The 144,179-nt window shown below is 41.6% G+C and overlaps 1 protein-coding gene and 1 non-coding gene across 2 annotated transcripts; both read left to right on the plus strand.

Annotated features, from left to right (window-relative positions):
- Positions 1-25,806: 25,806 nt before the first annotated feature.
- LPAR3 (lysophosphatidic acid receptor 3) lies at positions 25,807-109,822 on the plus strand. The gene is made up of 3 exons (XM_056123576.1): positions 25,807-25,937; positions 52,503-53,259; positions 109,482-109,822. Exons 2-3 carry the CDS (start codon positions 52,524-52,526, stop codon positions 109,814-109,816), a joined length of 1,071 nt encoding a protein of 356 aa, XP_055979551.1. The 5' UTR covers positions 25,807-25,937; positions 52,503-52,523; the 3' UTR covers positions 109,817-109,822.
- On the plus strand, positions 54,667-54,770 carry LOC130032253 (small nucleolar RNA U13). The gene has a single exon (XR_008793797.1). It is a non-coding gene; the product is annotated as a small nucleolar RNA U13 (small nucleolar RNA).
- Positions 109,823-144,179: the final 34,357 nt, after the last annotated feature.

Here is a 144,179-nt window from a genome sequence, read left to right on the forward strand (position 1 = left end):
CATGCATTTGCTCCCTCTAGCCCCTTCCCAGATTATCAGTCTTGTTCTTCCTTCATCTTACCTTCCCCCCATACTTTCTTCATATGGCAACTTCAAAGCTGGGACTGAAAATCATCCAGTTAATACCATTAAGGCTGTAAAGTAAATTATTTATATCCACATATGGAATATCTTGCTAAAATGATCATTTTGGATTCTTTCCAGCCCCTCCCCCCAAATTGTTCATAGTTATGTTTGACTTTTAAACTAAGGATGACAACTTAAACTCAAGGTTCTGGGGTCATTTGTAAGATTCCAGAATCATTTGTCTAATTCCCTGGATATACTCCCAATATTTAGTTTGTCTCTGCACAGAATTGCTATGCTGTGCCTTTTGCCTAATCTTCAACTGTGGCTGCCATTTGAATGGAATTTTAATGATAGTCTTCCGTATTATGGTTTTCTTTTCTCGACCATCATAATTCCTCTTTTCCCTCTAGTTGCACCTGATGCTTTCAAAAAGAAAAATAAGTTTCAAGGTTACGCTGTATCTGGGAAACATTCTTTTCTTTCTTTTTAATCATTTTACTTTATTCCATTTTTATTTTTTTGCTCTTTGGGTCACACCAAGCGATATACAGGGGTTACTCCTGGCTCTGCACTCAGGAATTACTCCTGGCGGTGCTCAGGAGACTATATGGGATGCTGGGAGTCGAACCGGGGTCTGCCGCATGCAAGGCAAATGCCCTACCCATTGTACTATCGCTCCAGCCCCTCTTTTTAATCACTTTAAATGATAGTCACATTACTCATGTTATTGTAACTCTTCTTATAGGCAAAGTCTGGAACAAACCATTTGGTCTTCTACTCTGAGCCTCCAGTTTTCACTTGTTCTTCCCTTCTAATTGGTTTTAATCTAGAATCTCCAACCCTCATAAAATGTACTTCTTTGGCTTGCAGTGACACTCTCCAAGCTAAACACAATATCCTAAACATTTTTTTGAGTGGCAGGAGAGGAACTGTGTAGGAACTGACTACACAGATTTGAGTTAATACCCCACCTGATCACATAACCCTGTGGCCCTCGGTAAGTTGCACACTGCCTCTAAGGAATGAAGATAAAAAAAAAAAAACTGGAACTTACATCAAATAACTTATGCAAAGTCTAGCATTGAACTGAAACCTGAGCTGAGAGTTCTTTTGACTTTCTACCCTTTAAGTAATATGTTCCACAGGACCTGGGAGTGGTGAATTCCAAGACCTTTCATCAGCAGCCATCTGTATGGGCTGCTGTTCTCTCTGTGTCTCCTTAGCCACATCACCGCATCACCCTGGGCCTTCATTTCCTTGCATGTAAAATGGGGCTAGTGAGGATTTAATGTTAAATCATAAAGTGCATGGAACAGGATGTGTGTTATAAGTGTTTGATGAATTTTAGATATTCCAAAAGCTTTTCTTGTATGGCCTACAGATGTACAGTTCAACCATCAGGAAGAACTTCACTTCGTAGTGTACCCTTCTGGTGGACATTTTTTAAAAATTTTTTTAATTGAATCGCTTCGAGATTGACCCTTACAAAGCTGTTCATAATTAGATTTCAGTCATATAGTGTTACAACACCCATCCTCCCTGTGGACATTGTTTAAGTTTGCCCTTCAAGTATGCAGAGGTTGCTGACCCAGCTCCTTCCAGGATGCAGTGATAAATTCGGCTATCAGCTCTCACCTCGTTGTGGAGGAAGGATTGGCATGGCAAGCTGCCTAACTGAATTGCCTCTGGGGAAAATATCTCAGTCCTAATGGGAGGGGAGAGGTCCTAGAAGAGGTCCTAAAAGTATGCTCACTGTTCTAGACCCCTATTCCGAGATCCTGGGTGAAATCTTTTGTCTGACTAGACTCCCACTGCCTTCTCAAAATGTGTTAGGTTGCTCGCCAGTCAGTTATTGATTTGAGGTGGCAATAAATAAATAAATAAGAGCAGGAGAAGGGAAGTATTTAGCAAATGCTCCCCAGGAAATTGGAAGCACTTCTCATAATCTCTGCTGAAGCTCTGCATTGCAAGGTGGAGGGCAAGGAGGGGTGGTAGGCTCAGGACCTTGGGCTTATGAAAAGCACAGAAGTTCAGTTTTTAGATCTCGAACTGAACAGCAAGTCACTCTCCAATGCCCACAAAAATCAACCCCACATTGCCTTTGATGTGCAGGGAACTCTGGAGTCAGGGGCAAGCATGCTTGGATGAGCTGCTCCTTTGGCTTGGTCACAGTTGCTTGTCAGTTTCAACACTGATGCTCCCAGACACAAGACCAGCTCTCTTAAGCAGTTCACTCAGCAGCATTACATCAGATGGCTTGAGTCCACGTTGTGCTCTTTTGTTTTTAAATGTGGTACACTTCATGAATTTCTGTATGATCCCTGGGCAGTAGCACGTCCATTTTCTCAGTGTCGTTTTAGTGTTAGCACAATGTGCTGCTGAGGGGAGCTTGGACCCCAGTTTAGGCTCAGTAAGCATTGATTTGGTCAGTTTCACTGAACTTTATAGTTATGTGTCTTGAAAAAATTGTATCTTGCTAACTCCCAGGTTTGGACATCTCCAGGATTCCAATTCTTTCTCTACCTAACGTTTACAAGTTCACGCTGCTTGTTAAAACCACATGCTTCTGTGAGTAGGTGAGTGAGCACCCCCAGGTGAGACCTGTTCTGAGGTTGGTTTTGTGGAAGAAGAATGAAGAACAGGCTTGGAAACGGCACCAGATGTTCCCACATGCAGGAGTAAAGGCGAGCATCTCTCTTTCCAGAGCTCCTCTCTTCCAGGCGTCTGGCTCTCAGTCGTGGGTGGCTTTGAGGTCCATTCACAGAGGGCCCTGCATTCCGTTTAATGCTCTGCAAACACAGACTTGCAGTTGTTAGTGCTTCTTCAGTCAGCCTAGCAATTCTGTGACAACTGATAATTAAATGACTCTATATCTTGGTGAGTCACTCAGGGATTAGAAGGTTAGGAATTTAGCACTTTACTGCTTTTTTAAAAATAAATTCACTTTTTTTTAAACCAGTGGTATCCAAGGGTTACTACTGGCTCTTTGCTCAGGGTCTCTCTTGGCAGTGCTCTCTGTCTCTGACCCTGAGAAGTTTCAATTTAGTAAAAGGAATGAGTGAAAGTGAGTTGATATTGCTTCGTGTGTGTTCAACACAGTATTTTTCCTTTAAAAATTTTGATTGAAATAATTTGGCTTAAAGTCCAATAGAGGTTTCAGTTTTATAGCTTTCTAAATCAGCTACTATATTTCCTGCTCTACGTTCCTACCCAGAACGCTACTTTTCATCCATCATGAGACAGCTTTTTCTCCTAGTTTCTGTCATCACAAATAGGTGGCTGTGGGCTGTGTGTTTCATTTTTATTTTTGGCAGGAGTTTGGTGGGCAGGGGACTTTGGGAACCACAATGGGCTGTGCTCAGGGTTTACTCTTTGCTCTGTGCTGAGGGATCACTCTTGGAGGGGCTCAGTGGACTGTTAGGTTGTCAGATATTGAACCCAGTCAGTATCAGGTAAGGCAAACATCCTCCCCACTGTACCATCTTTCTGGCCTGGCTCTGTGATTTTATTCTTGCCCTTCTCCTCCCTTATATTGTTAAGTTGTGAAGACGCTTGTTGTGGAATCACAGTAGTAGTGCCAGTGATCACTGTCTCCCGAAGATGGAGATGAAGTTAGTTGTGGATGCTTGTCAGTTTTTCCTTGTCTCGATGCCTGGATGGATGCTGAGCTCCTTACTTCCCACTCACCCTGACCTGTTCTCCATCATTGAAGAACTCATTTTCCAGCTATCCAGTGAAGTTTTTCCTTTGCTAGAGAATGAGGTTAGAATGGTTTAATTTCTTTTTAATCAATTAATTAATTTTTTATTGAATCAACGTGAGTTATAGTTACAAAGTTTTCATGTTTGAGTTTCAGTCATACAATGATCGATTTTCTACCACCAATGACCTCAGTATCCCTTCCCCCCATTCCACCATTCTCCCTGCCTCTATGCCAGACAATTTCCCTCTTACTCCCTCTCTACTTACGGGCATTATGGTTTTCAATAGAGATACCGAGAGGACATCATGTTTGGTCCTTTATCTACTTTCAGCACACATCTCCCATCCTGAGTGATGAGCGATCCTTCCAACCATCATTGACTTAGTGATCCCTTCTCTATCCCAGCTGCCTTCTACCCCAGCTCATGAGGCAGGCTTCCAACTGTGAAGCAATCTTCCTGACCCTTGTCTCTTAGTTTTTTAAACTCAATCATGTTCTTGGCACTGAGGTGCCATATTAACTCCAGTCTTTCTCAGAAAAATCCTTTGGTCTCAGCTGAATACACTGGACCTGTAATCACATGCTCCCAGCTTTTTGCAGCATTTGTTTTCGATAGGAATATCCTATCTTTGAAAGGGAACCTGTGGAATTGCATAATATGCTTCGAATTGGAAATATGTTAGTGCTGGAATGACATTCAGATGAACCAAACATATTTAAATTGATGGGAGAAAAAAGTACCACTCATTAACTTTCTGCCAGGGGCTCATTTACAGCAAATACTGCTGGAAACCCATGGGTAAAAATGATGGCAAATATTCTCTGACTATCCATCTCTGCCAGAGAACCAGTGGGTGAAGAGAAACAAAACAAGTGACATAGGAACATCTCCCCACCACCTTAAACAACAAAGACAACAAAACTCTTGACTTCCTAAAGACCCCTGGGAGCTACTGGTGGTGGAATGGGAGAGACAATTTATTAGCATGATGTATGTTTCTTAGTTTCTAATGATACATAAATTATCCCATGAGCCATGATACATATGGTTTAAAGAGAATTTTAAATGAAAGCAATTTTTTTTCTAGCAACACTAATTGCCTAGCAGCAGTAAATTACTCACCCCCTGCTGCCTGTGGTTGTGGTCATTACTCTCTCCTGGAGGCTGAGTGGATGTCCCCCCAGAGGAATGTTTACTCTGACAAAGTGAAATTACACCCTCACTCGTGAGTCTGCCATGCGAGGTCTACAGAGGAGTAGGGATTAATAATGCCTCTCAAACCCAATTGTCTGTCCTTGGTAGGTTGTCTGTGATAACAGGACAGTGAATTGAATCTTAGCTCTTGGTTGCCTGTGGGGGGAAATCAGAAAGCTGCTATCAATATTTAATCTTCCCCAGGAGGGAATGTTGAAAGGGGAACTTAACCATAAGTGTAGAAGTTTCTCAGGTGACAAGTTAAATGAAGAAGTAAGGAGCACCATTCATTTGGGGAAAGACTAGATCCCAGCATGCTGTATAGAGGAAAAGGCTGAAGACAACAAAATTGACACATTTGTTGATTCACAATACAGTGCTAGGAACAAGGGAGAGAGGAGCAAAGGACCAGGTCCCTGCTTTGCAGAACTTTAGTGGGAGAGACAGCCATGTCATAAGCAGAACAACACAAGGTCACCGCAAGTTCCCCATGAGAGCAGGAGATGGGTACACTTCTGGCCTCGGGTAGTATTGTGGGGCTCTTTAGGAGAGATAGACAAATGGAATCTGGCATTACATTGAACCAGAGGGCCAAGGATTGGCAAGAGTAGGTAGGCTTTCTAGATAAAGAAAAATCAGGGGCCAGAGCAATAGTACAGCAGGTAGGTTGTTTACCTTGAACATGGCTGAGTGGGGTTCCATCCCCAGCATTCCATAAGACCCCCTGAGGACCACCAGGAGTACAGGAGTAATTCCTGAGTGTGGAGCCAGGAGTAACCCATGAGAATTGCTGGGTGTGACTCAAAAAGAAAAAAAAATCATAGCAAAGGTTTGGCCATTGAGAAAGAATCTGACCAGTTGCAAAACTGTTTTTGGTGGTCAGAATGTAAATCCCATGTTAAGAGAAATGAAGACAGGGCTAAGAGAGTGGCCAGGCATAGTCAGAGGGGCTGGGCACACCAGCCTTTGACTATCACCCTGGGAGTTCCCTGACCAGGATCGGCTTGGAGTGGAGAGAAGTGAGCAAGGAAAGCAGTGGTCACACTGTGGCAATCACCCACATTCTTTTTTAAACAAGGTGAGACTGTTGGGTCCAGAGACAGCTCCAGTGGGCAGCACCTGTCTAGCCTGTGCTAGGCCCTGAGTTCAATCCCCTGTACCACGTGTCCCTGAGCGCCACCACACAGAGCATCACCAGGAGTGTCTCCGGCACCTTTTTTAAAGGGGTAGTTCTCTCTCTCTCTCTCTCTCTCTCTCTCTCTCTCTCTCTCTCTCTCTCTCTTTCTTTTCTTTTTGGGTCACACCGGCGATGCACGGGGGTTACTCCTGGCTCTGCACTCAGGAATTACTCCTGGCGGTGCTCGGGGGACCGTATGGGATGCTAGGAATTGAACCCAGGTCAGCCACGTTACGTACATGGCAAACGCCCTACCGGCTGTGCTATTACTCCAGTCCCAGGGGTAATTCTCTTACCTGGTTAATTTAACACATTAATTAAATAGCAAACACTGGAGAAATTTGCCTGAGAAGTGTCCAGAATGGTGGGCGTGGCAGGGTGTGGACTCCAAAACTGCAGGCTGACCACTCAGCAGGGAAGGGATCTCTGACATGCGCTCAGAGACATCAGGTCAGGCCCTGGAGTTCTCTCAGTGCTCGGAGCACCGCCATGGCCTTCACGTGCTCTCTGTGCCAGCACCACCCACCTAAATGAATAGCAAGATGACACAGGAGCGCCATCATGTTCACCATGGATCCCGCAGCAAAAGGCGCCCAAGCCCAGTCTGGTCTTTGGAAATGCATCTGTGCTTCCAGGCAACTGTGGAGGGATGTTCCCTATACTTTTCTTGAGAGGTCACTCAGACTGTAAGGAACCACATAACAAGCTGAGGAAGAGGGGAGTGGATCCATTTCTCCTTGATTTTTCATCTCCCTCAGGTAAGTGAATCTCAGAGCACAGAGGAAACAAAGACTGAGAGAGGGAACAGTGGCTAGTAGGTGAGGACCTGAATCGCCCCACCATGATTCCCACTAGGCTTGTTATTATTTTTGTTTTGGGGGCCACACCCAGTGGTACTCAGGATTTATTCCTGACTCTCTGCTCAGGGATTACTCCTGGCAGGGATTTAGAGACCATAACCACATTTTTTTTTAAACAAGGTGAGTCTATTGGGGCCAGAGACAGCTCCAGTGGTGATAGAACCTGCGTTGGCCTCATGCAGGGAAACTGCCTATCCACTGTACTATTGTTCTGGTCCTATTTCACTAGGCTTAGGAGACTCTACCCTGTAACCCTTATGCAAAATGTGCTGTTAGGCTTTCCACTTTGAGATGATCGAGACAGGAAAGTTGTAGATGATTAATGAAGCTTAAAGATGAAACAACTAAATGAGTGAGATTCATGCTAGGGGAAAAGGGAGCTCAGATAGAGAAGGGAGCACCAAATAAAGGGTGTTGGGAGGATCCTCCCAGGTTGGGAGAAGCATGCTGAAAGTAGACTATAGACCAAACATGATTGCCACTCAGTGCCTCTTTTGCAAACCACAACACCCAAGAGGAGAGCGAGAACAGAGGGGAATGCCCTGCCACAGAGGCAGGGTGGGATGGGAGGGATGGGGGGTGGGAGGGATACTGGGACCCATGATGGTGGAAAATGGGCATTGGTGGAGGGATGGGTACATGATCATTGTATAACTGAAACCCAAGCACAAACGTTTATAAGTCTATAACTGTACCTCATGGTGTTTCACTAATAAAAATTAAAAAAAAAGAAAAAAAAGAAATGAGTGAGATATTTTAAAATATCTATAAAATAAACTATAATTCATATTCATATTCAGGCAAGTTGGAGGATAAGTTAGAGATAGAAATGGATATATGCCAAAGGAAAAATAGCATTAGGCAGTAGCCTTTAGAATATTGCTGGAAGATTTAGCATCCCCAGAGCCATGGAGTCAAGGCCAGATGGGATAATGACACAGATGTAAAAAAACTAAAGGAAAACAGACAACTTGATCAGATCCAAGAAGTCAAGAAAAGATTTCTAATTCTAGAGCTGTAAATAACCCATAAAAGAAAATCAGATTTACTATGTGAAAGTAAAGTTTTTCAGAGATTAAGAATGTAAAGCAGGGTCAGGAGATAGTACAGCTCTTAGGTCTCATATGTAGCTTATTCCTAGCTTGGGTTCAATTCCTGGCACCACTGGGCCCCTAAGTGCCACTGAGTGCAGCCTTCAGACCTCCAGCCTTGGTAACCTCAGCACCGGGGGCAGGGGGGTGCTGAGCAGTATTGCATCCTCATCCCCTTGCACAGAGCTGAGGACCAGTTGGCCTTGAACTTTCAGGGGCCCTCAGAGCTTTAGAACACTGCTTGGGATTTGTTACCCACCCCCGACCCCCATACAAGAGAATGTAGCCAAAATCCTAAAGCAGAGTGGGGAAGAAACTGGTTGCAGTTCATGTGACTGACTCATGAAGATCATGACATGAAGATCCACTACAGATTCCTGCAGAATAAACTTCCAACAGCCAATGGTTTTTCGGTCTCTGAATTTCACCAAGATTCCTGGGGAGGAGAAGATACTCAACAACTAACATGTTTTCAAAACTATAAACTATATATGAGTGATCCCTACTATATACATGTATCGCTGTTACTCATCCTAACAGGTATAAAGGTTTGGTGTCAGGATTTTCATTTTGCCAGAAAAAAAAAAACTCAGCACAGTCATAAGTGCTAGAGAGTGACTTCAAATCCACAGCTTCTGCCCTCCCAAGCTGTATCTCGCTTTCCCTTTTTTTGCTGCCTGCCTTCAAAATAAGTGCTTATTGACTAGGACTATGAGGCCAAAAAATGGTTTGACCTACTTAATGAGTAATGTGACTTTTTTCCAACAACACCCTATTATGCAACATTCCTTGAACTCACACAGTGCTGGTGTGAATGCAAAAGAATCCATATCTTAGTCGTGTAGTTGAAAGCTCCATAGAAGGTCTAAGCTCTGATACTAAATTGCTAACTGAGGGGATGGAGAAATAGTACAGTGTGTGGGGCTAGAGCGATAGCACAGCGACTCTGCAGACCTGGGTTCGATTCCCAGCATCCCATATGGTCCTCTGAGCAGTGCAGGAGTGATTCCTGAGTTCAAAGCCAGGAGTAACCCCTCAGCATCGTCAGGTGTGTCCCAAAAAGGAAAAAAAAAAAAAAAAAAAAAAAAAGTACAGTGGATAAGGCTCTTTTCTTGCATGACCATATGGGATCCCAGATTCATCTGGCATCCCATATTGTTCCCTGAGCTCCACGAGGACTGATCCCTGAACTCAGAGCCAGGAATAAGCTCCGAGCATAGCCAGGCATGGCCCCCAACAACCTCCCGCCACACCAAATATTAAAATTAATTGCCAAGTGATTTGAACACATTGTTAATCCTGCTCCAGGCCTCAGAAACCTTATCTGTCAAAGAGAGATAATAAAATTGAGCACACAGAAAGGTTAAGTAACTTGTTCAAGGTCACATAGCAGTAACCACCAGAGCCAGGACTCAGACCCAGGTAGCCCATATTTTGAGCTGAATCCTGCACAAAGCTGATGTAATGCCTAGAAGATAATGGATGTAAGGGAGCCTGGCAAAGAATAAAGTGGACATCTTGAGTGGAAGGAGATTAAAAACTTAGCTATAAGCTCATTTCTTTGTGAAAGAATCAGAAATCTCAGAGGTTGATGGGGGTATCACCATTGTCTGGGCGCCCCTTCTCGACCTTGTATCTAGTTTTAAATTTCTATGATTAAAGGTATACACATGCAGAGCTGGGTGCTAGCTCCAAAGTCTAGTAATGTGCTTTGCTTGCCAGAGGTCGTGTTTGATTCCAGCACCAAATGGTTCCCTGAGCTCCACCACAAGTGAGTCCTTGTGCACTAAGCCAGGAATAGCCCCAGAATCCCATGGAATGTGATCCTAAAACAAACAAGAAAGAACACTTGCTAACTAATGTTTCCTTCCATCCCCTTTATGCAAATCAGCATAGTATTGGAGTACCAATTAATGGATCAAAGTCAACAAGTGCACACTAGTTTCTTTAAAAATAAAAAATAAAAAAAGGAAAGATGAAAATATAATTGCATCCACCAGGGTGGAGTTACTGGCAGATACAATAATGAATCACCAACTAGTTAGCAAAAAAGATAGCAACCCCATAAAACTTCGACTCAGCATCTCTTTCATCTCACTGGCTAGAAGCCAGGAGAGCTGTGTTAATAATGAGTTTTAATATCTCTCATGTACTTTTCATGCCTCAGTGCAGTATTTGATCACTGATGAAGTCAGCAGTTATACATGCATCTCAATTAGTGTATCTTTCAGAAAATGTCCTTCATACTCTCTAATTTATGTAATGTGTTTCTCTGAACTGTTTGAGAGAAGGTTGCACGTCTTGTGTCATTTCACTCCTTAATACTTCAGTTGTATATTTTCTAAGTTCAAGAAGAGTTGCATGGGAACAGTGCAAGGACATTTAAGATGAACACAACTCTCTTTCTAAAGCCTGCAGTCCATAGATCAGTTTCATGATTGTTATAGTCATGCAGCATTTCCCCTCTTTCAGACCAAGACCCAAGCTAAGGTCCTACTGAACTTGTTTGTCAGTTATCCTAGCTTCTTTTCTTTTTCTTTTTTTAAAAAAATTTTTAATTTTTTAATGGATGACTATGAGTTACAGTTACAGACTTACAAACTTTTATGCTTACATTTCAGTCATACCGAGTACCCATCCCTCCACCGGTGCCCATTCTCCATCACCAATATTCCCAATATCCCTCCTGTCCCTCTCCCATGGACCACCCCCCCCCCCGCCCCCCGCCACCACCTCTGTGGCAGACGCATTCCCTTTTTTTCTCTCTCTCTCTCTCTCTCTCTCCTTTAGGGTGTTGTAGTCTGCAATGCAAGTATTGAATAGCCATTATGTTTGGTCTATAGTCTACTTTCAGCATGCATCTCCCATACTGAGTGGGCCCTCTAAACACCCCTTACTTGGTGATTCCTTCTCTAACTGAGCTGCCTTTTCCCCCAGCATATGAGGCTGTCTTCCAAGTTGTGGTTTAGCTTCTTTTCTATCTGAACACTTCCTCACTCTTTCACACCTGGGAATTTTTGAAGAATATTGGTCATCATTTTACAGTGAGTTCCTGATTGAGGTTTTTGGCTCTTTCCTCTTGACTGGATCCAGATTACACGTGTTTGGCAAGAATACAGCAGAACTACTGTACCATCCTCTCTTTGGCATCATCTGATGTTGATTGGGGGATTTAGCTTGATCATCTTGTGAGGCCATATGGTTTCTCCATCAGTGTAATGACCCGGTGCACTCCTGCTGTGGGGAGCCTCGCTGATGCTCCCTGCCATTACACTCAGAGTCCATCTGTACAGAGACCACACTTTCTGTGGACCTCTCCTGGCCCACAACTGCAATCTGAGGGCAGACCTGCCCCACCTGTAATGAAATCCCCACCAGTTTGGCCAAAGAGCTCTTAGCATTCTGCTTCATTGGAAACTTCCAACCCAATGTGACTTCCTCTCCTCCTTCCTTCTGCACATGCTCAGTCTCCCCACGGCAATTGAAAAACCGTTCCTGCCTCCTCTGGTTCACATCCTTCTTATCCCTCACAGGAGAGCCTTCACCCCCAGTTATTTTAGACTTCTAAACCTGCCTTGGCATCAGCCTTTTGAAGGAAGTGAACTTGAACAGAGTGATTCTGCAACAAGCCACTGAGAAGGAGCTTTGAGACGAGTTCCTCATTGCTGGTGCATGCAGAGGAGGCCGTCTTAGTGGTAAGGTGGGGTACAGAGCCTCTCTGATCAAAGTGGTGGTCCATTTGCAAAGGTGGTGGTGACTTGGGAAATGTCCTGGTGAGGGGGAATAGTACCACAGCAACTGTGACGATGCAAGAAGTGGGACGATGCAATAAGTGGCAGGCTAGGAGTTTAGACATTTAAACAGTGTGGGAAGAGGGATGCTTATGAAGAGTAGAAGGGCTTGTTCCCTCTAAGTTGGTAGATATTCTGCAGAGGTATGAAGGACTGTGAGGTGCTGAGGACAAGGAGACAAGGTGACTTGTGCGATGCTGAAGTCTTAGGAGCAGCTTACAGAGAGGTCTCAATCCTTGCAGTGCAAGAGCTGTCAGACTGAACAGCAAATGAAAACCTGTTCAGTACCTGATTGGATGAATGCTTCTATTTCACACATAAGTAAATGCAAGTCTGAGAGATAGACCTTGATTTTATTCATCCAGCATTTTTTTCTTGGTGGGAAAGGGGTATCTTTGAGCAACATCCAGCAGTGCTCAGAACTTACTTCTGATTCTGTGTTCAGGGATCACTCTTGGTGGTGTTTGGGGAATCACATGTGAGGTGAGGGATTGACCTGGGGTCAGCTACTTGCAAGGCAAGCACTTTGACCCCTGTTCTATTTCTCTGACCCTTATCCAACTTTTGGTTAGGTCTGCCTACCTCCAGAGACCCTTACTATTTGTACAGATATATTTGAGTGGATATGTAGATTGTGGAGGGCAGGAGCAATAGCACTGTGGGTAGCGCATTTGTCTTGCATGTGGCTGATCCGGGTTCGATTCCTTCGCCCCTCTCGGAGAGCCCAGCAAGCTACAGAGAGTATCCCGCCGCATAGCATAGCCTGGCAAGCTCCCCATGGTGTATTCGATATGCCAAAAACAGTAACAAGTCTCACAATGGAGACGTTACTGGTGCCCGCTTGAGCAAATCGATGAACAACAGGAGGACAGGACGGTGTAGATTGTACCAAAGGAGAAGGGTGAGGCCTGAGCAGGGTGCACTGTTAAAGCACATGGTAATGTTTTCCAACTGATCCCCCTCTTTATTGCAATTTTGATAGTATTTTTTGAGGCTTGCTTCATTTATCTCTACCTTGAAAATTCAAGGAGTTAGTAAAGCATGAAAAACCAGCCATTCGGTCATGCTTACAGGATTTATGAAACATTGATCTTTTACTAAGAAAGAACATTCCTTTACATAACCACTAAAGCAAATGTGCTTCTCTTTAGGAGGAGCTATAGTTGTGTCCTGTCCAGAGAGAAAAAGGTAAATGGTGAGAATGGTTTTATTGAGCCACGCTTTGCACGTGCTTAGGTTATGATACAGAGGACAGTTATAGCATTTTTGAAGATTAGACAAAGCATAATACAGTTGACATTTTACAAGTATGTATAAAACTGGTAAGTAAAGCTTATCAATATTAAAAATCCATCACGGGATCAGGGATTCATAATTGATCTTTTGAATACAATATAAAAAATTATCAAAGATCTTGCATACATACTACTTAATTTTATCCTTACAGTAACCCTGAGTTGGATATGACTAATAGTTTATGCCTTATTTTATGTATGAGAAAATTGCAGTCTTGTATAAACAGAAAAAATAAAGGAATAAAATTAATTGAAATGCCTAGGCATTAAAATAAATGAATATTAAGATTGGCATAAGAGGAACTCAAACTGAAAAGAATCTACTGTTCTGCCTGGAACTTTTCATTTCTTTTAGAATATTTAATATTTAATATGATTGCTTATATATCATTCAGTGTTCCCAACCTGCAGGAAAGACTCACTTAAATCCCTAATTCCTTTTGCTGCTCTTTGTAAGATTTAATAAATAAAATAATATGAGCACTTAGCATGGGTCCTTTCCTTTGGCACTATGGGAAATTTATATGCAGCTTTTTAAGCCTTTTAGATTGCTATGGGGTTAATTATAAATGAGAATAAACTTAGTAATCCTAGATGTGATTTATTTGGGAGGTAGTAGAGAAAGGTGTTATTATTTTTTCACCAATAAGAATACTTCTCTAAATGTTGCAATAGAAATTCTGAGAAAACAGTTTAATCGACAATACTTCATGCTTTTCAAAGCAAAGTTTCTTGGGAGACATTTATTTTATATATGTCATGATTCTCTTTATCCCAAAGAACACTCTGTACCTTAAGGTCTATTTTGTTTAATATTGACACTAACATGGTTTTTCTTGGTATATATTCTTATCATTATAGCAAGTATATCTCACTTAAACAGCACATAGCTGGGTTTATTGATTCAATTATATTATTACTATTTGAATTGAATAGTTTACTCTGTTTACATTGTGTACTGATATAACTAGACATTACTACAATCCTAACTTGAGTTTTCCATAAATTATTCTTTTCCTTATCCCCTCTTTTTTCCTTCTGGTAGGATAATGGATCTTTCCTTATTTTTTGCTTTTAGTGCTTATTCTTAAATTTTACAATTTATACCTAAGTTGGAAAATTTAAAATTAATCGAAATTTCTATGCTTCTCCTCAGTAACCAAGAATTTTAGTCTTTTGCCTCAAGTCACCTTACTCTCTATTTATTCTGTCTTACAAATTTTTCTTGTCTAATAACTTAGTTTCTTTACTCTTTTCCCTCATTAAATATTCTTTTTTTACTTATTATCTGGCACAGGAAATATTTATTCAGTTTCACCCCCATTCTTACCACTTACCTTTAAAATGCTTTTGTTTTTCAAACTTCTTCCTTCTAAGTTGTGTTTCCTATATTTTTAGAGCTTTCTTTTTTAGCTCAATCTTTATGTGTTAAACATTTTTTTTAATTTCACCTTTAGTTTTCAATGATCATTTAGTTGGAAATTAAGTTCTGGGTTGCCCACTATTTTCCTCCAACATTTAGGTAATGGTCTTTCATTTTCTACTAGGAAGTGTTATCATCCTAAGTAATGTCTTATTGGTTGCTTTTAAGACTCATTTTTGATAGCTTGCTCTATTTCCCTCCCATTTGTATTGAGATGCTGTGATTTACAATATTGTTAAAGTTAGTCTCACGTACGCATTGTTCTAACACCATACCTAACACCAGCTTCCTGCCTTTCTCCACCCTTGTCCCCAAGTCTCTCACATCTCCCCCAAACCTAGTTCTATAGAACAACCCTCCAATTCATTGCCTTTGGCTCTTTGTTGCTCTCTCACTATATATTATAATACCTTGCTCTGTGTGTATATGTGGGAAGTGTATGTATGTTTCGAACCAATAGTTTGAGGTAGCTATGTTCTTGAGGCAGAAAATTCTTTACTTTGAGTCTTTGTTGCTTTTTCAGTTGTGGGGGCCACACAAAGCAATATTGGGGGATACAAAGGCTACTCTAAGCATGCTGGGTTTGTGATTCAGGACTGGAGATCAAACCTGGGGCCTCACAATCCACTAGGGCTATTTCCCTGGTCCTTGAGTCAGAAAAACTTGTGTCCTTCTGAAAAATACTGTATACAAGCTATAAAGAATTTTTTTCCTTCTGAACATTCTCTTTTTCATGCTTTCTGAAACTGATTAGAAATGTAAACTCTCTTTTTCTCTTTTCTGTATGTTTTAATCTGTTTCATAGTTTTGATCTTTCATTTTCTCCTAAAGTGTTATGAATTTCTTTAGACATACCTAAGTCTCTCTTTAGCTGTTTAAAAATATAAGTATGCAGTGCAAGGCAGATGCTACACCATTAAACAATACGTTTTCATTTTCTTTACTGGGGTGTGAGGACAGTGAGGGTCACACCTGTTCGTGCTCAGGACTTTCTGGCAATTAGGGGAGCAGGGCAGGGTCCTATGCAGTGCCAGGGTATTGAACAGGGTCAGCAAGTACAAAGCAAGTGTCATAACCTCTATTCTGTCTCTCCAGCTCATTTTCATTTTGTTAATGACAGTTTTGAATAGCATAAGTTTATAATTGTGAAGTTCAGTATATTAAATTGTTTTATTTACGTTAGTGTTCTTTGTATCTTGTCTAATACATTTTTACCAGTATATTTCTGTATTGTTTCCTGTGTATTCTTTTGTACCCCCTGACCAGAGATTCCAGACAGTGGAGCAATGGAAATCACCTCCCGGCATTCAATGTCATAAAAATTAAGCTAACAGCTTCACACTTGCCTTTGTCCTCAGTGTATGTAGAGACTCTGACCTCATGCATGTGGGCAAATGCTTGAAGTCACTGAACCATCTTCCCAATCTCTTTATTGTTTTCTTCTGGAAGCTTTACCAGTTTAGCTTTTATGCTCAGCAGGAGAGCTTCCGCCTCTTATGTGTAAGGCTCTGGCCCACAATAAATAAAAACATAAAGTAAAAGTTTAGCTTTTCTACCTAGATCTAGTGATTGATCTCACAACATTTTTGGTATAAGACTGAAGAGCAGTCACTTTCTGTTTAAAGTTCCGCTTGCTGAAAATTCTTGCTTTTTCCATTATATTATCCTAACTTTTTTGTTGAAATTCGATCAACTATATGGAACCTATTTCTCTACCTATTCTGTCCCATTGATTGAATTATCCAATCTTGCATCAGTATAATACTATCTTGATTACTATAAGTATATTCTTTTCCTCTTCTCTTCTCTTCTCTTCTCTTCTCTTCTCTTCTCTTCTTCATTTTCTTTTGTGTTGAGGTTCAAACGCAGCTCCCTCCTCTCCCCCACACACTCAAATATAAGTGCTCTACTGCTGAAGTATATCCCAATTCTGGAATTCTATAGTCTTAAAGTGAAAGTAGTATTTAGTCCTTCAACTTTGATCTTCTAAAAAATTTGAATTTTTTTAAAAAAGAATTGATCTTCTAAAAAGAATTCTTTTTAGAAGACTTTTTAGAAGATCAGTTTTTTTAAAAAACAAAAACTAGTGTGCATATTTTGCATGCAGAAGACTGAATTTTGTCTCTGACACAGCGTTGCCCCCAGAGCACTTCCTGAAGCGATGTCCAAGCACTGTATAGGGTACCCATGAGCAACATTGGTTGTGGCCCCAAAACAAAAAAATATATGAATAAATTTAAAGTATATAATTTTTCATCTCAATGATTTAGTCTAGTTGGATTATAGCATTGTTCAAATCTACAATTTTTTTCTTGACCTACCTATTCTATGAACTACTGAAAAACACAAGTGTAGTTTTGTTTAGTTCTTGTTCATTTATTCCCCTATATTTGGAGATCTGTTATTTGATTAATTGACTTTTATCATCATAAAATAATTTCATTTTCTAATAATCTCAGTTGAAAATTATCATAGTATATGCTTCCTTTTAAATTCTCTTTTTAATTCTCTTTTAAATTAGGCATAAAAGCTAAACTTTTACTACATGTATTGATTTATTGTGGATCAGGAATCAAACCCAGAGCCTAAATTTTAGTTGTAGAGTTAAGAGTGAAATGAACCAAAGTTATTCAGCCATACATAAGGTAAAGCATATTAGTATTACTTTCTTCCTCTGTGATCAGGGATCACTCCTGATGGTGCTCAGGGAGCCCCATTGGGTGCTGCATATTAAACCCTGGTTGGCTGCAGGTAAGGCAAATTCCCTACCTGCTGAAGTATTGCTCTTGTCTTTCTAAACTTGACAGAAGTTTTAGAATAATAGATACTTTAGATAATAATTTTCATATACCATGATATCCTGTATGACAGAGTCCTATTTCATGTTTTGTTTCTATTCTTCTGGCTTTCACAAGTTTTAATTTCTACATACATGGGCCACTATTTTCCTTACTAAACTCATACTTCTTTTCTCTTATTCTTATTTCCCTCTTCTATTTTGTTCCTACAAAAGCACATTATAATCAAAGTAAGCAGGTTTCAACAAGCAAAAGAAAACCATGATTTGAAACTGAGAAAATCTTTTATTATAGCAGGATATTTTATCTTGTCTTCTTGTTCATAAGCAAAATATTTATTCATGATTTTGTTTATTTTTATTTATTTACTTATTTTGCTTTTTGGGTCACACCCGACGATGCACAGGGATTACTCCTGACTCTGCACTCAGGAATTACTCCTGGCGGTGCTCAGGGGACCATATGGGATGCCAGGAACCAAACCCGGGTTGGCTGCATGCAAGGTAAATGCCCTACCTGTTGTGCTATTGCTCCAGCCCCTCATTCATGATTTTAAGATAAGTATAAAACTTTGTGTTATGATTACTATTACAATGTGCTTTTCCGATAAAATGATAGAATCCTATTATATATTTTTGTTCCAAACTTTGCTATGCTAAAAAGACCAAGAAATTCTCAGCTCTTGTCCTTCTAATTTAAATGAATCAGTTTTCTTTTAAATGGACTAAAGGTTAACAGTTCAGGTTGTTTTTACAATGCATTTGTGTCTTAGTCTACTGAATTATTATTCAAATTGTACATAACATTAAATATTCATCTGGCTAGTATCCATCAAACCCAATTGAAAAAAATCAATCCCGGAGATGAGAATATTGGTGTCAAAGGGTAGCTTTCTTTTGCAAAACAAAGGGAAAAATTTAGTGCACAGAATGCAGAAAATTCTAACAAGATTTATTTACAACAATTTCCCTTTTCTTTTTTCAGGTTTACCAGAATAAATATTTATTCAGCTGAAAGTGTTGCTAGTAGCAGGTTCTTGGTGACTTCCTCGGGCAAGGCAAATATCCAGTCATAGCTTGAAGATCAGGTTTGGGAGCACATGCTAGCTTATTACATAAGGTGTTCTTGTTGTCCGAACATGGGTTCAGCTTGACCTGCTCATGCCTTTCAGCAGTCCATAGTTGTCCAATATATGCAACCTCAACGATACTCTCTTGGCAGTGAGGGCACACATTTCCCAGGCCGCAAACTTAGACAATGCATAAGTGTTTTTCTCAAGAAGATTGTAAATTTTACGTTTAACATCCTGTTCTGCCACTGGGAGAATTTTCTTGTATAATTTGAAACAGCAGTCCTGATCATCTAAAGTTTGTCCTTAGGCGAATACCCTTCCCAGTTACCTGCTTTGGTGTCATCTGCGTGCTGAAGGGGCATTGTGGTGTTCAACTGTTGGGCCATCCTGGGTGACAATCTATAGCTACTTTGCTAGATTCTTTTGACAGACGTGTCTTTGGATACCAATGTGTCTTTGACCTCTGGCCCAGCCACTGGTGTTTCCCTAGAGGGACTTCCATAAATGCATTCACACACACACACACACACACACACACACACACACACACACACACAATCCCCCCAAAACCCAACTGATTCTAGTGGTGTTCTGCATTGTTCTGGGGATTATAGAACTCAAGGTAGATTCAGTTCCTCCTCTTCATAGCTACATTTTGTCACCATCTTGGGACTGTTGTTCCAATAGCTCTATGACACAGAACACATATGCATAAATGGTTCTAACCCAAATCTCAGCTGGGCAATAGGGTGTCTGTTTCTAGCTGGCTCTTTCTGCTCGGTGGGGATCTAGGCTGATGGTGCTGCCTGTCTCTGGGACTTGCTGGTATTATATCTGAGAGAAAAGAATGAACCTTATGCTGCTAGGACAGCTCACACTTTATGTGCTAAAGTAAGTCAAATGGATAAGCTGGACATCACTGGGGCAGAGCAATGTAATTCTTCCCCAGGGAGGAGCAGCTTATGTTGTAAAGTACCATCCACCAAACCATTACTGTTCCTAACTAAGGGAAGATCTCTGTTTCTTCTCTAATAACAGTCAAGGGCTGGGGAGGAGTCAGAAGCCTCTTGCCTGGGGCTAACAGTGTTGCTTTCCTCCAGCTTCAAGGCTCCTCGTGGTGGGGAACCTTTTCTGGTGTTCAGAGAGGAAAGTTGGGCTCATCTGTTTTCTTCTGGTTGTTTATGTTCACCTCTTCTCACTGTTTAGCCCTAAGAAGTTCAAGTTTTTTGCAAACCACAGAGTTTGGTGTTCAGGTTTTATTGTCGTCTTTGTTTGATTTTGTTATTTTATTGTTTAGTTCATTTGAATATTATCATTTAATAATTTTATTAAAATATTATGTTGATAATTTAATATTATTTCAAGGAAATCTATTTAGGTGCCAGGAACTGTGAGCTATTTTCTTGCTTTTTTTAAAAACGTTTATTGCTCTATGTGTGTGTGTGTGTGTGTGTGTGTGTGTGTGTGTGTGTGTTTGAGTGTGTTTCTTAAATTAATGCTCTCCCAAAACAATGAATGCTAAGGGATCCTTGGAGAGGAGCAACAAAGAAGGGCAGTGAGTGAAAACCTCAAACTTTATCTCTGCATGCAAGTTCATACTAGTTGTAAACAAAGTGAAGTTGTTGCTTAAAAAAAAACAAACCTGCTGGGGTGGTGGGGGGGGGGGGAGAGAGAGAGGTCGTTACCCTGAGCAAATCATGCTATCCCATCCTGTGATTACCAAGGCTCATCATAAAGGATTTTTGTAAAGGATTCCTAGCTTTTCATAGGACCTTTCCTCTGAAAAGTATAACATCACCTTCAGGTAGCTTGTTGGCCCACCTAACAGGTACAAAAATTTATATTCAAGTGAATCTCTATGAAAAGGAGTGAATCAGAAAACAAGTAAGTCAGGAAGTGAATTCTCTCCACTTGTACTCTAGTTTTTTTGAGCTAATGTTGTTTTTAATATTAATGCTGTTAATATTAACAATTTCTCAACTTCCATTTGGCTGATGTATATTATAATGTACATCATTTATATATATTTATGTATACTAAAATGTACATCAACATAATAATGAGTTGAATGGCCGTGAATTCCACATGAATACAGGAGTTTACCATTTAAAGTTTATTATTGGGGAGGGGGATAAAAAATAAAAATACATAAATAAAATGTTATTATTGGTGCTGGATAGATTGGACACTGGTTCAGTGTCTGTCTTGCATGTGGCTGACACCAGTTCCTTTCTTAAACACTGCCAGAAGTGATCTCTGAGCATAGAGTCAGTAGTGTTCCCTGGGAACCACCAGGTGTACCCTAGCCCCTCTCCCCAAAAACATCATTAGGGAGGGGATAGAGCTCAGCAGTAGAACACTTGCTTTGCAAAGCCACAGGTTTTATCTGTTTCAAAAACAATAATTTTAATAACTTAAGTATTATTATTAAATTTTTATATAGAATATTAAAAGATACATAAAAGTATATAAAAATGAGTATGCATACTAGGACCTTCCCATAGTGAGTTATTTGAAGTATTTGTTCTTTCATTTAAACATGTCTTTTTTGAAAAGAAAATATTTGGGCTATATAGTCTATCGATTTGCTCGAGCGGGCCCAGTAACGTCTCCATTGGAGACTTTGTTGTTACTGTGTCTGGCATATCGAATGCCCACTGTGCTATCGCTCCAGCCCTCAGCGGGTAGGGCATTCGCCTTACAAGCGGCCAACATGGCCGACCCGAGTTCGATTCCTCCGCCCCTCTTGGAGAGCCCGGCAAGCTACCGGGAGTATTCGATATGCCAGACACAGTAACAACAAAGTCTCCAATGGAGACGTTACTGGGCCCGCTCGAGCAAATCGACGATCAACGGGAGGGCCATATAGTCTATGTTCAACTTTTTATAAAAATATAATGTTAAATAAGTATGTTCCTATGCCTGCTTCTTGCATAGTGTGATATCTTTTGCTGGAGGGGATTGGGAGGTGGGAATTCTCACATGATAGTGCTTAGGGCCTAATTCTGTGCACTCAGGGATCACTCCTAATATGGTTTGGAGGACTACATGGAGTAATGGGGTTCAAACCTGGGTGGGGTATATGGAAGGCAAGCACCCTATCCACTGTACTATCACTCCAGCCCCACCAGAATGATTTCTTTTAATTATTAAAACTGCCACGCAATTTATCAACCAAACTAGGTTGCTTTTACAAGTGAATTGCATGTAGTCACAAATACGATTTAAATTATTATGGCTTTATATAGTAAATATTCTTCTCATGACTTCTATTTTATTTATTCATTTATGTATTTATTTATGGTTTTGAGGCCATCCACAGCAATTCTCAGGGCTTACTCCTGGTTTCATGCTCAGGGATTATTCCTGGAAGATCTTAGGAAACCATGACTTTTATTTTAAAACCAATCACTCTTTACTCAAGCATAAAGCAATGCAGAATTCAGTGATGATGAGATGAATATCCAAGAAGCATTTCTCCCTCTCTTTTCCTTCTGTCAATGTTGTTGATTCCATGAGTGGAGGCTCAGATAGTTGCTTGGTTGTGGTGCACACTAGAGTCTGCACATCAGGTTGCAGAGCTCGTGCACACTCAGCCAGTGCTCATAGAGAGGGTATGTGGTGCTCACCAGAGAAATTGCACCCCAGGCTGCAGTGCCCTGGGGGGAGGAGGGTCACACCTGGCTTTGGTGCAACCCGAGATCTCTGGTCATACTGGGACTATCACACAATAGAAGTACCATGCACAAATAGCAGAGCTCCCAAGCTTCACTTGGCACATGCAGCAGCAGCTGGCTTTAAATCTATGGCCTCATACTTGCAAGCAGGCACTTCAATTACTGAGCCATCTTCCTGCTCCTAAAAGATATTTTTGAGTGATTTCCACACTTGATATGAAATACAATGCACATCATCATATCAGTACATTGGCTTTTTTCCTAGAGGGAGGTGCCCACACCCAGTCATGCTCAGGGCTTACTCCTGGTTTTACCTCAGGGATCACTAGTAACATGCTCAGGCGACATACAGGATGCCTTGGATCAAACTCAGGTTGCCTGCATGAAAGGCCAGTGCTCTATCTGCTGTACTATGGCTCCCGCCTCCATATCAGTCTCTTGACTTAAACTTTTATGTAATTTTGCAGCATTTCTGTGACTTTCTGTTGCTTTTCACCTGACGTTGCAAGTGTTTGTCAGTTACTTCACAGAGTAGCTTTGCTCATTAGTTATGCTTAGTACCTCTCTTTTCCTTTCGTTTCCATAGAGCTTACCTCTTTTTGCTTTTTTGAGGGGGGGGGCGTCATACCCGGTGATGCTCAGGGGTTACTCCTGGCTCTGCACTCAAGAATTACTCCTGGCAGTTCTTGGGGGACCATATGGGATGCTGGGAATCGAACCCAGGTCGGCCACGTGCAAGGCAAACACCTTACCTGCTGTGCTATCACTCTAGCCCCAGAGTTAACCTTTTTAGTTCTTCCTCCAAAGCTTCCAATCAGCTGTAGTTTCAGATACTTCTCACTTTGCCTGCTTCATGGCTGCCATTCCACTTCCTGCCATTTTATCACCTGCTGTAGGAACGTCTTCATTTCTAATTAGTACAGATGAGAAATCTCTTCACAGAGATTAAGTTCAGATCCTTCCACAAACGAATAACAAAATCTGCCCAGTATGACTGCAGGGTCGAGCCGAGTAGGGGGCATTCCTCTGTGACATTAATTGTGAAAAGGGAGAAGGGATTCTTGCTCAAATTCCACAAGGCTTCAGCGTTTGTTATTAATTTCCGAAGCATTTATTCTTTGCTGAGTCAATGTTGGCTGACACCGGTTCTCTGAGACCATAATTATTCCTTCGGTCATTAGAATTCCTTTGTATGAAGTAACATCCATTCCCCCCACTATAGAAATGATGTTATCACAATCCCTACAAGGACTTAAGGAAGATTCTAGGGGATTATCCCTGAGCTTCCTTCTACAAACTAGGATTCAGGATCACTTTCTTTTCACCTGTTGTTGGCACCTGTCCCTTTCCCCTCATCTAGACATCCATTAGCTGAATGATCCCCACAAGCCTTCACTTCAATCATTTCCCTTAAACTTACCGTCAGGTATTAAGAAACCATTGAGCTGAAATACTCCCCCCCCCGCCCCCGCCTTCTGCCAGCACAGATCATTGTATTCTTTTCTACCTGTTGGATTCATACACTAAAGGTAGCCACATCTGGCTTTAGAGAATTCCTGTTTTCCCTTGAGGTGCTCAAGTTCAGGAAGTTCCCAAGTTAAAATATGTCCCGCTTCCAAAGTGACTTGCTAATATGTTGTTTGGAACTTGGAAGCAATTTTTTTCCTGTGTTTAAAAGATTTTTTTTTTATTGAATCACTGTAAGCTAAAGTTACAAAACTTTAATGTTTGAGTTTTAGTCATACAGTGATTGAACCCTCACCCTCCACTAGTGCACATTTTCCACCACCAATGTCACCAGCATCTCTCCCCCTCCCCAAGCCATCCCACCCCTCCCCTTTCTTTATGGCAGACAATTCCCTCTTTCTCTCTCTACTTACAGGTATTATGGTTTGCAATACAGATAATGAAAGGACATCATGTTTGGTCCTTTATCTACTTTTAGCACTACTATCTCCCATCCCAAGTGATGAGTGATCCCTCCAACCATCACTGACTTAGTGATCCCTTCTCTATTTCAGCTGCCTTCTCCCCCAGCTCATAAGGCAGGCTTCCAACCATGGAGCAATCTTCTTGGCCCTTGTCTCTACCATTCTGGGGTGTTAGTCTTATATTATTAGGACCAAATTCTTCCAACACAAACTTATTCCATCAGAAGAAGGCTTTAATGGGCATTAATCGCCTAATCTAGCCTTATTTCAGCATACTCAATATACTACACATCTGTTGAGCCAACCATTGTTAAGTGTGATGGCTGAGAATTTCTTTGGCCATCAGGTTGCCCTATAGCACTGTGAATTGAGCTCTTCACCCCTGACCTCATCCTGATAATCATTTACAAATATCTTTTTCCTTTTCTTTTTATGATATTGGGGGCCAAATCCAAGGCCTCACACAACTGAGCATGTGCTCTGCCACTGAATATCATCTTTGGCTTACAAGCATTTTTGTTGTTGTTGTTTCCTTGTTCTGGTAAGCATGAGTTTTCTTTAGCCCCGGACTTGACAGCTGCACACTCCCCTACAGGGGTAAGATGCCATGGGAATTTTCTTAAATATCAGGAGAGGCCACAGCCCTCTGTCCGTGCTGATCAATATGTAGCTGCACCTGTGAAGGTGTGAGGAACACCGTGGGTTGTGGGATGAGGCCCGTTGCATCTGGAATAAAACAGTCCAAAATCTTCTGAGAGAGGGGCTGGAGCCATAGCACAGCGGGTAGGGCGTTTGCCTTGCACGCAGCCAACATGGCCAACCCAGGTTCGATTCCCAGCATCCCATATGGTCCCCCGAGCACCGCCAGGAGTCATTCCTGAGTGCATGAGCCAGGAGTAATCTCTGAGCATTGCTGGGTGTGACCCAAAAAGAAAAAAAAAAATCTTCTGAGAGAGCAGAATTTTCCCAATGGTGGGATATTGTCTGTTTTTGGGATATAGCTGCAGGCCAGCATACGAAGCAAACGTAACCTTTGAATGACTGAAGAAGGAATGAATGAGTGCATGAAAGACATGGGCAAGCATCAGTGTCCCCAAGAGCCAGTGTGGCAGGCAGTAGCCACTTCACGGGGCTTCCCTTGGGGTCCTTCCCTTGGGTTCCCTTGGGGTCCAGCGTTCTGAGATTGCTCTACCCCATTCTGCTCTACCGGTGGGAGTGAGGCGGACCCGAGGGTGGGAGGCTTTCTCTGTAATCAGAAGGCGCGGGGATCCAGGGAGACCTTGCCAGTGCTCTGTTTTGTTTTCTGTCTCAAAGGCATCTAAAAGGCCAAGGGGCCAGCTCCACTTACGTGTCCTTCCCCTCTCCCAAGCTGTCCGTGACCGCGGAAACTGGGGTTCGGATTTGAGAAAAACCGGGGTAGGTCTGGACAGGACGGTGAGCTAGGCGTGGATGGGGGTGGGTAGCCACGGGTGGGGTGAGGGTCCAGTGTTCCCTCCTCGCTCCACTGCCTGAACGTGAGACAAGGTTCCCTAAAAAAAGCTCAGGGTGCCCAAGACCCGCCTGGAGGCGCAGTAGATCGCAGCGGGGCTGGCGCGGGGTGCCCTGCGTGGGAAGGGGACGCGGGCAGGGCGGGGCAGGGCGGGGCGCGGCTCCTCCGCCCTCCGCGCCCGCCCCCCGCGGCCGGGCTGTCCTGGGCTGGGCGCTCGCGGCGGCCGCTGGAGCGGGGCGCGCAGCCGCGTCCTCCCCTGCTCGTCGCCCGTGGAGCCCGGGCCGCGCCGTCGCCGCCATTCGAGGGCATGCGGCACCCGCCGGGGCCCCCCGCTCCCGGGCTCGGCTGCGCGGGCGCGCGTGAGCGGTGAGTGGGGCGCAGCGGGCGGCCGGGGCGCGCGGGGTCTCCTCCGGGCCCGACGGGCAGAGCTGCCTGCGGGGCCAGCCCGGACCCCACTCTTGGTGGGAACGGGAATTTCGAGGGCGGGGGTGCAGCACGCCTTGTCCCCTTCCCACTTTATTTTTTTTACCCTCCCCCCCTCCCCCCCCTCCCCCCTTCTTCTTTGCAATCAAAAACCAATGGAGCGTCCGCGCCGGCCGGTCTGGGCACGGGGATGCGCACCGTCCCGCACGTTCGCCTCTGCCTCGCCGGAGGGCTGGCACAGGTGCTTCTTTCCCAAACTTTCCTTTTCCAATTCTCCGAACTGTAAGACCTGGCGCCGTCGATGCTGTGATCGGAGGCTCTGCAGAGCACTTAACGTTTTGCAGCCTCCCAGCTACTCCCGGTTCACTCCGTGTGGGTTAGGGGACACCTGAGACCAGGCAAGACTCAAAAGATTTGGGAAGTATCTTGACTAAGGAGCAACACTATTGGGATCGTGCCCTGCGAGTGACTGAAGGTCTTAGTGATCCCGCATCACCATGGTCAGACAAAAGTGCTTTTGTTCTATGCAATGTTACTTTATTGCTTTCAGTCAGCAAGTTGCAACTACTAAAGTTGCTTAGAGATTTCTCAGGTATGTTATTTGAGGAGTGACTGAATATTGGAAACAATTTAGTCTTAATTAGATAATTCTTAAAACACCCCTCAAAAGTAATTGGTGGTCATTTTTTAACAGCCCTTTCCATGAAAAGTTTCCCTCGGAATTTGTTATTGTCATTGTAACTCTTTGTCCCTCCTCCAAGTCTTTACTTGATCTTGGAATGTTTCTTTAGAAGTAAAGGACCATTTACTTCTCATGGTTCCTACTTGTTTCATTTACATTTTCTTCATTAAAAAAATATATATATATATGGACACGGTGATTTGCGAAACTGCTAATATAGGGTTTCATGCATACAATGAGTTCCTACTTGTTCTAAGTTAAAGAAAGTTCATTGTTAGTCATGGGTGATGCATCCTTCTTTACTAACAGACTATCGTGCCATGCACTGTATGCATTTTTTTGAAGTGCATGAACTTTTGAATTGCTAAGGAGAGTTGTTGGTGTGAACTCTTGATAATCACTGCCCTGCTTCCCAGAGACATTGGATACAGTTTTGTGTGACCCACTCCAGTAAGTAGAACTCTTTTAAGACTAGAAGTGAAAGGTAGAAGAAACACACAATCTTGGTTCTGTTGACAAGTTGATGTCCAAGCAGTTTGGGCAGTTTGTTCTTAAATGCCCAGCAAGTGAAGCTTTCTTGTGGGGTTGATGTACTTGAGCTAAGTTTCTAGAGTTGTCTCTGGTGTCTTGAGATTCTTTGTACTGGAATCACTAAAGAACCTGGGCATCTGCTGTCCAGATATCTCTTATATTATCACTCCCATATAGAAAAATTAATGATGTTGGCATGTTTTTCTTATTTTCAATCATGCGTGTGGTTAGAATTAAAACCATAACATTCATTTAGCTGCCAATGAAACATCCTCTTTTCTAAATCTGGTTGATACCAGCTATTAGAGTCTATATTAGATCAGAACTCAGGAATCTGGATATTTTACAAGATGTTTGATATAGTGAGTCCGTGTATATTTTCTAGGAATGAAGACTGAAATGAAAGACTTAAAATCTGTCATTGTTTTTTTAGTATATCCATCAGAATCTATCTGAGAATCTACAACATGCTAATCCTCACGTTTTTGTGAGAACATGCATTGGCAAAGGACCATGTCGCCCTGTATCCAGGCAGCAATCAAGGTACACACTTTCAAGGGCTAGCCGCTTCTCCCTCAGGTTTTTTAACTTCCTGCTGAGGATAAGCAATTCACCATAACTTTAGCTCAACCTCTTATTTCTTCGGGCTACGGCAAAGGGAAACACTATAACTTGAATAGGAATTACTATAACTCAAATTGCCCATTAGCCCTTCTCTTTGGGGGTATACATTAGTTCAAAATGTTCTGTCCTGTGATTATACAGAGTGGTTAAGTCTGATTGCAAGCTTCTAAATGGTGGATCCTAGTCCCAAGGCATTATTAATGTGGTCTGAATAGAAGAGCAGGCCTTTGCACTGAGATTAGCCTTCGTTTCAGGCCAGACTTGGTGACCTTAGACACATAGCTGTACCTCTCTAAGTCTTAATTTTCTCATCTGTAAAGATATCTTTACAGATTATGAAGGTTATGCCCATCTCCCAAGATAAAGGATAAAGCATCTACCAGAGTCTTCTATCTCGGTAGTAATCCTTCTATGCTAGTTGCCCTCTTTTCTTCCTAGACCAACTCTGAGGCACTGGCATTTCTGTAAATGTGGGTGTAATATACGTTGTTATGGGGTCTGCTTATTAGACAATTGTGCATTCCCCAATAGAGTTGACTTAGAGATGTTTTCCAAGTGTCTCCTACAAACTTTCTCCTTTCCTGACCATGGCCCCTTGTTCTTCCCTCCATCATTCCTCCTGTGGGTCATGAGCCTCTTTTTCTGGCCTTGCTCATTCTTTGTCCCTTGTTCTAGGTCCTGCGTGTATGTCCTAGACTTCCCTGTAACTTAGTCCTGTGATGGATGGGAGAGGTGGTAGTGAAGGGTAGGGACAGTCTAGAAGTTCAGCTCTTTGGGCGTCCTTGATCCCATACAAGTTAACACCTAAAATTAATCTTCTCCCACCCAGGAAACCATAGTGTGTTAGTACTTACATCCCATTTGCAATGTGCATTCATAGTTTATCAATTATCCCCAAATGTCTCCCTTTCCTATGTGATTTAGGATTCTCATTCTGTGAGTCTTTATGACATTCAATAAGTTGCTAGTCACCCTGGAATTGGTTTTCTCATTTACACAATAATGACAATGATTCTTCTGCCTGTCTGGGTTGATGGAATTACAGACGCAGAAACTCCAATGTGGGACCTCCAAGTGGGCTATTTTGGAATGATAAGCTCTCCATGTGGCTTCAGGCTCACTCACTGGATGCTCCTACACCCCATTTACACCCTTCTCAGCTACTTTCTGATGTGGAAGAAGAGATGTCAAGGACAGAATCCAAGAAGATGAATATCAGGACTGAGATTACCTAACACTGTATGATCCAAGACACAGGGCAAAGTTCCAAAGAAACGTTAATTCCCTCCAGCCTGTATCGTCTGCTCCTGTCAACTCCTAGTGGACAGAAACAAGGAGCTAACTAACAGTCAGTGAGTCATAAGTGAGTGGTAAGGGCACTTTGGGGTATCCTGTGTCATCCTCACTGTCCTGGGCCTTTGTTCTAATTGTCTCTAAGGCTCACTCTGCAGAGAACTAAACCCATTCAAGAACAACACCCTACAGTATAACCATTTAATATATGTGTGTATATATACACACATACACACACACAAACACACACATCTATATATCCCCAGTAAGTCAGGAGATTGGTGACAATGAGAGGGGACACCTCTGACCCTCTGACTACTTGGCTGTCCCCACTGATTTCTCCCTTCAAGCTGATACCCTCCACCCTGATTCTCTTTCCTCTCTACCTCCTGAACTGATTCCTCCCCTCTTCTCCCAAGTGTCTGCAGCCTTGAACTTCTTCTGTACCTTGACCTTTGCCCCTGCCCCTGCCCCACTGCCATGGACCCTCCCTCCCTTGCTCAAATATGAATCATTCATCCACCTTAGGCTGGATCAGGATGGCTGTCCCTCTAAAAACAACCTGCCCAGTGTGCCTGCCCCACCTCTCCCTATGGATGTCAATCAGCTCCGCACCCCCCTCCCCTTATTACTCATCAGCTAGTTCTATGTCCTTACAGCTCCATGGGACATTAGGCTGGAGATTCTACTAGTCCTGGTCTTGATTCTGTCACAGGCAGGTTAGATGGTATAAAAACAGCATGGCTTCCAGGTGGTACCAGTGGAAGTTTCTGGAAATTAGACCCTCCATAAGCACCACCAATTTGCCCAAAATTCTGCAAACAGATATTCAATCTCCATAAGAGCAATAAACTTGCTTTGTAAAAAGCAGCTTTAAAGGAGACTGCTTGGTTGCCTCTTTTAGCTGGGTTGTTCCAGAGTCTCTTCTCTAAGGAAATTCTGAAGCTTCCCCCAGAGGGACTCAGCTCTTTTAAGTCAAAAAGTCTGCAAAGGAGTTAAACGGGCATTCACTCCCCCAGAAAAGTTAAATATACCAAAGTCTCAAAGTCCTTGGAAGTGACTAGTTATTGAAGACTGAAGGGAAGGGTAAAGCACTGAGTCTATCAAGAGAACATCTATGGATCATGTCCTAGTTGATTTTTAATAAATCAGTCTTCTTGTTTATTTTGGGACCACACCCAGCAATGTTCAGGCGTTACTCCTGGCTCTGCATTCAGGAATTACTCCTGGCAGTGCTTGGGCAACTATATGGGATGGCGGGAATCAAACTCCAGGTGGCCATATGCAAGGTCAGTGCCTTATCTGCTGTACAGTCGTTCTGACCCTAAGTCACTCTCTTAATGGAGGAACTTTCTCTGAACTAAATTGTCCTGTGAGTTCGGTGAGGAAATAAGAAGTAAAATTGTGTGCTGCTGTGAAATTAGTATTAGGCAGGCTTCTGAGAAAGAATAAGAAGTATAGATCACGATGAAAATAAGAGGTGATTGATTATAGGAACTGATTCGTGGGATCATGGTGGACAAGAAGTCCCACTTCTGAGATTTGCAAGCTGGCAAACCAGGAAAGCCAGCAGTGTGATTTAGTCTGAGTCCAAAGGTCTGTTAACTGGGAACATCATGTGCAAAGGAAGGAGGTGGAGGTCCCAGCTTAAGTAAAGGTAAAAAAGGCCCTCCCATTGATCGTCGATTTGCTCGAGCGGGCCCAGTAACGTCTCCATTGGAGACTTTGTTGTTAGTGTGTCTGGCATATCGAATACTCTTGGTAGCTTGCCGGGCTCTCCGAGAGGGGCGGAGGAATCGAACTCGGGTCGGCCATGTTGGCCGCTTGTAAGGCGAACGCCCTACCCGCTGTGCTATCGCTCCAGCTTAAGTAACAAGGGAAAAAAATCCCTTTCTTCCATCTTTTTTTTTTCCAATTCAGTCTCCACCACCCCCCCCCCCCCCGAGTTGAATGATGCTTATTCATATGGGTACAAATAATCTTTACCGAATTTTCTGATTCGGAGGCCAATCTCCTCCAGAAATACCATCACTGAACACTCAAACAATGTGTTCCGATCTCTCTGGGTATCATTTAACCCAGTCTAGTTGAAATATAAAATAAATCTTTTCACCAAATTAGAACAGTTGGCATTGGTCAATTTTCCCAAGCTCTCACCTGGTCTGTAGAGTTTGTTTATACTTTATCACTTTTCACCTAGAGGTTTCCTTTCCCTGATTTAGAAGCCATGTTATATTTCTTAGTCAGGTCTCTTCTGGAAAAGTTCCTGTGATTTTCTCTGTCCTAAAGTGCTTGCAGTTGAACAGATTTTTAAAAATATTTTTTAAATATTTTATATATTAATATTTTGGGGCTGGAGTGATAGCAAAGCAGTAGGACATTTGCCTTGCATACAGCCAGCCTGGCCGAGCCGGGTTCGATTCCTCTGCCCTTCTCGGAGAGCCCAGCAAGCTACCAAGAGTATCTCGCCCGCACGGCAAAGCCTAGCAAGCTACCCGTGATGTATTCGATATGCCAAACACAGTAACAACAAGTCTCAAAATGGAGATGTTACTAGGCCTGCTTGAGCAAATCGATGAACTATGGGAGGACAGTGCTACAGTGCTACATTAATATTTTATTTTTGTACTATATTTTAAAAATATAGATTTTATATTTTATGTCTGACTTTCAACTTTGGTTGAGCAAGTATGTTCCTTGGGAACCAGATTTAAGGTATGTGTTCTGGAAAGGAAAACCCTGTTTTTCTTGGACCATCACATCGTAAGGTAACTGATGTGAGCCTGTCCCATCAGAATATTGACCTGATCACCTGGTCATGTTGTTGCCTGAAAATTTTCCCTCCCCCAGCTCCCTTGGAGTCACCATTTTTTCCATTTTAGCTCCCTAGTGTTTGTGGGCTAGAGCGATAGTACAGTGGGTAGGGTGTTTGCCTTGCACGCAGCCAACATGGCCGACCTGAGTTTGATTCCTCCGCCCCTCTCGGAGAGCCCGGCAAGCTACCCAGAGTATCTCGCCCGCACAGCAAAGCCTGGCAAGCTACCCATGACGTATTCAATATGCCAAACACAGTAACAAGTCTCACAATGTTACTGGGCCGGCTCGAGCAAATCGACGAACAATGGGAGGATCATGACCGTGACCGTGAGTGTTTGTGGTGAAGTATTTAGAGTAACCTCCTTAACATCTATTCCTCATTAATTCTCCACTTATAGCCCTGCCATCATAACTGACTTCTGCCTGAACCAGATACCTGTACGAAATTGCCAAATAGTGATGCTTTATTTCCATTACTCCTGTGTGTATTATTTGGAGTCTATTATAAGGAAAAAGTTTCATTACCCCTCAAGTATTTACTCACACAGGAAATATTCCTGAACTCCTTTTATATTCAACACATTCAAAATGTTACTATCTGTACGTTCATCGATTTGCTCGAGCAGGCCCAGTAACGTCTCCATCATGAGACTTGTTGTTACTGTGTTTGGCATATCGAATACGTCACGGGGAGCTTGCCAGGCTCTGCCGTGCGGGCGAGATACTCTCGGTAGCTTGCCGGGCTCTCTGAAAGGGCAGAGGAATCGAAGCCAGCTCGGCCGGGCTGGCTGCGTGCAAGGAAAAACGCCCTACCGCTGTGCTATCGCTCCAGCCTATCTGTACTTATTTTGCTCAAATTGTCCTTGGTCAGGCTGTGGTGGAGGTCGGGTGTGGGCTGTCCCTCTGATCTGTCCTTTTATACGTCTCTATCATTCACTGAGCATTTCTTTGTTTTCTGAAATCACAAGATATCCCAGATTCATCTTGTACTAATGACCTAATTAGTCTCCCTTTTTAGTAGGAAATTGTGCTTACAAGTGAAAATATGAGAGGTCAATCTTCTTATTGTTTCTGTTACTACAATTCCTTTATCTCTACCACAGGGCATTGATGTGCATACACATGATGTATATGTTTATGTACATTTATGATTTTTTCCATCAGAGCACACATTAGAAAATCTTGAGTTCATATCAACTTTTGCAATTAATATATAATTATTAGTAGTGGTAGTAGTAATTAACAGCATTTGCGATCCACTGCTCTGGGAATTTTTCTGTTCTTTCCCCAGATATGTTTGCTTATGTCTTCTCTAGCAGTCAGCTCCGTGGATCCCTTTATCTTCATTGCTTAAATGATTTCATCCGAGTAGCCCACCCTCCATCTCCAAGACTGCTCTGAATCCTCTGTGCCCGCCTTCTTCCCATTGCTTCTGGCCTATAAGCCCTTGTCTCCCTGCTGTGTATCTTTCCCCAGCTCCTACAGCTCACTGTTTGTGACTCTGCATTGCACCTCTGTATTCCTTCCCCAGTTCTTTCTCAGCAGACTGCATTCTCAGTCACATGTGGAGCTCCCAGCTCTTGGAAGAGGAAAAGAGATGACAAATTGAGAGAGAAGATGGAAATGGAAGAAAAACCAAGACAAATCATATACACATTTTTTAAAAGTTTTTTTTCTATACAGCCGAAAGTTATATTAATTTTCATTCTCACCAACATGTTCCTTTTTTAAAAATGTAGGAGTTACTGCTGTTTATTCAGCCACCGATTAAGCTGATTGAATTGGGCATGAACTCCAAACCAACATGTTAGTATGATACCAATTTTCCTGCACCTGTGCTAGCACTGGATTTTATTCACCTGTTAAAATGTTGTCAATCTGATGGCACTTTGCTTTTGTCTCATTACAGCTCATACCCTGCTTAAACCTGTAATATTTCTCTTACCTTCAAGGTTAGGGTATGTTTTTATTTTGTGTATGTGGGGGTAAGGGGGTCACTCCCATTGATTCTCAGGGCTTCTTCTAGTCTATGCTTAGGGATCACTCAGGAGACCATCTATGCATGTGGTGCAGGGGATTGAACCAAGATCAGTCATGTGCAAGATAAGTCATGTGCAAGATAAGTCATGTGCAAGATAAGTCATGTGCAAGATAAGTCATGTGCCTTAACTTTTGTATTATTTCTTCAGCCAAAGATCAGTGGCACTTTCATTAACATGAAGGGATTTTTTTTGTTTGATTTTGTTATGTTCTATTTTGGCCACACAGGGGTCACTCCTGGTGATTCTTGGTGAATCATGTGGTACCAGGGATTGAACCCAGGCCTCCCACATGCAAAGAATGTGTTTAGTCCATTGAATGCTCTCTCTTTGTCTCCTACCACTGGCTTTTGGACAGGATAATTCTTTTGTTGTGAAAGGGCCTGTTCTGTACATATTTGCATATGTTGGAAAAACCCTGACCTCCACACACTAGATGCCAGTAGCATGTGCCATTCATGTTTGTCTGTATGGTCTTCAGATACCAAGGCATCCCAGTAGGGAGGGGGGTCAGGTCTGGCTGAGAACACACTGCATATGTGATGAGCTCCTGAAGACAGGGCACTTCTTTTTTTTTAATTTTTTTTTGTTTTATAAGGTAGTTCACAATATTTGATTACATTTAATATTCAAACACCAATCCCACCACCATTGCATCTTTCCACTACCATATTTGGGATGTTTCCATTCCAAACCTCAATTCTTGTCCCAAAGCAGAACCAAAATAATATATTTTGTATTGTTTGTTGTTACTGTGTCTGGCATATCGAATACTCTCGGTAGCTTGCCGGGCTCTCCGAGAGGGGCGGAGGAATCGAACTCGGGTCGGCCATGTTGGCTGTGTGTAAGGCGAACGCCCTACCCGCTGTGCTATCGCTCCAGCTGAAAAACCACTGAAAATGCACAAAAAAAATTCATAGAGGAAAGAGTGTGAAGATTGTTCTATTTTAGCAGGGGCCATTAAGACCTTCTATAAGATATCACTAACATTTTGTTAAAGGTTGAGCCCTCTGTGATTGGTTCCTACTATTTGAACCCCACCAAATGTGGTATGGTACTCTTGGAGAATAGGTAGGATGTGTCTTTTGATGTGTTACACAGCAGCGAATGCAGACTCGAGGTCCAGGAATAGGTTCACTCATGCATGAGGCTTCACCCAAGTGTGTGGGGAGCGACCTTAAGCATGGTGGCAGTTGAGTTCTGGAGGTTTTCAGCTGCCGGGGCTGGGTCCTTTGGGGCCAAAGGGCTCTCACCTGCCCCCTTCTGGGGTGCTCCTAGTGAAATATCCTGGCATGGGGACCGGTCGGGTGCTTCTGTTTTTGTACACACTTTGGTCATCTGTCTTTCTCCTGCATATAGTGAACAATAAAGAGATAATAGGTGCACAAAGATGAATGAAGTAAGAACTTGATTGATTGACCCCATATCAGGTTGATTCATCCATATAAGGACCTAAAAGAAGATATATTATTTCTTGTTGGCTGCCCCTAACCCATCTCACTGTATTTTATGGTCTGGGAGTGATGTTGTAAATACCCAAATGGCCCTTGGCAGAAAAAGATTCCTCACTCCTGAATATGTCCAGGCTCCTCTGAGCTTTCTCTGAAATATGCAAACTGATTAATCATTGTAAGTTTCTATCATGTCTTGAAAGTTTTATTCTGTTCTTTTTATTTGATTATATGGAAACGTTTATCAAAAGTTCTAAGAAGAAAAGTACTTACACTTTTTCTTTTATTTACCACAATCATATTATTATTCTTCTAGAGTCAGTAAATGTTAGCAGAGGGTATTAATGTCATTACAGACAGAGGACAAATCCACATAATTCATTTCTCATGGGGGCACAGAATTAACTGCTGAAAAGATTCCCGGGTAATCAGTGACTTGGAGAGAGCCGTGCCCAGAGCAGGGAGGTATCAGCGCAGCCCCACTGTCCCCATCTCATTTTTCCTCTGGGAAGTGGGTGGTACTATAGGGCATCTATTGCAGGCATCAGATGGGGAAAGAGTGGCGAGCTGCCCGCGAGAGCTGCTCAGGGGTGTGCCAGTGAGTGTATTCTGCTAGAATCACTCTAAGATCCACTGTCTCGGGAAGTATGATAATAGAGTTAGAAGCTTAAACAGTGTAAGCAGGTTAAAAGTCAAGCATGGGACTAAATGTGATCAGTGCTTTCAGACACCCCCTCACGACTGTCAGCAGTATGGGAGACGAGACCTTGGCATTGGGGTTCTAATATTGGTGACCCATCCAGTCTGAGGAAGGGGTTTCAACTTTGGTCTCCCCTGTAATGTCTTTGGGGGCTCTCCCACTTATTGAGAAAGGCTGGCCCTAGAACTTAAGTGGATTGGACTGATGCCTCGGGACCCAGAATTGTATTGAGCATGCGCACTGTTTTTTCATTTGTCCCCATGGTGCAGCAACCCACAGGTGAGAGCTTATTTTCCTTTCAGAGCAGAGAAACTTTACAATAGAAACTTAAAAATGTTAAGTAACATTCCTCAGATCCACCTGATAACAATGATATTTATACTTTGTATCAGAGGCTCTTCTTTTTTAATTTTAATTTTTTTATTGAATCACCATGAGATAGAACATTACTAAATTGTTCATGATTGCGCACCATATGGGATGCTGGGAATTGAACCTGGGTCAGCTGCATGCAAAACAAACGCCCTACCCGCTGTGCTATTGCTGCAGTTCCTGGTCTTAGAGGGAAAAGTTATCAAGCTTTTACTATTGAGGATGGTATTTACTGTTGAGTATGAGTATGGTATTAGTTGTGGGAGCAATTATCTTCAACTGCCCTGCACATTTGTCTGCTAGTATTTGAACTCAGAACCTGAAGCTTGTGTTCTATCAGTCCATGCTGTCACTCCTCTTCCTCTCATCCCTCCTTCCCTTATACCTTACGCTTTACCATTGTATCATGGATTCATACTCTTGAGCAGGGAGGAAACTTTCCTGAATGGTCGTTATTTTAAAGTCAGTATAGGATCACTTTGCCATAGGTACTTATTAAATTGAATAATACAATACTAGTTGTATATTCCATTGGATTTTCTAGAAATTTTCAGTCATGTAACTTTTTGGGGGGAGTCCTATGTCCAGTTTGTTGAGAATTACCTGTGTGCCAAGCTTCTTATTAAGGTCTTTATAAATGTTGTTTTCAGTTCTTGCCAGGTCAATAGTGTGCCAAGTTAGAGTGTTTGCTGAAAGCCATACCTGACCTAGATCCAGCTCACTCCAGAGCTTCTACTCCCTTCTCTCACCTTCCCACCTCCCTGGAGATGTAGACTGATTACTTTCTTTGGAAGACTTGGGTTCCCAGGACTCCACAGATCTGTTCTTTCCTTCTCTACCCTCTGTTTTATTTTATTTATTTTTAAAACTTTCTGTTCATTTTTTGTTTAGACTCTGCTCTTGTTTTAAGTTGAGTTCTTTATTTCATTTTACTTAGTTTTGGGGTCACACCTGACTGTGCTTAGGGCTTACCCTTGGTTCTGTGCTTAGTGATCACTCCTGGAAAAACTTGGGGGACCATATGTGATACTGGGGATTGAATCAGGGTTGATCAGATACAAAGAAATCTCTTTACCTGCTATACTGTCTCTCTGTCCCTACCCTCTATTTTAAAAACTGAGCTGAAAGATTTATTTTCTTCTTTGTTCTGACTGACAAACACCCGCTCTACAGTGGAGGAGCCGAACTAAGAACACCTCAAAACAAATCAGAACAGAACAAGAAGCTCCCATGAAAAAGATTATAAAAAAATGATTAAAAAACAAACAAAAAAAGATGATAAAAGCCCTGCAGAGCTGGTATCATCCAGACCTCCTGTCATGGGAGTGGAATGACTTCAGTGGTTGGTTCCTGTGTCTGCTGTTAGAAGAGTCACTCAGGACCTGCTTTTGATATTGTCTCCTGGAAAATTCTTTCTTGTCCATTAACCCAGGTGTCTGAAACATGCATAGAAAAATGTGTGCTCCTTGTAGGAGATCTGTCCTCACCAGAGAATGATGAGGACAGATCATATTCCATGGCAGTCATATTCTATCAGATAATTCCTGATCTGTTTGCTTTTTGTTGGTTCAATCACTAGTTGCCACATGTGCATTCTATTCTGGACCAAGTGTCTGAGTCTGCTCTATTTCCAAACTTCTGAGGTTGGTCCATCTCTCTTGCTCCTCCACTACTCTTTCTTCCTTAAGGCCCTCTAAGACAAAGACTAGAGCATGGAGATGTACCGGGTTTTGTCTTTTCCATAGGTCTATCTTCTTTTATTCCCCCTAGATATCCCATGGAAAGCCTTTGGAAATGTGAGCAGTGAAACTGTGTTCTGCTATCTAAAATTGTGGAAGCTGTTGACTTCTGCATGCAGTAATTACTCTTGGCAGTGCTCAGGGGACCAGATGGGATGCTGGGAATCGAACCTGGGTTGGCCACATGCAAGGTAAACGTCCTACCTGCTGTGCTAATCCCTCCAGCAGCTGTTGACTTCTAATCCTCATGCTTCTCACTTCCACAGCACCACCACCCTCCTTTTCTGACTATTCATTCTTTTCCCCTGTTGCTTACAGACTTATCAACACTTCATGCCCATACTCACCTCTTCTTGTAATACACAGGACAGCCTATATTTTCTCATGTTCTGCTCCTTTCAAACACCTTCACCTCGCACTCTGGGCTCCTCTGGCAAAGAAGACCCTAAACACAGTAACCTGGAGGAGACTGAAATGTTTTCCACTCTTTGTTGAAAAACTGATTTCCTTGATTTCTAGCCCACCAGAGACCAAGCTTTTTTGGTTTATACTCTTCAGAGGCAAGTCGATTGATCTTGCACTTGTATTTCCCAGCAATATCGATTTGCCGTAAATACATCTGAATGTTTATTGGCAGTTTCTGTACTTCTCCTGCATGAAAACTAATGCCTGGGCTGTCTTGAGTGTTTGGCTTGTCAGAGTGAGCTCACAGATGTCTGCCCCAATTTGCAGGAAGGCAGACGGGAACTGAGAGGTGCACACTCAGTATATTTGTGCTAACCCAGAAAGGGCACGCTGCATCGGCATCCACTTTCCACTGACAGAAATGAGTTTTGTAGCCTCCTTAGCTACAATCGGTTTGGAAATTGGAATTTGTTACTCTGCAAGTAAGAGAAGGCGAACACAACAGCACTTTGTGTCCTAGAACTTTAAATAATGATACCAAGAAATAATTGTGAGAGCACTCACAGGGCAATAAATCATTACGGGCAAATGAGAAGAAATACGATGAGCTCAGAACTCAGTGTCAGCACAAAGAACCAGATTTCTGAGGCTGGGATGCTGGGTGAGGCCTGAGGCCTCAATTCATCATTTCATCTCTGACCAAAAAAACTGATGTTTAAACTCAGAGGAGCTGTGACTCTCATTATAGAACACTTGCTTGCCACAGCTGAGGCCCTGAGTCCCTCCCCAGCACCATGTACCCCCTGCCCCAACTCTCCACATGCTTTGCCTGTGGAAGTCCAGAGTTCAATTCTGGCACCTCATTGACTCCTGGCACCAACTGCTGTAGTCCTACAACTAGGAGGGGAAAAAAACCACAGCAGATTTCTTAAGAATGGAGTCAAGGGTCTTGGTGATTTTTTTATGCAGCCTGAAAAGTGGAGGCATGTCATGTGATGACGCTGGAAAGGGAAAATACATATATATGTATGTATATACACACATACACATATATGTATATGTATATATGTATTATATATGTGTATGTATGTATATATGTATTATATATGTATGTATACATATATACATACGTATATATGTGTGTGTGTATGTGTGTGTAAAACTAAGCTGGAGTGATAGCACAGCGGTAGGGCATTTGCCTTGCGCACAGCCAGCCCGGCCGAGCTGGGTTCGATTCCTCCGCCCGTCTCGGAGAGCCTGGCAAGCTACCAAGAGTATCTCGCCCTCCTGGCAAAGCCTGGAAAGCTACCCATGACATATTTAATATGCCAAACACAGTAACAAGTCTCAAAATGGAGACATTACTGGGACTGCTCGAGCAAATTGATGAACAATGGGAGGACAGACAAACAGACAGACAGTAAAACTAAGCAAATACAATACAGATGGCAGGGAACGTGAAAAAAATCCAGACCTAAATACTCAGGTTTGGAACTGATGTTAGAACCTACTGTTCTATATGCAGAACGCAGATGTGGGAGTAGATATAAAGTTCTGGAACACAACAGTGGTGAGAAACCAGGGGTGTTGGGCCAGAGCATCTGCTGTCTGCCCGGACCCCAAGCAAAGTGTCCAGAGATGAAGAACAAGCGGCACTGCCCATGGGAGTGGATGAAGCCTCTTCACTTCTAGTCTTTCTGCCGAGGTGCAGTGTTATTGGCTGGGAGCGGGTGAGGCTTGACGCCTCCTATTGTTTCTGACAGAAATCTGATGTTTAAACTCAAAAGTTTGTTTCAGAAGTGATGTGGCTTTCATTATAGAGCACTTGCCTGCCTCGGGTGAGGCTCTGAGTCCCTCTCCCCAGCACCATGTTCCCATCCCCCACCCCCACAACCCTCCAGCACTGCAACACCACCAAAACCAAAACTTCATTCCTTAGTGTGGCCTCATCACCATCTGCATGCAACTCTTCCCATCTGTGTGTTTGCTGCCCTCAGGAGCCACATCCTTGTGCTTGGTCTTGATGGTAACTTACGTGTTTAGTATGACAGAGTTGGAGGGCTGTCAGGGCTTGAGCTCATTATTCAGAATTCTTTCCCATAGAGGAATAAGGGAAATCTATATCATTCTAGTGGAAGAAAGTTTATAGGGAAGAGACATGGAGGCTGAGGGCTAGTATCTGTCAGTTGATTAAGAACAGGAGACAAATATTGATGTATGAGAGAGCAGAGTCACAGAAATCATGGAAGGCAATTTGGGGGTGGTGTGCAGCAGGGCAGTCACAGTCAGAGGTGTTCAGGACTTATCTCTCTTTCTTTGCTTAGGGATCACTCCTGGAAGGCTTGGGGAATCATACGGGGTACTAGAGCTTGAATCTGGTTTGGCCACCTGCAAGGCAAATGTCCTACCTGCTGTACTATTGCTCCAACCTGAGACCATTGAAGTTTTTTAGGGTTTTTTTTTTCTTTTTGGGTCACACCTGGCAATGCACAGGAGTTACTCCTAGTTCATGCACTCAGGAATTACTCCTGGCAGTGCTAGGGGGACCATCTGGGATGCTGGGAATCGAACCTAGGTCGGCTGCGTACAAGGCAAACGCTTTACCCTCTGTGCTATTTCTCTAGCCCCAGACCCTTGGAGTTTTAAGAAAGGAAAATCTGCTTCTTGACTTCCACTGGGAAACCAGAGAATTTGAGAATCTATAGTCCAATCAAATATGTTTTTCTTTTGTGTCCATTATGCAAGGTTTGGTACTTGTGCTTCATGGAACAGAGAAGCAGAGGGTGCCAGTTCTGTTCCCGACAGGATTAGAAGTGAGGTTAAGACAAATATTGAATAAAATATATTGAATGCCATAGGAGAGGTGCCAAATATTTCCCAGCCAAATTTCTTAAAAGAATAGTCTATATTTTCTTTCTACTTTCAAATTCATCAAGAAGTATTCAGTTCAGTGTGATCAGGTTTCTGCTTGCCCTCCGTCAACCGTCTGACACAAACAAACATTTGCTGTGTCCCTATATTGGTTGGCAGCTGCACAGGCATGAGTAGAAATCTGGTCCAGTCCTTAAGAGGCTCTCAGTAAAGGAATTAAGACTGAAATGGAATTAAGACTGATAAGGAATAAAAACTGATTGTGTCTACAATACAGTAGCAAAGGATTTTACTCCCAGTTGCTAAAAGAGTGTCATATTTAGTAAATAAAAAGCCATTTCAGGGCTGGAGAGATAGTACAAAGAGTAAGGCACTTGCCTTGCACAGGCTAACCCTGGTTCCTTCCCTGGCATAGGATCCCTCGAGTTTCATCAGGAGTGATTCCTGAGCTTAGAACCAGGAGGAAGTCTTGAGCACAATAGGTGCTTCCTCCCAACAAAAAGCCATGTTTTAAGGGTCATGGTTGTGACTTAGGCAGAGCACCTGTCTTGAACCTTGGTATCCTCCACATTCTGAGTGTAATCCTGAAAGCAGAGTGGTTGTGTGATCCCTGGCACCAAACCTGAAGTATAATTTCAAGTGCACTCTGGACAAGTGTGTGAACTCTGATCCGAGTATGGCCATCTTATGTTTATTCATTATTTATTGTGGGGCCACACACAGTAGTGTTTTATTGTAGTCTTCTTCATTTTATATAACTCCCACAAGCACAGATAAGTCACTCATTTGCTCAATCACTGTGTGTAAAGAACTTATGAGGGTTCTGGTGTGTGTATAGGAACATGGATGGCATTGCAAGATGAGTGGTCCTGGTCCATGTCTTGGGAGGATGCTTATTCCTCTTTTTTCCTCAGGGTTGTTCTGTTAATAGACAAACAATGAAAAGTTGGTTAGAGCTTACTGAAAGATTTAAGAAAATCCCAAACATATGATAAGCCTTCAAATAGAAATGTTTGTTATATTACAATTCACTTTAAGTGAGATCTATTTTCAACAAAGTTCTAGAGGAAACAGTTGATACAGTCAAACTGGTGCTTGGAGGGATGGTAGCCCGTTAACTAGTGGGGGATCTTACTTCTACAGGATTGTGAGAACCCACAGGTGATGAGTAGTTACATCCCTTCACCTCAAAGTAGAGGAGGCAGAGGAAAGCCTGACCCACACACAGCTCGGCAGGTCCCAGCCTCACCTGCACCCTCTTTCCTATCTCCTGTCCTCTGTGGAGGGCAAAGAAGCCTGTGGATAGGGTTCCTAGAAGCCAGTCCTTCAGAGTTAAGCATGCAGGGAGAACGCAGATGAGGAACTGGTAGGGGTCAAAAAATGAAATGGGGCACAGTATTCAGAGGCCTTTATACTCCTTTCCTTGACCTGGATACCTCTGCATGCCATCAGACAGTCCTGATGTGGAAGAGGATCTAGGTGAGAAATCCTGCTTGCTGACACAAGCACAGGACTTTGTCCAGCAACAGTAGTGCTTTCCCTTGGAACTTCTGAATCCCCGCTTGGGAGAACGGTTTCCGCTATAGCCACATGCTTCAAAATAAGAATTTCCTTTCTGAATCAGGTTTCAGAATTCAAGGCAGCTGCTAACCCTGGTTGCTCTGGTCTCTGGTAGCTTTGCGGGGGTCCCTGCAGCACACTGTTTATTGACCTGTTGCTGGAAAAAGTGGGAGATTACCTGGGAGATACTTGAGCCTTCTTCTCAGGACTAGAGGTAGAAGACTGGCAGGAAATAGAGTGAGCTGGGGAATGCGTTTCCATGCTGTGGTTACAAGTCAATTGGACCAAAAGTTTTCCTGTTGCAAATTTTACAATGTGAAGAAATCTGATTTTCTTCTCATCAGAAGTCATTTGCTATGAGCAAGAACTTTCAAATTTTCCCAGAGTACATTTTCACAGAGTGACACAAATTATTGTCCCAGAGAAAAGATCTCTTACAGCCATGAAAAGCCATGCTTAAAATTTTGATGTTGCTCCCTCAAACTGTAAAGCTACTGACATTTTATTATATAACAATTTAAGGATTACTTGCTGCATAATAGAACATGCAGTTATGTTACCTATAAGTATTAATTTAAAACATCTTGATAAGTACTTTTCCTTTTATAGAGTCAAAGGACAAAATGTTCCTGTCATTTTTCTAGCTCAATGGATTAGATAAAATTAAAATTGTATAATAGGACAGAGTTGTAGCTCAGCAGTAGAGCACTTGCCTTGCATGGTGGAGACCCTGGGTTTGACCCTTGGCATGACAAAAGAAAAAAATATATAATAAAGTAAACAAAAAGATTAACATCACATCTGAATAAACTAAGTCCAGGAATTTGCTGAGCATGTTAAAACCCTTGCTCCCATCTTCTATTCAGTTTAGATCCATGTGTTTGCAGATTTGCTTTCCTGTTTAATAAAGAGGCTTAAGACACTTTGGTCATCCCTGACATCTGGGAACAATGCATTTGATGAGACTTGTTTATTAAATAAGTCTTAGGAGAGAGGCTGTGTATGTATATCATGGCCTTCAGTACATATACCCACTCAATGGAGAGAAAGCTAACATTATATCCTTACTGAAAGGGGATCAAGAAGCCATTTCCTTCATCAAGCTCCAGCAACTGTGTTACCATCTTTGAGCTGGTGATATCTGCAGGAACAAAGGTTTCTCCTTTCCCAAATGCCCCAAGAATGCGCCTGCTCTTCTGTGTGACTGTGAGATTGAACCTTTGCTCCCTGGAGCTGTCGGGGATAGAGAGGTGTGGAGTGGAGATCTTGTTGCCATATGAAGAACAGAGAATCTAGATGGAATGGGTTTTGTGTGCGTGAGTCTGCCATTCTTTCTTAAGAAATAAAGGAAACGCTAGCAGAATGAGTTTAGCTTTCTGAAGAGAAGCGATCTTGTGTATGAAGATTGGGTAGCAGATGGGTAACTACCCTTTACAGTCGCCCTAAAGTAAATAGGTTAGCTTTACACTCTCAAAAAAAGTCAGAGACTTCCAATACGTGATTACACACAATATCCTGTGCAAACTGAATTTAAATTGAATTGCAAACAAACTGTTACTCCTCTGTGTATTTTGCCCTCGCAAAGAGTAAAGTATCAGCTTATGAGACATGAGGCTTTATTTATCTTAGGACTCCTCCTGTATACGCAAAGTTAAGAACATCTTCTTCCTCCTTTTTTTATGCTTTTCTTTTAAAAATTAATTTGGGGGCATCTCCCAAACAGTGCTCCTGGAGCCTGGGGACCACTCCATGTGGTACTCATCAGCCAGTTCTCACAGCTTAGTGCTTGGCCCTGAGGATGTGGAGTTTTTTGGTCTCAGGGTGTCAGGACTCTCCAGAGCCTCCCCAGAAGTGCTCAGGGAACCTTCAAGACTACACCCTATAGCTCTCAGTGGTTGTGTAGTTCTGGGATTCGAACCTGGGCCCGGACACTTGGAAAGCATGTGCCCCTGATCACTGAGCTGAATATTTACTTATTTATAGAACAGTTGACAGGAAAATTGAACAAATAGTAGAGTTCCCATTTCAGACTCCCTTTCCTGCATTTCTCCTATTATCAACGTCTTAATTAATATGGCAGATTCCATTTAATTATTCAACTGATATGGATATATAATTATTAATCAAAGTTATATTTTGCTTATGTTTTACTGTAGGAACTCAAAAATTGTGAGGTGAGAGAAGGTAGAGGTGTTTGTTGTGGCTCAAATCCAGGGTTTCTCAAATCTGTGAAGCACGTGTCTGTCCTTGGGCTATATCTGCAATCTCTGACTTTGCTTGACTTAAGAGCTCTGAGTAGAAATTCTTCAGAATATCTCTTTAACTGGTATCTAAGGCTGTTCCTCTGATAAGCTGAACTTTGGGTTCTCGGAAGAAAGATTACAGTGTAATTTTCAAATATAAGGTTATAGACCAGCAATATGACATCCACCACTACTGGTTGCTCTCCAACTGAAATAGTACTCCTCTCGCTTTTGTTTCCCTCTCTCCTAACTGTGGGAGAAGTCACCATGTCTTCCCCACACTTGTGGACACAGAGCTGTATACTGTCATATAACAGCATCCTTTATTAGGAATTCTTCCCCAGAGGCCAGCCCTCTCATATTTATTTTTGAACTTAGCCATTAATTTACATCAGTAAAAACTCATGGATAATTTGGGTTGTAATCCAGTGGTACTTTATTTTGTTGCTCAGATTGTTCTCTCTTTGGTCACTGCTTTCCTCACCCTTCCTACCCCCACAGACACCCCCATATACCTTTTGAAATTTATGTTTGAAGCTAAGTGATAGTTCTTAATGCTCTTGAAGTCCTTACTGACAGGGGACAGGATTCTATTGTGGGGACTGCAACTCAGGTACCTTTTATTTTTCCTTTTTTGGGTCATACCCGTCGATGCACAGGGGTTACTCCTGGCTCTGCACTCAGGAATTACTCCTAACAGTGCTCAGGGGACCATATGGGATGCTGGGAATCAAACCTGGGTCAGCCGGGTGCAAGGCAAATGTCCTACCTGCTGTGCTATCGCTCCAGCCCCTCAGGTATCTTTTTGGGGGTAGAAATACCACTGTTCGCCCCTCTCAGCCAGCAGAGGGAAATGAAAGCAAAAAAGACCTCAGGTAGAGGACACCAATGAAGAATGGTGCTTAGCTGGGCACCCTGGTCAGGGTGTGTGTGTGTGTGTGTGTGTGTGTGTGTGTGTGTGTGTGTGGCTCTGGGCATACCTAATTCTCCAAGCACTTACTGAGCACCTCCTACGTTGTGGCAGGTCCAGAAACGCACCATCACCGCATAACGTCCCTAACTTAGTGCATGGGGGCCAGAGCTGAACCCAAGTGGATGGAGTTAAGTAATGAATGAAGAAATAAAACGGGTGAGAGTGCAGCAGGGTAGGGTGAAGTGCTCTGTTAGAGAGTGGCAGGAAAGGGCTGTCTAATGAAGTGACAGTTGAGCAAGAATGAGGCAGAGAAATGAGCCCTGTGGGTGTCCACTGAAGAGGTTTCAGGGCAGAGGGAACAGGCCGTCCAAAGACCTTGAAACTAATGGCTAATATGAACCTCAGGGATAATATGTAGATTTAAATCTCCCATGCTTTCCTTATTTTGCCATTAACATGAATTATTAAGAAGTCAGTGAGCAAATGTGATTGCTTACGCAGGAGTGTCCTCTCATCTGTTGTTAGCATACTAACCAACCTCACCTCCGACTCCCCTCTGCCCATGGCTTCCAGAGAGGAGAGAACTGTTCAACTGTTGGGACCGTAGGAAAGCAACTGTGTCCAGCACCAACTGACCTTGTATGGGATGCAGCCTGGTGCTTTTGAGGTGGGAGAGGAGAGTGTTGCTAAAGCCAGCTGAAAGGCAAGCAGCAACTTGTCTTGCAAGATGTAGCTAGAAATAAAAGCTGCCCGAGTGGTTTTCAAATGTCTTAATTTTCATAATTGTTTCCACATTATGGGCTGGTTTGGACCTTTTTTTTTTCAGGAATCAAGTTTGGGAGAGTTTAAATGAAAGCTTTGCTCATGAAGTTTTCATTTGGGTTCCACATATAGACTTTCTAAACCATCATTTTATGAAGCCTTAAATTAGTCAAGTTTGAAGTTGTGGTAATAGCTCCAAAATTTAACATCTTTTGTTTCTGGGTCAGAATTATTCAAACCTCTAAACCTGAAGTATAAAAAAAAGAAGGAAGAAGAAGAAGAGGAGGAGGAGGAGAAGAAGAAGAAAAGAAAAAAATTCCAGATGGGATTTGGCAGAATTTAAGTTTAGCAATGGTCAGCTGGTCTTGAAAATGACTTTGTTGCGGCCTACTTACCATGAACTTTGAAAACTTATTTTCAGAAAGGTGCCTTTTCTGTTTTTTTTTAGGATATTAAAACAAAACAAAAAATACCCAAAGGCTTTTTTTTTCCTTATAAGTGTTGGTCTTGAAGGTGACTTGATTGTATCCAAACTGATTTGGTAATTGTAAGCATGATTTACAGTTCTTGGAGAGAAAACAGAATGTAGTAGACTATCAAGAGGGAATAGTGGCCTGAACAGAACCAGTGATCTTCCACCTATTACTAATGTATCCTTAGAGAAGACTGCTTCAGTTTCCTTAATTGTGGCATGAGTGTAATCAGAGGATCTCCCTCACTTTGGGGAGGATTAAACAAGATGATGCAGATGAAATTCTTATTCTGGCACACAATAACCACTGCAATATTAGCAATTAAAGATGGTAATAATGAAATGGAAATAATGGGTCACTGATAAAAGCACACAGTTAGGAAGTAAAGAATTTCGGTAATTTTTATGTCAAGTAGGTGATGTGGAAATCATTTAAGGCAATCTTTTTGTTTCTGTAGGGGAAGAGATACTGTAAGAGAATTGATTCCACAAATGATGATGCTTTAGACATGAACATAAAAGTCTAGGTAACTGCTCTACTTGAGAAGTAAAGTCTACTGGAGGGGGACAGATTATAAAATGTAAGCATAAGTGAAATGAATCAGAAAGGGAGGGACAGACATAGAATGATTGTACTCATTTGTGGAATATAAAATAACATAATATGAGACTGGCATCTAAGGACAGTAGACACAAGGGCCAGGAATTTTGCTCCTTGGTTGGAAGTCTGTCTCATGAGCTGGGGGAGAAGACAGCTGGAATAGAGAAGGGATCACTAAATCAATGATGGTTGGAGGGATCATTCAGGATGGGAGATGTGTGCTGAAAGTAGATAAAGGACCAAACATGATCGCCTCTCAGTATCTACATTGCAAATCATAATGCCCAAAATTAGAGAGAGGGTATGGGGGAAATTGCCTGCCATAGAGGCCGGAGCAGGGCTAGGATGGGGTTTGGATACTGGGGACATTGGTGGTAAAAATGTGCACTGATGGAGGGATGGGTGTTCGATCATTATATGGCTGAAGCTCAAGCATGACAGCTTTGTAACTGTATCTCATTGTGATTCAACAAAAAAAAAAGTAAGCATAAAAGCAGCATGTATTGAACAGCAATACATGATAATAAATAGGGCTTTTATAGTGACCGTTCTAAGATTACTTTGGGTTGATCAGAGAACGTATGTATCTGGAGGAAATATTTAGGTTAGGATTAAATAATTCCACTTTAAGAAAATAAATTTGTCATTTGTTATAAACTCACTAAAAATTTTGGTGTCTTCCAGCTAAGAAAATGTGTTGCTCTGTAGTAAACCATGTCCTGGGAACTGTTAACAAGATTGGCATTGTGTGGAGGCAGAGGAGGGAAAAAAAAATCAGAATCAGTGAAGTCACAGAACTTCCTGTTCATTTTGAAGCCTGGGATAGTTGCATTAGGAAGTGTCTTATAGGACAGAGGTGAAATGTGTCATGCTGATGTACTTAGTTGTCAGCATGGAAGATTTTATAGTAGTACAAAGATTTAAGTTGAATAGAAAACCACTTCAATTGCATTTTTACTTAAACTTCTAAAGTGTGCTATGTTGGTAACATAATAATAATAAGTGAAGCAAATCCTTGTGGCTTTACTTTCGAACATTAGTTTTGATTTTTCAGGCTATAGTTGTTAAAGAAAGGTTGAATATATTAAGTAGAATATGTATTCCTAAGACAAAATCTGTAACATTTAAAAATTAATTTATTTCAGAAGTTGCACATAAAAATATTGGAAAGAATTTTTTAAAAAGTAACCTGCAGTTCTACCATTTCAAATTAGCTATTTATGTTTTAAGATTTTTTCCCTATAGTTTTAAAAAATATTTAAGGTGCACATTTTTGTAATTATTTGTAGTTAAAATAGTTGTACAGCTAATTTTGATATTACTGTAACCTTTAATAAACATGAATTTCAGTTGCTGCAGACTATTATGTTCTGTGGAATCTCTCTTACTGATTTCTTATGTGAATTTTTTTTGGTTGCATTGTCTATTCCTCCCAAAGTAGTCTTTGTGGTTAGGACGCTGGGGATGGTGTGGTGGGAGTTCTGGTCAATCATGGTTTTTCTGTGGTTTCTCAACTTTGTAAGATAAAACAACTTTTCAGTCTCAGAACATTTTCTGTTAAAATATGTACAAAAATGTACCATTTTGGTTTTGATGGGGGACAAGTTGAATTTCAAGTTTTTGAAGTAAAAATCATTGAGGTTTTAGGGCATCATAATTATACATTCATCCAAATTTGTGAGCATAAATTTTAAAAAATTAAGACATCTTCAAAAAATTAGGAAAATTGTGATAATTTTTGTAGTCTGTTAATGACATATTTCTTACCTATTCATTTTAATGCTGCTGATGAATTTATCACAGATAACAAACTAATAAGATAGAAATATGTTTTAATAGAAATAATAGCAATCTAAAACATATAACAAAATTAGGCCAGAGAGATAGTGTAAGCCAACAAGTCACTTGTCTTCCCTGTGGCAGACCTGGGTTCAATTCCCAGAACCTCTTATGGCTTTCTGAGTCCACCAGGAATGATCCCTGAGCAATGAGCCTGGAGTAAGCCCTGAGCACAGTTATGTGTGGCCCAAATAAAGCAAATAGCAGAATAAAATGCATGAAAACTTTTAATAGTAGAAGAAAGGATAATAATTGCAGAACTAGAATTTCTCACATGGTCTTGTATTGTCTTGCATTTTTATCTACTTTGGATTCTATAAAAAGCTGAGTTTTTGCCTTAATTATTTAAATTTATTTTCACTACATTGGTATGTTTTATTTAACTCTCATCAACTGTCAGTGGTATTCAAAGTATGTTGTCTTAATTATGGTTTAATTATATGTATAAACCATTTAAATACACTTTATATCTTTTAGTTTTAAATCTATGAATTAATCCTAAGGAAAGGTGAAAAGATTACAACCCAACAGAATGTAACCTTACTTATAAGAGCAAAATATTGGAGTCAGATGGACAACTCAGTGGGCTGAGTGTCCACTGAGATTTGTGAAAAAGAGTCCAGAGTGCACTCCCTCAACTCCAGGTGGTTCCCCAGCACCTCCAGAAGTGAACTACAAGCATGAAACTATAGTGGCCTTAGCACTATCAGGTGTAGCCCCCCAAAACATAAAAGTAAAATGAAAATATTTGAAATAATCTAAATTCTCAAGATTTAGGGGTTGTGTAGTATATTCATATACTGTCATATTATGACACTATCAAAATCATCTCTATTTTTAATTGGAAAATTATCTTTTAGTATAGATATATTGATCTCCCATATAGAATTATCTAATATCAGTGAGTATTTGCCAAAGAAAGTAAATTTTGTTTTGTCATTATTAAAATTGAGTTCTCTTCCTTATAATTGAAAGGCACTAGAACTATTTGTCTCTTGAGACCGCTTTTAGTTTATCATAAGCATTACCAAATGATATTATCAAATTTTACCTTCTATTTGTAATGGCAGAGAAGAAATGATATAATCCATTTGAAAGTATCATCCTATCACTAAAATACAAATTAGGAAAAAATGATACGTTTTTACTTAAAACAGCTTCAAATTGATATCTGATCTACTTTGCAGAGTGTGTAAAGAACCTTAAAATTAATCTCCCCCTGGGGGAAAAGGCAGCTCAGATAGAGAAGGGAACACCAAGTAAAGGATGTTTGGAGAACTCGCTTGGGATGTGAGATGCATGCTAGAAGTAGACTATAGATGGAGAAGTAGACTATAGATGGCCACTCAGTATTGCAAACTACAACACCCTAAAGGAAAGAGTGAGCAAAAGGGAATGCCCTGCCACAGAGATGGGGGTGGGCTGGGGGAATGGGGTGGGGGTATGGGAGGGCTACTGGGATCATTGGTGGTGAAGAATGGGCACTGGTGGAAGGATGGGTACTTTATCATTGTATAACTGAAACATCTCACTCTTTCCCACCACCTACTGTGTTGGAGCCATAGTGAGTGGTGGAAGGAAATTGACTTGAAGTGGCAGAGTTGGGAAATTTAATATACAAAACCGCACTGATATAGTTCAGATCAGGAGACCATAAGGATGAAGTAAACAAAAAAACACAGAGGGGGGAATTGAGGTGAAAGTCTCCTGCCAAGCACTACATTCTTATTAACGCGTGAGTGTTACCATTAACAAGTGTACCTTGAGGTTCAGGAGTGGAATCTGGAAAGGTGGAAATTGATCTCTAGGGAAAGTCATTTGGTTACTGAAGAGTAATTCAAACCCTATTATCTTGACAAGAATGTTCCTGGCTTGGTTACCAAACTGCCCTTGATTCGGGAATGTGTCCCATCAACAAGAAATGAGTCAATTTCTTCCTGGAAAACACTAGGAAAAAGCTTTAATATGAGTCATCATAATTGTTACCAGTGCAAAGTGGAGATGGCAGTGAGGTCAAGAATATTTGACTTTTGCTACGTTCACTATATGTCATTCATTTATTCATTCAACTAACCCACCAGCCATTCAGCAAATATCTGTCAAAGTGTACCTTTTTTTTTTCTTTTTGGGTCACACCCGGCACTGAACAGGGGTTACTCCTGGCTCTGCACTCAGAAATTACTCCTGGTAGTGCTCAGGGGACTATTCCCAGGGGATGCTGGGAATCGAACCCAGGTTGGCCACGTGCAAAGCAAACGCCCTACCCTACCAGCTGTGCTATTGCTCCAGCCCCCAAAATGTACCCTTTAACAGAGCACCAAGGGGGTCATGGTGGTGTCATGCTGGACAAAATAGATGCAGGTCCTCTCTAACTGAAATTTCCAGTTATCCTGTCTCAAGCACGGCAGTTGCAATGTGAGGTACATGCAGTGTTAGGAAGGAATTGGGTCCTGGAATAAGGGATATTTACACAGAGGCAGAAAGATTGACAGGAGCTGGAGGGAACTAGGGGCTTAGCAGTGGCAGTTGGTCCTTTAATAGCTGCTTTTTTTGCAAAGAGTAATTTTTGTTTCTTTAAAAATTTTTTTTTCTAGGATGTTCTGTCCTTCTCCACCATGAATGAGTGTCACTACGATAAGCAGATGGACTATTTTTATAACAGGAGCAACACAGTCACTGCCGATGAATGGACAGGAACAAAGCTTGTGATTGTCTTGTGCTTTGGCACGTTTTTCTGCTTGTTCATTTTTTTTTCCAATTCTCTGGTCATCGCGGCGGTGATCAAAAACAGAAAGTTTCACTTCCCCTTCTACTACCTGTTGGCTAACCTGGCTGCTGCAGATTTCTTTGCTGGAATCGCCTATGTATTCCTGATGTTTAACACTGGCCCGGTTTCCAAAACGCTGACTGTCAACCGTTGGTTTCTCCGCCAGGGACTCCTGGACACTAGCTTAACCGCCTCCCTGACCAACCTGCTGGTCATAGCTGTGGAGCGCCACATGTCCATAATGCGCATGCGGGTCCACAGCAACCTGACCAAAAAGAGGGTGACGCTGCTCATTTTGTCCATCTGGGCCATTGCCATCTTTATGGGGGCAGTGCCCACACTGGGCTGGAATTGCCTTTGTGATATCTCCACCTGCTCATCCCTGGCCCCCATTTACAGCAGGAGTTACCTCATTTTCTGGACTGTATCCAACCTGGTGGCCTTTTCCATCATGGTTGCAGTGTACCTGCGGATCTACATGTATGTCAAGAGGAAAACCAATGTCTTGTCTCCACATGTGAGTGGGTCCATCAGCCGCCGAAAGACACCCATGAAGCTAATGAAGACCGTGATGACTGTCCTAGGTAAGAGTAACCACCTGAACCTTTGTTCCTTTTCACTCTGCAGATACTGCTGGAGAATTTAGCAGTGCATGCTTTATACGAGACCTTCCGTGGGGAGGGCATACAACAGTGAATGACGAGGGACAAAAATTCTCAGTTGCCTGGAACTTAACACTCGCACGTGAAGACAAAACAAAGTCTTCCAGTGGAGGGCACACCATTTATTTTGGGGGGAGGGGGTTTATTTTGGAATGGGCAGGGGGTAAATCCAATTATGCTCAGGGATTACTCCTGACTCTGTACTCAGGAATTATTTCTAGCAGTGCTCCAGGGCCATATGAGGTAAAGGGAATAAACTAGGCTGGGTCACATGCAAGGCAAGTACCCTACCCACTGTGCTGTCTCTCTGGCCTGGGGTAAACAACAATTTGTAATGTGTTTTGTTATAAACTTTATAAGATAGTGAGTCTCCTGGGGGCAAATGAAGTAGGGAAGTAAGAGCAGGCATGCTCGGCAGGTATCGTTTACCATTTCAGGAAGCATTTTGAGGGGAAGCTTTTACCTAAAGACTTTGGAGAAGCTAAGTGGGGGTGGCGAGACTCCTGTGAGTTTATGAAACTCCAGGGAAGGGGTTCTGGAAAATGTCCTGGGTGTTCCAGGAAGAAGATGTGTTTGGTGTAGAGGCATTGAACCTCCAGGATGCCTGTGGTGAGTGAGAGGAGTTAGCATGGGCAGAGGAGGAGGTGATGTGGTCAGAGCACTCATGGGACAGGAGTGGGGCGACTTGGATTCTGCTAGGCCTTGTAGTTCTCACACAGATTTTGATTTCTGAAGAAGATAAGGAGCCATTGGAAGCTTTGGAATAAGGAGCAACATGATGGGAATCTGAGGGAGGGCAGCTTGAGGCCCAATCTGCAGTGCTCAGAGCTTACTCCTGACTCTGTGCTTAGGGATATATATATATATATATATATATATATATAAATTTATATATATATAAAATCCAGATTGGTGGGGTCAGATTAGGTCTTACTCAAGGTTCTCACAGTGGCATTTTTTGGGTGACCTTGGAAAGACCAGATTTGTTGTAGCCAAGAGCCTGGTTGGAGTAAAATAAAGACAGAGGAAAGAGGTTTTAGGATAGTGGGTTTTATCAACTCTCAGGAGCTTTACTTTGCACTATTAAACATGTACCAATAATACCTGTTTGAGTCTCATACCAAGATCTGTTTTATTTTGTCGTGGTAGAGGCCTGGGTTACAGTTGGATACAGTGTTGAGTGGCAAAACCAAAACTTTGAGTCTTCAGCATTAGATAGGCCATTTCTGCCCCCATTGTAAGGATGGCAGCAACTGACGCAGTTACAGAGAGAGGCCAGGAGGGTCTCTATTCTAGTGTGAAGTGCTAGTAAAAGATCAGTGATGGTGGGTCCCTTTCCAGTTCATGTGCATGATGATTCAGTGTTCACACATTTGTGTGACATGTGCCTCCCTTAAATCTTGTTCCGCATTTGGCACATTACTTATCTGATGTGAACTTAGAAAAAAAAGTTAGTGATGGTGACTGAATCACTAGAAGACGCAGGTTGTGTGTGCTGAGGTGTGAACTTCAGAGTTCTGAAACATTGATAAGATTTGTCTGTCGGCCATGTGGTCTGATTGCTAAATTAATTTCAGACTGAGGATCTGGCTGAGTTCACAGATTTTTTTGACGTGTTTTTGACGTGTGTACAGCATTGTCCTGAGTGCTTTACAAACCTTGGCATACTTCGTCTTTAAAGCAACCCCATGAGGTAGATAATTTGTTTTCTAGGTGAAGAAGCTAAGCAGAGTTAACAGTGCACACGCAGACTGGCTTAGAGTGCAATAGCAATTTGCATGGCAATGCCAAGTCTGACCTGGTGACCCAGAGCCTGTGTGTTTTGGCTTTATTATTATTACTTCTTTTGTCATGGGTACCACACTCTTCAGGGTGAGCTCTGATACTTGAACTGTATTCCTGTCTCACCTGTTTAATAACGTACTCTACAACAATTTATTTTATTTTATTTATTTAGACTCGCAGTGTCTCCTCTTTGTCCTATCTTCTACTTTGACCCTCTCCTCCTTTGGGTACCATGAAAGGAACAAGAAAGAAGAGGATTCCTTCAATCCATTTTCTACTCTTGCTGGAGAGGATGTTAATAAAAAGAATAAAATTTGGGTACCAGTGGGTAAGGCGCTTGCCTTGCATGTTGCTGCCCTGGTTGGATCTTTGGCATCACATAAGGCCTTCCAGAAATGCCTGAAGTGATTCCTGAGCACAGCTGGGTGCAGCCTAAAGACAACCCCCCAACATACATACATACATACATACACACACACACACACACATACACTCACACTCACTCACACACTAAAATTTGGTATTCAGTGGTATGTCAATAAATACTGATAATTTTTCTGTTGAACTTGCAAGCATAATCATTTGCTGGGCTTTATGTCTTGAGAATTACATTCTTGATTAAAAGAAGAATCTCACCTTTCCCGGTATGTTATAAATCATATACCACATGACATATGAAAGATTGTGCTCAAGGATCATTCCTAGAAGTGCTTGGAGAACCTGATGCAGTGCCAAGATCAAACTGAGATTGACCATGTGCAGGGAAAACTCCTTAACCTAGCACAAAAAGAAAAAATATTTCTAAAATTTTAGGTCGGGAGGGGCTGGAGCAATAGTACAGCAGAGTGGATGCTTGCCTTGCCTATACCCAGCACTCCATTTGGTTCCTGGAGCCCACCAGGAGTGATGCTTGAGCACAGAACCAGAAGTAAGCCCTGAGCAGTCAGGTGTGGCCCCACACAGTCCCCCTCCCTACTCTGTCCCCACGCATACAATTTTTTTAGAGGAAATAAGATTGTGAAATAACCATAGTCACTTTTTTTTCACTAGGTCTGTAACTCAGTCTGGAACTTACAAAAGGGCTTAAAATAAAGGAGCTGTGGTTTTGCAAGTGTGATGTTAGATAAGGGTAAAAACGGAAGAGCCAGTGAAATTGTCATAAAAAGTAAGAAGTTGTGGTGCTGAAAATGGGAATTGGTTAATGACAAGAAGAAGATTTGGTGTGATGGAACTGGCCAAGTTCCTCAGTGGTGAGACTGAGGGATCTGTAGAAAGTGGGAAGTATGGGCACAGGGAAGGGAAACAGAAGCCAGGTGGTCTGAGGTCTTTAGAGTCCCAGTCCCTGATTTCTTCAGATAACAGAAGATTTGGAAATACATTTCCCCCCTTTATTGGTTAAATTTTTTCATCTAGGGTAGAATAGATCAGTTTTCAGGTTATAAAATTTAGTGGTCCTTTTTTATAACAAGAAGTAATGAAAAGTGGAAATGAAAAGAAAGGAGTGTATGTTTCCTTTGGATGTGTGTGTGCGTGTGCATATGTGTATGTGTGCATGTCCTTGTGTGTGTGTATGTGTGCATGTGTGTGTATGTCAGAGAGAGAGAGAGAGAGAGAGAGAGAGAGACTGTCAACCAACAACCAATTCTAAATCCTGTTGATTGATAATGGATCCAAGCAAAGTGTCCACTATGTTCTCTCCCCAGAAATGAAGCCCTTAGTTGCCCCATCTGGTACATGTAAAAATATAGTTACTCAAAACAAGTGACTCCCAAATGATATTATAAACATCCAGTGTTAGTATCTGCCATCATTGCAGAGGTTGGCTCCGATAAATGGAAAATATAATTTCAATACTTCCTTATAGAATAATTGCCTACTTAAATTATCCTTTGGTAAAATACTAAGCCATTGCATTTACTCCTTGATATATGTGATGTAGAGAAGATTAATTTGGATTACTTTCTTTTCCTTTCTTCTTCTCCCTGCCTTTCCCCTAGAATCCTACACAGTGGGATTATCAGGGTTGCCCTGGGCTGCATGTGGTGATAAGGCTCACTAGCCTCACAGTTGCTTTTTTTGTTTAGTTTTTTGTTTCTTGGGGCCATACCAAACAGTGCTTGGGGGCTACTCCCTTCTTGGTGCTCAGAACCTCTACAGTGCTGGGGATTGAACCCAGGCCTCCTGCATGCAAAAGCATGTGCTCCAGACTCGTGAGTCATCTCTCCAGCCCTTGCTTTTATTTTATTTTTAATTGGAATCAAACCCAGGAGTGATTGGGGGTCACAAGTCACATCTGGAGGTTTTGGGATCCTCTGTGGTGCCAGGGATGAAATTTAGGATCTCATTGCTGCTAGACATGTGTTCTGTCACTTTAGTCAGCTCTCTGTCCAGGATCAATTTTTTATAAGCCTCTTCATTTAATTATTAAGAAATCACTCTTTTAGTATATATTATCTGTCTGTTAAATAGCATCTGAAAAGCCAAGGCTTGTGTAAGTCCAGGGACCTTGATCTCATTTTAATGTGGGACTATAGAATTTGAAGATTTCTTAGAAGATTTGGGTGGTGATCTGGAAAGACACGTGGCATTTATAAGCACAGGAGGGAAAGACTGTCCCAATAGGAGAAATAGCACAAACCAGAATGTGACGGTAGTAACGTTTAAAGCAGCACAGAGGCATGTTCAGTACAATTGTTGAACAGCTCATTTGTGAGTCAGAAAAAGTTTACTTGGTCATCCTGTTTGGAAGGAGATATGTAGAGCAGATGACCTTTGGCTTTTGTTCCAGTCCTAATAGGCATTTGGTTGCACACCAAAGCATACAGAGCTGGATGGGGAGATTATGTTTCTCGCCTTCCCTTCATTTTTATTGCAATGACTAAAGGAGGTGAGGGGTGCAGGGGGGCGGTGTCACACACTGTGGTGTTTACACATTTTCTGGTTGTGGTGCTCACCAATCACACATGAGATTGTGGGGCTCATGGGATGGGGTTGTCACACTCCTCACTTGCACACATGCTCACTAGGAGCTCCCTCTGTAGTTGTGGGGCTCACACACACACATTCTGGTGATTGTGCTCATTGGATATCACTGTGGTGCTCACACATGAGCTGGCCAGGGGTCACACTTCCTAGCTGGGGTGCTCACATAGGTTTTTTCAGCTGCAATTCTTGCAGGAGAGGGCAACCTTTGGTTGTGCTGCTGTCACCCCTAGCTGAGTGCAGCTGGAAATCATCTCCAGTAGCAGGAGTTGCTGCCAGAAAGACACAGTAGAGCCCTTGAAACATGCCCTCTGCATGCAACAATACAAAATGAGCTCACTGATCTAGGTTTGTCAGACAGTCCCACTAAGCCTTTGAGCTGTCCCACCGATGCTGGGAAGGAAATCACTTCCTTTCTTTTCTTTTTCAAATTTAAGTTTAGGTTTGTCCCTCTGCCAGTACCTTCATGTGTGCAGAGAGTGGTCTCAGCATGGTGGTGGCTGGTCCTGGAGGTCTTCGGCTGCCGGAGCCCTGGTCGGGGCAGGGAGGAAAGCTCAACCCGCTCCCCTCCAAGGGGCCCTGGCAAGGAACACCCAGGCGCGGGAGCTGGATTTTATAGTCTCTGAGTCTTGGCCGCTGATGGGATTACACGGCGCCAGGGGGCCAGGTGGTGGGTGTGACCTGAAAAAGTTTTAACTTTTACAGTTTTGATGTTCGTCACCAAAATATCCCAGGACCCCCACCCCCATCCCTCTCACCTTAGTCATCCCCTCCCTCCCATTCCCCACTGCTTGGAAGTCTCAAGATCTAGGGTTTGTCATTGTTTGATATAGTTTTTTCCCTTGTTTTATTTATTTGCATACCACAGATAAGTGAGATCATCAGTGTTTGTTCTGCACCCTCTGACTTTTTCTTTTCTTTTTTTTCCTTTTTTTCCTTTTTTGGGTCACACCCAGTGATGCTCAGGGGTTACTTCTGGCACTCAGGAATTATTCCTGGTGGTGCTTGGGAGACCATATGTGATGCTGGGGATTAGAATTCAGGTAAACTGAGTGCAAGGCAAATGCCCTACCCACTGTACTATGTACTAGGCCCACCCTCTGATTTTTTCATTTGTTTTTGTTTTGGGGGCCACACCCTGCAGTGCTCAGGGTTTACTCCTGGCTCTTTGCTCAGGAATCATTCCTGGCAAAGCTCTGGTTACCATATGGGGTGCCAGAGACAAAATCTGGATTGACCGTGTGCAAGGCAGACACTACCTGCTGTACTGTCTCTTCAGCCCCCTACACTCTCACTTAGTTTGCATAAAATGACATTCTTCAATTCCATTCAATTTGCAGTGAAGTGCAAGCTTTTATCTTTCTTTTAAAAAATTCTAATTGCATCCTGGTGAGATACATAGTTACAAAGTTTTTTATGACTGAGTTTCAGTCAAATAATGTTCCAACACCTGTTCCTTCACAAGTGTATATTTCCCACCACCAGTTTCCCTCCCCCCACCATCACCTACTTCTGTGTCAGGCACTTTTCTTCTCTCTCACTCTCTCTCTCTCTCCCTTCCTCCCTTCTCTCTCTCTCTCCCTCTCTTTCTCTCTTTTTCTAATCTTTTCTTACAGTTGCATAGTACTCCACTGTATGAATACTTTTACATTAATTTTTTGTGTGTGTTTTGGGGGTAGATGCCAAGCAGTGGAATTGCTGGTTCACGTGAAAGCTCTATTCTTAAAAGACTTAGAAAAAACTCTACTAAGATTTCAAAGGAATCATAAAGCTCCCTGAATAACCAAAACTAGTCAGAAAAAAGAAAGTGGAAATTATTTCATTTTCTGAATTTAAATAAGAAAAATTGGGATTATAAAGAAATATAGTAAGGGAGTCACAAATGGTCAAAGACATGACAACACAACATGAGAACTAGTCTATAGACTAAAGCTTACCATGGAAGGGTGGCGTTGTGGAATGCGAACCTGAGACAATGATGAATGGAGGGAGAGACACTCTAGTACAGGGTGTAGTGTTAGAACATTGTAATCATGAAACACTATCATTAGCACTATTGTAAATCACAATTCTTTAACTTAAATTTTAAAATAATTTAATTATTCTATAAATCTGTACTTCTGAAAAATGTGTTGTACAAAAATTGACTCTCAGATCAGGGCCCAAGTGGTAGTACAGCAGGTAAGGTGTTTACCTTGCTCGCAGATGATCCATGGGCAATCCCAGATCCCAGGTGATCCCCTAGTGCTGTCAGGTGTAATTCCTGAGTACAGAGCCAGGAGTAATCCCGGAGCATCGCTGGGTGTGCCCCTCCCCCACAAAAATAAATACGATTGCATCTCAGACTAATGGGATAGAATTGAAACCCTAGAGATAAACCCTCAGATTTATGGACAGTTAATCTATGCCCACAGAGCTAGGTGCATGAAGTGGATCTGGAAAGCCTCATCAGCAAATGGTGCTGGGAAAACTGGATACCATGAGCAAAACACCGAAACTGAAGCATACACAAAAATTAATTCAAAGCAGATTAAAGATCTTGAGATTAGACAAGAATTTATAGAATACATTGAGGAAAACTTGACTGCCTATAGTATTCTGCTAAAATACCAAAAAGAAAAAAAGAAGAAGAATTAAATATGGGACTATTTTAAATTTAAAAGTTTTTACATGGCCAAAAAAAAACTCAGGTTAAATTAAAAGTCATGCTACTGAATGGGAGAAAATAATTACACATCATATCACTGTATCACTGTCATCCTGTTGGTGCCACATTCGAGGCTCTTTCAGGGTCAGGAGGATGAGACCCATCATTGTTATTGGTTTTTGGTATATTGAATACACTTCATATATCAGATAAAGAACAGATATCTAGGATATATATAAAGCACTCACAAAGCACAATAGGGAAAAATCCAACAACCCTATCAAAAAAATGGGGGAAGGGACAACTAGAGAGATAGCACAGCAGATATGGCATGCTGCCAACCTGGATTTGAAACCCAGCACTCTATATGGTACCTTGAGCTCTGCCAGGAGTAATCCTGAGTGCAGAGCCAGGATTAGAGATGAGCACTGCTGGGTGTGACCCCAAAGCAAAAACAAACAAACAAAATACAAAGAAACAAAAAGAATAATAATAATAATAATAATAGGGAGAGGAGATGAATAGAGACTCCTTGGAGAGGACATACAAATGAATGGCTACTAGGCATGTGTAAAAGTATTTATTGTCATTTTATCAGAGAAATCAAATTCATTTTCAGGGAAATGAAAAATCAAAATGGCAAATTCTTTTCTTGTTGAGGGAGGTGGTGATGGTAATGATGCTGGTGAGAATTTTAAACCTGTGCATGATTGGAAAGGCAGTTAGGCATTGTGTTCCCATTTCACTTGCCTGAAGGTAGAATGCTTGCTCACTTCTGGGTTATGATGTGTGATGGACCTTTTATGTAAAAGAGGCTATTATTGAATTTTCTCATCAAAAAGGCATTGGGCATATGATTCTACTCTCCACGGGGCATTGACATCCTACCCAAGTGAGTCCTGTTTTTTTCTTGTTGTTTTGCTTTTGGGGTAACACTTAGCATGGTTAGGGATGACTACTGAATCTGTGCTCAAAAACTATTTCTTGTGGTGCTCAGAGGACCAATGCTGTATCAGGGATCAAACTGGGGATGACTGCATGTAAGGCAAGCACTCTAAACATTATGCTAGTTCTCCATCCTGAGCCCTATATTTTGAATTCCTACTTTGTATAAGCAAGATGGCAGCAGCACTAAACATACAAGACAGCCTACTTCGAAATCTTTTATTTACTGTCAAACAACATGCCATGTGAACCACAGGGACATTTTCTTTCCCAGGAAATGGGTCTTTTTTTTTTTTTTTTTTGCATTATCTTGAACTACAAAAGAAAATAAAGGGTGAAGTATATTTTTAAATTCTTTCATAAGCTTTCTTATCTTGAAGAGAGGTATTTTTCAAATTTCAGGTTGGGATCCACCAGCCAGTATTAAAATTAACTAGGAGATCATACTATTTTTTATGGGGACTATAAAAATTTACATTTCACTAACAGTGTATCAGTTACCTTCTCTTTATCCAATGTCAGTATTTGTTATTTCTAATATTTTTGAAATTATCATGGGTGAAATGATATATTTTTCTACCTTGGTGTACATTTCCCTAAAAATTAGTGAAGTTGAGCATTTTCTCATGAACCAGTGAGCCATCTACATATTTTCTTCAGTGAATGTCTATTCAGGCCTTTTGCTCATCTCTTGATTGGGAGCTTATTTTTTATTGTCATTGTTGAGTTGTGTGAATTCTTTATATAACTGTGATCTAAAGAGATATGAGAAATGTGAGTTAAAGGATTTTGAAAAGTTTATGGTAGGTGAGACATAGGACTGACTATTTTTCTGCTTATTTCTCCCTCCCACAACTTTACTGAAATATATGTTAAATCTTACTACCCTTCTCACAGGGAAGAGAGGAAAAATGTAACGTGGTAAAGAGAGTTAACAACAGGGAATGAATGCTAGAAGAAAATGCATGAAAATTAAGCACACAAGAGTGAAACTTGCTAGAGTTTAATAATAATCATAAATATCATTTCTGCAGCATTATGTCTTTTCATGTTGTAATACATGTTTTTTATTCAGTCTCATGGAAAATCCTCAAGGTAAGTTGAAAGATATTATTATCTTGTTTTCCTGCCATTCCCCTAAATGCATCCTGTAGTCAGATATAACTAATTAGTTATGTCCATTGTTTTGCATCTCAGAGTCTTTACCCATACCTTTCCTCTTGTTCTACTTGGGAAACTCTCATTCATCTCGTAAGAGTCAACTCAAGGACTTTTCTTCTCTGGCTCTTTCTGTACTCTGCCTAGATAAATCTGATTCCTTTCTCCTTTGAGTCAACTCTCTTTATCTTGTCAGTATCTCGATCAATGCACTTACTTGTTTTCATGCCTTCATTTTGAAATACAGCATGCATCTTTAAAGCCTGGGTCTGATTTATCTATCTTGGTATATGTAATGAGTAACATGTGAATTGGCATACCCTTGTTGAGATTATAATACAGTGAATTAAATGAGGAAATCAAGATTTGGGGAACTTAAGTGGCTTTTAACTGGAATTGATAGTAGAACACAGATTTCCTCACATCATGTTTGTTGTGTGCTATATTGTGGCTTTTTGAAAAGTATTCATGACAGCCTGAGGGAGGGTTTGCTATTATTATTATGAGATGAGATGAGAAAAATGATACCCTTGCTTTAGAGTCTTGCCTTATAGTAGTAGTAGACTGTGAGTGAAACACAAGCAGACTGGCCTCAGGACCCTACTCTTCAAGATCAAGTGAATGGGCGAAAATGATTCCTACCTGAAGAATGAGGTTTATAATTGTATCACAATGATTTCTAGTTGTTTATTTCTGTAAATTACTCAATCTCTCAATATTTAGTTCACCCTTTATTAGTCCTCAAGATTTTGTAGCATGGTAGTGAGAGCTATGAGAACATTCCCTGGGGAATAAAACTCTTCATGATCTCAGATTTTTTTTGTTCATTAAAAATAGATGGCTTTCCAAGTAGTGTGACCCCGTGCAATTGATCTCAGGTCTCTGTGACTTACTTGGCTCGCCTTTATCACTGCAAGGTGTTGAGAATACAATCAGAGAATGTGCATAAAGCACCTAGCTTGAAACTTGGCACATTATAAGCACTATGGATGACTTAATGATGGCACATAGTGAGTCACTATGAACAGCTTTTGGGCCTTTGCTGCATTCTGAAGAGCCTGTTGTGTACCAGCAGAGGGCCCTTTGTACCCAGTCCTGTCATAGCCTCTACAAAAACAGGGATGAGGGTCAGCTGCCGGTGCCACCATGATGGCGTTTCATGGTATAGCTGAGTGCCAGGAGGAAGCACACTAGGGGTTCCACAGAGGCAAATGGCAACAGCTCAGTTCTTAGTGACTCAAGCTCATCTGAACACTTGGTCACCACAGAGCAGATAAGTTGGTATCTGCACTGCTAGTACCTATAAACACCCCAACCCCTACTCCATGCCATTCAGTTAGTGATTCCTGCCTCTGTATGATGACCTTTGTTGAATAATTTATTTTAATTTTTCAACATTTATAAATAAAACATTTAAAGTGAGACCCTGGCCTCCAAGAGCCAGGTTCAGAATCCTGAAAAAGAACACATTCTTCTTTTGTGTAGATGGGTCTGTTAGATAATCCTTATGAGAAACTGGCCCCACTGTGCTAACAAACCCTATGAGGATGGCTACTTGGCCAAGGACTTTTACCACCTTTACTAGTATTCAGAAATGTACTCTGTCTCCAAAGAATTGAGATCAGATATCAGGACTTTCACATTATTTGTGGATCTTGTCAATGAAACATCCTTGATCCATAAGAAAGAGGAAAAATAAGTGGGATGCTCTCTCTCTCTCTCTCTCTCTCTCTCTCTCTCTCTCTCTCTCTCTCTCTCTCTCTTACACACACACACACACACACACACACACACACACACACACCATGGGGTCAAGAGATACTAATCAGAGTCCCCAGAAATTCATTTGTGTTTAGCTTGCAGTGATTTCTGCATCACAGAAACCTGCTTTAAATGTTTGCTTCTTTGAAGCACCACGTTATATGACAAGGTTTTTGGCTCTCAGGCACTCTGTGGTGGCTGTGCTGCTCTCTCAAATGAAGCGTGACTCAGTCTTTTCAGAGTCAGATCATCCAGGCTCCCATACTGACAGCTTCAAGACTCAAGGTGCTCCTGGTTAGTCCTTTGGCAGCTCAGCCAAGGAGCACTTTCTCAGCAATGCTTTCCTGGGAGCTCACTGACACCACTGCCCAGCTCCTGCATAGGTGGGGAGAGAAGGGCATTTGCCTCCACCATAACAAACTGGAAATGAGTATAAAAGTGGTATGCCCTCTCAGTCACTGACTGCAAGCAGTGTTGCTTGGCACCCCCATCTCCATTCTGAAGAGAATGAGATGACGGAAAAGACCTTCATGACTAGTATAAGAAGGAATAGGGCATTCATTTCTTAAAAGAAATCCCATTACATGTGACTCCATTCTACCTTTTCACATTGCTGCCACTGCCACTGTTGCTCATTTTCTCCCCAGTGTTTTAAAAGTCTAACCGCCCCCCCCCCCCCCCGGGTTGCCACAAGCAGGTCAACCTGTACCTGTGGGGTGAGTGCATCAGCAGCTTGATGGTGCCTTCAGGCTTTCTGATACTCCGAAATTGCCACTGTGCCTTTGGCTGGACCCAACTACTTGGGACCAAGTTGACCAAGAAATTAAATGGCAAAAAGTTAGGTATGTGGGAGCCACATACAAACCACCTTTGCCTCCGCTATACAAGCTCGAAAAGCTGCAATTAATCTCAGACCCACACATGACTGAACAGACTGGGGTAAATCGAAGGGGGGAAGGTTAGCCTTGTGCATGCACAAGCAGAGCCCTCAGCAGCTGCTTGCTTCCGCTTCCATAATCCAAAATCGCTGCCATCCTCCTGGCCTGACTCCACCATCTCAGGAGGGATCTTACCAAACTATAATTGGCTGAAAATTCGGGTATGCGGGTTTTGTGACTGAAATCTCCAGATTTCTCAAAGTTGGGATGGTCTGCCTCCCCCTCCACTTCCCCATGCTCCTGGGAGCACTGGCAGTCACCCCTGAACCACCTCCAGCACCACCATATAAGCTCTACTACTGCCTTGCTTCAGAGACCCATAAATAAATCTCAAAAGAGATCAAAAGTTAATCCTGGATCTGCACATGGCTGAATACACTGGGGTAAATCATAGGGGAATGGGTTGGCCAGGGGTGTACCCAAGCAGAGCCTCCAGTAACTGCTTGCTTCCACAACCCAAAATTGCCACCATACACCTGGCCTAACTCCATTGTTTTAGGATTGACCTCACCAAGATATAATCTACTGAAAATTCATGTATGTGAGTTTTGTGACTGAAATCTCCAGGCTTTCTGGGGTTCTGGATGGGCTACCTTCCCCCACCTCCCTACACTTCCAGAAGCCTCAGCAGTCACATCCACACCCCAAAGCGGCCACCCAATTGAAAAGCTACTTCAGTCTTACCGTCCCAATAAAAATACCGATTACCCTGAACAAACACCATGCCCTCTTAGCACCTGTACTGCAAACCATAATACACAAAAGGAAAAGTAGAGAGAGAGAAAGAAGAAAACTGCCTCCCACAGAGGGAAGTTGAAGGTGAGGGGGTAGGGTTTTGGGGGATGGTGGTGGGGAAACAGGGGACATTGGTGGTGGGAAATGTACACTGGTGGACTGGTGGAGGAATGGGTGCTAGGTCATTGTATGATTGAAACCCAATTATGAAGAGCTTTGCAATGGTTTATTTCACAGATATTCAGTTAAAAGTTATTTTTAAAAATTTTTAAAAAGTAATGTGGAGTTCATGCTCAATTCAATCAGCTTAATCAATGGATGAATAAATAGCAATACTCCTACATTAAATAAATAAATAAATAAAAACCTGCTCCTCCCTTCTGCCACTGCCTTACCCAGCCCTCTTCCATCTCGTCTGGTTCCCTCCTTTGTGATCCTTTTTTGTTTTCCATGTTTCTTCAGAGGCCTTCTTTGCAGCTAGTTCAAAAGTCATTTTTATGAATCATTGTCCTCGTTGCCGTTGTCACCATTGCTCTGCCCGCCTCCCCCTCCCTTGTCTCCACACACCCCTTCAGGTCTCTTACCCACAGTCTGCTCCGTTTCTTTTATTCCTGTTCTGTTCCCTCCACCAGAACATTTTCTTCTGGCCTTCCTTCTCTTTAGAAACCTGAAACCTTCCACTTCAGCTAGAACAAACAACTATTGAATATTTTTTCCGTGTGAGGTACAGAAAGTCTTAAATTCTACAGCCTGTTCCCCACAACTGTATTGAGTAATAACTGAAAAATATAATTATGTGTGTTTTAAATGTACAATATGGTGATTTGATATATATTTTCTTTTCTTGTTTATTTTATTTTTACAAAGTCGTTCACAATAATTTATTACATTCAATATTCCAACACCAATTACACCTTCCCACCACCATTATTTCTCATATTTACCACCCCAAAGCCTGTCTCTAAACAATTCACATTGTATTGCTTGTTATGAATAATCCACTAAAAATGATTCAATAAAGTTTCCTTAGAGGAAAGTGTGTGAAGATTGTTGTATCTCACCCTGAGTGATGTACATTTTCATCACAAAGTTCACAAAATTAAAAATATTGAATATATCCATCACTGTTGAGTTTTTCTTCTCACCCCTCAACTTAACTCAACATGCAATACATAAGAAACCGACAGCAGGCAGGATGTGGGGGCGGCCATCCCAGGCTCTTTCTTGATAAAGACTGGATGGGCGATTGGCAGACTCCCCAGTGTCATCAGATCTCTCCCTTTACTGCACAGTCAGCACAGTCACAGTCGTAGTCTTTGCGTCTATAGTCTCTTGGTCATCAGAATTCCATCATCCTAGTCTCCTTGCGAACCTCAAAGTCTCCAAGTCTCAGTTTTCCTCTTCTACTTCTTGTCTTCTCTTCATTGCTGTTCTGTCTTCTTATCTTCTCCCTTTGTTCCATGCTTCTGTGTGTGCTGTTTTGCAATTCTTTTAAGCCCTCTGTCTTCTGTCTGAACCGTTGTGCTCTGTCTGGTAAGTCTTCTGTCTCCCATTTATGCCGTTGTCTCTCTCTGTATGTCTCATGGTCTCTAGTCTTCTCCTTTCTTCTTCAGACCTTCTGACCTAACCTGACCTTCTGACCATCTGATCTGACTTTGGCAACCTTCTGACTATCTGATCTCACCTAACTATCTAACTTCCCGTCTGACCCGACTCGCCTTCTGACTCTCTGATCCAACTGGTCTTCTGACCGGGGCGATATAACTGCCCTCATAACATCGTAACCTTGTAACCTTCACAGCCACTTACAGAATAGTTTATATAGAAATCATATAGGGTGGGGATACAACGGTTGGGTGGAACATTAACAAATCAACAAAAAGAGGTAAGGTCACTCCTCCAGGAGATCAACTCAAGGACAAAATCTCATCTAAAGAGATTTAGATTACTAGGAGATCCGCTCAAGGGTGGGGTTCCATCCAGGGTGTGTTGCTTTCTTCTTTCCTCAGCTAGTAAACCACTTAAATAGTTGTAGTAAATTTGCTTCTTATATTTCTAGCAATGTCATTTTGTATGCGCAGAGTAAGAGATATATCAAGCTTAAAGTTTGTTTCTTCCTGAGGACATCTCACTATATTTTCCAGACCACAGTCCTCAGGCCAGGTTAGTCTCCTAACCCCAGAAGACTCCTTATTTAGTTACTTTTTTTGGGTCATGACACAATTTGTCCATGACCGTGCTCCTAACTTATAGTTAAGTATTATGGTGCTTGGGTCAGAGCGATAGCATAGCAGGTAGGGCATTTGCCTTGCACACGGCCAACCTGGGTTCGATTCCTCCGCCCCTCTCGGAAAGTCTGGCAAGCTACCAAGAGTATCTTGCTTGCATGGCAAAGCCTGGCAAGCTACCCATGATGTATTTGATATGCCAAAATAGTAACAAGTCTCACAATGGAGATGTTACTGGAGCCCGCTTGAGAAAATTGATGAACAACGGGAGGACAGTGCTACAGTGCTATTATGGCACTTGATCTGGCCCATTTCGATGCCAGGGTAACTCAGAGCTTGCCCTGGGTCCATCAGTCCCTTGTTGGGACCCTGCTCTTGGAGTGCTAGTAACTAAGGGCAAGTGAGACTTAAGTCAAGTAAATACAGATGCCCAGGAGTAAATATTATCTTGGAGTCAATTAAATCCCATGTTACATAGCATAGCACCAATTGTCTTCCTTTGTCTAAAAAAGGACATTGCTAAATAAACCATACAAATGACATAAAGGAAAGAGAAAATCAATATAGGATCATTTGTTGTGCCTCAGTTGCTCTGTTGTAGGAGTGGATCAATAAACCTTAAGTTCTCTATGGGAGCAGCAAAATATTATCCAACACATTACCTTACTTAATCATGCACGTGTGTGCGTGTGTGTGTGTGTGTGTGTGTGTGTAAGAGAGAGAGAGAGAGAGAGAGAGAGAGAGAGAGAGAGAGAGGGAGAGAAAGAGAGAATGCTTAAGCTAGACTCTCAGCTGGCTGAAGAGATAGTACAATAGATAGGGTGCTTGCCTTGCACGTGGTTGACCAAGTTCCAGTTCCCAGCACCCATTACAGTCCTCTGTCCTCTGAGCCTACCAGAAGTGAACCTGAGTTTAGAGCCAGGAGTAAACCCTGAGCACAGCCATGTGTTGCCCCCAAACAAAACAAAATAGAAAGATTTTCAGCAACTTTCAAGTATGCAGTATCTTATTATTAATTGGAGCTACCGTGATATATGTTAGATTGCCATGATTTACACTTTTATAAGTGAAAGGAATATTTTGTTTCAATTTTAGTATTACTTTTGGGGGTCCATACCTGGCAATGCAGATGTTCTGTAGATTGGGCCTGAGGGATCCTGAATACAAAACATGAACGCCAGCCCTTTGAACTATCTCTCCAGTGCTGTAAGAAGAAATCTGTACCCTTTGACCAACATTTCCTTGTTCTTTCTCCCCACAGTCCCTAGCAACCACCACACTATTCTGTTTCTGATTATCACACAGGCAACTGCTTCTTATTCCTCTTCTTTTTCTTCTTCTTCCTCTATGTTTTTTATAGGATTCTGCAGATAGTAATACTGTATAGTATTTGTCTTTCTCTGTCTGGCTTATTTAACTTAGCAGAGATGTTCCATTACCCAACTATTTGCAGCTCTCCTGCCAACACCCAGCCATCTGAAAGGCTTGGAGTTCCAGAACTCACAAATGTCCCTTTAGAGGGCCTTGATTTTTGCCAGAGGAGAAAGTGGTTTTTACCTGTTACCCAGATAGGCTGCTACCAGGCTCATTGAACACCTGCAGTGGCATGGGGTGTGCTTCCTAATGGTAGAAATTGAAGACATTCATGTTAACATTGTTTGTACTTTTCACATTTCTCTGGGAGGTTGGGGGCTATAACATTCAGTGTGTAACTGAAATAGTTTGGGTGGAGGTTACTGATGAGTGTCTGCTGACAAAATGGCCTGTCTCCTAAGGAACAGCACAGAAGCTGGGATACAGCCATACACACCTGTAAGGGACCCACAGAATAACAACCCCCACCTCCCCACCTTTCTCTGATGATAGTTCCTCCAGTACAGCCACCCTTTTTCTTTACCCATGGTTTATTATTGAAACTCTGGGGAATGTAACAGGAGAGATCCCATTACCTTAAAGATCAATAGCTGTTGAGAGATTTGTCCTTGTTCACCTTGTACAATCCTCCAGAGTTTTTGCTTCTGCCTCTTTCAGTGGTCTCCATTCTTAACTTGGTGACACATTCTTAACTTGGTGACTCCCTGCTGTTTGTCTTCATCAAGGGAGAATGTTCACTGCTCAGCGATACACTTGGGTTTTGTTTCTTTTTGTGTTTTTTCTTGAGTGTGTGTGTGTGTGTGTGTGTGTGTGTGTGTGTGTGTGTGTACAGTGAGGCGATGGAGGGAAGGGGTGTGTAGCTGGGGGTTGATAGTGCTGGAAATCAAACCTGGGGCTTCACACATGCAAGGCAAATGCCCTGATGCTGAACCACATCCCCAGCAATAAACTTGTTTTTCTTTTATGTTTTCGGAACAAGAAGACATCTGTTTCTTATATGTTTTCATCGTAAGCATTTGTGGAGTACCTAAGAGGTTTTAGGCAGTGAACAACTATAAGACATGACCTCACTCTGGAAGCACATTCGATTTGTGCTGGCCCAAATATTTTATGGTTGTCTGGAGATGACTGAGGTTTGTGAGTCAGCGGCTGACTTATGTGAGAGATGGGTCACACAATCATATCTGTGTGGCTTTTTGTATGGGATAGCCAATTTCTAGACTTTACTGAAGAAATAGGAAGCTTACAAATTAGATAAGTATGTATATATATGAATGTATATAAATATTAAATAGATACATAAGGGCCCAGTAAGATAATCCAAGCCAAAAAATAAAAGCTATACATTTTTATATCTGAGGCAACCTTTGAAAGAGGTAGAATATGGGGCTAGAGTGACAGTACAGCAGGCAGGGTACTTGTACCCCACATGATCCTCTGAACCCACTAGGAGTGATCCCTGAGTCCACTGACAGGAGGAAGTTCTGAGCATTGTCAGGCGTGGCACAAAAACAAAACACACAAACCCATAGAATGTGCTTCAAATCTCAGTCCAAGAAGAGAGGAGGAGAGAACAGGAAATTGCAATAGGGGGAAAGATGAGATACAGACAAACACATATCTAGGGAGACCGTGCATGGGCTGAGTAGGAAGGGGGGACAGATGGAAGATGGGCTGTAAGTTGCAGAAATTTCCAGGATTGGCCCAGGGCTCTGTGGGTAACGGTTTCTCTAACTTGAGGGAGGTGGGGGGGGGGGGGGGCGGGGGGGATGAGTGACTCCAGCCACGGTCTTGGCAGACGTGACCTCTCTGCAGTGGTATAGTCTATCTTACAAGAGAGGAAAGAAATCTGTCAAGAGACAGAGATCAAGTAAGCAGGTGACCCAGGCCAGAGAAACATGAAAGCAGAAAGCAAGGATCCATGGGATTAAATATTCAAGGACAGAGGGTTCTTAAAAGCAAGATTGGACCTAGTCAAACTTTTACTCTTTCTTTAACACCTTTGAACTTTGCTATACTCACCTCTCTGCTGACTTTGGCTTCCCAGCTTCCTTCTAATTGGAAAGATAGATGTGTGGCATGAATGACCCAAATTTCTCTCCCTTCACTGTCTTAGTCAGCTGTCAAAGTCTTCAGGCTTACTCTCCAACTTTCCCGTATACACCTCAGGACAGCCAGCCTCTCCAGGTTCTGTTCTCAGCCTTATTCTTGCTTCTGTATACTTGACCATTAAAAATGTAAGTTATAGGGGCTGTAGAGATAGCACAACAGGTAGGGCATTTGCCTTACACATGGCCGACCCAGGTTCGATTCCCAGCATCCCATATGGTCTCCTGAGCACTGCCAGGAGTAACTCCTGAGTGCTGAGCCAGGAGTAACCCCTGTGCATCGCTGGGTGTGACCCAAGAAACAAAAAAAAATGTAAGCTATAAACTTACCTCCCCTTTATAGCTCCTGTTCCACGTGTCCTTTATTACCCTCCACTGTCATACTTCAGGCCATAGTTGACCAACTGTGCCTTACCACTCTCCTAGACTTTCCATCACAGTCAAATTGAGTGGTCTGACTGCCTTTTTCTCTTGAGTAGCTACTGCTTCAAGCTTCTGTTTGATGAGTTCTTTCCCCCATTCTGTTCTTTCCTCTAGTAGCTATCATCTTTGGCCATCTCTGAATTTCCCTGCTTTTCTATGTACACTTTGGCTTTCCAAGTTGTTTCCAGGTGATAATCCTTCTATGGCTTCAACTTCTATGTGAGTGCCTCCCAGTATACTGTCTCCATCTGCAGTCTCTCTGGAGATCCTGATCTCTCTTTCCACTGTCTATTGCATGCACACACCTGAATGTCCTGTAGGCATTGCAAATTTCATTCTCCTCTGTTAATCTGTTCAGTGTGATGTTGGATCTCTGCAATAGGAGTCCCATCGGTCCTGCCTTCAAATCTGAGAAGGTTGATGCGACCAACTCTCTCACCACTGGTATCTAGCTTATCACACAGTCTGCTTCAGTGATCTCTTACATCGTGCCATGTCCCCTTAGACCAAGACTCAACTTTTTTTGTTGCTTGTCATCATCTTTATCTGGAATCCCTCCCTGCCTCCATACTACCAGCTGAGGTATCTTCTTGATTAAAGCATCATTTAAAATGCCTGATATTTTCTTGGCTTTTCTTACATATTATATGAAGCCCACATTTCTGAGCTTGGAAGCACAGGTGCTTTTCACAGTCCTGTCCCCAACCTGTTTTTCCAAATGCTTATCCTCCTACACAGCCAAGCTTCTCACTCGTCTGCAGGTGTGAAACTTAATGCTTCCTTTGCTTTTTTTCTTAATTTGGCAAACCCATCCATCTTTCAGGACCTTTTCCTGGGAAGTTTTCTAACTCCATCAGGAAGAAATAATTATTCAGTGTTTTTGTAGCTCCTTTTTGATATATATATATATATATATATATATGTGTGTGTGTGTGTGTGTGTGTGTGTGTGTGTGTATGTTCTGTTCATTTTGTTATAGTTTATTTGTGGAATGCTGGAATGCCTGCATCTTTTACTGGAAAGTGTTAGTCAAGGACTGTGCCTCTCTTCATTTCTGCATCATATGACACATAGTAGATTTACATTATATTTATATAATGAATGAGTAAGCTAAATCACTGGTGACTCCTGGGATAGGAACAAAGAAGTTGCTCAGACCTGACCTTTATTTTGATTTTAACAAGGATGGATCTGTGTCCATTGGGACCTTACCTACTAACCTTGTAATGTCCTAGCATGATTTCCTTCCTGGAATATGGGCCCTCTATGTTCTGGTTCTTCCCAGTAGTCTTCCATTGAACTAAAGGAAGTATGAGGAAGTTTCCACATGAGTCTTAAAGGGAAATTGACTTATGTGAGTGTTGCTAAGGCTTGAAAGGAGATTTCTATTGCAGATTTCTATTTGGTCTAAAGGAATTGAGGCAAAATAATTCTTACAGAGTGCTACTTTAAATAATAAGTGATTGGGGGGTATGGTGCCGCCAGCAGGTCAATCTGTACCTGTGAGGCGAGTGCATCAGCAGGCTGATGGTGCCTTCAGACTTCCAGATACCCCAAAATTGCTGCTGTGCCTTTAGCCAGACCCCAAAAACTTGGGGCAAAGTTTACCAAGAAAGTAAACAGCCAAAAGTTAGTATGTGGGGGACACACCAACAAACCACCTCCAGCTCAGCTATATAATTGGAGGCATGGCTTCTCCGGTTCCTGATCAGACTGCTTAATGGCCATGATCCCAGAGACTCAGAAACAAATCGCGAAACCCAATAGCCTTTGTCAGAAATGTGTCCGGTTCCTGCAGTAGGTTAACCGGCACTGGGCCACCCCAGGTGGGAATAGGTTTCGTGCCTTGGCCTGTTCCCCCTGATGGCACGGTAGCCGCCATCCTCCAGAGGCCACTGGACAGTAAGGTTTGGGCCCGCAGTGAAGAGACACATGGGGCCTCATGGAATGGGCGTGGGGCTGGCCCTTTCCTTCCTCCCCATCCCAATGAGACCCCGAGTCACCACCCATGAATGGCCTCTCTGGCTCCTGATCAAGCTGCTTAACAGTCATGATCTCAGAGACTTAGAAACAAATCTCAAAATCGAGTGGCTTTTGGCAGAAATGTGTCCGGAACCTGCCGTAGGTTACTGTCGCCGGGCCACCCCACGGGGAAAAGGATGCTATCCCTCCGCCTGCTCCCCCTTGGCAGCTCGGTGGCCACCATCCACCAAAGGCCACTGGACAGTCAAGTTTGGCTCACAGTCACAAGAAATGCGGGGCCTCACGGGATGGAGGTGGAGCCGGCCCTTTCCTGCCCATCCCAAGAAGACCCGAGTTGCCGTCCATGAAGGCCTCTCTGGCTCCTGATCAAGCTACTTAATGGCCATGATTCCAGAGACTCAGAAACAAATCTTAGAACCCCGTGGCTTTTGGCAGAAATGTGTGTCCAGTCCCTGCAGTAGTTTACTAGCACTAGGCGACCCCAGGTGGGAATAGGTTTCGTGCCTTGGCCTGTTCCCCCTGGCGGTCTGGTGGCCGCCATCCTCCAGAGGCCACTGGACAGTCTGGTTTGGGCCCGCTGTGACGAGACACGAGGGGCCTCACAGGATGAGGATGGAGCCGGCCCTTTCCTCCCCGACCCAACAAGACCCCAAGTTGCCGCCCACGAATGGCCTCTCTGGCTCCTGATCAAGCTGCTTAATGACCATGATCCCAGAGACTTAGGAACAAATCTTGGAACCCAGCAGGTTTTGGCAGAAATCCCTCCAGATTTAATTGTTAAAATTTTGGAATTTCAAAATCGTGCAGCCACTACTGCAGCCACACAACATCATATGTTATTCATAACCAGCAATATAAAACAGATAGTCTACTGTTGCCTTTTCAGCCGATCTGAGTGTTGGGGTAAAATCCCAAATAATAATGGTGTGTCTGGTGTCAAAATATTGAATGTAATCCAAGTAGAGAGACAGTAATGTGGAAAACATCTGCCCCACAGGTGGGGGGAGGGGTTATACTGGGGTTTTGGTGGTGGAGAGTGGGCACTGGTGAAGATATGGATGTTTTATTGTATGACCGAAACTTAAACCCAAAAACTTTGTAACTACTCTCATGGTGATTCAATAAATAAAATTATAAAAAATGAAAATAAATGAATAATAAATGATTGGGCTGGAGCGATAACACAGTGGGTAGGGCATTTGCCTTGCAAGTGGCCAATATGGCCGACCCGAGTTTGATTCCTCTGCTCCTCTCGGAGAGCCCGGCAAGCTACTGAGAGTATTTCGCCCGCTTGGCAAAGCCTGGCAAGCTACCTGTGACGTATTCAATATGCCAAACACAGTAACAATTGTCACAATGGAGATGTTCTTGGGCCCGCTCGAGCAAATCGATGAGCAACAGAAGGACAGTGACAGAATAAGTGATTATTTTGTCTTGAAACCTTTCACAGGCGAAACCTTTCACAGGTTGACTAGTTACTTCAGAGATGGTTATACTAGAGCCACTGAAATCACCAGCTACCTAATTTGTAGGCCTCTAGTTTGAGAATGAAAGTGTTACTCAAGATACTAAGTATAAATTGGGACTGGAGCAGTCATACAGCAGGTTGGGTATTTGCCTTGCGTCCCTGATCACCTCCAGGAGTAATTCCTGAGTGCAGAGCCAGAAGTAAGCCCTGAGCATTTCAGGGTGTGACCTGAAAGGCCAAAAAATACATATACTAGGTATAAGTAAGCCCTCAGAACAAAGAGAGCAGGCAATATGCTAAGTGCATGCATTGCATGTGGGTTTCTGTGTTTGATCTCATATCACATAGTCCTCTGAGTAGTGCTGAGAGCAACCGCTGAACCCAGAGCTAGGAGTAGCTCCTAAGTATTGCCAGGTGTGACCACCCCCACACCAAAAATTAAACAAATGAATATATATATAAAGCCCTTTTCTTTGTCCTACACAACTTCCCTGCTCACGCTCATGCCCTGTTTTTCAGTCCAAGTTCATTTACCAGAACTCATCGAAGGATGTAAGTAGATGATTTTGTGACCCCCAACAGTTCTAAAGGGAGGGCAGAGCATTGTGGGTACATGGGCCACATAACACAGGACCCCTCACTAGCCCCCAGCCTACCTCTTGTGAGATGGGGCTCTTTGGGAGACTTGATTCTCACTGAATTTTCACCTCAGGATGACAAGGGATAAGGGGTAGCCATATATGTTGTAACATGATCAATCACAGTTGTTATGAGATGTATTCTCTTAGAGGCACTCTTATCTCCTCTTCCTCTTCCTCTTCCTCTTCCTCTTCCTCTTCCTCTTCTTCTTCTTCTTCTCCTTCTTCTTCTCCTTCTCCTTCTCCTTCTTCTTCTCCTTCTCCTTCTCCTTCTCCTTCTCCTTCTCCTCCTCCTTCTTTTTTTTCATGCCTTGGCCTGTTCCCCCCGGTAGCCCAGTGGCCGCCATCCTTCAGAGGCAACTGGACAGTCAGGTTTGGGCCCCCAGTGACGAGACATGCAGGGCCTCATGGGATGGGGGTGGAGCCGGTCCTGTCCTCCCCACCCCAACAAGACCCCAAGTCATTGCCCACAAACAGCCTCTCTGGCTCCTGATCAAGCTGCTTAACAGCCATGATCCCAGAGACAACAGAAACAAATCTCGAAACCCAGTGGCTTTTTAAAAAAAAATTAAAATTTTTTTCTTAAATTTTTATTAGTGAAACACCATGAGGTACAGTTGTAGACTTACAAATTTTTGTGCTTCGGTTTCAATTATACAATGATCAAGTACCCATCCCTCCACCTGTGCCCATTTTCCACCACCACGGATCCCAGTATCCCTCCCACCGCCATCCCCAACCCTCCCCCCATCCCACCCTGCCTCTGTGGCAGGGCATTCCCTTTACCAACAGCAGATTGACAGCTGACACCAGCAATAGTTTTAACTTGTTGTGCTGGGCTCTCCCTCCCTCCTACCTGAACAGACCATTTTCATGTGAGGGTGCTGCTGCAGAGTCCTGATGCATGCTGAAGCAACTTTAGAAAATCTGAGTGACCTCATTCTGCATGCCAACACTTCTGAGGCAAGAGGTGCTGTAATGGTAGCGAGAAAAAATGGAAAGACAAATCTAAAACCTTAAAATGAACAGGACCATATGAAACAGGAGTGCTGGTATGAAAGGGGAACAGCAGAAGGATAAACCCAGCTTCAGAGTTTTCAGCTGACCTAAAGAATAGAGACAAGGGTGATTTCTAAGTTGAAGAAAGTCAATGAAATCACCAAAGCTGGGGGCTAGAGCAATGGCACAGTGGGTAGAGCATTTGCCTTGCATGCGGCCAACCTGGGTTCGATTCCCAGCATCCCACATGGTCCCCTGAGCACCGCCAGGAGTAATTCCTGAGTGCATAAGCCAGGATGCAACTCCTGTGCATCGCCAGGTGTGACCCAAAAAAGCAAAAATAAATAAATAAATAAAAATCACCCAAGCCAGGTCTCAGATATTCCTAAAAAATTGAAAACGTTTCAAAAATACCACCAAACTTTCAAAATCCATCCTACAAGAGATTAAACTGAAGAGTGGAGCCTCAAAATTTTCTGATAGCGTATCAAAGCTGCATAATTGCTCAGATAGAACCCATTAATTTGCCACACTTCTTTTTTCTATCTGGATACTACAAAAAGACTTTACAATTTGTTTTTGCTCTTTGTCTTATTCTTTTTGTTATTAGGAATCATTTTCTTAGGCTGAAATTAGCCAGTTTGAATTTGTACCAGACCTCATTTGCTCTGACATGAATAATCCCGTTGTGGGTAATGAAAACAATTTAATGGTGTGGTCTGAAGGAGAAAACAATATTACTCAAGCTATTAACACCAGGGGACTTATGGCTGACCTCTCCTGCTGCCCTGCAAACTGTGCTTCCAATATTATTGCCCTCCTGAGGAAGTAGCAAATGAAATCTTGCCCCAAAATATTTTAGAGAATCCTTCACAAGGAAAAGTCATAAAATAGCAGAAAAACATAAGTAGCAATAAATGAGAGGAGAGAAGGGACTTCTAAAATTAAGTAGATGACAAATTTTGCTAGTTTTGAGCAGCAGGAATTCGACACCAATGTTGCTTGAATTAGGCACAGGAGCCTTTTGCTGTAGCATCTTGAAAATAAAAATTACCAGGGGTTCTGCAATATTGTTTTGAGATTCTCAAATAAAATGGGAACTTACAGGGAAGTACAAATTAGCCTGGCAGTGCTCTGGGCCACATCTGGCGATGCTCAGAAGTTATTCCTGATCTGTGCTCAAGAATAACTCCTGGCGATACTCAGGAACATATGGGATTCTGAAGATCGAACCTGGGTTAGCCACAGGCAAGGCAAGTATATCCTATAGTTCCGTACTATAGTTCGGTATTATAGTTCCAACCCAAATTGTCTGGCATTTCTAGCCTTTATTTCCTATGGTAGATTAGTTCCTTCAAGGTATCTTGTTCATCTTTATGTTGTACATTATGCTGCACAGACTTAGGCTGAAGAAATGTTTGTTCAATTCAATTATCAAAGCAAAAATATTCCTTAAATAAGATTATTTGCTCCTGTCATAAAACATCTCTGGATGACATCCCCCAAGATGAGAGAATAATCAGTATTATTTGCAAAGTAATGTCTTGGGGCAGTGTAACTGGTGATTCTCTACTTTTTTCATGTAGCACAAATAAATCATTAATGCTTGCGGGGATAGGAATGTCACTCATTGGTAGAATTAATGCCTTGCACTTGGGACATCTTTGGGTTTGTTCTTCACACCACAAAACAAACAGAAAACAGCCATTAAAAACATAACACTTTTTTAAAAAATTAGCAAATTTTGTAAGAAAAGTATGACAGTCTTTCTGATCAATCACTTGAATTTGTTCATTATTTTTACCAGACCCAGGATGTTGAAAAATTGATAGAATGTTGAAATACTGAATTAAGGCGAAAGAGATAATATAGTGGTTAACACTGTTGTCTTGCCCACAGATGGCCCCATTCAGTCCCTGCACCACATACTGTACCCTGAGTACTGCCAGGAGTGACCCTCAGCATAGTGGCCAAGTATGCCCTGCATACAACTGGAACCTCACCCAAATTCAACAACACACACACACATTTAACAAAGAAATATATATATATATATATGTATGTATGTATATACATATTTAACAAAGAAAAATATATTCATTTCTTTGTTGAATTTTTATTGAAAAAAATATATACTCTTATTTGCATTTTTATTATCCGAAATACTCTCGAAGAGCCTGGCAAGCTACCTAGAATATCCTGCCTGCGTGTAAGAGCCTGGCAAGCTCCCCATGGCATATTCAAAATGCCAAATACAGTAACAACAACAGGTCTCATTCCCCAACCCTGAAAGAGCCTCTAATCATTGGGAAAAGATGAGTAAGAAGAGGCTGCTAAAATCTCAGGGCAGAGAAGAATAGAGACGTTACTGGCACCCGCTTGAATAATTCGACAATCAATGGGATGACAGTGATACAATGATACAGTGATTAAAAAAATATATTCAATAAAAGTCTGCAGCCTGAAACTGTGGAAACTGGATCCTACCTACCCAATTTAGAAGTGAACCCTCTTATTTGAATTCATGATAGTGGTGTATGATAGTGGTATCAATGACTTTTATTTTTTTGCTTTTGGGTTCACACCTGGCAATGCATAGGGGTTACTCCTGGCTCATATATTCATGAGTTACTCCTGGCGGTGCTCGGGGGACGGTATGGGATGCTGGGACTTGAACCTGGGTCGGCTGTGTGCAAGGCAAATGCCCTTCCCACTGTGCTATCCAGCCCCCAGTATCGATGACTTTTAAAAAGTGGTATCTCTTTTAGAATTATAGCTGACTGGACATGGCAGTACATATTGTCCTGTCTGCTTGTGCGTGTGCCTTGTTTGTATATGATGGTAACGTTCATACAAGATGCAAACCTTTCGAAAGTCCCTATCCTTTCTGCAGCTTGCTGGAATTACTGCCCCTGCTTTTCCCCCCTGGGAATCTTGTTTTTACCTCTAAGCCATGTTTGTCATATCAAGGCCTACATTTTCACTTCTTTTTTAAAAGTCTTGAATATTTACACTGAATTTTTTTTTCCTAAACTGTTTAGGTTTCTGGTTTGGATGCAGAAAAACATTTATTTGAATGTACTCAACAAGATTAATGGGCCTTGGACATCACTTTGCATGATACAGTTTTGTTTTTTGTTTTTTGTCACGTTTCATTTTATTTTATATTTTCAAGGGTGCTTATTACTGCTCCCTATATAACCATACCCTTTCATCTTGGAGCTATCCATAGTCTACAGTTTCATATTCACCTGCCTTCTCTCAGGGTAGATGTATGAGTCAGAAAGGAGATTTAAAAAGCATAATATTTAATAATAATTTTCTATCCATGGGAAAAATTGAACAACGTAAATCCTTTCTAGAGTGTATTCTTAGTAGTAAATAAAATAGAATGTTAACAAGACATTAAATCATATACAAAATGGCTTCTTGGAACTTAGTGATATTTATTTATTTATTTATTTATTTTTATTAGTGAGACACCATGAGGTACAGTTGTAGACTTACAAATTTTTTTTTTGTTTTTTTGGGTCACACCCAGCAATGCACAGGGTTTACTCCTGACTCTGTGCTCAGGAATTACCCATGGCGGTGCTCAGGGGACCATATGGAATGCTGGGAATCAAACCTGGGTCAGCGCTGTGCAAGGCAAATGCTCTACCTGCTGTGGTAGCCCCCGACTTACAAATTTTTGTGCTTGGGTTTTAATTATATAATGATCCAATGCCCGTCCCTCCACCAGTGCCCATTTCCCACCACGATGGAGGAACTTAGTGATTTTTAAATGTTTTCTAAATCCCTTCTATGAATTCATTTTATCTACCCCTTAACCCTAAGCAGAGGATAGGACAAGAACTCTGACCTTTTTATGGATCTGGAGTAAATAAAATCAAAAGAGGTGACAAGACATGTTAACCTTAATGTAAGACTACAGCTTGTAATGTAAATGATTTTTACTAATTTTAAAAGGTTGATAATTCCTGGGATTTAAATTATGTGAAATATATTTATTATGGTTGTGATTATGGATATAATGCTTTATTGTTGATAAAATTCACACACTACAGAAAGTTATGGCTCAGAAAGTGAAATTTCCCCTCAGTCCTCTCTTTAGAGAGATCAGAGCCCTTGTAACCAGTTTTGTGTACCATCTTGCAGACACTTTCAGGCAAATAATGATTTGTGCATTTCTCACAAATACAACTCTGATTTTAATTCAGAAATATGTTCTGTACTCTAGTCAGCTTTCTTTTAACTATACGTTTATTAAATATATACCTAAAACTTGGATGTCTTTTTTATGTCACAATCAGCATTTCTAATTCTTTTCAGTAACTATGTAAGATTACTCTGTATTTCATGTTTAGTTGCTTTTGATTTTTCTTCCTTACTTGATGCTGCAGTACATACACTCCCAACATTTCTGGAACTAGTCTTAAGGACAAAATTAGCAGGCCAATAAAATGTTAAAATTTTTGTTAGTTATTTCTAGTTCTTTCTACAACAGTGCATCCATCTACACTCTTACAAATCGTACAATTTGGGACTGGAGAGATAGTATAGTAGGTGGGGTGCATGTGGGCCAATCTGGGTTTGGTCCTGGAACACCATATGATCCCCTGAGCTGCACAAGCAATTACCCCTGAGCACAGAGTCAGGACTAAACCCTAAGCACAGCCTGACATGTACCTAAAACACAACAAAAGAAAAGAAAAGTACAATACTCTCTTCCTGTGTGTTTTCCATAAACATCAGGTTTTTACAATTCACATCCCTTTAAGTCTTCCCAAAATAGGCATACCAATGTCCAGAGATTGCTGGAGCAATCCAGGATAGTAGCCTGGTGAGAGATTGAGGGGTACTTCCATTTTTTTCACTTAGTGACGCAAGATATGGGGGGGGCATTATGTAATTTTATTTTCCTAAAAAAGGGAGTGATAGTCTCAGGAAGTTTGTCAACTTTGGCTTTAAATAGAGATTTATTCATTTCCTCGCCCCATTTTTGCTGAAAATAGACTATAGACCAAACATGATTGCCACTCAATGCCTCTCTTGCAAACCACAGAATGCAAAGAGAGAGAGAGAGAGAGAGAGAGAGAGAGAGAGAGAGAACAAAAGGGAGTGCCCTACCACAGAGGCAGGGTGGGATGGGGGGGATGGGGGTGGGAGAGATGCTGGGACCTGTGGTGGTGGAGGATGGGCGCTGGTGGAGGGATGGGTACTTGATCATTGTGTGACTGAAACCCAAGCACAAAAATTTGTAAGTCTATAACTGTACCTCATGGTGTTTCACTAATAAAATAAATAAATAAATAAAAATAGATATTTGAAGGGTGAGAACTGTCTCATCTATCAATCTCTGTCAGCAAACCAAGGGCAGATATATTAGAAAAGTGAATTAAGGCTGGTACCAGGGTAAGTACACTTAAGCCAGAAATTGAGATATTTTGCTTCCATTCCTATTCATTATTCCAAATAGCACTTAGGCCTATTTAGGTACTACAAATAGATAGTTCCTCTTTTTATGAGCTTACACTCCTGTTTGGGTGAACCATAAACAAAGACATTATATCCAGAATTGTTAAGATCCCTGATAAGGACTGGGGATGTGCCTCAAGTAGTTGAGCTCCTGTCTTGCATGTACAAGGCGGTTGTTTCCATAACAGCTCCACATGGGTGGAGAGTATGGCCCCAGACATTTTAAAAAATGTGACGAAAAATGAAGAAGAGAAAGATAAAGAGCAGCAAGCAGAGTGGGGAAGAGGATCCGGTGGTCCTAGAAGTGTCTCTAGTCATGTGGCACCTGAAAGAAACTCAGCTTTAGTGGAGGCTAAGCCTAATGTCCCGCACAGAGGGGGAGACCCCCACAGCCACCCTATAGCTGGCAATAGCAAGAGAAAATACTCAAGAAAGGCAATCTGATGGGCTCCAGGGATAGCAACAAAGCTTCACTGACTTTTTATCTGCCAGAAGAGGATAGTTGGAAGATAGAATTTTTCTTTCAGAAAGCCAGATTCAGGTGAATGAACTTGTGAAATTCTACGTCTCATTAGGAAAATGATGCTAGTCAGGAACGCTAGTGCTTTAACTCTTAAAATCCATCTGTGAGTCTGCTTATGTCTAAAGATGTAAAGTCTGAGTCATCTTCTTTCCTTAAGGGTAAGGCTGCCTGTATTAAATTTATAAAAGTGTGAAGCAGAGGACAGAGAAATAGTATAAGGGTTAAGGCCCGTAGTCTTTCCACACAGTCAACCCTGGTTCAATCCCTGGCCCTGCATATGATCCTGCAAGTGCCTTCAGAGTGATCTCTGAGCACAGAGCAGAGTAATCCCTGAGCATTGTCAGTTTTGGTCCAAACACCAAACCAAACCAAAGTGCAAAATAGATCATTTGCACTTCCTGCTTGGAGAAAGTTAGATCAACATATGTTTATAATTAATTGACCTTTTATTCTTGTGTGAAGAAGCACCAGTTTAAGGTTCGATCCATTCTCATATAAATGGAAAGAAATTATCATTTCCTTTGAAGTTTCTGGAAGGGGTCACAGGGAGATGCTTGCACTTGCCAGGCCAGAAAAAGTCTCTCCTAAGTCTAAGACTGGACTTTACCCACCTTTTCCTGCTGATTGAGGGTCTCCAATATCGGCAGGTCAAAGAAAAGCTGGAAGCTGGTATGGGGAAAGAGGACATGGAGAGAGGGAACTGAAAAAAGTAATTTTAAGTGTGAGGATGAAAACTGGTGTTACAATTTTCTATAGACCAGAACATCTGCAAACACTGGATTGGGGGCATAGTCCTATCATTCCCCCTATATTTGCCTTTCTTGTGGAAGTGACAAAAACAAGATAGGGTTTGCTTTCTCTTAAGAGCTGTTTCCCTCTATTTATTTATTTATTTATTTAAGTAGATCACTGTGAGATACACAATACAAAGCTGTTCGTGATAGGTTTCAGTCATACGATATTCCAACCATCCATCCCTCTCCCAGTATATATTTCCCACCACCAATGTCCCCAGTCTCTCTCCTCCCCCCATACCCACCCCAGCCTGCCTTTATGGCAGACACTTTCTTCTTTCTGTCTCTCCTTTGGGGCATTATGGTTTGCAGTACAGGTACCGGGAGGTTATCATGTTTTTTTTTTTCCTTGCTTTCAGCACACAGTTCTTATCCAGAGTGATTATTTCCAACTAGCATTGTCATTCTCTATCCCAACTCTCTCTTTCCCTCCAGCCCTTGAGGCAAGCTTCCAACTGTGGACCAATCCTCCTGGCCCTTGTTTCTAATGTCCTTGGGTCAGCCTCATACTATGTTTTAATTTTTAAAAAAATTTTAAGAGGTTTTTTTTTTTTTGGCTTTCTGGGTCACAACCAGCAATGCTATACCTGGCTCTACACTCAAGTATTACACTCAAGTATTATTTGCTCAGGGGACTATATGGGATCTGGGGATCAAACTCAGGTCAGCCACATGCAAGGCAAACGCTCTCCCCTCTGTACACTCACTCCAACCTAGTCTCATACTATGTTGTTTTGGGGTGTTTTTTTGTTGTTGCCCACAAATGAGTTCAATTTTGAGTAAGTTGTAAACTTGGCTGGAGCAATAGCAACAGGATGCGGACGTGTTTTACATGGAGAGGTCTAGATTTCATCCCTAATACCACATGGTTCCCCAATACCACTGGGAATGACTCCCTAAAAAATAAAAAGACAAAAAATTTTTTAAAAGCAAGAACTTGCCCTGACATAAAGCTTATAGAGGCTGAAGCATTGCTTACACATTGGGTGGTTTATATTTCCTGCACACTAATTCTTCCATGTCTCAACATGTGAATCTTTTTTTCCCCCTCGCTCTCCTCCAAAAGTCTTATGCAAGAGGGCTCAAACAAGAAAAACCTCCTTGCGAACAAAACAGCACCCCTGGAAGACTTTGAAATCCATGCCAAATGTGATACTGAACTTGAAATTCAAACACAGGACTGTTATTATAATCTTCTGCCTCTAAAAGGAACTCCCAAGTCTACCCTCATTTACCTACATAAAGAACATGCTAGCTCATAAATAATTTAACAGATAATTTTTAAGTGGCAATTTTTCAGAGTGCTATGAATAAGTAGAATGATGAGGTTTATAATCTGCACTAATACTTTCCATTTTGCTAAAATTAAAACTCATCTAGGTAAGTGCATTTCTTTCATTTAACTCTTCAAATCTCTAACTTGATAAGGCAAAGGAGATATAAAATCCATGATTCTGCATGCTCTCTGCATCATTAAAATCACTTATATAGCCAGCCATACATTGTTTTGGTTTTTTGTTTTTCTTTTCCTAAGCTCTCTGGGAAATTTTTGGTTTTTGACCAGTGACTGAGCCTTTGTCTGAGACTCTAAACTTAAATAAATGATCTGATAATAGAGTTATGAGATATCAAGAGAAGAGTATGTATTTCATTTTCTTTTTTTTTTTTGCTGTTTTTGGGTCACACCTGGAGTTGCACCCTTGTTACTCTTGGCTCATGCACTCAGGAATTACTCCTGGTAGTCCTCGGGGACCATATGGGGTGCTGGGAATCAAACTTGGGACGGCCGCATGAAAGTCCCTACCAGTGTGCTATTGCTATCGCCCCTGTACTTATTCATTTTCTGTACCTTTACTTAAATTTATAGCTTCCCTCAAGTATTAACTTTATTTTTGAGTGAAAAATGCCGTAACTAACTTTTGTCAATTTAGGACAAGAGTGTCCCAGATCCAAGAATATTGGATTTCTCTGCCTGGGACTAACATGGAACCAGCAATTGGGAAGCCCTGTGTTATCTAGAAAATTCTACCCACCTCTCATCTGAGTTTTTCTTCCTATGCTTATCTTATTCTTATCTCCTTCAACAAAGGAGACTTTTCCTCTCCTGCTACTTCTATTCTTATTATGCAAAACATGGTAGCCAGCAATCCCCGTGTATACTTGTATACAATCCCTATGTACTTATCTAGGTCTCTCTTCCTTCTGTTACATATTCTCAGCAAAGGACTTATGTGGCCCAGCCTGGAATCTTTAATTTTTTTTAATTATAATTTTCTTTCTTTTTGGGTCACACCTGGCGATGCACAGGGGTTACTCCTGGCTCTGCACTCAGGAATCACTCCTGGCAGTGCTCAGGGGACCACATGGGATGCTGGGGATCAAACCCGAGTTGGCCGTGTGCAAGGCAAATGTCCTACCCGCTATGCTACTGCTCCAGCCCCAGATGTCAACCTTTATGCCATTCATATGTGATTAAGCCTGGGATCTATTGAAGGAATTTTGATTTGTACTCTCTAGGTCAGACACTTAAAAGAACCACTTTTAGTCAGAAGTGAATTCAGGTGTGCCCAAGTCACCTGTGTAAATATGCAACTGGAGTGTGTGTGTGTGTGTGTGTGTGTGTGTGTGTGTGTGTGTGTGTGTGTGAGGTGGGGGGAGGTGAGTGAGTGGGGAGAGAAAAAGAATTAGAGAGACAAGGGATATAAAGCTAAACTACTGAAAACTTAAAAGAGGGTTAGGGGTGTTAATTGAGAGTTCTATGGAGGTAGCAGCAGCTACCACAGAAAAGATAATCTTTGATCTCTCTGTGTCTATCTTCTTCTTCATATATGAAATCTTACATGAAATGACCTGAAAATGCAGTGGTGAAACTTGGAGAATTACAAAGGAGCCCACTGAGAATTTTCTAGAATTACATGGGAACTAAATACATCACCATCCACTACTCCTGAAAGGATAGACTCCACTACAGTGAAATTCAAGAACTCTCCAAATTTTTTATTATAATGACGTTTTCTTTCTATTTTAGATTTCAAATTTTTAAAAATTAAGTTTATAAGACAAACATTATTTTTCATGTAGAACTAGTGATTGTCCTTACAAATTCTCAGGTGAATAATGATTTTTGGTTAGGCTGTATTTTAAGTAGGATTTAATCTCCATCTAAGGAATTGGAAATAACTGTCAAGAATTCTTTTTTTGTTTGTTTGTTTTTGTTTGGGGGCCACACCCAGTGATGCTTAGGGGTTATCCTGGCTCTGCATTCAGAAATTACCCCTGGTGGAGCTCAAGGGGACTATATTTGACACCAGGGATTGAACCAGTATCAACTGCGTGGAAGGCAAACACCTTATCTGCTCTATGATTGCTCTCACCAAAGAATTTGTTTTTACCTGTGATATATAAAGAAAATATACAAATCTCATAAATATCTTCACTTCCAAGAATTGCCAGAGGACTGATCTCACTATTGAGAATCAAAGATCTGAGTGAGTAGCATTTATTCTGAGAGTTCTGTTACTATTTCCTCACAAAGAAATTCTAGTCAGTATTTAAATGGGACACAAACATAACAATCAAGACTTCAGATTGCCCAAGAGAAAGTCAAGTCTGCACAAGAATTTCCATATTTCTCTGTGCATTCTTTGGTGAAAACCAGCCACTGCTCTAAGTACCTGGGGTCTCCATTCTGATCATCTTTGAGCCAAAAAATAGTTTGTAAAAAAAAGATGCAGGACTTGATCACTTTCCAAGTCCTGGCACTAAGTTCAGTCTTTTGGTTATATCTTTTCTTAAACAAAGTTGTTTTAATAAGACATCTGCTTTGCTTTTAAGAGTACACACAATTAACTCCCTGTTGAGGTCGGCAGACACAGGCTTGTCTTTGTCAGAGGGTAAATTGTTCAGGAAAGTTCCTCCTGAAATGGATCTGCTTTCATACTAACCATTCACACATATATGAGATTGTCCTATTAAAAAATGTTTCCTGATAACTTTCCTATAAATTTGATCATCATGTAGAGGAAACTGTCATTTACAGAGCTAAGTAATAAGCCTTGAAACTTCTGGCTCATTTTCTCTCTGAGTGGTAAAGAGGTTTCTCATTCAACTGATGTCTGTTGTTTCAAAAGTCTGCTAATTGGATATCTTTTAAAGGAATCCTTAATTTAGTCAAGCTTTGTAATAAATCTTTGAGTGATGATAGTAAATTCTAAGACCAGCCTGTACTTAAGGATTGTCATTTTTATCTTAGCTTACCTGTAAAATTGAGCTAATGATGATCATTCAATTTTATAAGTGCTTTTAGTTTCTTCATTAACACTAATGCTAATAATAGCAAACACTTATGTCATCCTTATGAGTGCCAGGAACTCATCAAAACACTTTTCAGATATTAAGTTATTCAACTCTTCTATGAAGTATGTATTATTATCATTATCCTCATTTTAGACAGAGAAGCTAAATAACCTGTTCATAGTTCCACAGTTATTAAGAGTAGATATTTGAATTAAAACAGATTTGTTTCTGTAATGTACTTCCAAATCCTTTTTTGTTGCGGAATATAGTCAGAAAGCATTGAGCTTAATTTGAAGACCACCAAAAATCACAAATCCCTTTTTCCTTTAGTACCTACATTCTAGGGTACAGAAAATCTGTAAAATAGATCTTTTAAGTTTTATGATAAATTATGGGGATTTCTGAATGCACTTAGAAAGACATATAATCTCACCCTGACAGATCATGCAACTCTTTGATAAAAGGAGAACATGTCAAAGAGTTGATATAAGGGTTTAGTGATTGAAGCCCAGATTGACAGCATGGCTAGTACAAGGTACTGCAAAATAACACAGAAGACAGAAAGAAGGGGTCAGAGGAGAAAGGAGATAGTAGGTAAACAGGGATGAACTTACGAAGGACTTGCCTTTCTATGTTGTGGATTTTGGGTCTTTGTCCTAAAATCCTCAAACAAAGAGGTTGCTCCGTTAGATTTTTATTATGTGAAGATCATTGATCACACTCTGGAAAATGTTTCAGAGGAAATAAGACTGGAGACAGAAAGGCCATTTGAAAGGCAACTAAATTAACCCAGGCTAGATATGAGAGTGAACTAATGTAAAAGATGTATAGGATAGTTAGAAAATAATTAATGAATAAAATATATTAAGGATGTAAAATTCACAGTATTTGATAATTCTTTCCTTAAGAGAGTGGGAGAAAGAAAAGTCAAGGAGGACACCCAAATTTCTAGCCTGGAAGACTAGAAGGGCAGTGATACTGTTCCCTGTGATTGAGAACACACAACTTAAATATGATACCGCACATCCAGAATTGTTAGAAAAGAGGTGATGAAATTTTGTGTACAGCAAAAGACTGTGAGCAATGAAAGCATCCACTATGGACCCATTGTCAATATTGATGTTGGAGCAGATTTCTTAGCATTCAAAATTTCTTGCCATTCCTAGTGGACCATGATCCCATGTCTTCTTATGGGAAACTCCTATCTAAGTTTGGCAATTTCTGTATCCTCTATTGTCTCCACCAGTAGATGTCATCTTGGCTCTATCCTAGATTGAAAAAGGACCCAAGTTTCCATAACAGGACCCAATCAGGCTCAGAAACTACAGCAAAATACATATGATTTCTGTATGGAGTCCACATGGGAATGTTTTATCTTTTAATACCTAAAGTGTTGTGTTCATATAATTTGATAAATGATGGTATGTTTTTCCTTCTATGAGCATGTTTAAACTATTTTTTCCAAAGAATCAATTTTAGAATATATTTTAGTTTTCAGGATAAATGAATCTTATTTACATGATTTGTTAATAAATTTGCTAAACCCTCAGTCTTCTCATCTATAGAATGAGGTAATTAGAAAACACATAAATGGTTATTAATTTGGTGCAATTTGCTATTATATGGCTTATTGCCCCTTTGACCAGTGCTGTGGTAGGTTTCCCAAGTGCCAGATCAGAGAAAGACCTTCCCTGGAGAAAGAACTAGACTTTGGGATGGTGACAGTGACCCTGTGCTGACCCGCCATTGTTTTCTCACATCCACCAGTCCCAGGGGGGAGGTTTTATTGTCTTACAGTGAGAACTCATGACTTCAGGACTTTAATTAGCCAAGTTTACCTAGTAGTAAATCCTTGATTTACGCATATCATTATGTTGGTTAGTCCTTGTACACAAGAATAAACACATTTGCTTCAGGAAAGTATTAAGAGAGGTTTTACTGTGCTTTCTATGAATAGTAAGTGGAACTCAGGTAGAAGAGGAGCTTTTTCTGTAAGTCTCACCAGGATTTTGCCTCTGCAGTTTGATTGAAATAGAAGCACAGACTTTTAATTTGTCTTCTTTTGAACTTAGGGTGTTTGATTTGTCCAGTACCTGAAATGTGACTAGATTGTCTTTAACGCAAAGACCATCTCTGCTGAATGTCAAAGCCTCAGCATTTACTGATTGTATTTAAGTGTTTCCTTTTTGTTGATGAATAGTTTGCCATTATTTGTAATGGCATTTTGACTTACTTATCTCTTATGATTGCTAGGATAGTAAAACTCAGTTTTTAAGCAGAGAATTCTGTCAAGCTCTGATGTGTTGTGGTTTAAATGCATCTAATGAATACAAGTGTAAAAATATATGGGGTTCACTGCTAGTGAGGATACCGACTGGTTCAGCCCTTTTGGAAAACAGTATGGATGATTCTCCAAAAATTAGAATTTGAGCTCCCATTTGACCCAGCAATACCGCTTCTGGGAATATATCCCAGAGAGGCAAAAATTATAGTCGAAATGACATCTGCACTTCTATGTTCATTGCTGCACTGTTCACGGTAGCCAAAATCTGGAAAAAAACCCGAGTGCCAAGAACAGATGACTGGTTAAAGAAACTTTGGTACATCTACACAATGGAGTACTATGCATCTGTTAGAAAAGCTGAAGTCATGAAATTTACATACAAGTGGCACTACATGGAAAGTATCAATGCTAGGCGAAATGAGTCAGAAAGAGAGGGACAGACATAGGAAGATTGCATTCATCTGAGGAATATAAAGTAACAGTATAGGAGACTATATTATAGTTGTGATAAGTTCCAGGCGGTTCACTCCATGGCTTGGAGGCCAGCCGCATATGCTAGGGGAAAGGCAGCTCAGATAGAGAAGGGAGCACCAAGTAAAGGGTGTTGGGTGGATCCTCCCAGGATGGGAGATGCATGCTGAAAGTAAACTATAAACTGAACAGGATTGCCTCTCAGTGCCTCTTTTGCAAACCACTGCACCCAAAAGGAGAGAGAATAAACGGGAATGCCCTACCACAGAGGACGCAGTGGGTTGGGGGGTTGGGAGGGATGCTGGTCATTGGTGGTGGAGAATGGGCACTGGTGGAGGGATGGGTACTCGAGCATGGTTTACTGAAACCCAAGCACAAAAATTTGTAAGTCTACAATTGTACCTCATGGTGTTTCACTAATAAAAATTTTTTAAAAAAGAGAAAAAAAAATCATGAACTACTTTCCCCCCTTTTTTTTTGATGTGGGATGGGTCACACCCAGTGGTGCTCAAGGGTTACTCCTGGCTCTGCATTCAGGAATCATTTCTGACAGTGCTCTGGGAACCATATAAGATTCAGGGGATCAAACCGCAATTGGCAGTATGCAAGGCAATCACCCTACCCACCGTAATATCACTCTGGCCCCTGGAATACAAACACTTTGAGGACAGGAAGAACCTATTAAACCATCTTGTTTTATTAGCATTTATAAGAGTTTGACAAATATGTTGATATTTATGGGCAGAAGTAAGACAGGGAAAACATTAGCCCTTAGTACCCATATTCATATGTGGAGAGGAGGAATGTTCATGTTGCAGCACACATTGGACATCCTTCCCCAGAGGAGAATGTAATCATTAGCAATATAGAACATTCACACAGGCATGCCTTCTATTTAAATGCTATTTAAGCTGTTTTCTTTCCAGGAAACAAAGTGTATTCTAATTTTCTGTAAATAAAAGGGATCTGTGTGGTGGTCAGAGAGATAGTATATTGAGTATAGCCGCATGTGGCCAACTTGGGTTCGATCCCCAGCACCCCATATGGTCCTTTGAACCCCACCAGGAATGATCCCTGAATGCAGAGCCAGAAGTTAACCCTGAGCACAGTCAAGTGTGCCCCCACCCACCTCCCCAAAAAGTTTTTCTATGTAAAAACTTGAACTATTCCATCTTTCTCTAAAGGAAATTTTTACCTGTGCTAGAACTCAATGAACTCTAAATTAAATATATGTAACATAAAACAAGTGTATGTATTTAAAGTATGTGTATATAGATGCATATATATATAGTAGTATTTAGGGTAGGTAGAGTAATCTCATACGTTTTGAGATTTTGTGTCTTTAATTTAGTTGATTCAAAATCAATGCCAGCTGTGCTTAGGGGACCATGTAGTGCCAGGGATCAAAATCAGGGCTCCTACATGCAGGAGTATTTGCTCCAGACTCTTGAGCTACACACTCCCATACTTAGATTTAGTTTGTTTCTCAAATTCAAAGGTATGAAATCTATATGAAATGGGAAAGGTCTGAAGGATCTTAAAAAAAACAATAGAAATACAGATAGACCTCTAACATCTCAAGAGAACTGGCAGGGCCTTAGCCAATGTAAGACATAGCTTGGGAGGAGTTCAGTGGAATTTCTCTCAAATATTAGCCAGAACTCGGGCTGAGAATATGACTCAGAGGTAAAATGCCTCAAATATTAACATGAGTCAAGAACAAGTCATAAAAAAACTATCACTGAAAATCAAATTTCTCCAAGTTCAGAACTGCCGATGAAGTACCAGCATATCTGGGTGAAACAGACTTTTTTGAGTAATTTGTGAGCCACATAGATTGACTGTGTTCTCAACAAAGTATATTTTGAATTTTAACCACCCAGTTTGCAAAGTTTGAAACCCTATTGAACTATTGACTTAGTTGCTACTGTGGTCTCTCATGGGGCTTCAACCCCTCTTGTGCCTTAGCTGACACAGAACAGCATCATTTTTGATTGCTTGAGAAATGTCATGTCTGAAACCAGTCCATGGGAATGAGTTGGTCCAAGCAAAAAATCCGCTAAGGGTATATTTCATATGGGTTTGTTGTTTTGTTTACTTCCTTCAACATCCAAATTTTCCTTTTCTGCTTCCTTACCCACCAAAATCCATCCCTAATCAGGTATGGGAACCCCAAGGTGAATGCGGCTTCATTTTTGCCCTTTATGTGCTCTTGGTCTAATTGAACTTATAGAGTAAATTAAATTCAACCAAGATTTTTTCCCTGAATATTTCAAATATAGAATGACTATACTTGAAATTTGTATGCTGTTTAATTTGGAAGGATCACTCATTAGGTAAGATTATTTTACAAAGATGACCCCTATCAAGAGGGGACAGTGGAGGACACCTGTCATTTGGTACCATGCATTCTGGGGTTAGACAGAGCTTGTGTTGGAGACAGTTCCAAAGCAAAGGTAGAGGTGTGGTCGGTAAATCCACATCATGAGGGAGGAATGGCTCCTATTTACAAGATTATAGCTTCAGTTATCTGGATGTTGTACTTATATGGATTCTGATTTTCTAGTTGTAAATAAATGGGAATCTGGAAAATTCTACTCCCATAATGAGTCAATGAAGGTGATTTTCCTCTCTCAAACTTCTGTTTTCGAATAGAATTAGTCAATTAAGCCCTTGAGGGATGGGGAAAGTAATCAAGTAAGGGTCATTTGACTCAGTGCACAGTAAAACACATGTTTATTTCCTTACCTTTGTACTTTTTGGATCTTGTGAACAATGAAAAATATTTTTAAACTAAGATGATAATAACGAACTTCACATTTAAAAAAATACGGGATGGGGGTAGAGTGATAGCACAGTGGGTAGGGCATTTGCCTTGCATGCGGCCGACCCAGGTTTGATTCCCAGCATCCTATACGGTCCCCTGAGCACCGCCAGGAGTAATTCCTGAATTACTGAGCAGAGCCAGGAGTAACCCCTGTGCATTGCCGGGTGTGACCCAAAAAGAAAAAAAAATGGCAGGTTCCATTCAAGGACTACAGCTTGGTTTTACTATTCAATCATGTTTTCATAGTCTTGTTTTGTATTTTTGTATTTGATAAACTACCTCTGAGTGGATTGGGGTAAAATGGAGTTAGGAGATTGGGAGAGAGACAGACATGGCCTTCTTATTTCCCAATGAAGTCAATTAATCTTACGGCATTTTATTGTGATAGAAACCTAGTGCCTGCAGATGTATTTGTTTCCAAAATTTAACAGACATAGCTTTTGTGTGAGTTTATTCTTTTAAAATGCATATGTATCTCATGACCTAAAATTAAGACAACAATTAAAACTGTGAAGGAAGAAAGTAAGTCAACTGAATCCTGATGCCTAGAAATAATATTTGCTAGGATATATAAATAGTCCTTTGAGATTTCTTCTAAGTGTATATATAGATGAATATACACAGATGCATGGTTAACTTATATTTATTATTATATAAGTATTAATAATTTATTATTACTTATAATGGGATATTTTATAATGATAGCATTTTTGAAATCTTGTCTTTTGAAACTCAGCAATAATGAACATCTGTTGTACCAATGTTATTGGGGTTTTTTTTGTTTGTTTATGGGCCTCATCTAGCTGTGCTCAGGGTTTACACTCAGGGTTTACACTCAGAGATCAATCCTGATGGGCGATCTTGCAATTAGGGGAGGAGATGAATGTGGGCAGCAAAGACTGACTAGGATATAACAGACTGATAGACCTGAATCAGTCCATAACTGTAAACTCTTGGGTCTTCCTCACTTTGCTTCCCCTGGTGCCCTGTTTTATCTGAAGGTTATTCTTTGGTACATGTTGGGTTTTATATTTTATGAAACAACTTAGTCTTCTGTTAGCAATAACAGTTGTAGCCATTATTACTGTTTTTTTGTAATCAATATTACTCTTTTCAATAGCATATTAGTATAGTTTTAATATTAAGTGATTTCAATAATTTCAAAGTATTATTTTAGTATTTCAGAAATATTATTTATATTGAAAGCACCATGGTAATAACTGCACCACCATAGCTATTCTTTACATCTCTATCCCTTTGAAAACTCAGTCTGTCGTGGCAGTATAAATGACAAAAACTCTGTTGTGTGCCCGGAAAGTATCTTGTGTGCACCCTGCATGGCCAGCATTTACTCCTCTGTCTGCTTTAGCAATTAGTAGCACAGTGTCCATCACTGAACGAATGTTCACTGTAGCACTGTCCTCCCGTTGTTCATCTATTTGCTCAAGCAGGCACCAGTAACGTCTCACAACAAATTGTGAGACTTGTTGTTACTGTTTTTGGCATATCGAATACATCACAGGGAGCTTGCCAGGCTTTGCCGAGAGGGCAAGATACTCGAAGAGGGGCAGAGGAATCGAACCCAGGTCAGCCGCATGCAAGGCAAATGCCCTACCCACTGTGCTATTGCTCCAGCCCATGTTCACTCTATAGAGGCAAAATTTTAAGAGCATTCTGGATGCCTCATCTCCAAATACTGATTTCTGCTGGACTCATGTATCTTGCATCTCTCTCTCTCTCTCTCCCTTCTTCTCCTCTCCCTGCTCCTCCTCCCCCTCCTTTCTTCCTTCTCTTCCATAAAGAGCATCCACTTTTTGCCCTTTTATTCAGTTATTTGGATTATACATTTTTTATGACTAAAGGAAGGTCAGGGAAAACCCAAAGGAACCTTTCATGCAATTCTAGTCCAACCTTCTTAATTCATAGATGGAGAAACCGGGAGCGGAAAAATGTAGTGACATTTTTAAAAGCACCCATTGGGGTTGGAGAGATAGTGAGCAGGTAAGACACATGCCTTACACTCAGCCAATCCTTTGTTGGGTCCCTGGCACCATCTAGTCCCCTGATCCCCACCAGGAGTGCCCTGGGCCAGAGCCAGGAGTAAGCCCTGAGCACCACAGGTGTGGCCCCAAAACAAAACAAAACAAAATTAAATTAAGTTTAAAACATCTGCTAATCAGTATTTATTAGTCAACATTATTTGCTATTAAATAAGTACAGTATTTATTAGTCAACTCAAGATCTCTTCTTCATTTAAAATAGTTAATTATTGTCTCTGTGTGTGTGTTTTTGGCTAAGCACTGGTTACCCCAAATTGAATGCAATACAAAAGGGATCTTTTTCCTGAGGATGTCAGTCTAGTCTAATATTCCTCTACCTGAAATTTTAGAATGACCTTTTTCCCACCTTTGTTTTCTGTGTTGGGTTCTCCACGTGTTATCATTTAAGCTCTCACAAAAATATCCTGTCATTCAATCTCATCACGGTCACTCCATAGCAAGAAAAGCTCAGGGAAGTCATCTTTTTTACCCATGATTAATTAAAGGATTAATCTGCTCAAGGTCTGCTTGGTTCCAAACCTATCTTCTTCTTACTGAAACTGTAGATTTCATCTCAAAGAAAAAATGCAAATGTTTCTAGAAAGTGCTTCGAGAATTATGCTCTGAGGGATTTTCAGCTGCATGTGAGTTCAAAAGCAACAATTGAATACAGGTGGTGGCCAGGGTGGTCAGATCTTTGTGAGTCCTGAGCTAGTTGCAGTTATTTCTTCGAGTCGCACGTCTCCCTAAGGCAAGTCCCCTAACCTCTACTATGTCCTGACTCAGAATAAAATTTCACGCCACTTGAGTGTTCAAAATCTTGTCTCTATTCAAAGCCACTTCCCTATGTCATGGCCTAAGAAGTAATTCTTTTCAAGTTTATCAGTGCCATTAAAGATTTCTTCAACATTCCACTGAGACCTTATCTGTGCTAATGGGAATTTATGTGATAAAATATTACATGTCTTTAGCTTTATATATTAACATATCTAGATAAGGTGCAATGTGGACTAGATAAGATACAATGGTGGACCTTCCTAATCCAAAGGAGTGACTCCAGCAGGAAGAATTTCACATATATCCGTCTTTAAGATTATACCAGATGTATAGCTACTACATGCCAATATATGCATCTTTTTTTTGATGAATCATTGTGAGATAGAGTTGCAGACTTACAAATTTTCATGATTATGTTTCAATCAAACAGTGTTAGAGTACCCATCCCTCCACCAATGCCCATTCTCCACCACCAATGTTCTCAGTGTCCCTTCCACCACCCTCACCTCTTCCCACGCCCTGCCTCTGTGGTAGACACTTCCCTCTTACTCTCTCTCTCCTTTTGGGTGTAATGGTTTGTAATTTAGGCACTAAGCAGCCATCATGTTTGGTCCATAGCCTACTTTCAGTACACATCTACTATCCTGAGCGATCCCTCCAACCATCATTTATTTAGTGGTCTCTTCTCCATCCCACCTGACTTTTTCCCCAGCACATGAGATCAGCTTCCAAGCCATGGGGCCACCCTCCTGGCCTTTATCTCTACTATCCTTAGGTGTTATTCTCCTATTATGTTACTTTACAATATATACATCTGACCTTCCACCTTTTCTTAGATTCCAGATTGTCTTTGATATAATAGGTACTGTGTGAAGTATTGATGGTCCATATATGGATTCTTAGAGAGGAATCTGGAGGTGAAAACAGTGTTTTCCTACTTATATTTTCTTACTTATGCAGTTTATGGTTTCCAGCTGTTACCCAGAGTTAAACATTGGAATTAGGTTTGGACTGTGGCTCTAGCTGGTATGCCTCTCTTTAAATTTTATCTTATAACTCTTGGCATGAAGATTTTAAATTTTCCAGTGCTGGCCACAAATTTGAAACTAGTGTCTAAAACTAGTTGTTAAAGTCAAAAGATCCATCAGTCATGACAATAGTGTGAAGTGAATCATTTGTGGATTGCTTAAGTGTTCATCATCTACTTGAAGTGTCTTTATGTTTTCTTGTCTTCAGCAGCAAAAATAAATCAGGTTTGATAAAGGTATATATTTTCATTTCTTTTATATGTGAGGATGTTTTTCTGAATTATTGGACTTCTAAAACACTGAGTAAATGATTTTTGAATTTGGATCTAAACCACATCTGAAAGTGTTATACTTGAATTATTAACATATTTTCACTATCACAAGAACCTTTCCTTTAATTTTTATAGTAATATATAAGTTACGCATTTTAATGATTTTAACCAATTTTGACTAAATTTTACTTTTAAAATTTTCTTTTTAAATAAGAAGAGGGTTTCCCTAGGATGGGGCTCGCAACCGGATTTTTATGTAGAGTTATAATTTTCTATTTTAGTAAATCAGACAGTCTTGTGGCTTACTAGGTTAACATTATTGCTTGTTCCCTACCACTTTTTCCTGGACTAAAAACAAAGAATCACAGACTTAACATGTTTAAAATATATCCTCTTGTTTGATAAAATGAGTGTTCCGTGTGCCAGCATGAGTCTGTTTTGTGTGAGTGATTGCTTGTATTGTTAAGGTTGTTTTATTTGCATCAAGATCTTTTCATTGTATGTGTGAATTTTTAAACATAAGGAAAAAATGGCTACAAATCTAACTAGATGGAATTTTAAAGACCTGAAAATATCCTGAAGAACACGTTTTACACAACCTGAAGTCTTGCTCTTTTGTACATCCTGTCAGTCACCAAAACCCCAAGAAGGCAGAACTATCTTTTTCTTCTATTTTTGTTATGAGGTTACCATGAGGTTTACCTCTAGGGTTCTAAGCTTATAGTCTATCTTAAATGAAAAGCAACTTCATCTTGAGATTTTTCTAAAATTGTCCATTATTACTCTTCTCCTACCCCACATTATATGTTTTGGGTATCTTTCTGCTTCCACAAGGGGCTTCTTTCTGTAGGAAGTCTCCTTTAGTGGAGATGAATTCCTTTTTCTGTTGTCTGCATGAAAATTCTTTATCACTCCTTTAAAATCCTTTCTACCTAGAGGGTAGAGTATTCTTGATTGAAGTCTTTTTCATTCAAATGCTGAATTCTCTAAAATATTTCCCAGAAAGAGGCCTTTTTTTTCAGAATGGACTGGTAGGATGAGTTCTTAACAGGAGTACTGGTTGAAATATTTTTGTAAAGCAGAAATAAGCAGGAAAGACTGTTATAAATTAAGCATAATATCTACTAGGGACATTGAAAGAGCTTTATTTCAATTGTCACAAATATTTTTATTTCTAATTTATCCTCCAAAGTGTTAGCCATTCCTTAATGTAAGATTTCTGATTACCTTAAATTGTAGTCATTAAAATCATTTCAGTACTGTAATTGAATTTTCTCATATGTAATTCACTGTACTTTAAAATTAACATTGAACTCATGATAAGACTTTTTGAGTATAGCTCTGAAGCTCACTTACTTAATTACTAGAGGGAAGTTCCACTTACAACCTAATTGGACTATAGTGAGTCTCTTAAACAGGTACTGAAATACATAGAATATGTATTTCTATATTCTATGCATTTCATAGAATATGATTAAAATAAACATGATTAAAATAAAATCATAGAATATGATTGAAATAAAAACTTTCTTATCAATATAATTTCTGTCACTTGGCAATGGAAGGAGATTAAAAAAATGTTATACAAACACACTCATCATGAAGACATTCACTCTTGGGAGCTGGCACATGGTAGGTGATTGCTTAGCAAATATTTATTAGCAGAAGACATATGGCTTCAGTTCTGACTTAAGGCTTATGTCTCCCAAGTTAATATTTCATTTTGGAGATCTCAAGAGTTCTTAGCATCATGTCTGGCTTCTGTCTTACATGTCTCTGTTGAGAGGAGCCACAGAGCTGAGTCCACAGTGCCTAAAACAACCACTGTTGGGAATGGAGTTATAGGACAGTGAGCAGAGCACATGCCTTGCATGCAAGTCACCCAGGTCTGATCCACAGCACCCCATATGGTCCCCTAAGCAACTCAAGTGAGGTATTAGGTGTACCACCAGGTGTGGTCCAAAAACCAAAGTCAAAAAGCAAACCAGAATCACTGTCTCTCCCTTTTAAACCTCCTCTCTTCTGTCTTTCCTACTTGGTTGTAAATATACCCTTGCTTGGTGACTCTATACTAGTCATCCTGGGTTCATTCCTTGACCTCCTCTGCAGATCCAGTTCTTCATGAAGTTTCTTTTCCCTCCTACTGAACCTCCAACCCATCTACATACCTGCATCTTCATGACCTCCACTTTCTAACTATAGACAGTTCGCACCTGTCTACACCAGGTGGTCTCACACTTGCTATACAGAAGCATTCTACAGGAATCTGATCAAAACTGGAGATATCCACACCAGATCTTTATCAATTTGGTAGAATGGTGAGGTAAAAAATCTGACTGTGAGGAACGGGTTTGGACCTATACCCGGCAGTGCTCAGCCTTACTCCTGGCTCTGTGTTCTAGGATCACTCCTGGCTTCTAAAGTCAGAGATGTTCTAATTCTGAAATTTAACAAGAAAATTCCTTTTATGAATATTCTTATACTTAAAAAATGTTATCTAAAAACAGTCTCTATTTATTTATTTTGGTTTTTTTTTTTGTTTTTGAGCCACAAGGTGCTCAAAACTTTGGGGTGCTCAGGGCTTTCTCCTGTCTCTGCCCATGGAGTTGAGCTCAGGGAACCAAATAAGATACCAGGAATCGAGCCTGGGCTGATCATGTGCTAGGCCAGTGCCCTACCAGTTGACTATCTCTCCAGTGCCAAAACACTTTATAGTGTATAGAAAGTTTTCTTAAGCTGGAACCCTATAATATGAAATAGTATGTGTCCTATACTAACTGACCAGGGGTCAGTTTATACATATTTTATACATATTTTTGTGTGTAACTGAACCAAGTTTTGTGAAATATATTTTACTATGTTTGATGCACTTTGATGTTTTCTGTTCTTTTATTTTTCAGAAAATTTCTAGTTGCAGCTCTTTAAGTTGATTTCACAGCCCACTAATAAGTTGCAACTGAGTGTGATAAATCTCTAATCTGATTATCTCAATAGTATTCTTTTATGAACATGAAATATATGTAAACTTTCTTAATCCTCCTGAGGATTGTACATGACTCATACTATTTTAGATGTTTGGAAGAGAAGAGAATTCAGTACATACAATTTATACCTGAGGGCATTTGGCTTAATTGTCTCCATAAACTCTGGGTTGGAAAAGATTTATAGGTATGATCTATATAATAAATTCAATCTCCTGAGTATTGCCTACAGGACCTTTGCAAGTCTAATTCATGTTCATCTCTTGAACTTTGTCTCCTTCTTCAATTACCTACCTGGACTGAAATTTTCTTCAACTATTGGAATTCTTTAAACATAACACACTATTTCTCACCTCTTTGTTTTTTTTAACATATGATATATAATAATAACAACTAGCAATTACCCAGCAATTACTATGTTATTTGTATATGATGTTTTAATTAAAATAACATTATATTATGTAAGTTTCATGTATGGATCATTGAAGATAAAAATAGTCATATACTATTTTAAGTCCATTGCTAAACATTTGATGCTATTTTCACCCTAAATTTGTTTCTTTGTTATTTGTGTGTGATGTTTTTAATCGAAATAACATTGCATCACATAAGTTTCAGGTAAGCATCATTGAAAATCAACATATGTACATATTAGATTAAGTCCATTGCTAAATGTGCAATTCTGTTTTCCCTAAATGTGCACCTTTTGTCTTAATTTATCCACCTTCCTTCTCATTTCTATTAAAGTAACCACTAGTCATATAGTCCCAAAGTTACTTTTTGTATTATTAGTTCATCTGTTTCTTTTCTATATATTACAAATATGAGTGAAACAGTGGTACTTGTCTTTGACTTATTTAAACTAGACCTACTCTTTAGGTCTATTCATGTTTTTGTAAATGGAATGATTTCATCATTTTATAGCTTAATTATATTATCTTGTACCACTTTATTCATTCATGAATAAATAAGAACTTGGGTTTTTCTCTAGTTCTTGACTATTATAAAAAATGTTCACTAGAAAAGCAGTTCATATATCTCTTCGAATTCGTGTTCTTTAAAAAGATCAGTATTTATACCTCCTCTCAAATTTTTATTTACACTCCAAAGTGGAATAATTATTTGATATGTGATTTCTAGTTTAAATTTTGAGCTATCTCATACTTCTTTCCATGACTGCACCAATGTACATTTCCACCATCAGTGTATAAGGGTTCCTTCCTCTTCTCTCCACATCCTCTCCAACTCTTACTGGTTTTTGTTTTGGGGGTAAGTAATCATTCTCACAGGTATGGAATTATATCTTTATTTTTTTTAATTAGATTTTCTCTGGTTTGGTCAGGCTGGCTGTGTGCAAGGCAAACGCCCTCCCGCTGTGCTATTCAATATGCCAAACACGATAACAACAAAGTCTTCAATGGAGACGTTACTGGACCCGCTCGAGCAAATCAGTGAACAACGGGAGGACAGTGACAGTGACAGTGACAGATTTTCTTTATTAATAAGAGATGACAAATACCATTTCACATGCCTCTTTGCCATTTGTACCATTTCCTTGGAGAAGTGTCTGTTCAGATCTTCTGTTCATTTCTAAACCAGATTTTGGTTCTTTATCATGAATTTTATGAGTTCTTTTTATATGTATTTTGTATATTAATATTAATATACAAAATGTGGGGATTTTAATATGGGGGTTAATTTGGGATATATGCTGTGCAAATATTTTCTTCCTTTAAATAGGATATCTTTTTAAAATTTAATTTTATTTAGTCACTGTGAATTACAAAGTTATCCATGACTGGGTTTCTGGTATACAATATTTCAACACAGATACCTTTCCCAGTGATCACATCCTATTACCTATTCTCCCCCAGCCTATTTCCCTCCTACCCACCAGTCTGCATCTGTGAGAGGTGCTTTTTTCTAGTATAACTTTTGGTAAGTAGGATGTCTTTTCATTTTGATATGTTGCTTTGGCTTGTACAAGAATAGCATTTGTGAAATTCTTGATCCAACTCATCTGAGTGTCCATCCATCTGACACCTTTGACAGCATCAGAGCCATCTCATTCGGGTTCCGTGCCTACGGATATTTCAAGAACAATACAGTGACCTGTTCACATCAGCAGATACTATAGCTAGTGCCTTCAGTACCACACTTCATTGGCCCTTAATTTAACAAACTTACTTATGTTCAACTGCTAATGCTCTTGAGTGTGAAACTCCATTCATAATTGTACAAAAACAGACAGAGTTGAAGCAGAGCTCACAGGCTTGGGAACTTATGACAGGCTTGAAATATAGGATGTATTTTCTTAAAACTGCCAAAGTAAACACCATGCTCAAGAATTTACATGCGGGGTGGGTGGCCAGAACTGGGGTCAAATCAACTTGTATTTGTTGGCAAATCATGAAGGACAGACACCAAGTCACCTAGGACAGACTCTAACTTGAGTCACTCTAAATGAATTCATTAAACATGAGACTGAGATACTAATAAGAATAGCCCTTCCTAGGGTAGTAAGTTTTAGGCAGCACTGTAGCACTGTCCTCCCGTTGTTCATGGATTTGCTTGAAGCGGGCCCAGTAAGTCTCCATTGTGAGACTTGTTGTTACTGTGTTGGGCATACCGGCATATCAGATATGTCACAGGTAACTTGCCAGGCTTTACTGTGCGGGCGAGATACTCTCAATAGCTTGCTGGGCTCTCCAAGAGGGGCGGAGGAATTGAACCCGAGTTGGCCAGGCTGACCACGTGCAAGGCAAATGCCTTACTGCTGTGCTATCGCTCCAGACCAGTTTTAGGTACGAGATGCCTTTTATGCATAATAAGCCCTGAACATAATGCCTGACCCAGGCTCTGGGAGACCATCAGAAAAGAACAGAGCAGGTAATGTGCTCTGTGCCACGTGGAGGTTGTAGGTGGAAAGTGACACTGGAGTTAGAAGAGGGAATGGTCACTGTGGGTTGGACAGATGGGAGAGGTCGAGTGAAGGAGGCGGACTCGGAGCTAAGCTTAGAACGAAAAGTAGACCTTAGGTTAGGAGGTGGGAAGGCATTCCTGGCAGGCCAACCAGAGAGCCAGAGAGGCCCACGGAGGGCTGTGTGCCTGGCCTGGAGACTAGCGTCCTGCTCATGTTTGTACATTTATTTATACTTGCGATATGTTTAAACATCCTTTTAAGTGGAACCTGAAAGCATTTAGAGAGGCTGATTTTCTATATTTAAAAAAGTCTGCTCTCTCCTTTTTTTTTTTTTTTTTTTAGGCTTTTTGGGTCACACCCGGCAATGCTCAGGAGTTACTCCTGGCTCTGCACTCAGGAATTACACCTGGCATCCTCAGGGGACCATATGGGATACTGGGAATCGAACCCAGTCAGCCACATGCAAGGCAAACACCCTACCCACTGTACTATTGCTCCAGCTCCCGCTCTCTTTTTTAAATGATATTTTTGCTGTCTGTACAAAATCTTTGATTTTGTTCACAGGGTCAGCTTGATTAAACCATTTTGTGTCATAATAGATGGTTTACAAACTTGGTCTGGTACCATATGTAATCAGCTAGGGTACTTGAAACTTCTGGCATTTCCAGATTCCCACCCCAGAGATTCTGTCTATTGAGTGGAATCAAGGACTCCACATTATTAAAAATTCTTCCCTGGGGGACTGGGGAGATGCTGCAGGGGTTAAGGTGTATGCCTTGCACACAGCAGATACCAGTTGGATCCCAATCATGACATGGTTCCGTGAGTATCACAGAATTTGGCTCTGGAGGCCTCTGAGCCCCTCAGAGCATAACTTAGGAAGCCCCAAGCACTGCCACGGTGACTCCAGGTAAGCCCGGCACTAGAGTACTGCACGCCCGGGCCTCCTACTGAAGCACGGACCCTAGCCTCTCAAGCACCACTTGGGAGGCAAAAAGCAAACCCCAAACAAAAATACAAAAGCCTTTTCTCATAATTTCAGTGGCAAGATACAAGGTATGAGTATTGCTAGCTCAAAAAATTTTTCTTAAACTGTTTTTAGGCATATTATCTTACAATAACCTATGGATAATAAAAAAGTCAAATTTGCTTGAATATTGGGGTGTTGAAACTCAGGGCTTCTTATAATTAACTGTTGGACACACAGGAAAGAGTCCAGAATCCACTTAATAGTATTTCTCATTCCCTTTGTACATCTCAGGAAGATCCACACAAAGGAAATACCCTGCTCCCTAGAAAAGCCCAAGGATAGTGCCTTTCCTAAATATTCTTATTCACATAAGAAGTTGTACCCAAATTCTGCAGCTTTGCACTCTCCATGAGTTTTTGTGACCTCCTCGAATGTTCCAGAATATATGCCATAGCCCTTTAGAGGGACTCGTTATTCTCTAAGAGAAATATACCTGATTTATTACATTGTGTCCCCAGTAGACATCTTTTTGTCTACTATTTATTAATGCCTGTTTGTTTTTTAATGTGATTCAGGCATGGCCTGTCTGTCATAGTCTAAACATTGAATCTGACCACTCAGAAAACACACGCGTCTATTTTATTCTTCTAGAATTTATTGGAGCTATATAGGGCACTGACTATATATTTCTCAAGCCCCATTTTCAGTCCCACTTTTAAGATTTGAGGCAGTTGCTCATTTGTATTTCCCTGACATCTCCCACATTCTCCAAGAATGCGCCATGATTCCCAAGGTCAAATCCACTCCTGGCATTTCCTTTTCCTCTAAGTATTTGGGGGATTTTATATTCAGCAGACATACAGTGAGAATCCCCCCCACACAAAAAAATGATCTCTAACAGTTTCCCTAATAGTATCCCCTCAAATTTGCATTGAGAGGAAAGCTGATCATGTCGAAGGGCTGTTTCCTAGGATTCCTGTTGAAGTGTCATCCCAAATCCCCTCAGAACCCTTTTCGGGTACTGCGGAGTGTTTGGGTAGATCTGTCAGAGGTCTGACCTTTGTTCTTGGAAGTAGTATAAAGATAAAGCAGTAAATACTTGTTTCTCTTTTCACCCCTATGACTTTTTTTGTTGTTGGAATTTGATACCATCTTTTCTTCTCATCCCTTCCTTTAAAAAAATTTTTTTGCCTTTTTACATCACTCTGGTTCCCCCTTGCCTTCCTTTTTTTTTTCTTTCTGGGTCACACCCAGCAATCTCTGGCTCTGCACTCAGGAATTACTCCTGGCGGTGCTTGGGGGACCATATGGGATGCCAGGGACCAAACCCGGATCAGTCGCACACAAGACAAACACCCTACCTGCTGTACTATCGCTTTGGCCCCTTGCCTTCCTTTTTTAATCCTTCCTCCCTCCCTTTTTTCTTCCTCCCTCTTCCTTCCCTTCCCTCGCTGCCTCTTCATTTCTCCTCGCCCTCTAAAATTTACTCAGGAAGCAACAGTCTGATTAATTTTTCACTATTACAAACGTGTAATCAATGAATCTGTTTAGAGTTTTTACTAGATGTATAGCAGGTGTATGCAAGCTAGGGTTTTATGCTGGGGACGTAGGAAACTTTTTTTTTGGCTATACACTCAGAAATTACTCCTGACCATGCTTGGGGGACCAAATGTGATGCTCTTAATCAAACCTGGGTCAGCTGCGTGCAAGGCAAACGCCCTTCCTGCTGTATTGTCGCTCTGGCCTCTGTAGGAAACTTTTATAAGAAAAAAATCCTATTTTAAAAATTAGTTTTTTAGAAAAATAAGTTGGCACTTTAATTTTTATAATGTATATATGTAAAATATGTATTTCAATTTCAAAATATGTTTTAATATGTGGCTTGTTTAGTTCTTTCTTCTTGGTGACAGTCATCCGCTCTTGGGATGCCAGAGAGAATGAAAGTGCTTGTGTTGTGGGACATATTGAACACTGGAGCTAGAGGGAGCTTTAAAATGATGTAAACGCATACTTTTCAAGCTTTGGAATATGTCCGATAATAAGTAATAGTTTACCTTATCATCAGTACAGACAGATATACAAAATGTCTATTTTTTTAAATTTTTTTTATTAGTGAAACACCATGAGGTACAGTTGTAGATTTACAATTTTTTGTGCTTGGGTTTGATTATACAATGATCAGATACCCATCCCTCCACCAGTGCCCATTTTCCACCACCATGGATAATATCCCCCCCACCCCCATCCCCCCATCCCCCCCCCCCTGCCTCTGTGGCAGGGCAATCCCCTGTGTTCTCTCTCTCTTTTTGGGTGTTGTGGTCTGCAAAAGAGGCATTGAGTGGCAAACATGTTCAGTCCATAGTCCACTTTCGACATGCATCTCCCCTCCTGGGAGGATCCTCCAAACACCCTTTATTTGGTGTTCCCTTCTCTATCTGAGCTGCCCTTTCCTCTAGAATGCCCGACTGGCCACTAAGCTATGGAGTAATCCTCCTGGTGCTGATCTCAGCTATTCTTGGGTATTAATCTCATATTTTGTTACTTTATGTCCCCCAGATGAATGCAATCTTTCTATGTCTATCCCTCTCTTTCTGACTCATTTCGCTTAGCATGATACTTTCCATGTTGTACCACTTGTATGTAAATTTCATGACTTCATCTTTTCTAACAGCTACATAGTACTCCATTGTGTAGATGTACCAAAGTTTCTTTAACCAGTCATCTGTTCTTGGGCATTCAGGTTTCTTCCAGTTTCTGGCTATTGTAAAGAGTGCTGCAATGAACAAACAAGTGCAGATGTCACTTCGACTATACATTTTTGCTTCTCTGGGATATATTCCCAGGAGTGGTATTGCTGGGTCAAATGGGAGCGCAATTTCTAAAAAAAAAAAAAAAACAGATATACATAATGTCTATTAAACAAAAGTTTCATGAAGCAATCGGATTCTATCCCACTCAATTCTCTTCTTTAATGAAAAAAAGCAGTCATCTAAACTGATTAAGTTGATTGTGCTCAACAAAACCTTTGGTCTAAAGCCGATAACTGCACAGTTAACCTGTGAACATGTATTTATTAAGCATCAGTATGAATGCATTAAGAATATGATTTTGAACAGATGACTTAAAAGACTAAGAGGAGAATGGCATAGATGCCATGTCGGAGGCATTTAGGAAATCTCCTCCAGAGTGTCAGGGTAGCAGTGATGTCCCACATGTGCTTCTTGGAGTTGGTCGATCATGATCACAATCATCCTGTTGTTCGTCGATTGCCTCGAGCAGGCCCCAGTAACGTCTCCTTCATCCTAGCCCTGAGATTTTTTTAAAAAGTGTCATATTAAGGGCTCTTTCAGGGTTAGGAGAATGAGACCCATCATTTTTACTGGTATTTGGCATATTGGGTATGCCACAGGGAGTTTGCTAGACTCTGCTGTGTGGGCAGGTTACATTCAGTAGCCTGCCATTTTGTCCAAAGTAAGAATGAGATAATAAGATGTCCAGGAGCTGGGTTTTATAGTCTCTGGTCTTGGCCCTTGATGGGATTACACGGTGCCAGGGGGCCAGTTGGTGGGTGTGACCCCTGCCTACTGGAATATGGAGGATCTGGGTGGAGGATGCTCAGCCCCAATCCGAGCAGACTTGGAGATCTCAGCCCCAGGACCCGCATGCCTTTGTTCCTCTGCCGGTACCACATGGAAAATGGTATCACATGGAAAATGTGGATAATGACCTAACATCCCCCTAGCAGGGTTCAGAGAACTGACCAATAGATAACTATAGAGGATAGAGAGATGAACAGGGGTTAAAGCACTTGCTTTGCATGCAGCCCAGCCCAGTTCAGTCCTCAGCACTCTCTAGTTGCCATAGCACTGCTCTATGGAGCTGCCTGAACGTCACTAGGGTGACCCGATGAATCCCCAGCAGCATCTCATCCTCAAGCCCTCCCATTGAACTGCCACCCAGTTGGAGGTTAATCTCAGGGAGAGGACTCATGAGCACCACTTGGAAGGACCCCCCCCCAATAAAAGATATCTGTAGTGCTTAGTAAGCACTTAGTAAGCAGGAGGTAAATACCAGCCCCTTCCTAGGAGTCCTGGGTCAGGAGATAAGAAGGGGAAATGGAATGTGGTTCACAGTCAAGGAAGCTCACCACTTCCTCTCCTGGTCTCTGAAAGGAAGAAGTTTGCTTTGTGGCTGTCAAAGCAAACCTTTTTGAGTTTTCTTGACGCTGCTGGCTGAAGGCTGGGGAGGAAGAAACCTGAAAAAGCAGCCCAATTCTGAGAACCTGTCACATCCTTTGCTTTCTCTTCAGGGGCCTTCGTGGTATGCTGGACCCCAGGGCTGGTGGTTCTGCTCCTCGACGGCCTGAACTGCACACAGTGTGGCGTGCAGCACGTGAAGAGGTGGTTCCTCCTGCTGGCGCTGCTCAACTCTGCCATGAACCCTATCATCTACTCCTACAAGGATGAGGACATGTACAGCACCATGAAGAAGATGATTTGCTGCTTCTCTCAGGAGACCAACCCGGAGAGGCACCCCTCCCGCCTGCCATCCACGGTCCTCAGCAGGAGTGACACCGGCAGCCAGTATATGGAGGACAGCATCACCCAAGGCACGGGCTGTGACAAGAGCAAGAGCAGCTCCTGAGCTGTGACAACCACCTGGGGCCTACTCCAGAAAAAGAGCTGTCAAGCCTGGTTGTCTGCCTCCCGCAAAGTCCACATACAGTGTTACTGGGGGGGTCTCCATTTGTCCATTTCTAGGTTTTTCTTTTTTAAAAGGAAGGTTTTACAGAGCTTAAAAGCACAAGCAGTAAAAAGAGCACACACACTGCTTTTAGAGCAAATGCACAGACTTTCTGGGGAGCCCCAGAGCCCCTCATCCCCCGTCCAACGGGCACTGTGCCCATCTTGTAGTCATCTTCCTGGTGTTTTAAAAGGATGTTGTTAAAGGGCTTTAGGGCAAAATAAATAATCATTTTTCTCGAGCCATTTTACGTAGCTGCTTGAAAAGCCTCTGTAGTTCTCTCTGCATGCATTTAAAACAATTGACAACGCTTCAGTAATGATCCTCTGATCCTCCAAGAAACTATGGCTGGCCACAAGCAAGGTGTTCGGTAGGACTCTCAGAATCACAAATCAATAAGGGCTCCAGATTAAACGAGTTTTAACTGAAAAAAAAAATCTGAGGAAAAGAAAAAAGACTAAAAGTCATAATAAAATGTAAACATCAAAAACTCACTTCAAGCAAAATAATAATAATAATAATAAGGTCTGTGGTGTTCTCCACGTGACCAGGCATGTGTGCGTGCTTCTTTACATTTATATATTTGGATTTTGTATTTAAAGTTGTCACAGATAGTGATGGTGACATAGATCCACTATAGTTTCCAGTTTAGAACTACAGTTAAATGTAGCAGCTAAAGTACCGTTGAACAAAACAACCTTTTGTACTCCATAAAAAAAGAAAAAGAGATGATTTAAAAAATAACTTAAGCTTATAGCAGCATAAGAGGTATACTGACAAGATGTCTGCCTTCCTTCCATATAGGGTAAAATATGAACTCAAGTCCTTATTTTCACTTACCTCGAAACTGCTGGTAACTTGTCAGATTTAGTATGTGGAATAATTTTTTATCTCTCATATTGTGCCCATGATTATTCCATACTTCTGGTACTGGTTCCAGATGTGAAATGAAGTTTAATCTGGGTTTTATTTTAAAATGTTATCCTTCAAAGACATATGTAGGCGACATGAAAGGCAAGAAAAAAAGGAAAAATGGTTTCACACACATAGACTCCTGACCAGTGTTTTCTGTGTAAAGCATTGAGAGTATAATCTGATTTTAAGATAAAGGCAAATATTATAATATTTATGTAGGTTGCAAAAGATGTTTACATTTTTTGCTATTTTGATGTAACATTTATGTGCAAGAACTACTTGGAATAAAAGGATTTGAGAAGTCATGTTTTGAGATATAGTGTCCTAAAACAGAAAGTATTATGTTTTGAAGGTGTAGATTTTACCGACTGTGTAATAAGTCTATCTTAAGCTTATGTCAATGCTACCTATGAAATAAAATTTAAAAAGAATCTGTTCTCTTCTGTTGAGGTGCATTATTGCTTTGTGTGTTTTTTAAGTAAAAATATAGTGGTAACTATAGCACAAGAAACTATTCCCGAAGAAAAATCAAATTTGCCATGGAATACACACTCTCAATGTTTTATGTAACCATTTTGAATCTACAGCTGGCCTAAGAGTGGAGAATTGAAATTGAATTCCAGTCCCTGAATAGCTACTAAGGGATCTTTTAAGATTTTATTTTGAGGAAAGCACTATTTTTTACCCTGCAGTAGAGTGTCATATTCAGAATGGTGTCTGGAGGGGATCCAAGTGTGGGAACTCGGGTGAAAATATATAGCTTTAGTTTGTATGCACTCACAGAGCTCAGCAATAGTGCAAGAGGAGAGAAGTCATGTATATTTGGAAATGACAAGTACCAGAAGTCACAGGACTTACTCTGAACGCAGCATGCCCATCTCTTACTGGAAGTGGAGTTTCAGGAGAGGGTTGGGGATAGTGAAAGAATGTCTTTTCTCAAATCCTAACACTCACTAGTTTAACTGCAAGTCATCAGGATTATGGTTCTAAAATTTTGTCAAAGTATTTCCTGATAAGCCCTTGATTTCAAGTAAGGGCTATACTATCTCAAAACACAATTTTATTTTCATAATTTTCTAGCACTAATTAAGGTATTCTGATAAATACATACTGGTAGGAGATTTAATTCTTTGTAAAGACTGCTTCTTCAGAAGAAATAATATTTTGGAGGTCTCTCTTTTTTTTTCATGAAACACCATGAGGTACAGTTGTAGACTTACAAACTTTCGTGCTTGAGTTTCACTTATACAATGATTGAATACCCATCCCTCCACCAGTGCCCATTCTCCACCACCAGTGATTATTTTGGAAGTCTCATGGAAATTTTTTTTATATAAGTGGGTGGTAGGCTTGGTGTTCATGTGATTTTTTTTAGCAGTGATATGGCCTCATCTATGATTCCAAATAAAGGCAACATTACTCCATGGACTAAATGTAAGGTTCTAACAATGTTCCATTTCTCTCCTACTCAGCACTTGGACATTTTTCACAAAAATGAAGTCTCAGAATGCAGGCATTTCAATGTCTTTTCTTTTCTGGCACCCTCAGCTTATGTGCTGGATGGCGCAGACCCAGGGCTAGACAGTCTTCGCAGCTGCAGAGTTGGAAGCAGGCCTGTTGATTAGCTGGTGCCACCCTACAGTGGCAAGAGGATGTGCTATATGAGTAAGCCAGTTTCCTCATGGAATTGAAAGTGTTTGTGTTATTTCATTCATTCTCTAATCATTCATGAATGGGGGCATAAAGGATACTGTTTACTCCATAATTTTAATTGACTGAAGAGGTGTGAAGAAGACAAGCCCTATGATGACACTCATGAAGGTGATTTAGTGATAACTCAAGCTCTATTAGAAACTGGAGTGAAAATAACCAAATATTCCACACAATGATGCAGCCAATAATATGGGCTTTTTAAAGGCCCGTTATTCAAAAAGAATTTAATACATGGAAAAATAGATATGACTTTAGGGATGCTTACCAGTGAATTATAGTGTCTTGGATCCCTAAATATGATACTAAATTGGAAACCCCTGGGGCTCTTGCTAGTTTCCCACTATTGTATTTCAGAGGTAGAAGGTGGGATTAAAGTGAATCACTTAGAGACATGAAGAGTTTTTTAAATGAGGGAAGCTGTATTTTATGCAAGATGCTCTTCTGAACATATCACATAATTTTAAATGTTCGTAATAAAAGACTCATTCTTACTGAGAGTTAAGATTAAATGAGAGATTCTATAGCTGTGTAGAGGGGGATTATTTTTGTTTTGCCTTAATGCTGTATTATATGTTCACAGCATCATTTCCAGTGCTGATTTGAGTGTGCTCTCTTAAATTAACAGGTGGTAAACCACTAATAGAAGCAGTTATGGGTCCAAATTATTTCATCATTCACAACTTCTGTGCTAAAGGTTTATTGTATGAATTATAGTGAAGTGGTCATTGGAATCATATGTGAAATTTTAGGGCATTCAACAATGTACTGTGCCATGTGGCAGCTCCATGTGCCAGCCATGAGCACAGTTTTCTGTTCTCTGGGCAGTCAGCATTAGAATGTGTAGTTTTGGAGAGCTTTTTAGAAGGATGCAGTTTTATGCAGCAAAACTTTATGAAATATTTCTCTTTTAGCAATTTTAAGTTTTCCCAATTCAAAACTCCATAAGCTGCATTATGTTAAAGTTATTATTGAGATTAGAACCATCATGTTCTTTGAGCCTAAAGTTTTGCTGAAGGAAAAGGGCCAGGTGGTTTCCTGTCACAAACCCTTGTTATATCTTTGTTCATGTTTGAAAATGGGATCCTTTCCTTGCATCTATTTGAAAACTACTTATTATGCTAATTGTGTTAGGACTCTCTGCCCCAAAAGTGCACTGATGCATATGTATATCTACAGTGTGACTGGTACAGAATCTAAGCTTAGATCATTGTTAGTTTTGTATTCTGGAAACTATAGTTCTCACCTCGAATATTTCAGATTCAGGAAAGAACAGCGAAAGGATACCTGATCATTGGTAGAGTTTAGCACCTAGACAAGGAAAAGTGGAATGAGAGGAGTTTAGTTCATCACTCACACAGTGTTCCAGACAAGCAGCATAAAAAAAACGCTAGATTGAAATTCAGAATACCTAGATTCTGGTTCCAGTTCTGCCCATCACTGCTATGAAACTCTGGGTAGGATTGCTGATCTTCTAAATGAGGGGCTCAAAGGAAATGCTATAGAAGAAGTTATTCAGTTCCACAATTCGATATTTCTACAGATCATCTCCTGATGTCAGTCTTGAAAAGAGCTCTTAAGACTTTGGATTCCTTGGCTTTTACTACTTACATCTGGGTTTTAAAAGAAAGGGAGCTCTGTTTTCTTTTATTTCTGTGGTTTTTAGGTTTTAGTGCGCATTAGAATCACCTTGGGACACCATCTAAAATCTTTGAGATTAAGGCAAGTGTGTATTGTGTCTTTGTAAATCCATCATCAATACAGACTTGATGCTCTGCTTACTCATGCTAACATGAACTGTAGCACTGTCCTCCTGTTGTTCATCGATTCACTCAAGCGGGCACCAGTAACGTCTCACAACAAATTGTGAGACTTGTTGTTACTGTTTTTGGCATGTCAAATACATCATGGAGACGTGCAGGCAAGATATTCTTGGTAGCTTGCTGGGCTCTCCGAGAGGGATGGAAGAATTAAACCTGGATCGGCCATCCGCAAGGCAAACCCCTACCCTCTGTGCTGTCACTCCAACCCAACATGAACTGAAGTTCAAAATATGTGATCTGCTATTTATGCTATCAATATAAATAGAAAACTGTGCACTTATCACTTATCACTTATAATTCAGTCAACATCTTTGAACATTTCTTAGATGCCAGGGAACAACAAAAAGTCCTTGTCTGATAAAATTAACAATAAAATAAATATATGCATCAAAAATCCAAGAGAAATTAAGTACTGGCAGTGGCAAATACTAAGAATGATGGATATTGATATAACCATCCTTGGAATCCTTCTCTCAGCACTAATGAAGTTGTAGCTTTTTCTAATGCCACAATTATACTATGATTGATGATAAAGAATTCTACAACCCTTTTCCCAAAAAATATATCAATGGGTTCTTGGGGTGAAAAGCAATCATTTTATAATTTATGGGTTGGAGATTTGGAGTGGATCATGTAAACGACACCTGTGTTACTCTTGGGGAGGTGGACATCTGACTGTAGATCTGAATAAATTAAGAGCTGGGACTTTTCAGTCAGTGTTCAGCTAGAAAAGAGCAAGTGGGCTTTTGAAAGAGTAGGGTACTAGGATACTTAAAATCAATCACTGGTGCTAAGATAACACGTGGAAGGTTAGAGTAGCAAAGGAAAGGGAAGCACATAGTTAACTTTCAGTTTTGCTGCTAACTTTCAGGTAATTGTTACCTCACTTTCCAGGAACTTCTGGAAACTCTCACCTAATAAAGTGATATGTGGCAGGCTATCCAGGGGCTACTGAAAAGCATCAGAACTGCTGCTAAAGAAATGTCTGCTGTTTACCTTTTGCTAGTTTCATCCCTCATTTGTGAGCCATTGGCAGAATATAAACTTAGATTTTTGCTGGTTTTATGTTCTGGGAATCACAGTTCTCACCTCCAACATTTTAGACATCAGGTGAGAACAGAGAAGGGACCAATGACATAACCAAAGTCAACAAAGGATCCAGCACAGAGAGAAGAAAAAATGGAAGGGGAGGGGTCTTCTTGACTTTGAAGACGTTCCTCTTTATGAACTACAGGTCCTATACTTTTTTTTAAATGTAGGAGTACTGCTATTTATTCAGCCACTGATTAGCTGATTGAATTGTGCATGAACTCCACCTTACTTTTTTTTCATTTTTTGTAATTTTATTTATTGAATCACCGTGAGAGCAGTTATAAAGCTTTCGGGTCTAAGTTTCGGTCATACAATGAAACACCCATACCTTCACCAGTGTCCATTCTCCACCACCAAAAACCCCAGTATACTCCCATCCCACACCCTCCCCCTACCTGTGGAGCAGATGATTTCCACATTACTTTCTCTCTATTTTGATCACATTCAATATTTCGACACCAGACCCACCATTATTATTTGAGATTTTACCCCAACACTCAGATCTGCTGGAGAGGCAACAATAAATAATTTGTGTTCTATTGCTGGTTATGAATAACATATGATGTTGCATGGCTGCAGTAGGGCCACGTGATTTTGAAATTCCAATTTTTTAACACTTAAATCTGGAGGGATTTCTGCCAAAAGCCACTGGGTTTCGAGATTTGCTCCTGAGTCTCTGGGATCATGGCCGTTGAGCAGCTTGATCAAGAGACAGAGAGGCCATTCGTGGGTGATGACGTGGGGGTCTCATTGGGACGGGGAGACCAGGACTGGCTCCACCCCCATCCCATGAGGCCCAACAAGTTTCAGCACTGTGGGCCCAAGCCTGACTGTCCAATGGCATCTGGAAGATGACAGCCACCGAGCTGCCAGGGGGACGCAGGCGGAAGGACAGCACCCTTTCCCCCCGGAGTGGCCCGGCGACAGTAAACTAGTGCAGGGTCCAGACACATTTCTGCCAAAAGCCACTGGGCTTCGAGATTTGTTTCTGAGTCTCTGGAATCATGGCTGTTAAGCAGCTTTATCAGGGGCCAGAGAGGCCGTTCGTGGGCGATCACTTGGGGTCTCGTTGGGGTGGGGAGGACAGGCCCGACTCCAACCCGGCTCCACCCCCATCCCATGAGGCCCAACAATTTTCATCACTGCAGGCCCAGACATGACTGTCCAATGGCCTCTGGAGGATGATGGCCACTGAGCTGCCAAGAGGGAGCAGGCAGAGGGACAACACCCTTTCCCCCTTGGGGTGGCCCGGCGACAGTAACCTACTGCAGGGTCCAGATGCATTTCTGCTAAAAGCCACTGAGTTTCGAGATTTGCTCCTGAGTCTCTGGGTCAAGGCCAATAAGCAGCTTGATCAGGAGCCAGAGAGGCCATTCGTGGGTGATGACTTGGGGTCTCATGGGGTGGGGAGAACAAGCCCGGCTCCCCCAGCCCCGATCCTGTGAGGCCCAACAAGTTTCGTCACTGCAGGCCCAAGCCTGACTGTCCAATGGCCTTTGGAGGATGACAGCCACTGAGCCGTCAAGGGGGAGCAGGAGGAGGGACAACACCATTTCCCCCCTGGGGTGGCCAGGTGACAGTAACGTACTGTGGGGTCCGGACGCATTTCTGCCAAAAGCCACTAGGTTAACGCTGGTCCGCTGTTCTTCTTCCCAACCCACCCTTCACCCCTCACACACACACCTCGTTCCTGTGAGGCATGGCCTCTTCAGAAGGGACGTGGCTTCGGTAGAAGTGGGCGTGGCTTAATTTTAGGCGGGCCAAGGCTCACGCAGCCGCAGATATTTTACTATACCAAAACAGCTAGTGTGACACCACAGTTTCTATACCTACACACCAACATAAAGAAACAACGCAAATCCCCACCACATGGAGAGGACGATGTAAAGAGTCCAGAAGCCTCAGTAGGTGCTACTCACCTAAGGGACCTCTCTGACAAAGAATTCAGGTATGAAGTCATGAGGATGTTCAATGAACTCAGTGAAACAGTCAGACAGATATCCAGTAAATAGAAAGAGGACATGAAAGAAACAATGGATCACACAATCAAGAAAATACAGGAAGAAATGAGAGCAGAAATTGGAAAGCTACACACAGAAATGTCACAAATCATAGATTCCATAGATGAAATAAAAAATTCAGTCTGTGCCCTCAAAAGTGGAATGACCACAGCTGAAGAAAGAATCAGTGAGCTGGAAGATCAGCTGCATCAAGCCAACAGGCAACAACAATGGCAAGAGACTTCAAAATAGCTCAAGAGCGAATCAGAGTCCTAGGAGATGATTCCAAGAGGAACAACATTAGAATCATAGGAGTCCCAGAAGCTCAGGGAAACAATCCCAATGAAAAAGCCATGGTCAAATAAATCATTGCTGAAAAATTCCCAGAAGTCGACAATGCAGCCATTCAGATTCAAGGAGCCCGAAGGGTGCCAGCTAAAAGAGACCCTAACAAAAACACTCCAAGACATATCATAGTTAGAATGATAGATGCCGCCGATAGAGATACAATACTGCAAGCAGCAAGGGCAAAGAAGGAAGTCACATACAAAGGAGCACCCCTTAGATTCACAGCAGACCTATCAGAAGAAATCCTCCAAGCCTGAAAGCAATGGTGGGATATAGTGAAAAAACTCACTGAAATGAATGCTTCACCAAGAATACTCTATTCAGCTAAACTCTCACTCAAAATCGAAGGAACAGTACACTATTTTCTAGATAAACAGCAGCTCAGGAACTTCATAGACTCAAAACCAAACCTAAAACAAGGGCTATAAAGGCTACTATAAGATAAGACAAACCCTACAAGCACAACAGACCCTTACAGAAAGATGACACAAAACCCCATAACAATAATATCTCTCAATGTCAATGGTCTAAATTCACCAATTAAGAAACACAGAGTAGCAAAATGGATTCAGAAACAGAACCCAACATTTTTCTGCCTATAAGAAACTCATCTCAACAGTCAGAGCAAACACAGACTCAAAGTCAAAGGATGGAAAACAATCCTGCAAGGCAAGCAAACAGCTCACTCAAAAAGCTGGGGTGGCCATACTAGTATCTAACAACATCAATTTCAGGTTGAAAAAGATTAGAAGGGACAGTGAAGGCCATTTTCTATTCATCAAGGGATACGTACAACAGGAAGAAATCACACTCTTAAATGTATACGCACCTAATGAGGGAACAGGTAAATATTTAAAACAACCACTAACAAATTTTAAGGAGGACATTGCTAACAACAGAACAGTAGCTGGAGACTTCAACATCCACCTTATCACCTCTGGATAGATCAACAAGAACAAAACTCAACAAGGAAATATTGGCTTTGAAAGAAGAAATAGAAGAGAAAGGGTTTATAGACCTATATAGAGCTTTACATCCCAAAAAGAAAGAATACACATTCTTCTCCAGTGTGCATGGAACATTTTCCAAAATAGACCATGTTTTAGGCCACAAAACACACCTCAATAGAATCAGGAAGATAGAAATAGTATCAACCATCTTTTCACACCATGGTGCACTGAGGATAGAAGTGAATCACACACAGACACGGAGAACCAAATAAAACACCTGGAAATTAAACAACTCAATGCTGAACAATGAGTGGGTCAGGAAGGAAGTCAAGGACAAAATTAAACAATACCTGGAAACAAATGAGAATGAAGACACAAGCTACCAGAACTTATGGGATGTAGCGAAGGCTGTATTAAGGGGAAAATTTATAGCTCTGCAAGCATTTCTCAGGACGGAAGAAAGGATGCACATAGACAACTTGACTTCACAGCTCAAGACCTTAGAAAAGGATAAACAGAAAGAGCCCAAATCAGGCAGAAGGAAAAAGATTATAAAACTTATAGCAGAAATCAATGACATGGAAACCAAAGAAATAATCTGAAAGATCAATGAAACCAAGAGCTGGTTCTTTGAGAAAATAAACAAGATAGATAAAGCACTGGTAACACTCACAAAGAAACAGAAAGAGAGAGAGAACCCTAATAAACCGAATCAGAAATGAGAAGGGAGATATCACAACAGAAACCAAAGAAATTCAAAAGATCATCAGAGACTACTTTGAAAGTCTGTAAGCCACGAATCAAGAGGACCTAGAAGAAATGGATAAATTCCTGGATTCCTATCATCTCCCAAAGCTGAATGAAGAAGATCTAGAGTATCTGAATAAACCTATTAACATCAAGAAAATTGAAACTGTAATCAAAAGTCTTCCCAAAAACAAAAGCCCAGGTCCAGATGGATTCACTAGCGAATTTTTCCAAACATTTAAAGAGGACCTACTGCCAGTCCTTCTCAAGCTTTTCCAGAAAATTGAAAAAACAGAAACTCTACCGAACACTTTCTATGAAGCCCATATCTCTCTAACACCAAAAGGAAACAAAGACACCACAAGAGAAGAAAACTACAGGCCTATATTCCTGATGAACACGGATGCGAAAATTCTCAACAAAATACTAGCAAATAGAATTCAACAACTCATCAAAAAGATCATACACCATGACCAAGTGGGATTCATCCCGGGGATGCAAGGATGGTTTAACATTCAGAAATAATCAACATAATCCATCATATCAACAAAAGAAAAGATAAAAATCATATGATCATATCAATAGATGCAGAGAAATCATTTGACAAGATCCAGCACCCTTTTATGATGAAAACCCTCACCAAAATGGGGATAGAGGGGATTTTCCTCAATATAGTTAAAGCCATCTACCACAAGCCTAAAGCAAGCATCATCCTCAATGGGGAAAAACTGAGATCCTTCCCTCTAAGATCAGGGACGAGACAAGGATGTCCACTCTCTCCACTGCTGTTCAATATAGTACTGGAAGTACTTGCAATAGCGATTAGGCAAGAAAAAGATATTAAGGGCATCCAGGTAGGAAAGGAAGAAATCAAGCTCTCACTATTCGCAGATGATATGATACTATAATTAGAGAACCCTAAAACCTCTACCAAGAAACTCCTAGAAACAATAGACTTGTATAGTAAAGTTGCAGGCTATAAAATCAATACCCAAAAGTCCATGGCTTTCCTATACGCAAATTGTGAAAGAGAAGAAAGTGTCATGAAGAAAACAATCCCATTCACAATAGTGCCTAGGAATCAGCTTAACTGAGGAAGTAAAGGACCTGTATAGAGAAAACTACAAAACACTACTTCAGGAAACAAAGGATGACACCAGGAAATGGAAAAATATCCCCTGTTCATGGATCGGGAGAATTAACATTGTCAAAGCGGAAATACTTTCCAAAGCACTGTACAAATTCAGTGTGATCCCTATTATGATACCCATGAGATTTTTCAAAGAAATGGAGCAAACACTCCTGAAATTTATATGGAACAATAAGCCCCCACGAATAGCTAAAGCAATTCTGGGGAAAAAGAAAATGGGAGGAATCAACCTCCCTAACTTCAAACTCCACTACAAAGCAGTAATAATTAAAACAGCATGGTACTGGAGCAAAGGCAGAGCTGCAGACCAATGGAACAGGGTCGAATATACTGACATCTCCCCCCAAGCATATGATCATCTAATCTTCGATAAGGGGGTAAGAAATGTGAAGTGGAGCAAGGAAAGCCTCTTTAACAAATTATGCTGGCAAAACTGGACAGCTACATGCAAAAAAGTGGGCTCAGATCTGTCTCTAACACCAAGTACAAAAGTAAGATCAAAATGGATTAAAGAACTCAACATCAGACCGGAATCCATAAGGTACATTGAAGACAAAGTTTGCAAAACCCTCCATGACATTGAAGCTAATGGTATCTTCAAAGATGTCACGCCACTGGCCGAGCAAGTGAAAACAGAAATAAACAAGTGAAACTATCTTAAACTAAGAAGCTTCTGCACCTCAAAAGAAACAGTGACCAAAATACAAAGACAGTCTACAGAATAGGAAAGGATATTCTCCGAATACACATCTAACAAGACGTTGATATCAAGGATATACAAAATATTGATTGAACTCCGCAAGAAGAAAACTACCAACCCCGTCAAAAAATGGGGCGACAAAATGAAACTTTCTCAAAGAAGAAATCCAAATGGCTAAAAGGCACATGAGAAAATGTTATACATCATTAATCATCAGGGAGATGCAGATCAAAACAACAATGAGATATCATTTCACACCACAGAGACTGGCCCACATCCAAAAGAACAAAAGCAACTGATGTTGGTGCGGATGTGGCAAAAAAGGGACTCTCCTTCACTGCTGGTGGGAATGCCGACTGGTTCAGCCCTTTTGGAAAACATTATGGACAATCCTCAAAAAATTAGAAATTGAGCTTCCATTTGATCCAGCAATACCACTCCTGGGAATATATCCCAGAGAGGCAAAAAAGTATAGCCGAAGTGACATCTGCACTTGTTATTTCATTGCAGGACTCTTTACAATAGCTAGAATCTGGAAAAAACCTGAGTGCCCAAGAACAGATGACTGGTTAAAGAAACTTTGGTACATCTACACAATGGAGTACTATGCAGCTGTTAGAAAAGATGAAGTCATGAAATTCATATACAAGTGGTACTACATGGAAAGTATCATGCTAAGTGAAATGATTCAGAAAGAAAGGGACAGACAGAAAGATTGCATTCATCTGGGGAACATAAAGTAACAAAATAGGAGACTAACACCCAAGAATAGCCAAGATAAGTACCAGGAGGATTACTCCATGGCTTTGGGGACAGCTACACACGCTAGGGGAAGAGGCAGATCAGATAGAGAAGGGAGCACGAAATAATGGGTGTGGGGAGTTTCCTCTCAGGATGGGAAATGCGTGATGAGAGTAGACTATAGACCGAACAATATTGCCACTCAATGTCTCTTTTGCAAACCACAGCACTCAAAAGGAGAAAGATAACAAAAGGGAATGCCCTGCCACAGAGGTAGGGTGGGATGGGGGATGGGGAGAGGGAGGGATGCTGGGACTGGTGGTGATGGAGAATGGGCACTGGTAGAGTGATGGGTACATGATCATTGTATAACTGAAACCCAAGCACAAAAATTTGTAAGTCTACAACTGTACCTCATGGTGTTTTACTAAAAGAATTTAAGAAATAAAATAAAATAAAATAAATAGCCACTGGTTTCGAGATTTGTTTCTGAGTCTCTGGGATCATGGCTGTTAAGTAGCTTGATCAGGACCCAGAGAGGCTGTTCATGGGTGATGACTTGGGGTCTTGTTGGGGTGGGGAGGACAGGACCAGCCCCACCCCCATCCCATGAGGCCCTGCATGTCTCGTCACTGGGGGCCCAAACCTGACTGTCCAGTGGCCTCTGAAGGATGGCAGCCACTGGGCTGCCGGGGGGAACAGGCCAAGGCACGAAACCTATTCCCACCTGGGTTTGCCCAACACCAGTAATCTACTACAGGGACCGGATGCATTTCTGCCAAAAGCCACTGGGTTTCGAGATTTGTTTCTGAGTCTCTGGGATCATGGCCGTTAAGCTGTTCAATCAGGATCAGAGAGGTCATGCCTCCAATTAGATAGCTGAGCCAGAGATGGTTTGTTGGTGTGTTTCCCACATACCTAACTTTTGGCCATTTACTTTCTTGGTAAACTTTGCCTCAAATTTTTGGGGTGTGGCCAAAGGCACAGCAGCAACTTTGGGATATCTGGAAGTCTGAAGGCGCCATCAGGCTGCTGATGCACTCGCCTCACAGGTACAGATTGACCTGCTGGTGGCACCATACCCCCAATACTTTTTTCTATAGATTGCAGATAGAAAAAAATAAAACTAGTTGTAGAATATGGGCTGTGATTTCCCTAAAAACTAAAATGTCGGCACATGTGATTACATGTCTCACATAATAGTATGTGGATATTCTGGAGCCAGAATGGAAATAAGACCAAAATTAACATAAGCACATAGTGATTTTTAATTATTGAATCAGGTGCTATCCAGGTTGAGATTAAAGCACATGAAATAAAATTCTTGCAGTCACAACTAATATACAACTACAGCAACTAGAGCACTATCAATCTCTTCATCAGCTCCAACTGGTCAATAGAAGAGGCTTTAAAAGAATCATGAATGGCACAAATTAAGTGTGTAAAACCAAGGTTGTGATGTCAAAATTGAGGGTCTGGAGCAATAGTACAGTGGGTAAGGCGTTTGCCTTGCTCGCAGCCAACCCAGTTCGATTCCTAGCATCCCATATGGTTCCCTGAGCACCGCTAGGAGTGATTCTTGAGTGCAAAGTCAGGAGTAACCCCTGAGCATCACTGAGTGTGACCCAAAAACATAAAAATAAAAAAGAGTCAAAATTGAGTTTCCCTTGGTTCTTAATAGATTCAGTGAATAAATTTCTTTCTAGAGTGTAATGCTTATAGATCTAAAGTTTAGGATTTTTGGTCTTTTTAGAAAAAAAATACTAGTGAAGTTTCTTCTTTCACTAGAAATAAAAACCTGCTTTTTCTATTCAGATGAGGCAAACATTAATGAAAAAGTTACCTTTATTTTACAAATAAGGAAAACTGAAGTCCACAACAGTGAATGAGTATTTAAAAGACTAAACAAAGGATTAAACTTATTAACTAAACTCTTTAGAGCTTTCTTCACTACACTGAAAGTATTTTCTAATGACTGTGTTTAACTTTATATTTCAAAGAGCCTGTGTTAACTAAATAGATTAACCATTTGAGTTTAAGAATGGTTATGTGCTTTGAGCAATTCAACTTCGAAGATTGTAAGCTCAAGAAATTATTCTAAATTAGGAAAAGAATTTATAGGCAAAGGTCACTAAACAATGCAAATTATAATATGGAAACTTGTAAACAATGTAAACATTCAAGCATGTGATAAGTGTGAAACACTATGGTGAAACATGTGAACTTTGGAACTGAATTGCCTAGATATGAGTCTTAACTATTTCACTTACTAGTGCTGTGATGTTGGGAGGACCTTCTGGGCTTTCAGTATTTCACTTATAAAATGGACATCGCAATTCCGCCTCATAGACTTGATGTGGAGATTAAATCAATTATATGTCAAGTACTTTGAACAGTACTGGGTGATGGATACATGTAATAGTGTTACAGGTGGAGTTCTATTTAGTAACTTAAACTTATAGGTATACATAATCTACAATATTGAACACTCTGGTGATCTCCCAGGCAGTGTTCAGAAGACCTAGGGTGTTCCCACTGGCAATTCTAGGCCAGATAGGACCCATGGTTGAATGTAAAGACTGAAGACTGTGGTGCTGCTCAAACCCTTCAGTGACAGTAATACCTGGCTCTGAAGCTGTACTGAGAGCTACACCCTCTCAGCAATTTTTTTGACCATATGGTGCCGGGGATCGAATTAGAGCCGAGATGCGAGGCATATGCCTTAACCTGTAGTATCTCTTCAACCTCCCTAAAAGTGTGTGTGTGGGGGGGGGGGGGGAGGAGAGAAAGAGATGGAGGATTTGCTGGTGTGTTGGATACTACCTAGAGATATATATGAAAGCAATTTCTAGAGTTTTACTACAAAAAAACTACAAAAGAAATAATTGTAGAGTTGTTTCAGACACAACCAGATGGAGGTGTGATTAAAATGGATAACATATCTACAGCTCAGGGGGAGGTCCAAGCTAAAGATAATAACTTTAAACTCACTAGCACTATTTAAATATCATTCATTAAATAAATGACACTTAAAGCTACAAGACTAGACTTAGTTATAGGGACAGGTAGTGCAGAAAGAGGTTATCAGGTCCAAGAACTTGATCCTATGGATATGCAATGTTTGAAGTGACGAAATTGAGGACTCAGTTCAGGTGATATAAGAAGAGAGTAAAGATTTAGGGGAGACCAAAGTCATTAGTTGTGTCAAATGCTACAACATAAGACTGGAGAATTCACCTGTTTTTTAGGCCTTGAAAGTTCTTAGTGACCTTGACATAGCTGCTTGTGAAATACTGGGAATGAGAGTCTGATTTGCAGGGTTGAGATAGGGAGAGTGAGAGTGAAGGCTCAAGAGAGATTAGGAGGAGATAGTGATGACTAGTTATTTTTAAATTGCTGTTGAATTACTTTTCCTAAAAAGGGATCATAGAAATGGACACTAACTTGAGGGGAATAGGTCAGTAGGAGGTATTATTGTACATTAGTTGCCAGTGGGAATGATCCCGTAAAGAGGGGATAAAGGAAACCCCAGAGAGAAGTGATAATTGCTATTAGGAATGGGCACGAGGTTAGAGGTGGAGGGTCTGGTGTTTGACAGCAACAGGAATAGCATTCCACAACAGGGCAAGGGCAAGGTGAACGCAGGGAGATGGAGGACATAATGATGGTCATGTGTTCACCCCTTCCAACTATCTTATCAGTTAATGAGTGTCATAGATCCTTAGCTGAAAGCAGTGATGAGTCAAGATGATTTGAAGGAAGACGGACATGATTGCATGAGCTATAAGGGATCAGGACCATGGATTTTTTAAAAAGTAAAAGTTTACAGAAGAGCTTGAGGTCCTGGACATCCTGCAGAGAAAAATTCAATGTCTGTTTAATTGCCAAGGTGTGAGCTGTAAATCTAAAGCTGAGAAAAGGCTGTCAAAGAAATTGAGATGACTGAGAGTCAAGTAGAGGTCAGGAATGGTGCTTTTCACTTTATATATTTAATAGGAATGAGGTAAGAATTATGTAAGACTTTGGGAGGGAATTTTAACCTCACTTTGTAATGTATAAGTGGAGACTCAAATAATATCAGATAACTTTGGTTCCATTACTAATAAACAGGAAAACCAGAATCTGGATATAGACCAGTTTCTCTAAAGAGTTTGGGAAAGCTATGGATTTGAACCGTGTGTTGGAAGAACAAGTGTTGCTTTTGGAGATGCAGACGAGCTTCTGGCTGGGCAGAGTGGGGACAAGGACCAGGAAATGGAAAAAAAGATGATAAATGCAAGGAATATACAGGGGGAAAGGCTGCCTCCCCTGGCCATGTTGGCTGAAGTAAATGATAGAACAAATGATTCAACAACCCCAAAATAAATGAACTGGGGGAGTGTCTGTCTTCAGCGACCAGACAGCAGGGCAACCCGCCAGCCTACGACAATGTATGAGAAAGGAGCTTTGCAGGACTGCTAAGCAAATGTTCCCTGCATTGTTTGCACAATTCATTATTTTTAAAAAATGAGAGCTGTTGGGTTCCATTGAGATAAAAGATAGCCTCTGAGTATAATCTCATTATCATCTGTCACCGTGGCTGGGGAGCTTTATGTGTCCGCAGAATCTCAGAATCTATATTTCTCAGGCTTTAATCTCAGGGTCGATATCCCAACACAGCACTGCTCATAATAAATAGCTGGTAGTAAATGATAAAGTAGGCTACTGTGTTTTATTTTATTTGACTTTCAAACCAATCAATTTTATAGCTGACTGCTTGAGTGCTGGAAAAAAATTCTGGAGACAGCAAAGAATCATATGAAAAACTAGAACATGCTGACAAAATGAATCTTTATTTTTCCTGCTTCCCCCACAGAAAGAGGCCCTAGGTAGACCCTTGATTATACATCTAATAAGACATCCGCTGATGGAAATGGTCCTTTTGATTGGTTTTCAGACTAACTATTTTAAGCCTCTTAGGCCAGTAATAGTGCTTCTCCTAGGCACCTGTGTGGTATACTCAGTGAAGAGAGCAGTTTGCTTGGCTTCTAACTGAGGTTTTTGTTTGGCTTTACTTTATTTTTTTGTACTCTCAGAGTACAGAAAATAATAATCCTGAAATGGTAGTAAAAAGATAAATATGAAAAATAAAATAGTGGGGCTGGAGGGATAGCACAGCTGGTAGGGCATTTGCCTTGCACACAGCCGACCTGAGTTCGATCCCCGGCGTCCCATATGATTCCCCAACCACCACCAGGAGTAACTCCTGAGGGCAGAGCCAGAAATAACCCCTGAAAATCGCTGGGTGTGACCCAAAAAGAAAAAAAAAAGAAAGAAAATAGCATCTGTCCTCTTGGGGACTTGACTAGAAAGTTCTTCTGACCATGACGCACCCCTTTCTCTGACTACCTGTTCTTTTGGAAAATATATACATATTGGGCCGGAGTGATAGTACAGCAGGAGGGGCGTTTGCCTTGCACGAAGCTGATGCAGGTTTGATCCCTGGCATCTCATATTGTCCTCCGAGCACTGCCAGGAGTAATTTCTGAGTGCAGAGCCAGCACTAAGCTCTGAGCATTGCTAGGTGTGACCCAAAATGCAAAATAAAAAATAGAAGAAGAAGAAATGTATAGATATATGTACATGCACACATCACTTGATCACTTGATCACTTGACTTCCCGTTAATCGTCGATTTGCTCAAGCGGGTGCCAGTAATGTCTCCATTTGTCCCTGTCGCGTGCTAGTGTAGCCCAATGGTGTCTGTTCGCTCTAGGAACACAAATAGCCTCAAACCAATCGTTCATGATCTTGATGAAGAAGTCTGACCATCTGGTAGGTGGGTGGCCACGCTTCTGACGTCCCGTGGAATCCAGTCGGTAACAGCTCTAGTCCAGTGGTTGTCTTTAAATCTCATTACATGACCAGTCCATCTGATTTTTGACACCTTGGCAAATGAGACAGCGTCCGTGATTCTTGATCATCGACGGAGGTCAGAACTCCAGATTCTTTCTCTCATTTGAGTGAAACGTGATATTCCAAGCATAGCTCTTTCTATTCTTCTTTGGGGGACCCGAATAGCGTTCTCATCCTGTTTGCGTAGGGCCCAGGTCTCTGAGGCGTATGTTAATGCAGGAAGAACAGTGGAATCAAAGAGATGTGCCCGGAACCGGAGGTTCTTCGTCCTCTTAGCTATTTCTTCGACGCTCTTGAAGGCGTTCCAAGCCGCTCTCTTCCTCCTGCGCAGCTCTGGTGCCAGGTCATTTGTCATGTTGACTTCTCGACCTAGGTACACATAGCTGTTGCATTTGGAGATGGTTGCTCCGTTGAGAGTGAATGGGGCATCAGGAATGCTATTTCTCATAAACATTGTCCTCGTAAGATTCAACTGTAGTCCGACCTTTCCACACTCACGGTCGAAGTCGGCCAGCATTTGTGCCGCATGAAGGATGACTCGAGTGAACAACTTGTAGATGACAGACAATAGGCAGATCGGGCAATAGTTGCCAATGTCATGGATGTCTGCCTTCTTGTACAGTAGTACAGTCCTGCTGGTTTTCCATTGGGATGGAACCTTGCATTCAGACAGGTAGCGTGTGAAGAGCCGAGCCAGAGTATTGATGAGTACTGACAGCAGATTCTTCAGGTGTTCAGGTCTGACCTTGTCTGGGCCAGGTGCTCTTCATTTCTTTACTGACGAAATGGCGTGTTGGATTTCGGAAGGGAGAACATTGGGAACGACATACCCATCCTGTGGAATTTGGTATGTCGGTAAGTGGACATGGTTATCGAAAAGATTTGAGTAGAAGTCATGGATAATCTTCTCCATTACAGTTCTGGAAGATGTGATAGATCCATCAGGATGTCAGAGGGCAGTCATCTTGGTCTTGTAGTTGGCGAAGGACAGGCGGGTGTTACGAATACTTTTCCCTGCTTCTGCCGCATCTACCAGCACTTCGGCTCTTCTCTCTTTGAGGTCTTCCTTGATTGCATCTCTGCACTGCTTTGTGAGCTCGGATGTTCACTTGCAGTTGCCTGAGGCATGCGCCAAACCACGTTGGCGAATAAACTCAAGAGTTTTCGAAGACAGGCGTTTTTTTGTGGCTATCTCTCTCTTGGCGTTCCTTGCACAGTAATGGAGGTGCTGAACCAGTCGATTGTATTCCTCGTCAATGTTGTCAACAATGGCCCCTTCCCATGTTGCCGCAATAGTGCCAAAGAGCTCCCAGTTGGTGGTCATTCTGGGAGTTCTCTTTTTAAACTTTGCAGCCCTTTCTCCCCGCTCTGTGAAATAGAATTTTGCACGAAGGAGACGGTGGCTGATCCTGTTTGGAATTTTGGGACAACAGCGACATCGGTCGGGCAAAACTGTCGATTGAATATGATGTGGTCTATTTCGTTGTGGAATCGTTCACCGGGAGACTCCCACGACCCACGTTTAGATTTGGCCTTCTGGAACTGTGAGTTACCATGGATGGTCTTGGTCGACATGAGGAACTCAGACAGTCTCTCACCCTGTTCGTTCCATTCTAGGCCATGGGTCCCGATGTCAAGTTCTTTGGCTGATCTTCTTGGTCCTATCTTGGCATTAAAATCACCCATAATGATCTTGTAGAAGGTGTGGTCTTCTTTATAGAACTTCTCCAGCTCCATGTAGAACTTCTCAATTTCTCCTTCATCATAATTAAATGTTGGTGCGTAGACAACGAAGACAGAAACTGCTGTCAGTGAGCCACATCTATTCAAATGTAAACATCCGATTCGGGTTGTTAGGCATTCGAATGAATCAATGCTAATGGCCAAGTTTGTGTTGACAAGGACACCGACGCCTCTGACACCTCTTTTATTGCATGGTCCGAGGAAAAATTCTTCTTCAGTGTCAAAAACAGCATGATGAGATTGGTGCCTTCTTGTCTCGGTCAGACCAATGATGTCGTACTTGATCTTTCGTGCTTGTACCATCAGGTCCTCGATGGATGCATCTGATGGTAGCGTACGCGCATTGAAAGTACAGACGATCATTTTTTTTTCTTTTTGGGTCACACCTGGCAATGCACAGGGGTTACTCCTGGCTCTGCACTCAGGTATTACTCCTGGCGGTGCTCAGGGGACCATATGGGATGCTGGGAATTGAACCCGGGTCGGCCGCGTGCAAGGCAAACGCCCTACCCGCTGTGCTATCACTCCAGCCCTCAGACGATCAGTTTTGTATTCCTTCGTTGTGGCAGCCTAGTTCGGCCTTGAGATTTTATTGGCCTCTCCTTTCTCATCCTTCTCAATGCTGCCATATTGGTGAACCCTTCAGGGTCAGGGGAATGAGACCCATTGTAATTACTGGTTTTGGCATATCAAATAGACAATGGATAGCTTGCGAGGCTCTGCAGTGCGGGCGGAATACTCTAGGTAGCTTGCCAGGCTTTCCGAGAGGGATAGAGGCTTTTGGGGTGACCTCTAATCACCCTTGTAAGTGGTACCATATTTGAACCCTATCAAATACTGTACGGCAATTCCGGAAGATGGGTATTTAGTGTCTTATAATGTGTCATGCAACGCGTCCTGGAGTGTGGCGGTGTCTGGGTAGTGGAGGTCTGCCAGTGGGGTATTTATCTGGTCCTGGTAGGGGTAGGGTGGGTCTTCTGTGGGCAATCCAATCCCTGGGTCTCTGGTGGTTGGTGGAAGCAGACAGGGCAGGGTAGGGTGGGGCTCCTGATTTTAATCCCTTCACCACCTGTTGTTGGTGGGAGCAAGCAGAGAATCTCTGTCCCTGGGTCCATTGAGCCTGGAGTCCAAGGTCTCAGAGTTCCGCTTATCTTGTTCTGTGGGGCTTCAGTCGTGCGTGAGTCTCGGCCAGAGTGGCCGCGCGGGTCCAGAAAGCATCCTGGAGTGTGGCGGTGGCTGGGTAGTGAAGGTAGTGGAGGTAGTGTCCATACACACATACACACATATATACACATATATGTGCAAACACCTAAATATGCTTTAGGACCACATTTGGCATTGTGCAGAGTCACTCTTGGAGACTATATGTGTTGCCATGGATGAAACCCAGATCTGTAGTGTACAAGGTATGTGTCTTACCTGCTATACTCTCTCTCTCTCTCTCTCTCTCTCTCTCTCTCTCTCCCCCCTCCTTTTGGAAACATTTGTGTTTCAAGTTGGGTAGAGAGTACCTTCTCGATTGCTCTGGAGTGGAAATTTTGTGGAAGTGGAAGCTTTTGCCTCTTTATATTATGGAATTAAAAAATATAAACGCAATTAAAACACATGCAATTATCATAAAAAGCTATTTTTTGTTGTTTGGATTGGTTGCTTGGTTGGTTTGGGAGTCACACCTGGCCATGCTCAGTGTATACATCTTGCTCTGTGCTCAGGAATCATTTCTGGTAGGCTGGGGGATCATATGTGATGCTGGGATTGAACTCTTGTTTGCCATGTGTGAGGCAAGTGCTCTGTGCACTGTCGTATCTCTCAGGCCACTAAAAGGCAGTTTATGACTTTGTTTTGCTTGTCTGAGTTCAGTTTCTGACAAATAAGTCTTTCATAATTCAGTCTCCTTATTTATTCATTAAATAAACAAAATTTTATAAAGGGTCTGCCATGAGCCACACTGTACACTCAATTCTAAGAAAGATCCTGAGGGATATCAGGTGGACACTGAGATCCAAAAGAACTCACATTTGTGATTAAGGTGCTTCTGGCAGGTATTCATGGTACAAGAAAGGAGCAACAAGGGTCAGAAATATAGCTCAGTGGTATATTATTTGCCTTGTATATAGAACCCCTGGGTTTTATCTTTGGCATGGAGGATGTGGAAAGAGAGGAGAAAAGAGGGGGGGAGGGGAGGGGGACAGAGGAGGGGAAGGGAGGGAAAGGGAGGGGAGGGGAGAGGAGAGGAGGGGAGGGGAGGAGAAGGGACGGAGGGGAGAGGAGAGAAGAGGAGGGGACGGGGGGAAGGGAGGAGAGAGGAGAGAAGAGGAGTGTAGGGGAGGAGAGGGGGAGGGGATGGGAGGGGAGAGGAAGGGGGAACAGGAGAGGAGAGGAGGGGAGGGAGGGGAGGGGAGGGGAGGGGAGGGAAGGGGAGGGGAAGAGAGGAGAGGAGAGGAGAGGAGAGGAGAGGAGAGGAGAGGAGAGGAGAGGAGAGGAGAGGAGAGGAGAGGAGAGGAGAGGAAAGGAAAGGAAAGGAAAGGAAAGGAAAGGAAAGGAAAGGAAAGGAAAGGAAAGGAAAGGAAAGGAAAGGAAAGGAAAGGAAAGGAAAGGAAAAGAGCTATGTATTCACTGGTTGTGAACTCTGCCCACAATGTATGACCAGATTTATGATTACCGTAAACTGCCATTTGGATTGCTGTTGCACAAACTGCAGGGTATGGAATAAAATACACTTTTGCTATGGGACCTAGGGGAGTTCTCCTAAAAGTCAATGACGACAAGGACATTTGCCTTGTACTGTGCTCATTTTATGTGTATCATGTAAATAAGTAACAGGCATGCTTTTACAAAATTATTACTGCAATCCCGAGTCCTATTTCTTGCTTTTTATTTCCTTTATTATTTTTAATTGTTTAAAATTCGTTTGACTCTTCCCCCGGAAATCTATGCAGAAAGGCTCAAGCTCTTTAGTCAGGGGAAATGCTTAGGCAAACCGTGGGAGCTATATTAGGGTGCCCGGAACCAATGAAAGTCTCAATGTCAGAGACAGGACTTCCCCCAAATTGTGTGGAGACTGGGGGTGCAGCTCCTCAGCTTTCAAGACAGCACATTCTCTTGACTGCCCTTTCTCTGGTTTCATTCTTCTCATTGGCTTCCTAATTAATGCTAGAGAGCTGTGCACTGATCCAATTTTCTTTTCTGTCTATTTTCAACTCCCTTGGTCACCACATCAAGTCACGTGGCTCTAAATACCATCCATATAATATATACTATTTGCTGACAACTCCCAGATTTTTATCTCCAAGTAAGACCTCTTATTTTCTTTGAAACTAAACTGGTAGAGAAAATTCCTTTTGAGAAGACAGGACCAGAAGTGACATGGGGAAATGGCAGGAGTTCTTAGATACTTTGCTAGTGTTGGGATGTAGTAATATTGGGCATCAATGCCATAGGCTTTAACACTATCATAACTGTGTCACTTAGACAATAAAAACAAACAAGAAAGAAAACCAATTCCCCTAAATTAAAAATAAAAGTAAAGAAATAAAATTTCTCTTGAGTTGCAAGCCCTATCCACCCCAAACATGTTCTTATAACCCTCCCCATTTCATTTGATGGTAGGTTGCTCAAGTCGAAACTCTTTAGAAAGACTTCAATTCTCTTTTCTTCATATCCCACATACAATATATCAACCAATTGCCCTTATGTTTCAGCATAATAGTAGTATCTGATGATTTCTCATTAGCTCCAGTGCCATCTTCATTTCTTGGCTCGATTCCTGCCCACTCTCTCATGGGTGCTTATACTTTCACCTTTTCTCTCATAGAAAATTGTCCACCCTGCGGCCCAAGTATTCCTTTTAAACGTCAAGTCAATTGGCCTAGATAAATAATATAGTGAGCAGGGTGCTTGCCCTGCACTCAGCCAACCTGAGCTCAATCCACAGAACCCTATAATGGTACCCCGAGCACTGCCAGAAGTGATCCGTAAGCACAGAATGAAGATTAAACCTTGAGCACCGCTCAGGATGACCCCAAATCCAAAATAATAATAATAACAGCAACAATAAAATTCCAAGTCAAATCATTCCTCTGCTTTTAATTTTGCAATGGTCTTCCATCTTAGTAATGTCGGTGACCTTGATAGTACATCTCATGACCTCTCTGCCTTTTCTTGTTCTACATCCCCCTGACCCACACCATCCCAGATGCCCCTCATTCTTGCCTATTCTTGAACATAACAGGAATTCTCTAACCTCAGTAACCTTGCACTGTTGATTCCTTAGCCTTAAATAGCCTTAGTCTCTCCATGTCTGTGTGTATCCTGCTTCCTCACCTCTATTAAGTCTTTACTTAAACAGCTCTTGTTTGGGACTAGAGAGATAGCACAGCGGGTAGGGCATTTGCCTTGCATATAGCCGACCCGGGTTCAATTCCCAGCATCCCATATGGTCCCCTGAGCACTGCCAGGAGTAACTCCTGAGTGCAGAACTAGGAGTAACCCCTGTGCATCACCAGGTGTGACCCAAAAAGCAAAAAATTTTTTAAAATTTTAAAAAATAATAAAAAAAAACAGCTCTTTCTTAATGCGATCTGTATATCCTATGTACACTGTTCATATGCTATAACTCCACCTCCTATTGCTTATTTATTCATCACCCTTTATAAAGCTCCCCATACATACACACTAAAACTTAAGCCCCAGGAGGTAGAAATTATTGCCATTTGATTCAGTGATCTATTTTGAGCACTTATAACAGGACCTGGAAGATAATAGGTGGTCAGGAAATATTTTAATATAAACAAAAATAAATGAATATATAAAATGCAGGAGGAAACATCTGTTAAGGAATATTTCTATCTACTCAATTTATGTCCAACTAGTCCCTAAAGGAACGTGAAAACACTCTTCTTAACAACTACCAGACATAAAAAAATTCTAGTATTCTAATTACAAACATATCTTTTATGTTTGTTATAGACTAGTTATCATGAGAAGCACCATCATTTTCTTTTCCCCCAACCCAAAAATGTAACTTGGAATGGTGTTACCTTTATTTTATAAACAAAATGTAACAACTCAAGAAGATTAGTGATTTTTCCAAGCCACATGCTTGTAGAAAAGTCTTTTTCTTTTAACCATGTTGCAATTCTTCTTCTCTAAGTAAAGATCTACTGGCAGAATTTGTTCTTTTTAATCAATCATTTAACAATTTTTCCAGTGCTAAGAGAATTCCTACCCAACTGTTTGATACTAGCATTTGAAGATTTCAGAAGTGTTACCAATAGTTGGGCAAAATCATAAGAGAGAAACTCAAATTAAACTGGATAACATTTCGATAAACATATGAATTGATCATTCTAGAAAATTAGAAGAATGTGAAACGAATCCAGAATACTGTCAAATTGAAATTGATTTAAGAAAACTTAGAATGTATATGTTTGTGTATCAGATATCAATAAATAAATGAAAAGGCCCTGTGAGGCTAGTGCATCAGCAGCCTCATAGTGCCTTCAGACTTCCAGATACGCCAAAATTGCTGCTGTGCCTTTAGCCAGACCGAAAAACCTTGGGGCAAAGTTTACCAAGAAAGTAAAGGTAAAGGTAAAGGCCCTCCCGTTGATCATCGATTTGCTCGAGCGGGCCCGGTAACGTCTCCATTGGAGACTTTGTTGTTACTGTGTCTGGCATATCGAATACTCTCGGTAGCTTGCCGGGCTCTCCGAGGAGGAATCGAATTCGGGTCGGCCATGTTGGCCGCGTGTAAGGTGAACGCCCTACCCGCTGTGCTATCGCTCCAACCAAGAAAGTAAGAGGCCAAAAGTTAGGTATGTGGGAGACACACCCACAAACCACCTCCAGCTCTGCTATATAATTGAAGGCATGGCCTCTCTGGTTCCTGATTGAACTGCTTAACAGCCATGATCCCAGAGACTCAGAAACAAATCTTGAAACCCAACAGCTTTTGACAGAAAAGAGTCCGGTCCCTGCAGTAGGCTACCAGAGCTGGGCCACCCCAGATGGGAATAGGTTTCGGGCCTTGGCACGTTCCCCCTGGTGTCCCGGTGGCCGTCATCCTCCAGAGGCCACTGAACAGTCAGGTTTGGGCCTGCAGTAACAAGACACGTGGGGCCTCATGGGATGGGGGTGGAGCTGGCCCTTTCCTCCCTGTCCCAACGAGACCCCAAGTTGCTGCCCACGAACAGCCTCTCTGGCTCCTTATCAAGCTACTTAACGGCCATGATCCTAGAGACTCAGAAACAAATCTCGAAACCCAGCGGCTTTTGGCAGAAATGCGTGCAGACCATGCAGTAGGTTACTGTTGCGGGGCCACCCAAGGGAGGAAAAGGTGTTGTCCCTCCACCTCCTCCCCCTAGGCAGCTCGGTGGCCACCATCTTCCAGAGGCCATTGGACAGTTAGGTTTGGGCCCGCAGTGATGAGACACGCAGGGCCTCACAGTATGAAGGTGGAGCTGGCCCTTTCCTCCCCGTCTCAACGAGACCCTGAGTCGCCACCCACAAATGGCTGCTCTGGCTCCTGATGAAGCTACTTAACGGCCATGATCCCAGAGACTGAGAAACAAATCTCAAAACCCAGTGGCTTTTGGCAGAAATGCATCTGGACTGTGCAATAGGTTACTGTCATCAGGCCACCCCCAGAGGGAAAGGGTGCTGTCCCTCTGCCTGCTCCCCGTTAGGTGGCTCGGTGGCCACCATCTTCCAGAGGCCACTGGACAGTCAGGTTCAGGCCCACAGTGATGAGACACACGGGGCCTCATGGGATGGGGGTGGAACCAGCCCTTTCCTCCCCACCGCAGCGAGACTGTGAGTCACTGCCCATGAATGGCCTCTCTGACTCCAGATCAAGGTACTTCCTTGATCCCAGAGACTCAGGAGCAAATCTCGGAACCCAGCAGGTTTTGGCAAGAAATCCCTTCAGATTTAATTGTTAATTGTTAAAATTTCTTTTTTTTAATTTTTATTAGTGAAACACCATGAGGTACAATTGTAGACTTACAAATATTTTGCTTGGGTTTCAATTATACAATGATCAAATACCCACCCCTCCACCAGTGCCCATTTTCCACCACCATGGATCCCAGTATCCCTCCCACCCCATATCTTCCCCATTTCACCTTGCCTCTGTGGCAGGGCATTCCCTTTTGTTCTCTCTCTTCTTTTGGGTGTTGTGTTTGCAAAAGAGGCATTGAGTGGCAATCATGTTTGGTCTATAGTCTACTTTCAGCATGCTTCTCCCATCCTGGGAGGATCTTCCCAATACCCTTTATTTGATGCTCCCTTTTCTATCTGAGCTGCCTTTTCCCCTAATTGTTAAAATTTCAGAGTTTTAAACTCGCACGTCCACTACTGCAGCCACATGACATCATATGTTATTCATAATCAGTAATAGAAAACAAATTGTCTACTGTTGCCTTTTCGGCAGATCCGAGTGTTGGGGTAAAATCCCAAATAATAATGGTGGGTGTGTTGTTGAAATGTTGAATGTAATCAAAGTATAGAGAGAGTAATTTGGAAATCATCTGCCCCACAGGTAGGGGGAGGGTATGGGATGGGGGTATACTGGGGATATTCGTGGTGGAGAATGGGCACTGGTGAAGGTATGGATGTTTCATTGTATGACCGAGACTTAATCCCGAAAGCTTTGTAACTGCTCTCATGGTGATTCAATAAATAAAATTATAAAAAATGGGAAAAAATAATAAGGCGGAGTTCATGCACAATTCAATCAGCCTAATCGCTGTCACTGTCCTCCTGTTGTTCATCAATTTGCTTGAGTGGGCCCAGTAATGTCTATATTTTGAGACTCGTTGTTACTGTGTTTGACATAATGAATACGACATGGGGAGCTTGCCAGGCTTTGCTCTGTGGGTGAGATACTCTCGGTAGCTTGCCAGACTCTCCGAGAGGGGCAGAGGAGTCGAACCCAGCTCAGCCAGGCTGGCTGCATGCAAGGCAAACACCCTACTGCAGTGATATCACTCCAGCCCAGCCTAATCAGTGGCTGAATAAACAGCAGTACTCCTACATAAAAATAAAAATAAAAAATAAAAAAATAAATAAAGGAAAAGGCTAATCAAGTGAAGTAGGAAGTCTAGTTTCAGCACAAAGTTCTGGAGAATATGAAGACATTTTGTAAAAGTAGAATGTGAACTCAAGGACATGAACTGTGAGGCAACCTTTTTTAAAAGGCATTGATAGATTTTCTAGAAATGCAATTAGTATTCCCTTGCAGCAGTTCTACTAGAAAGGATCCCAGCTGCCCCTCTGACATTGCCACAGTTCACTCTAATGTCAGCTTTGTCATGGGTATAATGGCCATGGTGGTGGACCCCCAGAGATATGTCCAGGTCAAAAATCCCTGGAACCTGTACATGTTACCTTATTTGAAAAAGGAACCTTTGCAGATATAATGAAACTTAAACCCTTGTAAGAAAATCATCCTGGATTAGTCAAGGAATCCAAAATTCAGTGTAAATTGTTCATGTAAGCCCAAGACAAAGAAGACAGAGGACAAGGAGTTGTAAAGATAGAGGTTGGAAATGGGATGTGTCCACAAACCAAAGAAGCTGATGAGTGTCAGCAGACACCAGCCATGGAAGGCGCGAAGCATTCTCCTCCCCTCTCTAGCTTCCAGAGGAACATGCTGATACCTGGAGTCCAGATTTCCAGCCTCCAGAATTGTGGTAGAACATGATTTTTGTTAAGTCACCCAGTTTGTGGTTAAAAAATTAAAATAAAAAACACAATGGTTGTGCATCATCATTTCAAAGAAGTTAAGGTTAATCCTCACTTGTAGTTTTTATTTATTAGTGATCTCTGTTATTTAAGTACACAGAAAAGTTTTGTTTGTTCAGTTATGTGTGTCCTATAGAAACAGTGAAATGGTCTAGGAAGATAATCCGAAAGGCTTGAGCACATGCTTTGCAAGTGGGAACCCCAGCTTTACTCCCACTCGCCACAGGTCCCCCCTCATTTCAGAGCAAGAAGTAGCTCCCAAACCAAAAAATCATAACAGAGGAAAACACATTGATGTGATAATGTTTAAAAGAAACAATGCATTGATTTATAAATATAATTTAAAATGCTCAAGGTGTTGGCTAAGTTTAGAAATTAGATCACACATTCAAAGGCCCATAAACTGGTCTCTAAACTGATGACAGGCTGCATGTACTATTCAAAGAACAATAAAATTTGATGCAGAACTTAAAGTGTCAGGAAAGTTAATTTTTTTAAAAGTCTGTAAGTCTAGCAAATTAATTTTTTTTTTGCTTTTTGGGTCATACCCGGTGATGCTCAGGGGTTACTCCTGGCTTTGCACTCAGGAATCACTCCTGGCAGTGCTCGGGGGACCATATGGGATGCTGGGAATCGAACTAGGGTCAGCTGTGTGCAAGGCAAATGCCCTACCCACTGTGCTATTGCTCCAGTCCCGCAAATTAATTTTTAATAGCAAGTTTAACCTCTGGATTGTTCTTGCTACCCAAGAACCCACCTCGAGGGCACCAGAAAATTCCCATTTTGCTAGAAACAACACAAAGCTTTCTAACCCCACCATCCTCAGGGAGCCTGGAGGTTCAGGTAGCCATGAACGGGTCCCAGTGGGAAGGCAGACACGCTGTAGGGAGAGCCCCAGCAAGCCGTGAGCTCTCCTGCAGAGTGCTTTTGTTCTGAGTCAAAAGTGTCCCTCAGCACAAGGAACATAAGGTCTACGGCCTATAGTGACTGATCAGATAGTGCCATTCCACCCAGGGCCTCTGCTCCGCCCTATTTTTCCTGCCCAGCACAGTGTGCTGAGTGCAGTCAGCACTGAAGCTTTTGCATCTCTGTGTCCTTATTAATTTAATTTGAGGAACCTGCTGTGTCCCCACAGACAAAACCATGAAAGGATGCCTTTGAAGTGGTAACTATTTCTGGTTTTAATACTTAGTTCCCATTTATTGCCACTATATCACTGGTCTCTTCATGACCAGCCGCTGGTCCTGAAATGTCCATGTGTGTCTAGTTGGCCTGGAGGTGGGGATGACAGAGATCTGGCAGATGTGGCTGTGATCTTGGACAAACAGTGCCATTATACATCTGCAGAAGAGTCATAGTGACTGACTTCAAGTCTAGAACAAAAAGAAATTCTGTTGACACAGAAACTATGTTCTAAGAAGAAAACTGAAAGATTTGATGATGGGCTGAAGTAAGTGATCAGTATAGGACTTGCCTTCATTCCACCCACTTCTGTCTTACCTCCATGCCTTAACCCTTGTACTGTAGTCCTGGCCCTTCAATTCCCTTGTCAATGTTGATGACCTGATTATCGATTCTCTTGGATAACCTTCACAGGTAATCCCTGCTCGAGCTGGCCCAGTAACGTCTCCATTGAAGACTTTGTTGTTACTGTGTTTGGCATATCGAATACGTCACGGGGAGCTTGCCAGGCTGTGCCATGCGGGCGAGATACTCTCGGTAGCTTGCCGGGCTCTCCGAGAGGGGCGGAGGAATCGAACTCGGGTCGGCCATGTTGGCTGCGTGCAAGGCAAATGCCCTACCGCTGTGCTATCGCTCTAGCCCATATTTCATTCTTCCCTTTCCAATTTGTATGTTTCTGGACTTTTTCAATTTTTACCAATGAGAATCACTAGAATTATGAAAAAAAGTATGATGATGTTGAGCATCATGATCTTGGCATTAAAAAGAAATGCTTATAAGCTTTCCCATTAAGAGGGATAGCTGTCATAAGGGTTTCTTGTGGGGGAAGAGAGTTAATACAGAACTTAAGGGGCATGCCATGCACGTGGCCAGGTTTGTGGCCCTGAAGGATACCAAGCACCTCCTGGGAAGTCTCTGAAGACACAGGGCAGGAACATCCCCTCTCAGGGCCCAATAATGGAACCTCCAGTCTGGTTGACCAAGAATCACTGGAATCTCTCCCGCAGGCCTTCCAGGTACTGCTTGGGAGATCCACCAACCCTCCACAAAGTTTATCTTATTATTTATAATTTTTAGAATTTCTATCACAAGTTCAGTTGCTCTTTTCAAATGTTTCTTTTGCTTTTTTTAATTAGAGCGTTGAGGTTGGGCCATACCCTGTGGTGCTCAGTGATTACTCCTGGTTCTGTGCTCAGGGATCACTCCTGGTGGTGCTCAGGAGAATATATATGGTGCCGGGGGTTTGAACTGGGGTTGGTTGCATGCAAGGCAAGAGCCTTAATCTCTGTCTATCTTTCCTGCCCCACACTGCACTTGTTGAAATAATTAAGTGGCTTTTCTTTTCTAATCTGTTAATGAATTGAATTAAGGTTTTTTTAGTTTTAGGCTATACCCAGCAGTTATACTAACCCCAGAGCTCAGGAATAACTCCTGGCTCAATGTTCAGCGAGTAACTCCTGGTTGGTGTTCAGGGGAGCACAAGGGGCTAGGGACTGAACTCAGAAATTTCTTGTTTTGTTTTCTTTGAGGGGTGGAAAACATGATGACGCTCAGGGCTTAGTCCTTACTCCTTGCTTAGGGATCACTCCTGGAAGGTTCAGGGGACCATATCTATTTCCAGGGATAGAACCTGGGTTGGCTACGTGCAAGACCCTTAAGAACTTTACCTCCTGAACCCAGGACTTCTTAGTGCAAAGTATTCATTCTGGTTAAGTGAGTTCTCTTCAGCCTTGCAGTAAACATTTTTATGTTAGCCCATCTTCTCCACGGTGCTGGCCATGACCCCCTCTCGGCTCCGGCTCCCGCGCTCCGCCGGCCGCGCGGCTCATGCCACCGGCCCCGCCACCGCCGCCCGCCCGCCCCGAACTCTCTAACTGTCTAACTTGACAGTATCTTTTTGAGACCTCAAATTCCATCCCTGGCACTGCCCCGTGAGTGCTGGGCAGTATGTGAAGGCACTGTCCTCAAGGATCACTAGCACCACTATAAAATGAGCAATCTTGGGTAAGCATAGCAACTGAAAGCATGCAAACAGCCCATGCAGCTGTGTGACTCCCCACTCCCCGGTGAACATATCTGCAAGCACTGAACCAAATGTAACTATATGTGTGTCCTCATTACAGTCAGCTAGGAAGAGGATTTTTTTTAAAGACAGAAATTTCTCAAGAGAGATGTTAAGCCAAGAGAAGCTTTCTGAAGGAAATACCAGGATTTAGTTACTTGATACCAAAAACTCCGTAACCTCAAGCATGTAAATGATTTAGAATTTGATGGAGATTTTTCTATTTTCTTTGAAATATCTTATTGGTATGTTTTGAGCTGATTGAGAAGAGGCTTTCCTATTCCCATTTGGAGAGTGTGTGTTCCTTACAGCCAGGGAAGTTGTGTGGACCACGTCTGGCTCCTACATAAGAATATAGAAGAAGGACTGGAGCAATAGCACAGCGGGTAGAGTGTTTGCCTTGCATGTGGTTGACCTGGGTTCGATTCCCAGCATCCCATATGGTCCCCTGAGCACCATCAAGGGTAATTCCTGAGTGCAGAGTCAGAAGTGACCCCTGTGTATCGCTGGGTGTAACCCAAAAAGGGAAAAAAAAGAATATAGAAGAACCAGGTTGCCTGCTGTTTCGGCGATGGAGTGAAGTCTTCAGGGCTTGCATTGACTTGCATTCCCCAAGATTTCGTTAGGCAAAGCATTTGGGAGTATTTGCTTGGCTCGCTTACAGTCAGATATGCACAAAAGAACTGGCTTGGCATCACCATAGATAGATAGTCTCAAGTACAGTCAGGCCAGTGGGAGACATAAAGAGGCTTCATGACACTGGCGTCTACAGGTGGTACTGTTTTCATTTGACATGAAATGGAGACTAAGAAGCAACTTCCAGAGAGCAATGTATTCACTCAGTCAACAGAGCTGGACTAACAAAGTAGTGTTAAAAGTAGTAACAATGCTCACATGAAAGCACTCTGGGAGAGAAAGGATATACTTCCAAACCCACCAGAACCAGAAAGAGCAAAGTGCTCTCACAAAGGTTCCCATTCAACAAGGATTTTCTCTTCTTCTCCTGCCTCCTTTCCCCAAACTGGAAAGCATCAGAAACAAAGGTGCGCATTGAGGGGTGAGGAAATCAGTCAATACATTTTCATCTCCCAACTCCAAGACTGCCTCGGATGATTTGCTCTGGGGTGCTAGAGCACAGCCCTGGGAATCACCTTCTGCTTTGCCAGCTGCTTCTGCCAAGCTTCCATCAGGGATCTGGGGAGAGTGGAAGGCAGTAGGAGCAGAAGGGAGGTGTTCTGGCTCATATCCCTCCCGGGTGCTGGTTCCTATGTCACTCCAGCCTTCCCCACCTCCTTCCTCACCTTTTAGTGGCAATTACTTCCCAAACAGCTGTGGATCCAATGAGCAGATTACCAGAAACTTGCAAGATGCCTCACCCCTTCATCCAGACACTTGATTCCATCCTGGCCAGCAGCACTTTCTTTTGGCACCAGAGTTTAGCTCTGCAGGCAGTACAGGCAAAATCTCTAAGTTTAAGCATTTTAATCTCTTCCTTTCAGTATTTCTGGCCATTCTTTTTCTTCTTTTTAAAATTTATTACCAGGATGAAGCAATAGTACAGTGGATAGGGCACTTGCCTTGCATTTAGCTGACCCAGGTTTGATCCCCAGTACCCCATATGGTCCCAATCCCCCACATGAGTGATCCCTGGGGTCAGAGCCAGAAGAAAGCCCTGAGTATGGTTGGGTGTGGCCCTCCAAACAAAAATTATATATTAATTATTATTATTATTAAGAGGGGGATGTAATGTGAGGGTCACACCTGGCTTTGCTCAGTGATTACTTTTTGGAAAAGCTTGGGGAAATATATATGGTGCTGGGGATGGAACCTAGATCAATCACATGTGAGGCAAAGCTCTCTCTGGCCCTGAGAACTGCTTATTAAATAGAATGTTTATACGTTAGCGTTCTCTTTGTGCCTCTTCAACTACCCAGTTAATAACTTTATATTTAGCCAATAATTCTCCTAGGAAATTCTTTATATATACGTTTATCTACTAATTTAGTATTTTCAGTTCTTTTTCATGCTGTTCCAAAACTTAATATTTGTTTTGATTGATTATCTTTATTATACCTGTTGTGTGTTTCCTTAAGATTATTCTCTTCTTTATACTTTCTTTAGGAACATTCTGTTGTTTCTTTCTAGCTTTTTCTGTTAGATGCTTAACCTATTCACTTAATCACTTAACTTCCCATTAGTCGTCGAGTTGCTCAAGCGGGCACCAGTAACGTCTCCATTCATCCCTGTCGCGTGCCAGTGTAGCCCAATAGCATCTGTTCGCTCTGGGAACATGAAGAGCCTCAAACCGATCGTTCATGATCTTGATGAAGAAGTCTGACCATCTGGTAGGTGGGCAGCCACGCGGTCTTTTGACACCCCGTGGAATCCAGTCGGTAACAGCTCTAGTCCAGCGGTCATCTTTAAATCTCATTACGTGACCAGCCCATCTGATTTTTGACACC

This window comes from Sorex fumeus, unplaced genomic scaffold, assembly GCF_029834395.1.
Source record: "Sorex fumeus unplaced genomic scaffold, SorFum_2.1 ptg000047l, whole genome shotgun sequence".
Taxonomy (NCBI): domain Eukaryota; kingdom Metazoa; phylum Chordata; class Mammalia; order Eulipotyphla; family Soricidae; genus Sorex; species Sorex fumeus.

Bases quoted from the DNA above. Each gene is read 5' to 3' on its own strand.
- LPAR3 (XM_056123576.1), top strand. From the start codon at position 52,524: ATGAATGAGTGTCACTACGATAAGCAGATGGACTATTTTTATAACAGG. The intron at 53,260-109,481 runs GTAAGAGTAACC...CTTTCTCTTCAG, and splicing joins GACCGTGATGACTGTCCTAG to GGGCCTTCGTGGTATGCTGG.